This window comes from Nyctereutes procyonoides, unplaced genomic scaffold (genome assembly GCF_905146905.1).
Source record: "Nyctereutes procyonoides isolate TBG_1078 unplaced genomic scaffold, NYPRO_anot_genome, whole genome shotgun sequence".
Classification (NCBI taxonomy): domain Eukaryota; kingdom Metazoa; phylum Chordata; class Mammalia; order Carnivora; family Canidae; genus Nyctereutes; species Nyctereutes procyonoides.
In genome coordinates, this window is record NW_026575125.1 from 88,639,635 (window position 1) to 88,780,170 (window position 140,536).

General features: G+C 38.7%; 1 protein-coding gene and 1 pseudogene across 1 annotated transcript; one reads left to right on the top strand and one right to left on the bottom strand.

Moving 5' to 3' along the window:
- The first annotated feature begins 37,137 nt into the window (after positions 1 to 37,137).
- Positions 37,138 to 118,937, top strand: WDR44 (WD repeat domain 44). The gene is made up of 20 exons (XM_055338824.1): positions 37,138 to 37,595; positions 65,066 to 65,099; positions 71,493 to 71,567; positions 76,101 to 76,737; positions 77,219 to 77,349; positions 78,458 to 78,553; positions 80,280 to 80,416; positions 81,223 to 81,306; positions 85,069 to 85,175; positions 85,928 to 86,079; positions 90,522 to 90,660; positions 91,894 to 91,958; positions 103,436 to 103,549; positions 108,224 to 108,346; positions 111,617 to 111,808; positions 111,990 to 112,091; positions 112,544 to 112,659; positions 113,507 to 113,634; positions 114,207 to 114,341; positions 117,800 to 118,937. The coding sequence occupies exons 1-20, from the start codon at positions 37,519 to 37,521 to the stop codon at positions 117,892 to 117,894; spliced, it is 2,739 nt and encodes a 912-aa protein (XP_055194799.1). The 5' UTR covers positions 37,138 to 37,518; the 3' UTR covers positions 117,895 to 118,937.
- A 15,681-nt stretch (positions 118,938 to 134,618) lies between these two features.
- Positions 134,619 to 135,014, bottom strand: LOC129518484 (60S ribosomal protein L34-like; annotated as a pseudogene).
- Between the last annotated feature and the right edge of the window lie 5,522 nt (positions 135,015 to 140,536).

The following is a 140,536-nucleotide window of genomic DNA, read 5'->3' on the forward strand; positions in this document are numbered from 1 at the left end:
CAAATCAAGAAAAACTTCTGAACAACAGTAGTAAGGGGGGGGGGGAGTAGAGGAAGGGAATAAAGAAGTATGGAGAAAATCAAGGATGATTAAGGTTTTGAACCTGAATGGCTAAAACAATTGAGTCATTTGAACCCAAGTAACAGAAATAAAGAAATGAGTACTAGGGATAGGTTTGGGCAGGTGTGGGCAATCAGGACTTCCCATTCAATTTTGGACAGGCTGAGTTTAAGGTTCTGGGAAATACCCAGCCAACATTGAAAACCCAAATCTTAATTTAAAGTGCAAGAGAAAAAAAGAGATATAAATAAATAAATAAATAAATAAATAAATAAATAAATAAATAAATAAATAAATAAATAAATAAATAAAGTGCAAGAGAGAGGGGGCAGCCCGGGTGGCTCAGCGGTTTAGCGCCACCTTCAGCCCAGGGCGTGATCCTGGAGACTCGGGATTGAATCCCATCCCACGTCGGGCTCCCTGCATGGAGCCCGCTTCTCCCTCTGCCTGTGTCTCTGCCTCTCTCTCTCTGTGTCTCTCCCATGAATAAATAAATAAAATCTTTTAAAAAAATAAAGTGCAAGAGAGGCAGGGCACCTGGGTGGCTCAGTTAAGCTTCCACTCTTTTTTTAAGATTTATTTATTCATTTCAGAGACAGAGTTAGGGGAAAGGGGAAGAAGGGAAGCAGACACCCCACTGAGCCTGGAGCCTCACTCTGGGCTCAGAGCAGAGCTTGATCTCCTAACCTGGAAATCTTGATCCGAGCCAAAACCAGAAGTTACACACTTAACTGACTGACCCATGCAGGCACCCTAGGCATCTGACTCTTGCTTTCCATTCAGGTCAAGATCTCAGCTTTTTGAGATCCAGCCCTGACTGTTGGACTCCGCGCTCAGCAGGAAGTCTGCTTCTCTCCCTCTGCTTGCCCCTCCGCTCTCTTCCTCTCTAAAATAAATGAATAAATCTTTTTTAAAAATAAATAAAGTAAAATGCAATAAAGGGGTGCCTGGCTGGCTCAATCAGTGCAGCACACAACTCTTAATCTCGGGGTCATGAGTTCACGTCCTCTGTTGAGCCTAGAGCTTACTTAAAAATAATAAAATTAGGTATCTCTGGGTGGCTCAGCGGTTTAGTGCATGCCTTCGGCGCAGGGCATGATCCTGGAGTTCTGCGATCGAGTCTCACATCAAGCTCCCTGCATGGAGCCTGCTTCTCCCTCTGCCCGTGTGTCTGCCTCTCTCTCTCTGTCTCTCGTGAATAAATGAATAAAATCTTTTAAAATAATAAAACTAATAAAACTAATTTTAAAAAATAAAATGCAAGAGATGCAAGCTTAACAGTCATCTATGATTACAGTTATTAGGATTAAGTGACAAGAAAAAAATATCCACTTTCCCCATACCGATCTTAACAAAAAATTTTAAAAAGGGGAAAAATGAGTGCTAAATACTGGAAAGTAAGAGACAACCTATTTGCTGATAATATGATAGCCTAACTTGAAAAGTATAAAATAAAAACTAATAAAATTACAGGAGTCAAGATAAAAGATGAACATATAAAAATCAATTGCTTTCAGTATAATGATAATAACTAACTAGAAAATGCAATGAAAAAAAATTCATGACGATAGCAAAACTATAAAATACTTAGAAAAATTGTGTATAATCAGTATCAAGAAAACCATAGGGATGCCTGGGTGGCTCAGTCGGTTAAGCATCTTATCTGCCTTTGGCTCAGGTCACGGATCCCTGGGTAATGGGATTGAGCCCCATGTTATTGTCATTGGGATCCCTGCCTAGCAGGGAATCTGCTTCTCCCCCTCCCACTGCCACTCCCCCGGCTTGTGTTCATGCTCTCTCTGTCAAATAAATAAATAAAATCTTAAATTAAAAAAAGAAAACCATAAAACTTCACTGAAGCACATAGAACATCTTTAAAAATGGAAAAACAGGGGGCACCTGGGTGCTCAGTGGTTGGGCATCTGCCTTTGGCTCAGGGCATGATTCCAGGGTCCTGGGACTGAGTTCTGCATCAGGTTCCCTGAGAGGAGTCTGCTTCTCCCTCTGCCTATGTGTCTGCCTCTCTCTCTCATAAATGAATAAATAAAACCCTTTTTAAGGGCAGCCCTGGGTGGCTCAGCGCTTTAGCGCCGCCTTCAGCCCAGGGCGTGATCCTGGATACCCAGGATCGAGTCCCATGTCAGGCTCCCTGCATGGAGCCTGTGTCTCTGTCTCTCTCTCTCTCTCTCTCTCTCTCTCTCTCTCTCTCTGTTTCTCATGAATAAATAAAAACAATCTTCTAAAAACAACCGTTTCTAAAAAATGGAAAAATAGGGGTGTCTGGCTGCTTCAGTCAGTAGAACATGTAACTCTTGATCTTGGGGTCCCATGTTACACAGAGTTTACTTAAAACAAAACAAAGAAAGAAACCTAAAGAAATTTTTGGAAAGGTTAAAGAATTGTAGAATTCATCCAGAAGAGTACATCTCAGAAATTTTTTAAAAATATGAATGAGAAAGAACTTGCTTTACTAGGAGCAAAACTTGCATAAAGCTGCAACAATAAATAAAGTCTAGAAACATATCTATGTATTTCCAGTATGTGATAATAGTGGCATTCAAATCAGAGTGGAAGAAAATGATTATTTAAATAATGAGGTCAGTACAGTTTCCTATTCATTTGGAGAAAAAAAAATCAGAATCTCTATACCATATACAAAAATAAATTCCAGATGGATTAAGGATTTAAATGTAAAATACAAAACATAGAAGAATAGAAGAAAATACAAAATACTGCTATAACAATTTTGAAACAGGAAAAGCTTGCTATTTCTTAAAAAAGATTTTTTTTATTTATTTGACAGAGAAAGAGGGAGAGGGAGAAAGAGTACAAGCTAGGGGAGTGGCAAAGGGAGAAATAGGCTCTCCACTGAGCAAGGAGCCCTACAGAACATGGGGCTGGAGCCCAGCACCCTGGGATCAGGGCCTGAGCCAAAAGCAGATGCTTAACCAACTGAGCCACCCAGGCACCCTGAAATAGGAAAAGCTTTCTAAGCAACTAACAAAAACCAGGGGCTACAAAGTAAACAACAACAACAACAAAAAAAAAACAGCATAGGGGCAACTGGATAACTCAGTTGGCAGAGCATGTGACTCTTGATCTCAGGGTCATGAGTTTAAGCCCCATGTTGGCTGTACAGACTACTTAAAAAGAGTTGTTTTTTTTTAATCGGCCAGACTGCATACAAATTTAAAACTGCACAACAAATGACAGAATAAACAAAAGTCAAGTGTTATTATTTAAAAACTAATAAATGTGGGGTACCTGGCTGACCCAGTGGGTAGAGCATGCAACTCTTGATTTCAAGGTCCTGAGTTCAAGCCCCACATTGGGCATGGAGATAGATACATAGATAGATAGACTAGATAGATAAAGTGACTGGGATAAAATATATTTACAAATTAAAGGATTGGGGTGCCTGGGTGGCTCAGTCTTTTAAGTGCCTGCCTTTGGTTCAGGTCAGGGTCTCAGGGTCCTGGGATCCAGCTCCAGGTCAGGCTCCTTGCTAAGTGGGAAGTCTGCTTCTGCTTCTCCCTCTCCCTCTGCCCCTCTGCCTCCCCTCCCAGCTCCTATGCATGTTCTCTCTCTCTCCCAAACAAATGAATAAAATCTTTTTTTAAAAACCCAAAGGATTAAAATACTTTTAATTGATTTGAGTTTCTTCAAATCAATAGGAAAAGACCATCCAAAGAAAAAATAGGCAAACAGGTAATTCAAAGACAAAAAAATAGGAATTTCCAATAAGATATTTTTAAAATTTTTTATATATTTTTTATTGGAGTTCGATTTGCCAACATATAGTATAACACCCAGTGCTCATCCCGTCAAGTGCCCCCCTCAGTGCCCGTCACCCAGTCACCCCAACCCCCCCACCTCCCCTACCACTACCCCTTGTTCGTTTCCCAGAGTTAAGGAGTCTCTCATGCTCTGTCACCCTCACTGATATTTCCCACTCATTTTCCCTCCTTTCCCCTATAATCCCTTTCACTATTTCTTATATTCCCTGTATGAGTGAAACCATATAATGATTGTTCTTCTTTGATTGACTTACTTCACTCAGCATAATACCCTCCAGTTCTATCCACATCGAAGCAAATGGTGGGTATTTTTTGAAAGATTTTATTTATTTATTTGAGAGAGAATGTGCATGCACATGCAAGTGTGAGCAAGGGGTGGGCAGAAGGAGACCAGCAGACTCCCTGCTGAGCAGGGAGCCCCACCATGACCTGAACTGAAGTCAGTCATTTAACCAACTGAGCCACCCAGGCACCTCACCAATAAGACATTTTTTAAATTTGTATTTATTTCAAGTAATCTCTATGCCCAACATGGGGCTTAAACTCAACTCACGAACCCAGAATCAAGAGTTACATGTTCCTCTCGCTGAGCCAGCCCATCCAATAAGGCATGTTTAAATGTGCAGCCTCAATAATAATGAAAACATACAAATAAAAACAATGAAGCCTCTTCTTTTTACCATCACATTGGCAAAAATGAAAGCGATCATGTTAACTAACTGAAATCTAAATAAAAACTTTAAAAAAAGGAAAGCAACAATCAAGTGCTTGCTAATATCCAGTGTTACTGATGAGGGTGGGAGAAATGGACTCTTTTAAACTCTATTGGTGAGAGTGACTGTAAATTGCTTCAAACTTTTCAGAAGGCAAATTATTGACCATTAAATAAGTTCTACGATAAACTCTATTAAAATGTTCATTGTACGGGCACCTGGGTGGCACAGTTGGTTAAGCACTGCATCCAACTCTTGGCTTCGGCTCAGGTCTTGATCTCAGGGTAATGGGATCAGAGCCCATATCAGGCTCCGTGCTCACCACAGAGTCCCCTAAAGTTTCTCTCTTCCTCTCACTCTGCCCCACCCCCTTTGTGTGCGCACTCTCTCTCTTTCTACAATAAATAAATACATCTTTAAAAAAATAAAATGTTCATTATATATTAAGTTATCTGTTAAAATTCCTCGTGTGTATGCATACCCACTCATCCAGCAACTGCATTAATGTGCCTTATAGATCCTATTTCCTTCAGTCACAACTGTCATCCAAACATCGTTTATCAAAACAAACAAACAAACCTCGTTTATCATAATTTATATCTTAATTCGAATACCGTACTCATCCTCTTCTAAGGTAACCAAATCTCTCACTCCCCTTACCTTTCCAAATTCTTCTACTATGTCCTCTGAAACGCAGTTATTTTCTTTAAAGATTTTATTTATTTATTTATTTGACAGAGAAAGAGAGCACAAGCAGGGGGAGCAGCAGGCAGAGGGAGACCAGCAGATTCCCTGCTTAGCAGGGAGCCTGATGTGGGACTCTATCCCAGGCCCCTGAGATCATGACTTGAACCAAAGGCAGACATCTAACCGACTGAGCCACCCAGGCACCTCTGAAACTCAATTATTATCAACATTAAACTTTGCTAAACCTCTGCCTTTTCCCTAAATGTTTCCTTCCCCTTCTTGTTCTCCCTAAAACTGCACACTTCCCTAAGCACAGTGCTCTCCCCAAAGCCCTGCCAGGTGGAGGCTGTTTCTCTTCCACAGAAGTCACACTGCTAGACTTGTAGGTAAAGTGCTCTCCTTGTTGCCCATTGTCCTTGTGGCCATCTCCAATTCATTCCTCCTTTAAAATCACCAGTTCCACACATCTAGCACTCTGTCACCTATGACTTTGGCATCAATATGACATCTTGCTGTCCAAAACCACTACTGTCATTCTTGGTGCCTTTGATATTCACATGGATCGTCACTGAACCCCTCTAGTCAATCAATTCCTTAACCTGCTCACATCCAGTAATGTTTTTCTCCAGGCTACTTCAACTGCCTACTTCCACCACCATAACCTAAATCTTATAATTACTATAACTGAATGACCTCCCAATGTAACACTGGAAATTGCAACACACTAGAGCAATGCCTTCAAAATTTGAAGGAAAATTACATCCAAACTAAAATTCTATGCTGGTCAAACCATTAATCAAGTGACAGGGTAAATTAAAAACATTTCAAACAGGCAAGATTCCTAATAACCTCTGATGCCTGGATCAGATAAAGATTCTCCCCCTACTCCCAACACACAAACACAGAAGTGTTACGTTTTCACCTTAAGAGCTAGAGGTTGACTCTGATGAGCTTAAAAAAATATAGGGCAGCCTATTCTTTCTAGTCATCTTTCTGCAGAATGTACAAAAGTTGGTCCACACTACTACAGCCTTGCCAAATATCCTGACTCTTGTGGGCCCTGTTTCTCAGGACAGGTGCTTTGCTGGGTAGCTGGCTCTCCAAATTATTTTTTAAAGTTTTTTGTTTGTTTGTTTGTTTGTTTGTTTATAATCTTTATATCTAACGTGGGGCTTGAACTGATGGCCCAGAGATCGAGCTGCACGCTCTTCCAACTAAGCAAGCCAGACAACTTCAAAATATTTTTAATCAAAAACAAAAGCCCAAAATTTAGAGTTTGTCAATTTTCATGATGCAAATATTCCCATTATGGCCAACTGGCCAATTTCAAGGTGCAAACATGACATAATTTCCTAAAATTGTAGGGCACCTGGTTGGCTCAGTGGTTGAGCATCTGCCTTTGGCTCAGGTCAAGATCCCGGGGTCCGGGAATTGAGTCCTGCATCAGGTCTCCTGTGGGGAGCCTGCTTATCCCTCTGCATATGTCTCTGCCTCTCTCTGTGTGTCTCTCATAAATAAATAAATAAATAAAGTATTTTTTAAAAATTCCAAAAATGTAATCATCAGTCAGTACAAGCCAGCTCCAACACACCATCATGTAACACAGCAGCACTCACTTATAACTTTGCCCATGAACTCCCTCAGCGGGAATTCTTATAAACACTCAGGGAAGTTGGCCAGAGCCCCCAGGGACTCTTCTTCTGAAAGCCTTTATTTAATAATGGCAATAGGGGACTCTAGGTGGTTTGGTCAGTTGAGCAGTCAACTCCTGATTTTGGCTCTGATAGTGATCTCCTGGTACTGAGATGGAAACCTGCATCCGCCTCCATACTCATCATGGAGTCTGCTTGAGATTTTCTCTCTCCCTCTCCCTCTGCCCCTGCCCACACACTCTCTCAAATTAATAAATAAATCTTTTTTTAAAAAAAACAATGGCAATAATAGTGTCTGTCCTTTCCTAAGGAGATTAGTGCTTACTACTCAATTTTTCAAAATTAAACAAAATACATGATACATAGGTGGTTAATATATCAAGGGAGAAAAAAAAACAAAGAAATGTTTAAAATAGAGAGATAGTGATTACTCCTGGCAGTAATGAAAGGGGACATAAATGAGGAAGAGAATACAAGGGCCTTTTAAGGTATTAATGATTTCTGTTTTTTAAGCTGGATGGTAGGTACACAGGTGTTTATTTTTATTATGCCTACACTATTTGTTTAAGATTTTATTTATTTATTCATGAGAGACACAAAGAGAGAGGCAGAGACATAGGCAGAGGGAGAAGCAGACTCCCTGCAGGGAGCCTGATGTGGGACTCAATCCCAGGACCCTGGAATCATGACCTGAGCCAAAGGCAGACACTCAACATTGAGCCATCTAGGTACCCCTGTACTATTTTTTTATATAACATACATTTAATAGTTTAAAATGTTTAAGTAGTGGGGCACCTGCTGGCCCAGTCATTTAAGCATCTGCCTTCGGCTCAGATTATGATCCCAGGATTCTAGGATCCAGCCCCACATTGGGCTCCCTGCTCAGTGGGGAGTCTGCTTCTCCCTCTCCCTCTGCTTCTCTCCGGGCTGTGTTCTCTCTCTGTCAATAAATAAATAAAATCTTTTAAAAATAGGCTATTTACAAATTAAAATAAAATGTTTAAGTTGTAGTGAAATAGAAAAGAAAAACACTTAAAAGAAAAATGATGGATTAAAACAAAATGCAGTAACATACTTTTATCTAATCCTCAATTAGGAGCTCCTTCCTTAGCAAGATTCCAAACCCCAAGTCCAAAAGACTTATGGATTTGATTATATCGAGATTTTAAATTTCTGTACAAAAAAAGATAAGAGGGACACCTGAGTGGCTCAGTGGTTGAGCACCTGCCTTCGGCCCAGGGCATGATCCTGGAGTCCCAGGATCAAGTCCCACATTGGGCTCCCTGCATGGAGCCTGCTTCTCTCACTGCCTGTCTCTGCCTCTCTCTTTCTCTGTCTTTCATGAATAAATAAATAAAATATTTTTTTAAAAAAAAGGATAACAAAATTCAAAGGCAAGTAATAGAGCAGAAAGGAAAGATTTCTACTACGTGAGAAAAAGGTTAATACTTAAAATACATGAAGAATCCTTTCAAATCAATGAGAAAAAGACAAACAACCCACCAAAAAAATCGAGTAAAGAATATCAACAGATGGGTGGCAACTGGCTGACTCCATCAGTAGAGCATGTAACTCTTGATCTCGGTTTTGTAAATTCGAGTTCCGCATTGGGTTAGAGATTACTTAAAAATTAAAAACAAAAAAAACATTACAAAGAATATCACCACACAATTCACAGAAAAAATGCAAATAGTAAACATATGGAAAATATTCAACCTCACTAATATTTTGGGGAAAATCAAATTAAACAATAATGAAATACGAATTTTCACCCATCTGGCTGGCAAATAAAAACAGCTGATGATATCCAGTGTTGGTGAGGGTGTAGAGAAACAGAGTATCACCAATATTATTGGTGAGAGTATAATTGGGTACATTCTTCTTATAGGACAATCTGGTTGTATATCTAAAAAAATATTAAATGCATTTTTCAACTCTGCAATTCCTCTTCTGGAGTGGTAGCCTTCAGACACACTTGCATAAGTGGACAAAGTATAGATGAAAAAAACAAAACAAAACACCCATCGATACAGGACTGATAAGGGACGCCTGAGTGGTTCAGCAGTTGAGCATCTGCCTTCAGCTCAGGGCATGATCCCAGGGTCCTGGTATCAAGTCCTGCATCAGGTTCCCCGTGGGGATCCTGCTTCTCCCTCTGCCTGTGTCTCTGCCTCTTTCTCTGTGTCTCTCATGAATAAGTAAATAAATAAAAACTTTTTAAAAAATACAGGACTGATAAAACATATTACAAGATATTCATATAATGGAATATATGCATCTGCTAAAAAAGAAAATGTACTGACATGGAAAAATGCCTCTGGTTTATTGCAGATTTTACACATGTATGCACGTACACACATACGCGCGTACACACGTATACACGCATACCCGTACACATGTATACAATACACACGTATACACGTACACACGTACACACATAGGCACGTACTCGCAAGACATTAAATTAACTAATCCAAACCCCCCTTACCCCCCATAAACTCATGTTATTTACAATATACCTATTTATGTCCCGCCAAACCCCCAAAAAAGGACTAAGTAAATGCAACATTCATAAGCCACGTCTAAATTTCATATAATTACACCAGAACTCTAGTTAATTCAACAAAATAACTTCATATGCCTAATTTCGCAATCTATAGATAGGGTTTCCTTGACTCCACCCCTTCCATTCAACTCACAAAAATCCAAACCCACATTCTCATCAACATAATATGCAGCACCATAAAACACCTGTTAATGTAGCTTAATAAATAAAGCAAGGCACTGAAAATGCCAAGATGAGTCATAAGACTCCATAAACACAAAGGTTTGGTCCTAGCCTTCCTACTAGTCCTTAGTAAGCTTACACATGCAAGCCTCCACGCCCCAGTGAGAATGCCCTCAAAATCACTAAGGATTTAAAGGAGCGGGTATCAAGCACACTCTAAAGTAGCTCACACCACCTTGCTAAGCCACACCCCCACGGGATACAGCAGTGATAAAAATTAGGCCATGAACGAAAGTTCGACTAAGCTATACTAAAGAGGGTTGGTAAATTTCGTGCCAGCCACCGCGGTCATACGATTAACCCAAATAGGCCCATGGCATAAAGCGTGGTTAAGATAATACCATACTAAAGGTAAAACTTAACTAAGCCATAAAAAGCTACAGTTACCGTAAAATATACTACGAAAGTGACTTTAAAACTTCTGACTACACGATAGCTACGATCCAAACTGGGATTAGATACCCCACTATGCTTAGCCCTAAACATAAGCTATTCTATAACAAAATAATTCACCAGAGAACTACTAGCAACAGCTTAAAACTCAAAGGACTTGGCGGTGCTTTATACCCCTCTAGAGGAGCCTGTTCTATAATTGATTAAAAAAAAACAATAAATCTCACCATCTCTTGCTAATGCAATCTATATACCACCATCTTCAGCAAACCCTTAAAAGGAAGAGTAGTAAGCACAATCATGTCGCATAAAAGTTAGGTCAAGGTGTAACTCATGAGATAGGGAGAAATAGGCTACATTTTCTACTTTAAGAACATCTTATGAAAGTTTTTGTGAAATTAAAAACCGAAGGAGGATTTAGTAGTAAATTAAGAATAGAGAGCTTAATTGAATAGGGCCATGAGGCACGCACACACCACCCGTCACCCTCAAGTAAAAACTTCACACATAATCACATTAACTATACCAAAACACGAGAGGAGATAAGTCTTAACAAGGTAAGCATACCGGAAGGTGTGCTTGGATTAACCAAAGTGTAGCTTAACCAAAGCATCTGGCTTACACCCAGAAGATTTCATACATTATGACCACTTTGAATAAAAGCTAGCCCAACTAAACCTCAAACTAAAGTACTACAATATTATAAAACAAAACATTTAGTTAAACCATAAAAGTATAGGAGATAGAAATTTTAATTGGAGCTATATAGATAGTACTGTAAGGGAATGATGAAAGATATTTTAAAAGTACAAAACAGCAAAGATTACCCCTTTTACCTTTTGCATAATGAATTAGCCAGAAATAACAAAGAGAACTTAAGCTAAGCCCCCCGAAACCAGATGAGTTACCTATGAACAATCTACAAGGATCAACTCATCTATGTTGCAAAATAGTGAGATTTATAGGTAGTGGTGAAAAGCCTAACGAGCCTGGTGATAGCTGGTACCCAAAACCAGAATTTTAGTTCAACTTTAAATTTACCTAAAAAAAATTAAAATTTTAATGTAAATTTAAAATATAATCTAAAAAGGAAAAAAAATTAAAAAAATAAAAAATATATAATCTAAAAAGGTACAGCTTTTTAGAATAAGGATACAACCTTACAACCTTTCTTAGAGAGTATATATTAATACTACCATAGTTGGCCTAAAAGCAGCCATCAATTGAAAAAGCGTTCAAGCTCAACAATTAATATGACTTAATTCCAACCGTATTAAATTAACTCCTAATGTGACACTGGGTTAATCTATTTAAATATAGAAGCAACAATGCTAGTATGAGTAACAAGAATTATTTCTCCCTGCATAAGCTTATATCTGAAATGGATAGACCACTGATAGTTAACAATATGATAAAATTAATCCAAAAATAAAATACTTATCAACCCCATTGTTAATCAACACAGGTATGCAGCCAAGGAAAGATTAAAAGAAGTAAAAGGAACTCGGCAAACATAAACTCCGCCTGTTTACCAAAAACATCACCTCCAGCATCCCCAGTATTGGAGGCACTGCCTGCCCAGTGACATCTGTTCAATGGCCGCGGTATCCTGACCGTGCAAAGGTAGCATAATCATTTGTTCTCTAAATAAGGACTTGTATGAATGGCTACAGGAGGGTTTAACTGTCTCTTACTTCCAATCAGTGAAATTGACCTTCCCGTGAAGAGGCGGGAATAATACAATAAGACGAGAAGACCCTATGGAGCTTTAATTAACCCAAATTCATAGATCTTATTAACCTATTAGTATAACATGTTACCATTATTATGGGTTAACAATTTAGGTTGGGGTGACCTCGGAATATGAAAAAACTTCCGAGTGATTAAAATTTAGACTTACCAGTCAAAATATTATATCATTTATTGATCCAATAGTCTTTGATCAACAGAACAAGTTTCCTTAGGGATAACAGCGCGATCCTATTCAAGAGTCCATATTGACAATAGGGTTTACGACCTCGATGTTGGATCAGGACATCCTAATGGTGCAGCAGCTATTAAGGGTTCGTTTGTTCAACGATTAAAGTCCTACGTGATCTGAGTTCAGACCGGAGTAATCCAGGTCAGTTTCTATTTAATAATTTCTCCCAGTACAAAAGGACAAGAGAAATAAGGCCCAACTTACAAAAGCACCTTAAAACTAATAGATGGAATAAGCTCAATCTAACCAGTTTATCTCCCCATAAGCCCAAGAAAGAGGGCTTTGTTAGGGTGGCAGAGCCCGGTAATTGCATAAAACTTAAACCTTTATCCCCAGAGGTTCAACTCCTCTCCCTAACACCATGTTCTTTATTAATATCATTTCATTAATTGTCCCAATCCTCCTTGCTGTAGCTTTTGTTACCCTTGTAGAACGAAAAGTCCTAGGCTACATACAACTCCAAAAAGGCCCTAACATTGTAGGTCCATATGGCCTTCTACAACCCATTGCTGATGCAGTAAAACTTTTCACAAAAGAACCTCTACAACCCCTCACATCCTCTATATCTATGTTTATTCTAGCACCCATCCTAGCCCTATCTCTGGCCCTGGACTATATGAATCCCCCTTCCCATACCTTACCCCCTCATTAACATGAACTTAGGAGTACTATATATGCTGGCAATATCAAGCCTCGCCGTATACTCCATTCTCTGGTCAGGATGAGCTTCAAACTTCAAATACGCCCTAATTGGAGCCCTTCGAGCTGTTGCTCAGACAATCTCATATGAAGTCACACTAGCAACTATCCTCCTCTCTGTACTACTAATAAATGGATCTTTTACACTATCCACACTTATTATTACTCAAGAACATATATGACTAATCTTCCCCACCTGACCCTTAGCCATAATATGATTTACCTCTACCCTAGCAGAAACTAACTGAGCCCCCTTCGACCTGACCGAAGGAGAATCTGAACTAGTCTCAGGATTTAATGTAGAATATCCAGCAGGGGGACGCCTGGGTGGCTCAGTGGTTGAGCATCTGCTTTGGCTCAGGGTATGATCCCGGGATCCCAGGATCGAGTCCTACATTGGGCTCCTTGCAGTGAGCCTGCTTCTCTCCCTGCCTATGTCTCTGCCTCTCTCTCTCTGTGTCTCTCATGATTAAATAAATGAAATCTTAAAAAAAAAACCATGCAGGTCAATATTTATGGTATAATTTTGTGCTCATTTTGGCAGCATATATACTAAAAATGGTATGATTTTGGGGCACCTGGGTGGCTCAGTCAGTTAGGTGTCTACCTTCGGCCTGGGTCATAATCCCAGGGTCCTGGGATCAAGCCCCACATTGGGCTCCCTGCTCAGCAGGGAAGGCTGCATTTCCCTCTCCCTCTGCCTGCTGCTCCCTTCTGCTCGTGCTCTCTCACTCTCACTCTCAAATAAATAAGTAAAATCTTTTAAAAATAAATAAATAATAACAATTAAAATGGTATGATTTTGGGCAGCCCCAGTGGCGCAGCGGTTTAGCACTGCTAAACTCTGTGTCTCTATGAATAAATAAATAAAATCTTTTAAAAAATGGTATGATTTTATTTATTTAAAAAAACTAGAGGCGCCTGGCTGGTTCAGTCAATGGAGTGTGCAACTTTTGATCTCAGGGCTGTGAGTCTGAGGCCCATGTTGGGTGTAAAGATTAGTTAAAAATAAAAAATGTTTAACAAAATAAAAAATAAAAGTCTCTTATATTACTATCTTTATTATTTTTAATTATTTTCCTTAACAATAAATGAAAATTTAAAACTCTATATGTGTGTTTATACACATAAGTAACATAAATGTTACATATATACTATTTTTATATGCTTTTTTTCTATATACTTTTCCTTCAAAATATTTTTCTATGCCTTTGTATATGTGTACATATATATGCTTTTCTAATATACTTTTATACATGTATAAATATATAACATATTATATCACAATATATAAGAAAATATATAATGTTACATATTTATATATTAAAAATCACATCACATACATATATATGTATGTACTTTTTAATATATATACATATAATTTTATATATATATATATATATATAAGCATAGAACATTTTGAAGGAAACTCACTAAACTCTTATGGTTACCTCTTCTTGGGGAATATGACCAGAAAACAGCTGGAGGAAGAGTAACAATTATAACATTTAACTTATTTATCTTCTGTATTATTTGAATCTTCGTAAGCATGTACCTGAAGATTTCTTGCATAATTGTAATACAAAATCTTAACCTTTCCATAGTTGGTGAGAAAAGTTTTACAAAAAATATATTTGATGATGCTTATTTTACTATAGCTTTGACTAGGATCTCTCTTTTTTTTAAGATTTTATTTATTTGAGAGAGAGCGAGAGAATGAGTGAGAGAGGGGAGGAATAGAGGGAAAGGGAGAAGCAAATTCCATGCTGAGCAGGGAGCCTGACATGGGGCTTGATCCAAGGACCCTGATATCATGACCTGAGCCAAAGTTAGACACTTAACCGACTGAGCCACCCAAGCACCCCAACTGTGACCTCTTTTAAGAGTAATCCAGATTAATTTTGTCAAAGCAGCTTATGGAATCACAAAATAATAATATAGCTCTGACTCCATTTCTTCTGTTCTGCCGAAGTTATAAATAACCCTTCTTAAGTGTTTCCCAAATATTTCTGGCAGTTAAGTCGTCAGAGGCCATCACAATATGCTCTATAAATGAGTCTGCTTTGCTGCTATGTGGTGCCTACTATTTTCCCCAGTTTTGATGTCTCTTGTTCCTTTCATGACCAAGAGTGGCTTGTATGCTAAAATGCCCATGAAGGTCCCGTGAGCTGATGTCTTAGCTGAAGCCACCTGTGCTAGTCCCATTACCAAAAGAGCTACTGTCCTCAACAATGACACTGCCAATGTTGCTGCCACTGCGAATCGCCATCATCTTGATACCTCTCTCCTGCCCCCACATCCCATTAATCTATAAATTGTAAAGATTCAACCTCCAAAATATATCTCAAATATGCTGACTTTTTTCCAAGTCCACTATTATCATCCTAACCCAAGCCACTATCATATCTTATTTGTGCTATTGCAAATACCCCACTAAGTGTTCCCCCCATTTCCATTCTTTCTCCAATCCAATCCATTTTCCACAACAATAGTAAGAATGATCCTTTAAAATATAAATTAGCTTTAATCATTTCCTTGCTCAAAACCATTCAGGGCCTCTCCACTACACTTAATTAAAATTCAGACTTAACACCAACAAAATTCAGACTTTACCATGATTTACTAGGCTCGACATGAGCCTAGAGCTGACTTCCAACGACCATTAAAACTTCATCTTGTGCCACTCTCTCTTCAATCAATCAGGTACAGCACATTGCCTCCTTTCTGTTCCTCAAATACGCTAAGCTGTTCCTGCCTTGCAGGCATTATATTTGCTATTGCCTTTGCCTACAATGTTCTTCTCCCTGCATTTCTTATAGCTCCCTCCTTCTTGTCATTCACTCATTACTTTAAATGTCTCCTCTGGGGACGCCCGGGTGGCTCAGCGGTTTAGTGCTGCCTTCAGCCCATGGCGTGATCCTGGAGTTCTGGGATCGGGTCCAACGTCAGGCTCCCTGCAAGGAGCCTGCTTCTCCCTCTGCCTCTCTCTGTGTGTCTCTCATGAATAAATAAAATATTTAAAAAAGAAAATTAAAAATAAATAAATGTCCCCTCTGCAGAGAGCAACCGCCCTGACCTACCAATCCAAATAGATATTCATTTTCTATCACGTCATTCTACTTAATATCCTGCACATCACTTCTCACTGCCTGGCATTTTGTTAGTCCATCTGTCCCAACAAAACTGCTAGAATCCATGATCCAAGAGAGAAAGGACTTTGTCAGTCCTCTTTGCCACTGTATCCTTAGCACCTAGCCCAGTGCCTAGCACATAGTACAGGCTCCCAATAAAATTTTGCTAAAGGAATCACCCTCACCAACATGACCAGTGTTGCTGCCAATGTCAGAACTGTTAACTCCTTATGTTCTTACTACCCTACATAGTTTTATAGGACGCTGTATTTTAGCTTTTACTCTTTTATTTTTAAAGTTCCTGGGATGCCTGGGTGGCTTAGTGGTTGGGCATCTGCTTTCGGCTCATGGCATGATCCCATGGTCCAAGACTGAGGCCCACATTGGGCTCCTTGCAGGGAGCCTGCTTCTCCCTCTGCCTATGTCTCTGCTTCTCTCTCTCTCTCTCTCTCTCTCTCTCTCTCATGAATAAATAAATAAAATCTTTTTAAAAAGTCTTATTCTTAAGTAATCTCTTTGCCCAATATGGGGCTCAAACTCACTACCCTGAGATCAAAAGTTGCATGTTCCACTGAGCCAGCCAGGCACCTCATTGTTTACTCTTTTGTAGCTCCTTAGATGCAGGTCTCAAGTATGGCAATTCAGGTGGGGCCACAGGTAGGACTCCCTGGGGGGTGAACCCAAGGGCAATTTGATTCGTAGACTCACATGGCACCCAAAACCACTCCTTGGCTGCCTTCAGCCAATATCTTTGACAACCCTGTTAATGGATATTTTCTCAACCTCTAGAGCAGCAGTTCTCAATCTCGGCTATACAAAGAATTACCTGAGGAGGTTTAATAAATATTAATGCCTGGGGGTGGGGGGGGTGGCGCCTGGGTGGCTCAGTCGGTTAAGTGGCTGCCTTTGGTTCAGATCAGGATCCCAGGATCCTGTTATTGAGCCCTGCCTCAGGCTCCATGCTCGGTAGAGAGCTTGATTCTCCTTGTCTCTGCTGCTTCCCCTTCTTGTGCATTCTCTCTCTGTCAAATAAAGAAATAAAATCTTTAAAAAAAGTAAATATTAATGCCTAGCCAATTAATTCTGATTAATTGGTCTGGGATGCATCATGGGCATTAGAAATTTTTTTTAAGCTCACCAAGCGATTTTGACTTGTAGTGGAAGGTGACAACCACTGCTATAAGAATGAATTTTTTCATGGAGGACTCCCTGATCTCTCATACAAATAGATCCCTGGTAGGTCAATTTCAAATCCTCTTGACTCTCCCAGAATTAGTGTAAAGAACAACATCAGGCTCCATCTGAGACCCTTGCTGCATAGATGTGCTACCACATACGAATACTGGAATATTGACACAATAATACTTTGACCAAACCAGGGTTCTGAATATCCATTTCATGATCACATTAACTGAGGTGAGGCACTTTTAAGAAATGTAGTGGGGTGGGGGGGTGGATCCCTGGGTGGCTCAGCGGTTTAGCGCCTGCCTTCAGCCCAGGGCGTGATCCTGGAGTCCTGGGAATGAGTCCGGCATCAGGCTCCCTGCGTGCAGCCTGCTTCTCCCTCTGCCTGTGTCTCTGCCTCCCTCTCTCTGTGTCTCTCATGAATAAATGAATAAAATCTTAAAAAAAAAAAAAAAAAAAAAGACATGCAGTGTGTGCTTACTGTCACTAGAGGGCTGTCAGGTAAGGTAAGCAAAAGTGAAGAAACAAAATTTTCAAACTTCAGAGCCTCTATTTACTCCTGTTTCCTATCATTTGGATGGGTACAAATCTAAACTTTCTATTGCTTGTCTCAATCACTTTTCAAATGTCCAGAACTGTACATTCAAGTGCACGTCCTGGCAATTTCTTCTTGCTTGTTGGTCCCTTCATATTTAACCAAACACTGAAGTCAAACGTGTGCCTCCCCAGATTAACTTCTGTTTCTGTCAATGATGTTTCTATTCTTCTAGTCACCCTAATGAGAAACTCTGCAGTCCTGTGCCTCTTTCTTCATGTATCCCCTGCCTCCATGCTCCAAGGTCATTTTACCTCCTGAATATTTCTCATGTCCATTTCCTCTACTTTACCCTCACTGCCACGGCCTTGGTCTAACCCCACAGGACTTCTCACTTGGATTTCTGTAATAACTACCTAATAGGTCTCTATGACCCAGTTTGGGTCATCTCCTCCTTTCCTTAAAACTGCCACCAGAACAAGTTTATAAAACTGAAAAGCTGGGGCGCCTGGGTGGCTCGGTCGGTTAAGTGTCCAAATCTTGATTTCAGCTCAAGTAGTGATCTCGGGGTCATGGGATTGAGCCCCCCATTGAGCTCTCACTGAGCATCAAGCCCCACAGTGAGCAAGGCATTAGGCTCACGCTCAGCAGGGAGTCTGCTTGAGATTATCCCTCTGCCCCTCCCCTTGCTCATTTGCTCTCTCTGAATGAATAGAATATTTTTAAAAATAAATAAAACTGAAAAGCTGACCATGATCATGGCAATCCCCGCTTAAAACCCCTCAGTAGGGCAGCCCGGGTGGCTCAGTGGCTTAGCACCACCTTCAGTCCAGGGTGTGGTCCTGGAGACCCGGGATCGAGTCCCACATCAGGCTCCCTGCATGGAATGGAGCCTGCTTCTCCCTCTGCCTGTGTCTGTGCCTCTGTCTCTCATGAATAAATAAATAATTTTTTAAAAAAAACCCTCGGTAGCTTCATATACAATAAAGTACATATCTCTAGGGCCTTTAAAGACATGGCCCCTTCCTACTTCTCCAAAAATAGTTTTATTTTTTAAAAAGATTTTATTTTTATTTATTTATTTGAGAGAGAGAGAGAGCATGTGATGAGTGGGGAAGGGGCAGAGAGGGAGACGCAGACTCCCCACTGAGCAGGGAGACAGATACGGGGCTCAGTCCCAAGACCCTGGGATCATGACCCAACCTGAAGGCAGATGCTTAAGCGACTGAGCCACTCGGACACCCCCAAATACATCCTTCATAGCCCCTTCTTTTGCATACTAGGATATGATGTCTTCAGCCTTGCAGTTTCCCCATCTGTGCCTTTACAAGTACTATTTCCTCTGCCTATAAGGCTCTTCCTCTTCTTTTTAACCTGATGAACTACTTATCCTTCAGAATTCAGCTATAGAGTTTCCTTCTCTTTTCAGGCAAAGGCCATCCCTCTGGTGCCCTCTGGCCAACAGAACTTTCCACAGCTCACAGGTGGTTCTGATGTGTATCCAAGGTTGAGAACCAGGGGCATCTGGTGGCTCAGTCAGTTATCCATCTGCCTTCAGCTCAGGTCATGATCCCTGGGATCGAGCCCTGCATCGGGCTCCTTGCTCAGCAGGCAGTCTGCTTCTCCCTCTGTTCCCTCACCCTACTCATGTGCGTTCTCTCTCTCTCTCTCTCAAATAAATAAACTCTTGATAAAAAAACAAAGTTGAGAACCACTGCCACCATATATCTCTATCACTATACTATATTTCAATCAGTTTTAGCATATTTGTTCTCCTTTCTAAACTCTAAGGTCTTTGAGGAAATAAAACATATCTTACTCAATTTTGTAATCTTATGGAGAATAAATGAATGAATGAATAAACTTTATAAGTAATATAAAAACACAGTTTCCATTAATATTTATTTTTAACTAGGCTTCACACCTAACGTGGGGCTTCAACTCATAACCCTAAGAGCAACTAAGCCAGCCAGATGCCCTTCCATTAATATTTTTGTTATAACCACATAAAGTTCTCTTTTGTAAAAATATGATGCAACGTTACCTTGTAAGAGTGTAAGAATTGTCTTGCTGATTTAAACTAAATATTGTCACCAATAGTATAAAGAACGTGATTTTCCTCGCTGACAACTATGTCAATCTGCTCAAAGATACAACCATCTGTAAATAAATTTAGCTTCCTATAATAATTTATCATAAAGCCATTGTAGGCAAATTAATAAATCTCTTCAAAAGCTATTTATAATTCTAGCTAGGCCTATCTTATGGGGATAGATTTACTATTGGCATGCAGAAACATTCCAGGGCCTGGTATTAGATACAGAGTGCAATGAAGCCACCTAAAATTTTCTTTTTTAGATAGAACTTGATCCTGGGACTGAGGACAATTTATCCCCAGAGCAGCTTCCCCAGATGCCTTCATTACACCATCACATTCTTATCAACAGCTGCTTAGCTAAAACGTCCTGAGGACCGCTCAGCTAGCCTAGCCCAAAGAACCTGAAGATATTTCTGGGATTAGAAGAGAGATAGTTGAGAGACTATGGAAATAGAGGACATCTGTTGTCATTCCACAACAAAGATGACACCAGAAAACTTGGGCCTTTATCCTAGGTAGGAGTGCCTAACCATGATTGGGAGGTCTCTAGCCACGGGGAAATGTGAAGTACTGATCTGGGTTGGGTCTGAGTCCCCTAATCTGTGCCCTGCTTTGGCAGGGGTGTCCCATTAAAGGGTCTTCACTGTTCGCCTCATTGACCTGGACACACATAGAGTATTCGTGGACTGGGACCATTAAACCTTTCTAAAAGAACAGAGACTTGAATATTTGATAAGGCCATATAGGCTGGCAGCAAGAAAGTGCCTTGGTGTATGGGTAGTTAGAACAAGAAAGCCAGGGTTTAGAAGCAGTCGGAATATGTACCGACAAACTTACGCAGAAGCATAAGCTAAAGCTACAGCCAGGAGGCTAGTTGTTGGCCTTGGCCCTGGTCTAAGGAGGGCCATTTGGAGATGAAAATGGCAAACATTTTTACTCTTTTCAGGACTTAGAGGATGAGCATCTTGTTCTTCAAGTGAAACATCTGTGGGGGCTGCTGATGGAATGAAATGTGATCATCATTGTGTATCTACTGACCCGCTCCCTTGGTCTATTCCAGACACAAATTAACTTGAAGAGCTGAGAGGAAAATCTGGGAGAAAGGTGTTTACATTTGTAGTAATGGCAAAGTACCACTCAACTTGGCACAGCCTCAGCTACTAACTAGGTCCTTCTGGTAGTCATGGTAACATTCTATATAGCATAGAGGACTCTCCATCATGAGTAGACTCTGACCTGGAAGTCTAGTCTTTCTAATTAATTTTCCCTACTTGCACCTTCTAATCCCAGATTACAATATAAACTTTTTGGTCTTTTGAGGAGCAAAGTCCTTTCTTATCTAGCCTTCAGCAGACATGGTTTGGGGCTTCAGATTGAAATAGCACTAACTTCCTGAAACAGGGCTAGTTTCCTTATGGTTGCTCCCAGGATGTCCTGTTACTATCTCTTCCTCCCTGTGGCTCTAATCCCATACTGTTCCTATCCCTGCCCCTAGGATCATAGCATCCTGAATGGTCTGCAGTCTTTCTCTGTTGTCTCTCTCTAGACTCCCTGGCTGCTGCACCTTCCAACTTCATCATATATTCTTTCTTAAGCTTCTTTCTGTCCCCAACTCTGGTTGTCCCACATATTTTCTGTCTCTTCTCTCTTTCGCAATAAACACTTTAGAATTTTGGATTTTTTTTTTTTTTACAAACCTAACCCTAGATATCACACCCACCTCCTCCAACATATAGGGCTGCATTTCCTTACCTCCCTCCCTCTAGTTCAATTTTTCTCCCTATTCCAGCTTGAACAACATGTATCTTTAGAACCATCCCACATACGTACACTAACTGCCATTAAGCATTTACAAAGGCTTAAAGTTCTTTTTTTTAAAGATTTATTTATTTATTTATTCATGAGAGACAGAGAGAGAGGCAGAGACAACAGGCAGAGGGAGAAGCAGGCTCCATGCAGGGAGCCCGACGTGGGACTCGATCCCCGGTCTCCAGGATCACGCCCTGGGCGGAAGGAGGCGCTAAACCGCTGAGCCACCCGGGCTGCCCGGCTTAAAATTCTTATATTTATATTTTAATAGTCCTGGGGTGCCTGGCTGGCTCAGTTGGAGGAACATGCGACTTTGATCTCTCAGTCATGAGTCTGAGTCCCACATTGGGTGTGGGACTACATATGTAGAAATATGTATTTAAATGTATACTAAAATATATCTATTTTTTTAATAATTCCACTTTTAGACCTCCCCTCCCCAATGTCACAGTCACTTTGAGAAAGGAAGGAATTTATTTTCTATAAATGCCCCTGAGTATTTATGGCTGAAATCTTCAGTCCAATGGCCAAACGGCAATCCTTAGGTATGAAAACAAAATGTGAAGCTTCTTCAAATCAACCTTGTTTAAAGTGTTGCCAAAGCACTACCTGCATCACAGTCATTTGGGAGAAGCTTCTTAAAATGCTGATCTCAGGGGTGCCTGGCTGGCCTAGTTGGTAGAGCATGCAGCTCTTGATCTTGGGGCTGTGAGTTTGAGTCCCACACTAGGTGTAGAGATTACTTAAATAAACTTCTTAAGCTTTTAAAAATAAATAAATAAAATGCTGATTTCAGGGTCCTCCCCAAGATCAGAATTCAACAGGTCTAGGGTAAAGTCCCATAATGTATATTTTAACAGGCTCCCCACATGAATATATAGTTTGAAAATCACCACAGTACGACATGCTGCTTACATAGCTTTCTTTACTTTAGGTGTCAGGATCTTGATTGTGGTCATCTGATGAGGAACCCAAAACAGGATGTAGAGGTTTGTTTGTTTGTTTCTTTGTTTGTTTGTTTGAGAGCAGGCACTGTGCTCACATATACACACAAGCAGTGGGGGGATAGGAGGTGACAGAGAGAGAGAGGGAGAGAATCTTAAGCAGGCTTTGTGCTGGGCACAGAGCCTGACACAGGGCTTGATCCCAGGACCCTGAGATCATGACCTGTGTTGAAATCCAGAGTCGGGGGACTCTTGGGTGGCTGAGCAGTTGAGTGTCTGCCTTTGGCTTGGGATGTGGTCCTGCAGTCCTGGGATTGAGTCCCGCATCAGGCTCACTGCAGGGAGCCTGTTCCCCCCTCTCCCTATGTCTCTGCCTCTCTCTGTGTGTCTCTCATGAATAAATAAAAAAATTCCTTTTTTTAAAAAAAGGAATCCAGAGTCAGATGCTTAAGTGAATTTTGTTTTTTTAAAGATTTCCTTTTTAAAACAAGTTTCAAACAGATTGAACCTCCATACTTCCTAGGCAGACTAGATAGCCTTATACTCTTCCAGAGAGAATGGAGTCTCACTTTCTGCCCAAACAGTGCTTGATCCCCTTTCTGCAATTCTCCAGTCCAGAAAGCATCCTCTTCAGGACCTGCTGCTGGTATTAGATAAGACACACTACCTGCTCCAGAACCTCAAACATCCTTATTTTTTCAAAGACATTATAAACCTGGTAACAACATAGCCACCACAACAACTATGTTATAACCTAATTAATATAAACCCAAAGGCAGAGCTTCTATACAGTCTGTTTTACTTCTTCTCTGACAGTCAGCCTCCTGTCTTGGTAGAATTGTCTTTTTACCAATCTACCTATCCAAAGCCCTATCTTTCTGTGGAGCAGGACTGAATTGAGGTAATACAGCAGCAGAGATGTCTGAAGAAATATCTCTAGTATAGCACATCTTATAATGACAGATAAGAGAGAGAGAGACAGACAGCAAGAGGACAGATAGACTACGTCCTTTTAAAGATTTTATTTCAAGAGACAGAGTGAGCACAAGCAAGGGGAGGGGCAGAGGTAGAGAGAGAACCTTAAGCAGGCTCCACGGTCAATGAGGAACCCCACACAGAGCTTGACCTCAAGACCCTGAGACCATGACCTAAGTCGAAATTAAGAGTTGGGAACTTGGGGGACGCCTGGGTGGCTCAGCAGTTGAGCATCTGCCTTCAGCTCAGGGTGTGATCCCAGGTCCCGGGATCGAGTTCCCCATTGTACTCCCTGCGAGAAGCCTGCTTCTCCCTCTATGTCTCTGCCTCTCTCTTTGTGTCTCTCATAAATAAATAAAATAAAGTCTTTTAAGAAAAGAGAGAGAGATGGAGATTTGGGCACCTGTGTGGCTCAGTGATTGAGCATCTGCCTTCGGCTCAGGTCATGATCCCAGGGTCCCAGATCCAGCCCTGCATCAGGCTTGCCACAGGGAGTCTGCTTCTCCCTCTGCCTATGTCTCTGCCTCTGTGTGTCTCTCATAAATAAATAAAATCTTTTAAAAGAAAAAGAGAGACTTAACTGACTGAGCCACCCAGGTGCCCCAGATCATGTCCTTTTAAATGCAGGGCTGATGGTTGAAATGGTGGGAAAATAAGAGCCAGTAAGAACATGTCAGCACTAATGTAGAGGAAAAAAAGAAAGCTATAAAGCTGGCACTTACCTTGGGATAGCTACTGCTTCTTAGCAACCCCAGAGAGTAGTTTTAATGGGCCAATCAAGTGCAAGCAAGGGACAAAAGGAACAAATCCAGGGGTCCAGCCAAGGTTACAAGCTGGATCAGGCACACAGCATCTCCCTCCTCTGCTTAAAGTTACAGCCCCAGAAATGATGCTCTTAATGGAGGAACAGAGCAAAAACAACAACAAAAACCAACCAACAACAACAAAAAAACACTACCTAGAAGCAGATGGTAGAGATACATGCTTGCTTGGTTTTGGCTCTGCATAGAATAGAAAAAGAGGAGGGAGAGAGAGAGATAAATTCCCTTTAGACATCATAACCACAAACCTGAACTCAGGCATGTTTGGGTCCAGAATTCACATTACCTATACAGTCAAAACACCTCATATCAGAAATGTAGCTTAAAATAGGTTTGTATTGGCAGTGCAATTGATCCTTGAACAACACAGGTTTGAACTGCATGGGTCCACTTATATGCAGATATTTTTTCAATAAATACAATATAGTACCATAAGTGTATTTTCTCTTCCTTATGATTTTCTTCTTCCTTCTTTTTTAAGTAAGCTCTACACTCAACATGGGGCTTTGAACTCACAACCCCAAGACCAAGAGCCACATGCTCTACCCACTAAGCCAGGCAGGTGCCACTCTTATGATTTTCTTAATAACATTTTCTTCTCTCTAACTTACTTTTTTTAAAAAGATTTTATTTATTCATGAGAGACACACACACACAGAGAGAGATATGTATATAGGTGAGGTATACTAGAAAAAGCATACATTCAAAAGACAGGTTCAGAATAAAATATAAAAATTTTTAAAAATAAAAGACAGGTTCAGGGGTGCCTAGATGGCTTAGTGAGTTGGGCATCTGCCTTCAGCTCAGGTAATGATTATGGGGTACTAGAGTTGTGTCCTACACAGGGCTCTCTGCTCAGCAGAGGATCTGCTTCTTCCTCTCCCTCGGCCCCTCCTCATGCTTATTCTCTTTCTCTCTAATAAAGTAATAAATACATAATCCTAAAAAAAAGTCAGGTTCGCCTAAGTTCAAATTCTGACCCAGCTGCTGTGCTTCAGGTCCCCACCTATAAAATAAAAGTAAAAACACAGTGGGGAAAGGTTTGAAAATTGAATGACTAAAATAAGATGTAAAATGTCGGCCAGATCACTGGTACAAAACAAATGATCATTCTCTTTTCATCTTCCATTGCTCTTCTTAGGCCATGACTATCAAACTTTTGCCTAAGACTGAGACCAGATCAATGATTTTTTTAAACTTTTTTTTTTAATGTAAGCTCTTTGCCCAACATGGGGTTTGAACTCCCAATCCTGAGATTAAGAGTCTCATGCTCTACTGACCTGAGCTAGCCAGGTGCCCCAATGATTAGTTTTTAAACAGATTGTCTACTTTTGACAAAATTATTATTTGGGGTATAAAACTTCGTTAGAAAATTTGAAAAGTTAAAAGTATATCTACTGTTTCTCAACCCCAAGATCTATGTGGACATGGTAGGTCTAAGGATTGAATAGATATTAACAAACCAGAACAGCCAGCTAATAAGACTCTGGTGGACAGGACAATTGAAGTAGGTGAACAGATCTAGCATGGCAAGCTAGAATTTCAAGTCCATTACTTAGCACTAGCCAGGTAACATAGGAAAACTGTGGTCAAGGCTTCTCCAAAACTAGAAAAGGCTGATGTCCAGAAGTTCAGGCTTCAAAGATAAGGAACATAAGCAAAAGCTGTAAGTGAAAAGCTAGATTTAGTTATTAAGGGGCTGAGCAATGACTGTTGGAAGCCTGATTCCCAGATGATGGGTCATTATGTGTCAGATTCCAGGAGCAGAGTACTGAAGCAAATCAAGAACTTATTTTTTAAAGATTTATTTATTCATGAGAGACACAGACTGAGATGGAGAGGCAGAGGCACAGGCAGAGGGAGAAGAAGGCTCCTTGCAGGAAGCCTGATGTGGGACTCCATCGCGGATCTTGGGATCACGACCTGAGCTGAAGGCAGGCATCCAACCGCTGAGCCACCCAGGCATCCTGCAAATCAAGAACTAAGATGACAAGGATAAAAAGCCCAACCTAGAAGTATTGGGCCATACCACTGTTAACCCACTACATGGCACAATGTCTGGCGTATAGTAAGCCCTTAATAAACATCTGTTAAATGAATGAATGGATAATGAAGCAACCACAGTGAAGCCGGTAACAGGATAACAATACTGTAAGGTCAGTAGTGAGATTAACATTGAAACTAAACCCAAATTCTGGATGTAAGCAGGTTCACTCAAGGGTAAAAGACCATAGAAGCAGGGGATCAGTCTCTAATATATGGTTGAGTAGCAGGATTACAAGGCTTCAGAGGATATTTTGCAAATGGAGGTGAATTGGGGTGTAGTCTGTCTCCGTATGAGTGTATGTGAAGCAAGATACTTCTCTCATATTATAAATGCATGGTAGGTTATTTATTATTTTTTAAAAGATTTTATTTATTTATTCATGAGAGACACAGGCAGAGGGAGAAGCAGGCTCCATGCGGGGAGCCGGACGTGGTATTCGATCCCGGGTCTCCAGGATCACACCCTGGGCTGAAGGTAGCACTAAACCACTGAGCCACCTGGGCTGCCTGGTAGGTTATTTTTTTTAGTTCACCGTTTTTCTCTTCTGTTACATTATACCTTAATGTTCACTCCACTGTTACATGTATTCCCAAGTGCACTCAAGGACTTCAGAAAGCAAACAGCATCTGTTGACATATTACACTTTTTTTTTTTTACCATGACCTACTTAGATCTGTCATCCATTTTTTAAAAATTTTTATTTCTTTATGATAGTCACAGAGAGAGAGAGAGACAGAGGCAGAGACACAGCAGAGGGAGAAGCAGTCTCCATGCACCGGGAGCCCGACATGGGACTCGATCCCCGGTCTCCAGGATCGCGCCCTGGGCCAAAGGCAGGCGCTAAACCGCTGCGCCACCCAGAGATCCCTGTCATCCATTTTTTTAAAGATTTTATTTCTAAGTATCTCTGCACCCAATGTGGGGCTTGCATTTACAACCCAGAGATCAAGAGTTGCATGCTCTGCCAACTGAGCCAGGCAGGTGCTCCTAGATCTGTCCTTCTTAACTGGCAGAGGGAGGGTAGGGATATTTATCCCTGTAGATGTTTTCTTTTCTTTTCTTTTCTTTTTTCTTTTCCTTTTTTCTTCTTTTCTTTTCTCTTTTCTTTCCTTTCTCTTCCTTTCTTTCCCTTCCTTCCTTTCTTTTTCTTTCTTTTCTTTCTTTCTTTTTCTTTCTCTTTCTTTTTTTCTTTCTCTATGCCCAACATAGGGCTTGAGCTCAGGATCCTGAGATTAAGAGTCACATGCTCTACTGACTGAGCCAGTCAGGTGGCCCTCCCTGTAATAGTTTTTATTGCTTTATAACAAATGATCCAAAAGTTAGTGGCTTTAAAAAATATAAATTTGTTATCTCACAGTTCTGTAAGTTAGAAGTCTGGGTCCAGTGTGGCCAGGCTCTGCTCAGGGCCTCATGAGGCTGAAATAAAGGTGTTGGCCATGGTGCATTTTCATATGGAGCATGGGCTCCCTTTCCCAGCTCATTCAGGCTGTTGGCAGAATTCAGTGCCTTGCATCTGCGGGACCCAAGGCTCCAATTCCTTCCTATCAGCAGGGGGCCATTCTCAGTTCCTAGAGGCCACATTCCACACCTCATCTGCAGTTCACAGCATGTTTGCTTTCTTCTAAGCCAGCCAGAGTGTATTTCTCTGACTTCCTCTTCCCCACCTGCCAGAGAAAACTCTGCTTTTACAGGGCTCATGTGATTAGGTCAAATCCACCTGTATAATCTCCCTATTTTAAAGTCAACTGATTTGGGACTTTAATGACATCGGCAAAATCCCTTCCTAGCTGCACCTAGATTCGTGTTGAACTGAATAACTGGGAGGAAGGGTGAGTAAACTAAGAGCTAGGAAATCTTGGGGTCTATCTTAAAATTCTGCCTACCACAACTCCCAATGTTGAGATGCACCCATTGAGGTTAAGAAAACCATTACACACACACACACACACACACACACACACACACACACACACAAAAGAAAGAAAACCATTACAAAAATGAAAAAAAAAAGGAATATCAACCAATTGCTTTTTTTTAAATAATTTTTTTATTTTTATTTATGATAGGCACACAGTGAGAGAGAGAGAGAGGCAGAGACATAGGTAGAGGGAGAAGCAGGCTCCATGCACCGGGAGCCCGACGTGGGATTTGATCCCGGGTCTCCAGGATCGCGCCCTGGGCCAAAGGCAGGCGCCAAACCGCTGCGCCACCCAGGGATCCCTCAACCAATTGCTTTAATTTTTTTTATTATGATATTATCATTTCTGACACTTCACTCATTAACATGCCTCAGTTGTTACAGGCTGGTAAAACTAGAGCAAACTCTGGGGAGACAATGAATAAAATAAAATAAAAGTGTGAACTTAGGCTCAAATTTTGACTACTAAATGCTAGCTGTGAAACTTTGGGCAAGTTACTTAACTGTTTTAGGTCTTTTTCCCTACTTACAACATAGTATATTCCTCGTATTACATGGATTAAGTGAAATAATATATGCAAAGTACTTAATAAAGTACCTAGCACTAACTTAATGATAGCAACTATTACTATTTTATTATCACTGAATGACGTAAGATATTTGAAACTATCTCAGAAAGTATAAAGAGCTATTCTAATGCAATATTACTAGGTACACACAGAGAGCGTACCATTAGGCAGGTACCCTATACATAGGTTAACATGTTTAGTATGTACACATATTATCCCATACTTATTTAATGTACATTTGGCCATTTGAAATTTCCATTTGTCTTTGTCTCTTAACACATTTAGTGTAAACACATCAGTGTATATTCTCAAAATAAAAAATAATAAAGAGGACTGGTAACCATCTTTAAATAGATTAAAGGTTTTGTTAGACTTAGTAACCAGATTTATAACCAGTAGATGTAAACTAGAAACACAGATTTGGGCTAAATACAATGAAGAAATTTGTTAACATTTATCAAAAAGTGGATTGGGAAAAAGAAGGAGAAAAAAGTGAATTGGGTAAGGGTGCTTGGCTGGCTTAGTCAGTAGAGCAGCACATGACTCTTGAACCCCACATTGGACATAGAGATTACTTAAAAAATAAAATGAAATAAAATAAAAACAATAGTTAAAAAGTGGATTGGGTAAATAGTAAGCTCCATGTCCCTGAAGGACCACTTATCAGGAAAGCTTGTAAAAGGAATCCCTATTTCAGATATGAGGTTTGGACAAGCGATTTTTAAAATCCCTTCTAGTTCTAAGAGTCCATGAAATTTTAATTTTTGCTATTAAATACATGTCTCATGTGTGTATGCACACATGTGTATTAGCCTGATGATTGATATTTCTATATAAATGTTTGCCATTTGAGTCAGCTCTAGCAATTAAAAATATATGTAAACGTCACAGGAAACAAAAACCCCAGTTTTTGGTCTGAGGTAATATTTTTTTTTAAGATTTTATTTATCTATGAGAGAGAGAGAGAGAGAGAGAGCGAGAGAGAGGCAGAGACACAGGCAGAGACACAGGCAGAGGGAAAGTAGGCTCCATGCAGGGAGCCCGATGTGGGACTTGATCCCCAGACCCGGGATCACGCCCTGAGCCAAAGGCAGACGCTCAACCGCAGAGCCACCCAGGTGTCCCATGAAGTAATATTTTGAAGCATAAAGTTCATATGTCTTAGTTTACCCCTGTTTAGATCAGGCCATATATATTGCTTATTGTTTTGAAAAACAAAATTACGGTTAGTTCATATTATTAGAAGCGAACCTTTATTTTTAGAATTTTCTTAAAGATTTTATTTATTTATTCATGACAGACACAGAGAGAGGCAAAGGCACAGGCAGAGGGAGAAGCAGGATCCATGCAGGGAGCCCCATGTGGGACTCAATCCTAGGACTCCGGGATCATGCCCTGAGCCAAAGGCAGATGCTCAACCGCTGAGCCACCCAGGCGTCCCAGAAGTGAACTTTTAATATTATGCTTTGCTTCTAGAAGCTTCACAGTGCCTTTGGAAATTATCATTACCATTCTCTGGATGTTAGGCCTGCAGCGCAAAAATAAAAATAATACTTTTTACTGGTAGACTAACTACATTCCAAGATTTGCTTTGTGGCTATTTTTTCCAAGTTCAGCCTCTTAATGGCACTTATTTGAACTGTTCTAGAAGCTAAGTGGGATGCTTGCAATAGGCCCAAGACTCACAGTCGTGTACTATATGGGCAACAAATCTCAGGCCTTTATTTTGTATTTTAGTCTACCTTGTATATGCTTGGTTATATATTTTCTTTTACTATTCTCCCTCATTTAAGAAGTAATATGGGGCACCTGGCTGACTCGGTGGGTGGGGCATGTGACTCTTGATCAGGGTTGTGAGTTAAAGCCCGGCTTTGGATGTAGAGATTATTTATTTATTTATTTATTTATTTATTTATTTTATTTTTTAAATATTTTATTTATTTATTCATAGAGACACAGCTAGAGAGAGAGGCAGAGACATAGGCAGAAGGAGGAGCAGGCTCCATGCACCGGGAACCCGACGTGGGATTCGATCCCGGGTCTCCAGGATCGCGCCCTGGGCCAAAGGCAGGCGCCAAACCGCTGTGCCACCCAGGGATCCCTGTAGAGATTATTTAAAAGTAAAATCTTAAAAAGTAAAAAATAAAAATAAAAAGTAATATATATTCACTGTAGAAAACTCAATCATTATACAAAGGTATAAATAAAGCACACATCTCTTATTATTTAATCAGCAGCCAAAGACCATTATCATCAATCATCTGTGAATATTCTTCCAGAATCCTCCATGCTTATGCACACATATACATAGATAAATGATTTTACATAAATGAGATTATACTCCATATGCAATATTTTATAACATCTGTTTTTATTTAACACATCATGAGCTTTTGTCACGTCAATGAATACAGAGACTGAACCATTAATAACTGTGGTTAGCACATTGTTCCTGTTTGCTAGTAACCCTCTCTTGGAAAAAGCAACCATTGCATATTCCATGTGGTCCTAGTGAGAAAGAGATTCATAGCAGTCTCTCCCTACTTGGTGTATAGCAAGGAATCAGCTGACTTAAGGCTGACAAATAAGAGTTCTCTATGTCCTTAGCTAGAGGAATTTCCTAAGGCCAATCAACATCATCTCTGAGATTTAATATATGACCACTGGGACAAAAAAAGTCTCACTTCCCTTGGGATTGAGAATTATTAGGACATTATAAACTAAAGTTGCCTGTAACCCTTTTCACTGACTTCAAGAAGGAAGCTGTGATAGGAAAATTGAAACCAAATCACAAAAAGCAGCAGAGATAAGCAAAGATGTGAGATGGGCAAGAAGAAAGAGACTGATATACTGGACCCTGGATCCAGCCATGCCTAAAGCTACTTCATCTGGACTAGTCAGTGCTGCCATGTGATAACATATGCTTTCCTAAAAATCACTCTACTACACAAAGTTGTTCAATAAAAACCCCATGGTTTATGTGGAAAATGAAGCTAGGAGTACAACATTCAAAAACTTGGTGTATAGAGATGTGAAGTCACTATATTATACAGCAGGAACTAACATAACACTGTATGTTAACTATACTCAAATAAAAAAATCTTTAAAAACCATACCAAGAAAATATTACGTGTTTATGAAGACCGAATAACACCTGACTGTTCTAAAAAACAAAACCCTCAAAAACCCAAAACTAAAAACTTGTCAGTGACACATACACAAAAACATACAAACCTAATAAAAATGGTAGTAGCACAGTTTTATACCTATTAAGTGGTTATGAAATAAACACATAAATACTGAAATAAATAGAGCACTATATTTTGAAAAAGACCTGAAGTTTGCTTGTGGAAATAGGTGTCAGAGGAGTTGTGGCTTGTGAGTTACTGTGAAGTGGTGGGAGAGTTATCTGAAATCAGACTCTGAAGGAAAATTCTAATGCTTAGATATGGACGGGTGTAACTCAAAATACACACAATGAACTGAGGTAGACGTGAGTATATTTTGTGCATTCCTATGTGACTTGATTCAGCTGAGTGTACTTTTCTGCTTTTACCTAGTGCTTCTGGCTGATAAAAATCACACTAAAGCAAATACAAAATTTGCTTTATGCTCAAATTCTTCTCTAATACATTAATTACAAAGGAATAGACAAGTATTATAGCAGTCCATATTTGATTATGCAAATGAATAAATTCTTTTTATGTTGTTGTTTAAAATAATCTCAGTTTTATTCCATAGTCTATATGAACAGTAATACATGGCTACTTAGTATTCAGTTACATAGTAAGACAATTTAAATCCCAAACTGGTTTTCTGCATCTCTTTTTTTTCCTGAATCTCTTAACAAATTTCTAGACTATCTTTCTCTACTTTTGGTTTTTGTATACTCAAAGATTGAAAGTCATTTCAATATTAATATCAAGAAAACATCATTAACAGGCACCTGGGCAGCTCAGTGATTGAGCATCTGCCTTTGGCTCAGGTCATGATCCCCAGGTCCTGGGATGGAGTCCTGCATGGGGCTCCCGGCAGGGAGCCTGCTTCTCCCTCTGCCTGTGTCTCTGCCTCTCTCTGTGTGTCTCTCATGAATGAATAGATGAAATCTTAGAAAAGAAAAGACAAGGAAAGACAAGAAAAGATCATTAAGAAGGTTATATGGACCCTAAAAAGACATAAAGATTCCAAAGCCAAATAGAAGTGATTTTTTTTAATACTTAACATCATAATCTACAACACAACTGACCTTTCAAACATAATCGAAGGTTGATTACAGAATTGTAGCTTGGACCTAAGAATTTTTGGCCATCAGAATTCTGATACTTCAAAATCCATAAAAACTCTCACAGAGATTGCAATATTAAATCAGTTCATGCCAATATTGTATCTCAAATCATCTAACTCTGTATATAAAAAGTTTTCCCCTGATTTATCACTTTAGCTCTTGTTTGTAAAAAAAAAAATTAAAGCTTACACTTGTGACAGTCTTGTTACTGATGCTCCCAGTGATTACCTGAGTTTGGAGCAAAATTGGCTTCAAGTATACTGCCAGTTTGTATTATTCTTGCCAAGAGAGTGAACATCCCATAGACAAATTGTTCCATACACTGGCTGTGACCTGTTGCCTTTGGAACTCCTAAGTAGAGTTTATGCTTTTCAGATAAGGAGACATAAAAAATTTTCCTCAACTCACTTTAGCCTCAGACCTGGGTAGTTTTTAAAGTCACTAGAAAGGAGCCAGGTAGGAAAAGGTTTTATTCTCATTCTTATCTCTATGTATGATTTTGTGGCATCATATGATTCTGTTGTGAAACTAATTCAAATAACCATTTAATATGCATGTACTTTCAGTTCTGGGGCACCTCAGAAAATAATATTCTATGGACCAAAGGTGGGTAAAATTTTCTGTAAAGAGCCTAATAGTAAATATTTTAGGGCCTTGTGGACCATACAGTCTCTGTCCCAACTACTCAACTCTAAAAGTAGACATACAGGGATCCCTGGGTGGTGGAGCGGTTTGGCGCCTGCCTTTGGCCCAGGGCGCGATCCTGGAGACCCGGGATCGAATCCCACATTGGGCTCCCAGTGCATGGAGCCTGCTTCTCCCTCTGCCTGTGTCTCTGCCTCTCTCTCTCTCTGCGACTATCATAAATAAATAAAAATATTTTTTAAAAAATAAAAGTAGACATACAATACATAGACAAAAAGGCCTGGCTGTGTTCCAATAAAACTTTACAGTAGTCCTCCTTTATCCCTGGGGAATATGTACCAAGACCCCCAGTGAAACTGAACCCTGCAGTGCCTGAAACTATAGATAGTACTGAACCCTATATATACTATGTTTTTTCCTATACGCACATACATATGATAAAGTTTAATTTATAAAATAGGCATAGTAGAAGACTAACAATAATAAAACAGAATAATTGTAACAATAGACTAATAAAAGTTATGTGAATGTGGTGAATATTGTACTGTACTCACCCTTCTTGTGGTGGTATGAAATGATAAAATGCCTATATGATGAGATAAAGGAAGGGAATTGATTTAGGTGTTCTGATGTACTGTTAGATGACATGTCAGAAGGAGCATCTGTTTCTGAACCACAGCTGATCTTGGGCAACTAAAACTGCAGAAAGCGAAACCATAGATAAGGAGGAATTGCTGTATTTACAAACACAGACAGTGGGACGGATTTGTCCAGTGTATCATAATTTGCCAATCCCTGCTTTGGACCAATAGCCTCCAATTTCTTTTAATGGCACTTTGGGGCAGTCTCTTTACGCTCAGGGACCTGAACTATTTCGGCTTCAACTGGTGCAGTAATTATTTTTATCATAAGTAGAATTTTACCTGAAATTAGATTTGATTAAAAAATTTCATTTCTAATAAAGGGAAAAACTTTAAAACTACTTCCTTGGACTAAATCTAAGCTTTAAAATTTTAGATGATTCAGGCAAAACATTCTTAAAAATGGTAACAGGTGATAGGGAGTAGGGGCCTGGCTGGCTCAGTTGGTGGAGTATGTGACTCTTGATCTCAGGGTCGTGAGTTCAAGCCCCGCGTTGGGTATAGAGATTACTTAGAAATAAAATCTTTTAAAAGAAATTATGAGGTGCACTTGGGTGGCTCAGTGGGTTGAGTATCTGACTTCTGGTTTGGGTTTTGGTCATGATCTCAGGGTCATGGGATCAAGTCTTGCATTAAGCCCCTGCCCCTTCCCTTACTCGTGCTTTCTTTCTCTAAAATAAATAAATCTGTTTTAAAAATTATGACGTGCAGCACACATATGCTTTGATGTTACCAGAAACTTACTTTCTCACATAGTAGATAAAAGCATTTAAACAGGCAACTTTAATAGCTCTAAAAATGTTATCTGCTTATAATTTCTCCACTTAGACTTTTTCTAAGCATAATGTTTAAGGTACCTTAAAAGGTCCAAGAGATAGAGGGAAAAAAAAAGAAGACCCAAGAGAGGTGATATGGTATAGTAACAAAAAGCACCAATTCAAGAATCCGTATTTGGATCCATTGCTAGATTGTGAGCTCCTGGAAGACAGGAACTAAATTATCTTCTTTGTCTTTTTTCTAAGTAATCTCTACATTCAAGGCGAGGTTCAAATTCAGGACCCCAAGATCAAGAGCCACATGCTCTACCAACTGAACCAGTCAGGCACCCCAACACCAAACTCAATTTTTAAGGCAAACATAAATTCACTATTAGATGACTAGGAAGAGAATAAATTCAGGGAGTTTGCTCTTTTCACAATCCATAAGGAAAATAAGCATATCTCTCCTTGTGAGCAACAAAAATAAAAAAGTTAGTATTTGGAGATACCGTTTTATACCTGGGAAATTAACATGTTTAAAACACATAAAAGCTAATAATTACTAGACTAACAAAAATCACATCCTCACAAGGACTCAGAAATTCCTTGCGTGCAATTCTGAAATCCAAAAAGCCCTGGAAACTGAAAATGTTTTGTATTTTTAGGAACTTATTTGACAGTCAAATTGATCCAACCTAAACTTATTTGGCAGTACTATCTAACCTGAACTGATGAGGCTATTTACTGGTATTCATTTACCCCGTATGAATAATCATACGGTTTGCTACAAAAAATATTACCATATTTGAACATGCAGTGTTTCCCCTGAATTCCCTGGGATGTTACAGAAGTTACAGTATATGGCATTTGGTTTTACTCACGCACGCCAGACAAAGCTAGATCTTTTTCCAGTTGCTTTACAAGGAGAAATTTAGAACCCCATTTTAGCCTCCAAGGCAAAGAGCCCAGAGCCAATTCAGTCTTTCCTGCTGCCATCTTGAGAAGTAGTTGAGGCTGAGCAAACAGTTCCCAGAGCCCGCCAGTCATGACGTCAACGGGAAACAAAAGCGTTTCAGCGACCACCTAGAAAGTCAACGTTACCACTTTTGTGGTCAATGATCCGTCAAGAAAGAACATCTTGGTCTTTCAAAAAGTACTTACCTATTTTTATCACTGAACATTGGACAATCTAGGGTCAGAATTAAGTTACTAGCTCTTAGCTCTGCCACAGTAGTATCTGTTCAATAAATATTTACCACTGACTGATCCACATCTTGGCCAGTCTGTAAGAATTTCTCTCACATTAAGTGTGGGCAGCAACAAATATTTGTTTAGAGAAAGAGTAACTGGAAGCCTTATGCTGGCTCCGCTCCAGCAATGAATCCATCATTACTTCATGGAACTGGCACACTCCCCACGATCTCTCATGGACCCCACCCTCTGGCCAGCAGGATCGTCTCTAGGGACCTCAATCAGAGATCCTGTAGTAAACAGCGCGAGTTATTCCCGTAACGCTAGCGGTGGTGGACCTGCCTCTGCCCTAGGGTGGGATACTCTGGGCTTGGATAAATGAAGACGACGTAAATGCAAACCACAACGCCAAGGTTTCCCGACATCATTTCCTCACAAGGAAAAAAAGCAGACTCAAAACCACCCCTCTGAAGATGCGGGTCTTCGGAACTCCAGGGTTACAGGGTAAGACAATCCGCCACACCCCACCTACGTTGGGCGCACTCCCTCGGAGCCGAGGCACCACGCCGCTCCTGCGCAGGTTGTAGGCTCCTCCCTCCAGGAGGCTCTTCCCCACCCTCCTCGGCTACTTCCGTCCGTCACCGAACGCCCTCAACGCGCTTGCGCCGTTTTGATAGGCCTCTCGGGTAGCAGAAATCTGAGCGCTGCCGCTCTGGAACCGCCCCCGCCTCCTCTTCGCCCCGCCCACGCTTTAACCGGCCCCTCCCGAAATCTCGCGAGGTTAGGTGCGCGTCCGTATTTTGCGGGCAACTGGCTCTCCCAGCTGCTGTAATTGCTGCTGCGGGAGAAATTGGAGCCGCTGTCGTCGGCGCGCCCGCCCTCCCCCACAGAGAGCCACCGCCTCTTCGCTCACTCTCCTTGTACACCTATCGCCGGGAGCGGCGGCTGCAACAGTCCCTGGACCCACCGCCACCTCCTCAGGCTGCCGCTTGACTGGTCGTTCCCGCAGCGCGGCAGCTGACGGCGGCCCCCTGCTCCTCACCGGCTCCTCACTCTAGATCGTCTCCTCCGTCCCTATCCTCGCCCGGGACCCACCTCCTCACGGTCTCGCCGGGGAGGAGGACGACAAGGAGGAGACGAAAGTCACCCTCCCTCCAGGCGGCGCCGGCCCCCTCACCCGCGGGTGTGTCCTATAAATGGCGTCGGAAAGCGACACCGAGGAATTCTTTGATGCTCCTGAAGATGTGCACCTAGGGGGCGGCTACCCTGTAGGGTAAGTAACTGGAGCTATGACCCAGAAGCCGGGCGCACCGGTCCCCCGGTTTCCCCTGTGCCTTCCCCCCGGCACCCCTCCCAGGTCTCGCTGTGTCCGCCACCGCTGCTTCTCTGTTCTCACTCCGGCACTACAGAGGGATTCGGGGGAGGGGGAACGGCCCACCTTGGCAAAACCTCCTCCTTTCCCTGGGGAGCGGTCCCTGGGGCTAAGGAGCCCCTTTCTTGTCTTGCCCTGCTTTCTTCGAGGTGGGACACCTTACGTGTCCGAGAGCCAGCGATTTGTATTTGTGAGGTTCAGCGTTTTACCTTCGAAACATCCGTTTTGGCCTTGGGGACCACAGAGCAGTAACAGAAGAAATTGCACTTCCCGCTGGTTCTCTTCTTTTGCCGCTAACTTACCTATTCGTTTCAAAGGTAGCTTTAATTATCCACCGTCCTCTTCGTTGTATAGAAAGAAAAGGAGCGGCAGAGGGAAAGGTTGGATATTTACTTAGGAAAGTCCTCTAGCTGATGTACCTAGATCAACAGTGTTTTACTAAAATAGCACCTCACCGTGAGGCAAAGGAAATCGAAGACACAGTCCTTACCATTAGGGAGAATGCCGTCTTAAAAGGATAGCCGGCCACAATTGTACATAACCAACTACAGAAATACAAGTGCTGAGTAATCTGGTCGTTGGAAGAGCCACAGCTTTGTGTTATTTATCTAATTCTGCAAGATGTTTTAATGATGATTAGTTTGAGAGATTCTGAGTAAGAAAGTGCAGTAGTTGGAATGCTTTGCTTGTCTGGGACTGCTTGACTGGGACTTCTACTTACTGACTCCTCCACTTTTGAAAGTTGAAACAGGATTTAAAGCTATTTTGCCGAACTCCTCTACGGAATTGGGTGGAAGTAGAGGCAGTGAAATATATTTTCATGCTGTAAGAACTCGAGAATTAGTGAAATTTGTATATTAATATAAGTAGACACTAATACGGTTACAGGAATTTAGCTGCCTTCAATTCCCAAATTTTCCCCATGGAAGAAACACTGCTTAATGCAAATAAAGTTATTTGTACTTTCTAGAAGTCATTCTAAAGCTTAATATATTTTATATATAACATATAGCAAAAAAGTTACAGCAGCAAAATCAGAAAGAAATGTATGTTGTAGATGGCAGATGTGTTTCCACCAGCCTTCCTATCACTATTACGAGATTTTTAGGTGGCAAGGGCCAATCTTGAGTAGGCACTGAGTCTCCTTCAAGTTCAGTATCTGAAACAAGTTCATAGCTAGATGGTAGAGGATTGAAAATACTTTTGGCGTTCCAAAATGTTTGGATTCCCTTGAAATTAAATTTTGTTTTTGTGGCTTTCCCCTTTGAACTGTCGATTTAGGTTGAATGATATACCTAATCGGTTAATGCTTTTGAGTGTGTGTGGAGTGGGGGAAGGAAATAACTATGTATATGATTGTAATCATTTTAGAAATATGTGAATATTGTTCCTTCTCAATGAACGAAACATTTAATTTTGAAGAACAGTTATATCAGGAGTTTATTTTGTCTAGTACTTGGCACAGAGAAAGAACCCAAATGTCCATTCCCTTGTCCTTTCCTGGAATTAACAAATTTAACTTCACACAGTGGTTACTTTGAGAGGAAGTATGCAGAACTTGGAGCTATTTAACTTATTTAAATCCAGTGAGTCATTTTGATAGAATTGATAGAATCACTTCTTGCCTCTTGGGATAATAGAGCTTCTCAAGTACTTTGATCCTTTGATAGTAGGTGAAAAGTAAAAACGTCTCTTGGGACCTAACCTTCTAATTTTAACTCTAACTTCTCCAAATATTAATGGTGTTGAACTCTATGGGTAAAGCTATAGTGTCAGTCTGTGAATTTCATGCCTCCCATCTGTATTAGTAGGGGGGATTTGGAAGAGAATTAGATTCATCCGGACAATTGCATCTGAAAAGAACTAGTAGTACTGGGAGGACTGAAAATGGTTGGCATCATTGATATTTCCTCTGTTGTGACAGGTTTTGTCTTTCGTGTAAGGTACCTTGAAGAGAAATGCAAATAGAAATCTTGATTTGTGGAAATAGATGGTATCACTAGATATCTGGTCATCAGAAATATCTTCTGTCCCTTGATTGAACTGCAGTGGCACACCATACAAACTCTTAAGAATTTAACAAACTGAGTTTGCAAACTTTAAGAAATTTTCCTTGCTGATGGGTGTACCACAGTACATAGATCATTTCATCAAATTGTAGTGAACCGGGCAGCCCCGGTGGCTCGGCGGTTTAGCGCCACCCTCATTCCGGGGTGTGATCCTGGAGACCCGGGATCGAGTCCCATGTCGGGCTCCCTGCATGGAGCCTCCTTCTCCCTCTGCCTGTGTCTCTGCTTCTCTCTCTCTCTCTCTGTGTCCCATGAATAAATAAAATAAAATCTTTAAAAAAGAAAAACAAATTGTAGTAAACTGATTCACAAGTGAAAGTTATTTCATATGTTTTGTTAATCAGAATCCAAATACACAGTCCATTTCCTGAAATTGATTTCTTCTGTTCCCTTCAGTGGTGTCTTCAGTTTTGTTGTTCTACTCTTTAGAGGCTAAAGATCAGCCCAGTTTCTAAATAGAAAGACTTCATTCCAGTACTGCCTACTTTTCCACAGTGGCAGATCTTCTCCAATTGCCCAGCTTTGCAATATTCACCACATATATTTATATTTTTTTAATTTAATTTTCGGTTTTTTAAGATTTTATTTATTTGTGAAAGAGAGAGAGGCAGAGACACAGGCAGAGGGAGAAGCAGGCTCCATGCCAGGAGCCTGATGTGGGACTTGATCCCAGATCACACCCTGGGCCAAAGGCAGGCGCCAAACCGCTGAGCCACCCAAGGATCCTGTATTTTTTTAATTTTCAGAAAGATTTTTATTATTTGAGAGAGAGAGCACAAGCAGGGGGAGCTGCAGAGGGAGAGGGGGAAACAGGCTCCCCACTGAGCAAAGAGCCCAACTTGGGCTTGATCCCAGGACCCTGGGATCCTGATCTGAGCTGAAGGCAGATGAATAACCAATTGAGCCACCCAAGCGCCCCTATAACACCACATTTATAATGCTTAATTTTGATTGATATTTTAGGTCATATTTCCTTGTTTTCTCCATTTTTATGTATGAGGAACCTTAGGCTCAGAGAGGTTAATGAATTGGCTTATGAAACACAGCTTGTAAGTGATAGAATTGGGATTTGAAGCCAGTTTTTCAGACTCCTAGTCCAGCATTTTTTTTCCAGTACATCATAGCTATGCCACACTGTGTGTGTGTGTAGAGATTCTGGAGTAGAATGCTTTAGGACCAGCTTGCTGAATTGAACTGATGCATCTATTTAAAACTGGCAGCCCACTTTTCAGTTCTCTTGGCTAGAAATTCCCACTCTTCTCTTTCAGGAATGTTTATTTTGTCAGATATGATTTTTTTTTTTGGTGGGCAGAAAGCAAAATTTATTGAGAGTACAAAGCTCCTGAAGAGGGAGGGGACCCAAGAGGGTTCCCTAAGATAGGGATTTAATAACATCATACCATGTTACAGCTAGAAGGGGCATCTAGTTAAATTTCTGCATATAAATTATTGTGGGGGCACCTGGGTAGCTCAGTCAGTTAAGTGCTTTCCGTTAAGTGTCTGCCTTGGGTTCAGGGTTTAGGACCCTGGTGGGATCAAGCCTGGCAGCCCCACATCTGACTCCCTGCTCAGCAGGGAGCCTGCTTCTCCCTCTGCTGCTCCCCCTGCTTGTTCTCTCTCACTCACTCTCTCTCTCTCTCTGCTAAATAAATAAATAAATAAATAAATAAATAAATAAGAAAACCAAATACATACATACATACATACATACATACATACATAAATAAATAAATAAATAAATAAATAAGAAAACCAAAGCCTAATGAGGGAAAGTGACTTGTCCAAGGTGCCGCAGCAAAGTAATGGCAATTAGGACTAGAATCCAGGTCAGTTTTGCAGTCTTTCATTCTTTTTGCTACTTTGCTATGTTTTGATAAAGCAGGAAAGGGAGGAGGAAGTGTGGTATAGTAGAAAAAGCCCTGGACTCTGAGTCATTTCATTTCCTCATCTTTAAATTGAGATTACAGCCTGAGAACTTCCAACTCTAAAAGTCTGTCATCGTGTTGAGGTTTAATAGTGTGCTTTTATTGGTAAACTTTTGTTCTTGGGAAATCTTTCCATGATTTTCAAGATGAATGCTCCTGCTAGTTGAATGGATCATACATACACACACTAAAGATGGACAGTAAGAACATGTTATAAAAATAAATGTGACATTTTGAGCATTCTTTATTTTTTAGTGGCAACCAAAATATTTTTGAGGCCTTGAAAGGATGGATAGAATGGTAACATTTTTAGGATAGGAAAGGATGAGAAATCATTCAATGCAGCCTTCTGATTTTTTAAATATATTTTATTTATTTATTCATGAGAGGCAGAGACATAAGCAGAGGGTGAAGCAGGCTCCATGCAGGAAACCTGACATGGGACTCGATCCTGGGACTCCAGGATCACGACCTGAGCCTAAGGCAGACGCTTAACTGCTGAGCTACCCAGGCGTCCCATACCCTCCCATTTAACTGAGAGAAACCTAGGTTTAGAGAGGGAAAGTCAACCCATTGCTGATTAGTGGCAGACTTGAAACTAGAACCCAGGTCTCCTGATTATTCATTTGTACCATGCTGCCTTGTCTGTGGAAGGAGGGAAAGTATTGGTAGCTATCCCTGCTCTAGGTTACTGGCACTTACCCTATTAGTGGGGTATTGAGATGGTCTCCTATCTACGGTGGTTCTGTTTTGTCATGCCCTGATGTCAGAGGACATGGACTGTTCTGTCTAGGATTCTAGCTTTTGCCCACTAATTTTCTCCAGATCAGGATAAAAACCGGTGGCAGAATAGTTGATCTAAGAACAGTGATTGTTATTCAGTTTAGTTTCAGGAGTCTAGTAGGAGCCCCAGTCAGTCTTTTTTTTTTTTTTTTTAATAGGCTCCATGCTCAACATGGGGCTTGAACTGACGACCTTGAGATCAAAAGTTGCATGTTCTACCATTTGAGCCAGACAAGTGCCCCACTAGTCTTTCATTTTAGATTGGAGTAATGGTGAAGTCTTTATTTTTTTTAAGTCATGAGAACTGAGATCAGTCTGTTCTGAAGAATTGTTCAATCTGAAAACAAAAGTTGCATAGCCGCCTTTGTTGAAAACTTAAGCTTCTCACTTTACTTAGGCATCAGAAATATTTCCCTCTGAAGTGAAAATAGATACAAGTTTCGATTAAAAACATTTGTGCAATATGGGTTACTTTAGGAAAGATTCCTTAAAATGGCTGTTCATAGACTGGCATTTAATCAGATTATATTTATAAATCCCAGATTATTATTGATTGCTTTTGGCATTGTGGATTGATAGAAATATATTTGTAAAAGCTGTTTATCACACCCACGTAATTTCTGATAGAAATATATTTGTAAAAGCTGTTTATCACACCCACGTAATTTCATGTTGAAGCGGGTGTGTGTGTGTGTGGGGGGGGAACAGACCTACATGTAAGGTAAATTCAGGCTCTAAATTTAGTGACCTCCAACTGTCAATTGGTGATTCATGGAGATAGGACAGTTCATATTAGTATGGCAGTTTGGGGGCTCACTTTTAATCTGTACAAACTCCTGTAAACTGAAAACCTTACTTGGCTCTTGTGATAACCTATTGCATAACATAGAGTAGATAAAATTTAATTTTTAAGATGTTGAAAACCTATGTAGTTTTAGGATGTTGGCAGTTCAGTGGTGGGCTTACTGAACAGTAAATAATTTCTGATTGTTGGTATTTGAGACTTGCTGGGTAACCTTTACATTATACAAACTTCCTTGTGTTCTCTTCATTGTTTTAACTTTGACAAAGTCAGGTGAATTTACCAGGCAAACCCCTTAAAGATGCTGTTTGTTTCCTCCTCATACTCTGCATGCAATTCTGATAATTACTTCCTGGGGTAGTGTAGGTGGAGGAAGGGTTTGGTTGATGGGGGTGGTGATTGAGGCAGAGGGGGTGAGGATAGCCCCAGCAGCCAATATAGAGACCAGGTTATAAGGCTGCTTCCTGGAGCTTAGATAATTGAGATAAAACAAAGCACACCATTTACTATTGTTTTAGATTCGCATCTACACTGTGAACTAAATAATCCTTTTTGTAAGAGATTAATAGCTCATAAGAAATACCTTAAACAAAATTTAAAGTAACAAAAACTGTAGGTAACTTATGATGTCCTCCTGATATCTAACTTAAATTGATAAACAACCTACATTTCTGTTTTTCTACCCAGAGCTAAACTAATTTCTACAAACTTTCACTCGGCCTCTCCTCTTTTAGCTGTGGGATATTATTCAGATAAACCTTTAATTGGGGGCTTTCCTTACTCTTTAGAGCAGAACCCCATTCTCTTATTTCAGACTGAGTGGGCTTTGTGTTAGTTTGTCATCTCATGATTTAAAATTGAGGAAAAAGCATGTGAAACTTAATGTGGGCCTCATACCTGACGGCAACCCCTATGTTTTTCCCCAGTCAGTATACAAATTTATCTTGGTTGCCATAGCAACCAGCCTATCAGTTATTCTTCTAGCTCCTTTGCCTTGTCTCAGCTACTAGGATTACCATATAATCAGGTTCTGTTAAAGCTCTTCAGGTTTTAGTATTTTATTGCCAGCTGCAGCTGTCTGGCAGTTTATAGTTTGGCATTCCATCTGGGTAAATTAGTTTTAAGTCCGCAAAACCTTTTTGTCTCCAAACATTTTAAGCCTTCAGAATTTAAAAAGAATGCATTTAGGCAACAGTTCCTCACACTAATGTTCCCAGTTCCATTGTTAGTCATTGTCTTGAAGATTGAATACATTGCATCACTGACATCCAATGGTCATCCTTTTGTAATATCAGCTAGAATAAATTTCAAGATCAAGAGTGATCAGTTAAGAAATAAATTTGCAAATCATCACAAACTAGCTGAAGTGACATAAAAGCACCTTGATTCATCAGCAGCTACCAAATAAGCAATCTGACTTCTAACAATAATGATTTCTGTGGGTTATAGAAAGAATGACCCTTAGATTAATTCATTCTAATTTGAGAAAATTGTTTAGAAATTAGGAAAGGTTATCTTTCTTTTGCAGCCTTCGAATAAATGGGAAGGGAAAGGGAAAGACTGGATAGTTGTGGAGGTCGTTATTATAAGCCTTTCTATTTACTTGACAAGTACTTTTTAATCTCTTAAAAACCTCAATAAATGTTTACTTGTCTTGCTAAAAATAAGGATATTGAAGAGGTACCTGGCTGGCTCGGTCAGAAGAGCATGACTCTTGATCATGAGTTGGAACCCCACGCTGGATGTAGAGGTTACTTTAAAAAGGGGGGGGGGCGTTCCTGGGTGGCTCAGTGGGTTAAGCGTCTGCCTTTGGCTCAGGGCATGATCCCAGGGTCCTGGGATCAAGCCCCACATCGGGCTCCCTGCTCAGCAGAGGGCCTACTTCTCCCTCTCCCCTCTATTTCTCCCCCTGCAGCAGCACTCTCTCTCTCTCTCTCTCTTTCTCTCTGTCAAATAAATCTTTAAAAAAATTAAAAACATTGAAGAAATATTTAGGATTTATAAAATTGGTTTGTGCATTATTAGTATTTGTGTTACTGTTTGGTGCTCATGCTTATTAATATTGTATGATGTAGCTTCCAAATATGCACAATTAATAATCTCAGGTTAACTGAATTGGACAAGGTTAATCTGCTATTTAGCCAGTATTCCTGTTTCTATACATAACAATAATGTCTTTTTAAACTCAAAGTAGAATTTTAATCTTAAGATTTTTTTACTTTTCAAAACATGTTTATCTTGTTAAACTAGAAGATTATGTACTAAGATTGTAAATTTGTGAAATAATTAAATGTTCCTGGCTTGAATTCTTGTTGAAATCATGATTTGAATGGCTTCGTTTTAAGACTAATATATTCTAATCAAAACTGTGGTGAAATTCTGATAATGCTCAAAAGAGAACTTTATTTTAGTTCCACAAATAGATTTAAGGGCAGTAAAAGCTTTACTTTTCCATAGGGCCCTAATCCTGATCATTTTTATATAGAAAGTGAGGAGTGAGGGGGAAGATAAAAAAATTTTTTTTAAATGGAAATTCTGACAGAAAACCTTAATATTTTCCAGTGGGTAGCCTGTACAGAGCAAGCCATACCTGTATAAAACCTACTTGACCACTAACTGTCATAGACTGTTCCGGTACAAACTCGTTGAACTGTAGGCATTCTTATGAACCACAGGTCAAACTTTCTAGAGAACCAATGAATAGAATGTAGAAGCTGTATTCAAACCCACTTTCTCAGAAGCAAGCATCCTGGTTACTAAGTAGGCTCAAGAGAAGAGGTGGGAGTGTTTTTTTCTGGCATTGCTCTCGAACTGGAAAAACTAGCCAAGGATGAACTTAATATCCATCTCATTTACCCCCAGCTTTCTCCTTCGTTTACGCTGTGTCATTACTACAGAGATTCACTAGCATTTAATAACTTACTGTCCCTTACAACTGAGAAGGGACTGTGATGGCCACTATAACAGCTGGGTCTTTGGGACGAGTTAGGGAAAGATTGGTTAAATCGGATATAGCAGATGTGTTGGTAAGTGGGATTGGTTAGCATCACTGGTGGGGGGTAGGTTTATTAGGTTAATGGAAGACAGGTGAGCAGAATGAATAGGTAGTAGCTTGATAAAACTAGTACATTTGTGAGTGGAAGTGAGTAGGTTTGTCAATACTTTGCAATTGATATTTTGTCTATATTGGGTTGGCTTTAGAGATTAAGGCTAATGACTGAGATCAGTCTCTTTTCCTTTAAGTGAACTTTACTATCCCTGTTTTGTTCCAGGCCATAGCTCTTGGCTGTTGACCTTTAACTTTTGCCTTATTTCCCAGCAGAGAGAGATGTTCACAGCTGCTATGTAGTAGCAACAAAAGGTTTAGATGGTAATAGGGATGGTGAGTAGGCATGCTCTGTGGTGTTCCACTTCTCTTCACATTTTCTTCTACTTTTGAACTTCCTGGTTCTCCCAAATCTGCACCCCCACTCCCACCCCAGTTCCTATAAGAGTAAAGACGGAGGAAATGGCGGGGGCTGAGGCAAGGACAGTGGTTTGGATTTATGGAACCTTTGTAAGTTGAGGACATCCTGTACTCAGCAAATATTAAATGTTAACAGTGAAGCCTTGGGAGGTGTTGTCAGTTATCCCATAGTCATATCAATTTCTTGTTATCAATTTTTTCTTCCAGGGATGAATGGGTTCATAATAAGTATTATAGTCCTGTGTGTTGTTACGTGTAAAGAATAATGCCATGCTGTCAACCAGTGTTGGGCATGAGTTTTCCAAGTTACTTCTTTAGTCACATTATCTCTTCTGATTATCCTGCATCTCTATGAGGCAGAAGGGACAATTTTTGTGGGATAGGTAGGACAATTTTTATCCTAATTTTGCAAATAAAACTCAGTCCAAGGTAGATAAGGGCTAGCCAACAGAAGTGGAACTTCACTACTTTGTGGTAATTAGATTATGGTTTTGAATGAAAATATAAAACATTAGGTCTCTCCCTACTTTCCTTTTCTAAACTGTAGACATTTGTGATGTTATATTTTAAGTGTGAATTGTTAGAGTGATGAGACTAACTCTCCTGCCATTTGGGTATGTATAATTTATTGTTTAGAAAAACAAAAAGCAGGGGAATCTGGATGGCTTGGACGGTTGGGCATTTGCCTTCAGCTTGGGTCAGGATCCTGGAGTCCCAGGATAAGAGTCTCGCATCTGGCTCCCTGCTCAGCAGGAAGTCTGCTTCTCCCTCTCCTCTCCCTGCTTGTGCGCTCACTCGCTCTCTCAAATAAATAAATAAAATCTCTAAAAAAAATAAAACAATAAGCAGTATTTTTCATGTTCTTTTTAAGCTTTTATGGAATTGATTATGGTTCAGTAGCTGGGTCAGAAAATGACCTTGCTGCTGCAAGAGCTGGAATCCCAGATACTTCTAACTACATTTCATGGAGTATGTTCCTTGTTCCTAAGAGAAAACCCCTCAAGATGTGAGCTATTGCTGATTGGGCTTCTGTGCTTCATCAAAAAGTCTTGATCCTGGATTTTTTTTTCTGTGTTTGTTTTGGAGATTGTTGTCACTTGTTTACTTAGGCCACAGTTTTGGCGAGGGGGGTGTTGTTTTGCTTTTTTGGTATAACTGATCATATTTTTGGCTACAAGCCACTAATTGGAAACACAATGCTTCTTTTTTTTTCTTCCCCTTCAAAGCTGTTTTCTAGCAGTCACAATGAATGCATGTGGTAGTTATTAATATTTTCCACCTAATCAAACCTCTTTTGGCTGTCAAATTAGTAGGAAAAAATGCATTCCTCGTAGCTAATTAGAAAAATAACATTATCAGTAATTACTATTTAAGATCTAAGATTGAATAACCTTTTTATAATTAATAAATGTGCCACTCAGAATGTTTTATGTAAATAAGCATTTAAGGTAATTTGAGATTTTTCTAGAGTATTGAGTCTTTAATACATATTCATTAAAGTATGCAGAAGTAGAAATTCAAATACATAAAGCATAGTTATATAAAATTTATAAAATAAAATGCTTAATATTAAATGTACTGAAGTATGCTTATTTTTCTATTCATGACATGGAAGGAGAACATGAATAATTAAAAGCTATCAGTTACATCAAAACCTCAGTTCAGTCATTAGTTTACAACCCCTTTTTCCATTGAGGCTTTTATCATAGACAGCAGTAAATTAAAAATAAAAATAAAAAGAATGGTTTGGTTTGATTTTTGTTCCTCTGCCCATCTTTGGTAATGAGCAGTAAACTCAGAAGGAGAAAAAGGAAGAATCTCAAAGTCTGAATAATAAGTTCACTGACAATGGAATTGATTTATGTAAAAATTTTTAAAGGAGGATTGTGACAGATTCTTTAAAGTTCAAATTTTTATATAGGCTGATCCTATTGGCATTTTCTTTTTTTCTTTTTTTTAAGTAAGTTCTTCACTCAGTGTGGGACCTGAACTCACCACCCAAGATCAAGAGTCATATGTTCCACTGACTGAGCCAGCCAGGCGCCTCCACCTTTTCCTTTCTAAGATTAATACACTATTGCATGTTTTAGATAACTTGGAAAATCATATTAGCACATTAACTTGCTAAAGCTTCAGATATGGCCCATAGCCCACCCAGCCTCTTGTTTATTTTTAAAGACTAAGTTACAAAGTGATTTAGCATGACTGTGTTAGTATTGACTTCTCTAGGCAGTCATAAATTTAGTTACCTGTTTCTGTTATGATTTTACTAGAAATTACTTTAAATCATTAAGAGAGAGACGCCTGGGTGGCTCAATGGTTGAGCATCTGCCTTTGGCTCAGCGCATGATCCTGGAGTCCCAAGATCGAGTCCTACATCAGGCTCTCTGAATGGAGCCTGCTTCTCCTCCCTCTGCCTATGTCTCTGCCTCTCTGTGTGTGTGTGTTTCTTGTGAATAAATAAATAAAATCTTAAAAAAAATCATTAAGAGATGTGAGTTTTATCCAACCCACTTGGGCAAATTGGGACATTGTGAGATAGATGCCTTTCCTGGAGTTGTTTTTAATGTGGGTATTTATTGAATGTCTGTAAATGTGCAAACTAGAATGTTTTTAGTTTAGAATTCTTGAGTAGAAAAAAAAAAGAATTCTTGAGTAGGCCCAGGGAACAGATATATTTTTCTGTTATTTTTGTTAGTAAATAGATTATCAAGATGTTCTTTCAGGAATATGGCATAAAGCTGCATGAATTATATAAATCAGTTTTGAAAAATCAGGTTGTCATTTTAGACAGAATGCACATCATTGCTTAAGGATCTCCTTTAAGTTTGTAATTTATATGTGATTTAAAAAAACAAAAATATGTGACTAGATTTATATTTCTTTATGAAGTTTTCTTTGATTTTATTAAAGATTATTTATAAATGTTGCCACAAAACCTGCTTTAAAAAAACCAGCTATTGTGCCAAATTTTTTTCACCATCTATTCCCATTAATATGGATAAAATCGTTATTAGGGGTTTTTTTTTAAGATTTTATTTATTTGGTGGGACACCTGGGTGGCTCAGTGGTTGGGAGTCTGCCTTTGACTCAGGGCGTGATCCTGAGATCAAGTCCCGCATTGGGCTCCCTGCAAGGAGCCTGCTTCTGCCTTGGCTTATGTCTCTGCCTCTCTCTCTGTCTCTCATGAATAAATAGATAAATCTTTGGGAAAAAAATATTTTATTTATTTGAGAGAGAGAGCGTGTTTATGTGCATGAGCAGGAGGTAGGGGCAGAGGGAGAAGCAGAGTCCCCACTGAGCAGGGACCCTGACATAGGACTCGATCCTAGGACCCTGGGATCATGACCTAAGCTGAAGGCAGACGCTTAACTGACTGACCCCCCCCCCCAGGAGCCCAGTTATTAGGTATTTTAGATATATTCTACTTCATGGCTTTCATAGTATTTAAAACTAAAAATGGCCTTTCAAAGAATGATAGACACAGTAATTCACATCTCTAGGGTTCAGTTAATTCCCTGTTTGATTATTATAACTATATTCTTGGCTTTTTGCTAATCTTGTTAATAAATTAGTATTGCCATATATCTAGGGAAATATGAATGAGTCCGTTTTCAACAGCTTAGTTAAAACATGACATTAAGGCTGTACTAGGAAGATAAGAGTCATTTGTGATTGCCTAACACTTTCTTTCCTGCTATTCCTAGACTTTTCAGGTTGAGTTGGGATTGTCACTTTTGGTAGCAGCCAACTTAGAGTTGTGAGAATAGGTGTGGTACTGTCACAAATTATTTAATTTGTTTATTTTTACAAATGATTTGATTTTGAAAGGCCAGCAAATGATTTTCTCTTAGATCTCATTTCTTTAACTTGAGTACTGTTATTACTTGAAGGTGTTATTTGACTTACCACTTTCTATGAGTGATTTTACTCCTTCATATATGATTAATAAAACTTACCATAAAAACGTACCTAAGTAAGTTGGATGCCCAACTCTTGATTTTGGCTTGGGTCGTGATCTTAGAGTCATGAGATCGAGTCCCACCTCAGGCTTCACACTCAGCATGGCGTCTGCTTGTCTCTGCTCCTCCTCAAGGACGTTCATATGTGCTCGTGCATTCTCTCTCTCTTTCAAAGAAATAAAATCTTAAAAAATATAATAAAATCAGTATATAACACTTCAATTCCAGTTTTAAAAACAAGGCACTTAGAGCAAGATTTAAAAGCTAAAACAGTATCTTATCTAAATTTGAACTGTTTATAGTTTTTGTTCAACTGTGGTTTTTTGGCTTTGTTTTTGGCTTTGTGTTTGATGTTGTTTTCCTGCCTGGCCTAAGTGGGGAGAAAATCTTCATGCCAGGGTTTTCTGATCACCAGAACCCTTCTGATTCCTAACTTAGACTTAGCCACTTGCGTGTTGGTCTTAGTTTACCATTAGATCTTCCTTTTTCAACTTACTGGGTTTTAGAAATCAAAACTCTTTAATTACCTGCTTACTTTAATGACTTGGTAAGGCCTTATCTGTGCTCATAGCCTATTCACCTCAAGAACCTTAGAATCCCAGCACCTTCTTTGTACAGGCAAGCTGTTTTTTTGTTCTGCTCAATTCAGTTCCCTGACAAACTGCTTAAGCTTATTTTACTTTTGTAGTTTCCTGATGGCAAAGGCAAAAAGAAGAGGATAAAAACAAAATCACACTGTAGGGTAATTCTCTGTTAAGCCCTTGGTAGTCACCTTCTTATAAAAAAATAAAGTTTCCCCAGCTTTATTCCAGCTGACTCACTTATACTCCTTCTTCCATATCATTGTTCCATTTTACCTCTTTAGGAGTCTGTCAGGAATTTTGCAAGAGGCTCCTTCAAGAGCCAACCACCTTTTTTTTCTCAGAGCCTAGAAAAAGGTGTGTCCTCTTACAGAAAAAGAAGACTTTGTCCATGTTTTTGTGTGTTGCCAAATTATCTTGGTATATTTTCACCTAGTGTAGTACGAAGTCTAGAGATGTGAATGTTAAGTGTGAGATTGCTCTTAATATTTTATTTGTGTACTGCAGGAGGTGGGTCTTTGAGTTCCTTGTTGTTTAGTTGACTATGAAGCAGGTGGCAAATAGAGGTTTAGTTTGCACTCTCCTTCCTCCCTGTTCTCAAAAGGCTTACAGATTGTGTTTGTTTGCTTTTCAGATAACAACCCTCAGGTAAGAGGTAAAGGAACATCAAGCCCAAAAGGCAGAAGGATGTGTCTGTAGCTAAAGGGTGAGAACCTTAGAGGTAGGGTGGTTTATGGGATCTGGCTCTTTGAAACCACAGAAATGCAGTGTTCTTTTCAAAAGCAGACTTAAGCACATGCACCATGATTTTAAGGCCTCATTAACCTAGAGCCTCATCATATGAGTGCTGAAGATTTAATTTTAAAATTGGGAAAGGTGATCCAATGATTGCCTGGAGAGAAACCACTTGCTGAAGCTCTGAAAAACCAAGAATCCTACCTATAGTCAGACATGTCAATACCTGATTTCAAAACGTGGGTTTTGCAGTAAGCCAGGCAAAACAGTGCATGCAACTAGCTTCTGTTTGGGGGAATTTATAAAGGTTCTTTTTTTTAATAGATTTATTTATTTATTCATGAGAGACACAGACTCAGAGAGAGAGGCAGAGACACAGGCAGAGGGAGAAACAGGCTCCTTGCAGGGAGCCTGATGCGGGATTTGATCCTGGATCCTGGGATCATGATCTGAGCCGAAGGCAGGCGCTCAACCGCTGAGCCACCCAGGCATCCCTATAAAGGTTCTTAATACACACTTGTATTGATTGCCATTCAAATCTAGAGCTATTAGTGATTCTGGTTGTGGAAGGATTTTGAGATTATGTAATGACAGACTTGGGAAGCACATACCTCATGTTGCAGTATTTTGATTGACAAATACTGCATCTGAAATATTTCTAGTGTCCTTTTTATAACATGAAGAGTGCCCTAAAAAGATTTTGTATATATAGTAATTGAATTTCTATTTATTTATTTATTTATTTATTTATTTATTTATTTATTTAGTGTGAGTGTGTGAAAGGGGTAGGCACAGTGGAGGCAGAGGTAGGAGAGAATCTTTTTTTTAAAAAAGATTTTATTTATTTATTAATGAGAGACACTGAGAGAGAGATGCAGAGACACAGGCAGAGGGAGAAACAGGCTCCACGCAGGGAGCCTGATGTGGGACCTGATCCAGGGACTCCAGGATCCTGCCCCGGGCCGAAGGCGGTGCTAAACCACCAAGCCACCCAGGGATCCTGAGAGACAGAATCTTAAGCAGGCTTCATGCTCAGTGCCAAACCCAACCGGGGCTTGATCTCACAACCCTGAGATCATGACCTGTGCCAAAATCAAGAATGGACACTTAGCAGACTGAGCCCCCCAGGCACTCCCTATTTATTTATTATTAAAGGTTTTAGTTTTTTAAGTAATCTCTGTACCCAATGTGGGGCTCGAACTCACAACCCCAAGATCAAGTGTCACATGCTCCACCTACTTTGCCAGGTAGGTGCTAGTTGAATCCCCTTTTAATGACAACATAATTTTAATTGATATTGATCTAGAAAGTTGGCTATTGACGTTGACCTATATAAGTTAACCTCATTTTGAACATGTTGACTGAGGACAGCTTCAAAATGATATAGATATCTTTAAATAATGATTATAAGTCAATTTACATATCTAGAGATTTTGTCAGTTTGTTGCAGTAGCCATCTTGTTCTTGTTTTTTATGAGGGGACAATATAAGCCAACATAATTAAGCTAATATACCTTCCTACTCTTCACTGAGTGCTTTTGAAAAATGTACTTAACTGCATTTATACAGTGGTATTTGCATTTAGGCATATATACTGAATGCACTGTGGGAAAGCTTTGACTGAATTCACACAAGTGCAATTTTTTTTCCTGATCAGTGAACACTATTGAATACTTAGATGAATATTTATATGATGACATTGACCAGGCAATTCCTCCCACTTTTTCTCTTTATCACACACTAACAGATCATAGGGTTAATTGTCCACTTAATTAACTTGGGTGTGGAGTGGAGTTGCCAGATAAGATACAGAACTGCCAGTGAAATTCCAATTTTAGATAAACATACAGAAAATGTATTCGTTATCTGAAATTGGAATTTAACTGGGCAGCCTATATTTGTAGTTGCTAAATCTGGCAGGCCTAGGTGGGGAAGAAGTGGAAGGAGACTGGTGGATATGGGCATAGTTGTGAGATTTAAATACATCTATTGTGTAATGATAAAGGTAGCCTTTATTCTGACAGGAATACTCAAATTTTTTGAGTGCGGTGTTTATTTTAGAGTCCAACACTTTTTTCTGTGAAAGTGCATCAGTGAAAACAAAGCTCAGAAATAACGAAACTTAACAATGTATTGTTTAGGGATAACTTACGCTTTTAAATGATAAAGTAAGAAAGAACAAAAAACAAATCTGGGCTAGTGGTGTCCTCTAAGGGAAAGGCAGCAGATAGAGTAGACCAACACAGTAGCCATACTGGTCTTGATGCTATACTCATTTTCAGGTGACATGGTAAATCTCAGTTCCTTTTATTTGTTATGTTTCATAATGACATGCATATACTACATACACTTCTTTGTACATATCAAATATAAAATAACAGTTTAGAAGTTAAAAATATGTTTCAATGAGAAAATTAGATAATATGCAAAGTTTCACTGCCTGTACTTTGCAAAATAAATCCCAAATCCAAAAAGTAAAGAGGCATTCATTTCTTCCTTATCTTCTCCAGGATAGTTAGTATCCTTAGTTTTATATATCATTCTACTTGGTTTCTGGAACATTGACTAAATTGGTTTCTCTTTTTCAGGTATGTTCTATCTCATCAGTATTTCTCTTAAAATGTGGATATCCCAATGGTACATAGTTTTATTTATTTGTTTATTTTAAAGAGGGAGAGAGAGAGAATCCCTAGCAGACTCCCCACTCAGCATGGAGCCTGACATGGGACTTGACCTCACGGCCTGAGCTGAAATCAAGTCGGACACTTAAATGACTGAGCCATCCAGGCGTCACTGGTACACAGTATTCTTAAGGGTGTTCTTATCAGTGTGAAGTAGAACAGAATTTACCACTCCCCTTGCCCTGGGCATAGTAGTTCTGTTAACTCAGTTTAAGATTACACTAGTTTTTTCAGCCACCCTATTACAGCCTCTACTGTGAGCAATCAACAAAAATATCTAAATGTTTTGACCTGGTTTGCTGTTAAGTCATATCTCTCCAATCATGCATTTTACATTTATCCCTACTATGTTGCATTCTGTTAAGATTGGGCTTCTTGGTCTAATGTATTAAAATATTTCTGAGTCTTGTCAGCTAGTATATTCCCTATCCCTCCTACTTTGTGTCATCTGCAAATTTGGTAGATGTACCATCAGTGTCCACATTCAAGACATTAATAAGAATAAGGGGGGGGGCATCTGGGTGGCTCAGTGGTTGAGCATCTGCCTTTGGCTCAGGTCATGACCCCAGGGTCCTGGGATCGAGTACCATACCATATCAGGCTCCCCAGGGGGAGCCTACTTCTCCCTCTGCCTGTGTCTCTGCCTCTCTCTGTCTCTCATGAATAAATACATAAAATCTTTAAAAATAAATGAATAAGTAGGATTGAGGCACCTGGCTGACTCAGTCAGTAAAGCATGAGACTCTTGATCTCGGGGTTGTAAGTTGGAGCCACACATTGAGTGTAAAGATCACTTTAAAAAATCTTTAAGATGGGTAGCCCAGGTGGCTCAGCGGTTAGCACTGCCTTCAGCCCAGGGTGTGATCCTGGAGATCTGGGATTGAGTCCCACATCAGGCTCCCTGCATGGAGCCTGCTTCTCCCTCTGCCTCTCTCTCTCTCTCTCTCTCTCTCTCATGAATAAATTAATAAAATCTTTAAAAAAAATAAAAAAATCTTTAAGAAAAAAAGTAGAATAGAGCACAGGAGAAATTATTTAATAGTTTCTTATGGTTTTTCATTGATCCACTAATCAGCTACCTTGAGTAATGTTCAACCAGTTATAAACCTACCTGAATATATTCTAGCCTACATCTCTTTGTTGTCTACAAGGCTATCTGTGGCTGGCTTAGTCAGTAGAGCATGTGACTTTTGATCTCTGGGTTGTGGGTTGGAGCCCCACATTGGGTGTAGAGATTACTTAATAAAATATTTTTTTAAAAAAAAAGGATATTGTGAGAGTATTATAAAATTTAGTGCTTAAATCCAGATTTTTTTTGCATGTGTACAATATTCCCTTTATATCATAGGCCAGTAACCCTATCAGAAAAGGAAATTAGGTTAATCTCATATGACAGGCTTTCTGTGAATACTTACTCTTAATGATTATCTTTTACCCACACCTAGGGCCTTTAAACCATTAATGTACTTAAGAATTTTGCTTAGAATTGAATCTGTGTATAGTTTTTACATCTACTTTCCACTGTTAACCATTGAGTGGTTTTTTTTTTTCATTTTCTTCTTCCAGACTCTGATTCTTTAAAGGTTTTAGATAAGGGAGTAAGCTGTGTAAATTCTCAGGGTATGCTGGGATATAATTTGTCTAGGACAGGAGAACTGAACTCATTTAGATTATCTAAGTACTTTCATCTCCTTGAATGCTTTGAGATTCAGTTTCCTCGTTCTATGATTTGTTTTTCCTTTTCTGGTTTGACTCTCAGTAATCTTAATTGGAAAAAAGAAAGAATTGAGACAGCCTTTTCCATTCTAATATTTGTCTATACATATAAGCAGACCTGTACCTTTTGTTATTCTTACTCTGAATATAAATCAAAGCTGGTATTTTTTTTTTAAAATACCAGCACATTCTGAGCACCAATCTTTCTGATATTGTTCTTACAGGTTTTTGCAGTTTCTTTGGATATGTGCCCATTCCATCCCTACAATTTCTTCTGCATGTTTTCCTTTAAAATATTTTTTATGACATGACATTGTGGAGATGCAGTGAACAAAATTCGGACCATGAGAATTTCTACAGGATGAACAACCTAGTTTCTTTTTGTTGTTTGGTTGGGTTTTTTAAGACTTAATTTATTTTATTTATTCATGAGAGAGAGAGGCAGAGACATAGGCAGAGGGAGAAGCAGGCTTCCTGTGGAGAGCCTGATGTGGAACTCAGTCCCAAGACCCCAGGATCACGACCTGAGCCAAAGGCCAGATGCTCAACCACTGAGCCACCCAGGTGCCCCAAGACTTATTTTTTTTTCTAGAGCAGTTATAGGTTCACAGCAAAATTGAGAGGAAGGTACAGAGATTCCCCATTTACCTCCTCCCACTCACACATGCATAGCCTCCCACATTATCAACATCCACATCAGAGTGGTGCACTTGTTACAGTTGATGAGTCTACACTGACATAATCACCCGAAGTACATAGTTTACCTGAGATGAACACTCTTGGTGTATATTCTATAGGTTTGGATAAATGTATGACATGTACCCTTCATTATAGTATCATAAAGAGTAGTTTCACTGCCCTAAAAATCCTCTTCAGGATGAAAAACCTATTTCTTCAATATATAAACTGCAAGAAATAAGAGATTGAAGGGGAACCTATTGATTGAGAGAGCCAATAGACTGTAACACATGGACCTTATTTGGGTATTAATTAAAAGGAACCAGCTGTAAAAAAAAAGAGATAATCTGGGCAATATGAATTCGTGACTGTATAATAGGGTATTGTTAAATTTGATAGTACTGTGATGTTTTAAATAGAAGTCTTTTATTTTTTTATTTTGTATTTTTTAAAAAATATTTTATTTATTCATGAGAGACACGGAGAGAGGGGCAGAGATGGGCAGAGGGAGAAGCAGGCTCCATGCAGGGAGCCCGATTTGGGACTCGATCCCGGGTCTCCAGGGAGCCCAATGTGGGACTCGATCCCGGGTCTCCAGGGAGCCTGATGTGGGACTCGATCCCGGGGTCTCCAGGCACCCCGATGTGGGACTTGATCCCGGGTCTCTAGGGAGCCCAATGTGGGACTCAATCCCGGGGTCTCCAGGATCACGGCCTGGACCGAAGGCGGCGCTAAACCGCTGGGTCACCTGGGCTGCCCAGAAGTCTTTTTTAGATACATAACATTTTTATGGGTAAAAATAAAACAGTTTCTGGAATTTGCTTTAATATAATCTGGCAGGGGTGTGGAGGGAAGAATATTGATACCATTATTGAACATTGTCAATATGTTGTCTACGTGGGTTCATAATGTTCTCCCAATTTTGTATACATTTGAAATGGCCGTAATTCAAAGCTGGAAAAACTCCCCCAGAATATATTTCTATGGTCACATTCATTGTTACTAGCAGATTCAGGGCTAAACCCCATATCTCCTGAATCCAGCTCATGTTATTTTACTATATAGCTAAACTTCTAGCCCCTCTACTTCCAAATTGATGTCATGTTGCCCTTTCAGTCTCTGGGTCCCCTGTTCTTCCCTGGGCAATTTGTGGTGGATTTGGATTATTAAAGCTTTGGATTTTCAAAGCCTTAATAAGTGGCCAATTTTACTTGATTGGCTACCTACCCATGTGAAACCATGACCCGTTTTTTTTTTTTTTTTTTAGAATTATTAGGGAAGTTCACAGGCTGCATGGGTTGTTAAAATCAGCAAAGAGCCTTGTGTCCTAATCCTAACTAGGCCTTTGATCTTAAGTTCTAGGATGGTCGGGATCATATTGGCTTTGTTCACTGTTTTACACCCAGTGCCGGGCAGCCTGGGTGGCTCAGCAGTTTAGTGCTGCCTTCAGCCCAGGGCATGATCCTGGAGACCTGGGATCAAGTCCCGCATCGGGTTCCCTGATGGAGCCTGCTTCTCCCTCTGCCTATGTCTCTGCATCTCTCTCTCTCTCTCTCTCTCTCTCTCTCTCTCTCTCTCTCTCTCTGTGTGTGTTTTTCATGAATAAATAAATTTTAAAAAAATCTTACACCCAGTGCCTAGCACTGTGCTGGTACATGCTAGGCAGTAGGTAACTGTTAAATGAATGGATTAAATTCACGTTATTTAGTCTCATTTTCCTCACATGTGAAATGAGTTCATTGGTCTAAATGGTTAAGCTTCCTTCCAGATAGAGCCCACTTCAGGCTCCAGGCTAAGTGAGGAATCTGCTTGTCCTTCTCCTTCTGCTTCTCCCCCCTGCTTCCTGGTTCTCTCTCAAATAAAATCTTTTTAAGATTTTATTCATTTATTCATGAGAACACAGAGAGAGAGGCAGAGACACAGGCAGAGGGAGAAGCAGGCTCTATGCAGGAAGCCCGACGTCTGGGACTGGATCCCGGGACTCCAGGATCACGCCCTGAGTTGAAGGCAGCTCAACCGCTGAGCTACCTAGGCATCCCTCAAATAAAATCTTTAATAACTGTTATTTTTCCCTTCTGAGTCCTTTTTTTTTTTAAGTCCTTTTAGGATTTTGGGGTTTTGTTTTGTTTTCCTTTCAGTATTTTAAAAACAATTATTGTAAATACCTTTAACAGTAGGTAACATCAATAGATATATAGACTCATGTCTAACACCTGTGACAGAAAACCCACAGTTATGGTGCATCCAAATCTCTTAAAAGTAGCCTACCGCTATGCATTTTCTATAAGATTGATTTTGTTTTTCCGAAGTATATGAGAACTGTTCTCAACATTACTAGAGAGTCAGGTTTAGTAAGTTCCAAAGTCAAGCTATCTTAAAGGGGTTAATGAAACGTTGTGTTGCTTACGTATTTGTTAGCTTTCACTGAAATTGTATTGAATGCAGTATTGTTATGTCAGAGCTTATAAAGGATTAAACATTGTGCTTCCTATGGAAACTTGGGCAACTTTTAGGTAAGTTGCGGTCATTGTCATCAGATCCAAGTCTAGTGACTAGGCACCTACCTTTGGGAGTAGTGACCTTATTATTCTAATGAAATTTTGCTGGAGGTATATGAAGGCTATTGCCAAATCACGTCAGAGTTTATAAAAGAAAAATAGTAAATAAATAAAAATTAAAAATTAAAAAAAAAAGGGATCCCTGGGTGGCGCAGCAGTTTGGCACCTGCCTTTGGCCCAGGGCGTGATCCTGGAGACCCGGGATCGAATCCCACATCGGGCTCCCAGTGCATGGAGCCTGCTTCTCCCTCTGCCTATGTCTCTGCCCCTCTCTCTCTCTCTCTCTGTGACTATCATAAATAAATAAAAATTTAAAATTTAAAAAAGAAAAATAGTTACTATACTGTCTTGCCAAATCACCAAAGCAATGTTTGGAAGCCATGTAAATTTTAAAAATTCTATTGTGCAGACATTAAGATGAATTGTTCTAAACACAAATACCCTAGCTGCAAAAGGAAAACGATAATTAAAATGCTAGATGGATGGGGACTTTGAGAAAGCATCTGTCACACATTATTTTATATTCAAACATGAGCTTTGTTAGTATAAACTCAACATAACAAGTATGAAAATAACTTTCTTACCCAAAACAGGATATAATGAAGGGTGCCTGGGGAACTCAGTCTGTTAAGTGTCTGCCTTAGGCTCTGGTCATGATCTCCAGGGCCTGGGATGGAACAGGGAGTCTGCTCCTCCCTCTTCCTCTCCCCCTGTGATGGCTCTTGCTCTTGCTCTCTCAAATAAATTTTAAAAATCTTTTTAAAAAACAGGATATAGTGAATTAAGGTACTCTGTGTTGAAAGTTACTGAAGTACTAATTTGAAAATGGCTTTAAGGTTCAAAATCTAAGTGGAAGCCACAGTAGAAATAATTTTAATGTGGTTTTTTAAAGTAGAGTATCAATACTTTTTTACAACAGATTTTATTGTGAAGCTGCTTTAGAAATTACTTGTTTTTCATGTTTAAATATAATAGTGCCATTGGTAGATAGTGTCTTCAATTTCAGAAACTGGTACAAAATCAAAGATTTTCTGTGTTTGTAACTAGTATTAGTATGTTGGAAGTTTTTCTTTTGCTACTAGATAATCAAGGAAGTTTAGCCTTTATATTTTTGTTCACCTTCATAAGTACATTTATTTTTTGCACATTTATTATTTAAGCTTTGTCAATCAGATATTTAATACGTTGAAAATACTTCATTTGAAAATATCCTATGATAAAATTTTCTAAATGAACTTTTGAAGACCTTATTTTGGTTTGTTAGGTTTTAAGTGAAGTATACCACCAATACTTAAATATGTCTACCTGTTACTTCAGAGTTTTTTTTGTTTTGTTTTTTCTTTAAGTAGGCTCCATACCCAATGTGGGGCTTGGACCCACAACCCTGAGATTGAGAGTCCTTTGCTCTACCGATCAAGCCAGTTAGGCACCCCACTTCAGAATTCTTTAAAGATTTCACTTGTGTGTGGTGCAGTAAAAGTTATTTTATGTAGGCATTTGGACTTTTTCTAGGAAAAATTACTGACCTTGACCTGTAAAAAGAAGGAATCTAATTTCCAATATTTAGTATCTACAGACGTTTTGAAAGAATATTTTTCTAGTTAACTAGAAAAAGTATTACTGGACATTTCTGGATGTGTGTGTGTTGGATTATGTCAGTGTTTCCTACAGTATATCTCAAGTTTGAGGGAAATTAAAGGGTATAAAATTTGGATCATTAGTTGTGGTACAAATTAACCTATTCACTCCTGAACTAATGAGGGGTCTTAAAATTTCCTAAAATTACAGGAACTCTAAAAACTCCTGCTTTTAAAGGTCATGCAGTTTAGTTTGTTGGGAAAACTTAATTTTCTTGACCTCTAGATGCCCATTTCTCCTGTCCCCAAACTTGAACATGAATTGTTGTTTTCTTTAGGCACATAATCAGCTTGAAATAGTATAATGTTATCTTGACTTTGAAGTTAGAGACTCAGAAACAGGAGTTGAGTGTTTGTCCAGGGATACCAAAGATTAGTGATACCTGGCTTACCGGGCAGCTACTACTTTGCTAATGGATTCTGCAGTACAGCTGAAAATAAGAAATAATCACTTAAACAGCCTCTAACCAATCAAAAACAGTGCCACAAAGTCCACAGTAAAGTCATGCACAAAAATTCTCATGGAGAGACCCTCACTCAGAATCTCTGGATTCTTCCTTTAGCATACAATTCCATTTTTAAAAACCTGGTTTCCCAGCTCAATGGAGATTAGAAGCAAAAATTAGAAGGAGATGGGGAGAGAAGCTTTTAAAGACAGGCACACGGCCAACTGTAAGAAGTGACCAATTAAAATGACCACTTAAATTGAGGAAAGAGACACAAAACTGTAAAACACAGACATTCCAAGCATAATAGCCTAGGGTCCTGTAGTGTGAAGGCAAATAAATTCCCCACAAATAAATGTCCCTGGAGGGCATTACTATATTAAAATGTAGTGTGGTATTTGAGCATAATTACTCTGAGTCAGTAAGAAAGGGAAAATTTTATATCCTTTGTTTAAGAAGGTATTTTCAAGGGAAAGATTACTGGAATGGCAGGGCTTAGCCTATAATGTACTTATTTACAAGCAGCTTTTGAAATGGAAATTCAAAAATAATTAAAATACTTTCAGAAGTTTGGCACTAAAAGAGAAGCTTCGTCTCTCTTGAAATTTTATATACAGAACATTTCATTATTTTTATTCCCTGGCAGTGCCAAATCAATTAGGTGTTAATTGTAGTTGTTACAGGCAGATCAGAATTCAGAGCTTTTGACTTTAAGCAGTCTAGTCCAACCCAAGAAGCAGCACTAATTGCCTTTACTTTAGTGTTCGTACATTCTTAGCACCAATTAGAATATTTTCTTAATCATCTTTTAAGGCCTTACCCAGAAAGGAGGCAATACTGCAAAGTATTTTGAGAGTGGACTCTTGTGTCAGACTGCCTGGGGTCTAATTCTGGCCCTACTGTTTACTAGCAGTGCAATTTAAATGACCTAATCTGACCCAAGCCTCAGTTGTTTTGTTGTGTAAAATAAGAAAGGTAATAAAACTACCTCATAGGAAAGTTGTGAGGACAAAAGAAGCTAAAACAAGGCAAGTCTTAGCAAGATTTTGGGCACTTGCTTAATAAATGATGGCCATTGTTTTATTATTATTACAATGCCCCATTAGGAACACTTCCTGTGGGAATACTAAATAATGATTTACTGTTTCTTAGGGTAAAACGAATTGTTCTTTTCTCATCTTGGCACATGATACAAATCATTTTAGCCAACTTCACAAATTACAAATGCGCTTTCACTTTTACTAGATGCCAGTGTTCTATAAATGGTTCAAAAATGTATCACAAAAGAATTCTGTTCTTACAAGCTACGCTGTTAAAAACAATCTTAGGCTGGATAAGCCTAGAAGAAGGTATAGTAGCCTGACATTTTACTGCTAACCAAGACCATAACAACCTTGTAACATTTAAAATGTTTTAAACCTGAGTGTTTTTTTGTTAATAGTTTTTTGTTCAATGGCATCTCAAAATGTAAACCAGATTCCATTTTAATCACTAGCTCAGTATAATCTGATTTTATTCATATTCCCTGTTGGTAAATGGGCTGGAGCTTGACAGCCTGTGGGTTATCTTTTCTGAGTTTCAGAAATTGATCTCAGGCTCCCCACTTCTGACAGTATCTTGGAGAAACTGGCTGAAGCTCACTTGTGAGTTTCAATGAAGCAATTTAAAGCTTCTGAAGAAACTACCACTTAACTGTGCATGCCCCATGTGCTCTCACTTAATCCTTATAGAAGTTCTATGAAGTAGAGTGCTTTTACCCTCTTTACCCTCTTTTACAGAGGAGGAGATTGAAGCTTGGAAAAATTAAATGATTTGATCAAGATCGCACGGAGAGTAAATGGTAGAACATTTAAGCAGGGTCCATATGCTTGAAAGCTCTTGCTCTTTTCACTATGTCCCCTTGGCTCTCAAAAGGAAGTAATAAATTACTCCTTATAGTTTGTAAATGACTATATGTAAAGTCCTGTTAGAACCAAGCTGGAATATTTCCACATATGTCAACAATTGGCCCATAATTTAGATCCTGTGAATCAATGGCTAGAAAGTGCTCTTTATGAAATCTGTTACATAACAGATAAATGTGACTCCCCATTCTGTGTTTTTTTTTCCTTTTTTTGACGGCTAAAAAACCTGGCCAGATTTCTCAAAGTGAGTCTCATGGGGAAGACGGATTTTCTCTTTCTTCTCTTCTCTACCTCATATGGGGCCTACATTTTTTGGGGGGGAGGGGGGCTACATTTTTAAATCTTATTTCCTTTTGCTGCTACACCTCTGAAGCAGGTGATTTTTTTTTCGTAATTGGCATTCAGAATATGTGCTACATAGAAATTCAGACTCCTTCAAGGTTTTTTGTTTTTATGTTCTTTTGATTGCACTTATGTTTTAGACATCCTTTGTTTGGAATCTTTTCTCTCCCTCTCTCTTTTTAAAAAAGATTTATTTATTGGAGAGAGAGTGCACTAGAGTGAGGGGGGCAGGGAGAAGGAGAGAAGCAGACTGCCCTCAGCAGGTTTTGATCTCGCCACCCCGAGATCATCACCTGAATCAAATCTAGAGTCCTAGGCTTAATCTTCCGAGCCACCCAGGCACCCTCTTCTTTCTTTTTTTAAATATCGGAATAGCCTTGGTCTAATCACCTCTGGGTAAAGAGGACTTTGTTACATAGCAGTTTGTTTGCCAGGGAAGCCAAATAATTGGGAATATATTTTTCATTCTTGGAAGTTGTCCTTTGTTAACATGGAATTATATTGTCTAGGCACTACAATTAAATTGTGGGCACTATTTTATATAGCTACTGTTTTGTTTTTGTTTTAAGAGTTACTTATTTTTAGAGAGGGCACATGACCTGGGTGGGGGAGGGGCAGAGGGAGAAGGGGGGAGAGAATGTTTAAGCAAGCACCATGCCCATTGTGGAGCCCTACCATCAAGAACCCTAGTGGGTTCTTGATCTCACAAAGCTGAGATCATGACCCAAGCAGAAATCAAGAGTCAGGCATCCCTAGAATATTTATTCTTAAGAAATTTATTGTGGAAGAACACAAAATTTTATTTACAAGGATGCTTATTATAGTATTCTATGTCCTATGTATCTGAGAAGATGAAAGGTACATACTCAAATCTCTAGATGGTAGGATTATGGATTACTTGTATTTTATTCTCTACTTTTTGTGTTGTCTACATTTTCTATGTGCACAGAAGACTTTTTCCAATCACAAAATGTATAAATGTTTTTTAAAATATGGGCTTTAATAATGTGTCTTTAATAAATGTATAGAAGTATTATCCTTCATGCCTCCACTATTCAACACCTCCTTCCTTTTATTTCTGTACAGGTCTCCAGGAAAGGTTGGAATTTCAACATTAAAGGTAAGTTTTGTTTTCTGAGAGTTATATCTCCACAAATTGTGTACACTTTTCATTCATTTTTCTATTTTATTTTTTTTTCATTTTTCTATTTTATGTAAATCTTGGTTTTCTTTTGTTATTTTTTGCTAAGTAATATTGTCATTGTATCTTACTAGGTGTGATTGTTGTTTCTAAACAAATACTGTGCTACAAGGAAGGGACTGTAAGTTTTTTAGATTTCCACTAATTTTGTTTTTATAATTTTTAGAATAGAAGAATACTATAAAATATGTGTGTATGTTAATTGAAAAAGTAATATTTGCATGACAAAAATGTGGAATAACCAAAAACTTGTATACTTCTTATGGGCACATGCTTTAGTATCATTACTATATATAAAAATCAATCCCAGCCTTATCTCCAAGCAAAGGAGTTTGGTATTGAGATGTTATGCTACGGAAAGCCATTTTAAGTCCATGAATATCATCAAACAGAACTATTTACATCAAATAGAGTATATATTGTATGTGTATGTTTGTGTATGACTATATATAATGTATGTATAATCTCAAACGTGCTGTATTTTTTTAGTGTCCCTACTTTCTGTTTATACACGTTGGATATTCATCTCTCTGATACATTGTGGTGTGTTCATGTGGCATATATTCTATAGCAGTAGATATGAATGAATTGATTATATACAATGACATAGATGGATTTCAGCACCATAGTGTTGGGTGGGGAAAAAACAAGTCACAGTAAGATACATACAGTAAGATTCCATTTATATTAAGATCAGAAACATGCAGAACGAAATAATGTGTTGTTTAGAGATAGAAGCACAGAGTATAAAGAACAGCAAGGGAGTGACAAACACAAAGTTGAAGGTATCAGTCATGTCTGAGGGAGAAAGAATATAATAAAAATGGAGGAGGATATGCAAGAGATTGAAAGCTAATGATAATTTTTTTCTTAAACTGAGTACTTAAGATTAAATCATAATTCTTCATTCCTTGTATTTTATAAAAGTTCTCTTGTATTTGATAAAAACAATTTTTATAAATAATGCATGAACATGGTTAAAATTGGCGCAGTACAAAAAAGTAGATGGTTGAAAATGTAGCTTCCCTCTCATTCCTCATTGTCCACCTCCCAATCCCCATATCCAGAAATGATTGCTGTTTATGCCTGTAGGTTTTTAAAGCCACTTAGCTCTAAGATATTTATATTGGTTCTAAGAAATAGGTTTGTGAAATTTACTTTATCTCAGTAATTATAGATTGTGCTTAACTTGAATAAAATTAGATAGAAAATATACATATTTAGTAAATAAACACAAAGTTGGATATTGTTATTTACTTCTGAAATAATCATAGATTACAAGAAGCTGCAAATGTAATTTAGAGAACTCTTATATATCCTTCATCCATTTCACCCAGTGGTTATGTCTTAATTATAGTACAATATGAAAACCAGAAATTTGACATTGGTACAATATGAGTATATGGTTTTGCTTCAGTTTACTACATATGTATATTTGTATAACTACCACCACAAGATGCAGATCTATTTCATCACCACAAAGATATCTCTTGTGCTACCCTTTTATAAATTCACACCCACTCCCTCCCTCACATCATCCCTAAACCCAGACAGCCACTAAGCTGTTTTCCATTTCTGTAATGTTGTCATTTAAGAATATCCTATAAATGCAGTCATATAGTGTGTGACCTTTTGAGACTGCCTCAAAGGATTGAGATCCAAGTTGTTGCATGCATCAACAGTTTATTCCTTTTTATTGTTAAATAGTGGTCTGTAGCATGAATGTACTCAGACTCTTGAGTGAATATCATGTATAACAGCATATCTATTGATATTTTAAGCAATCCAAAGAAGAATTTGGTTTAGTCCTGATTTTGATGATTTTACAGTCTCACAGAAGAGAGATGTATACGAGATATTGGTGTTTGTAGAATAGAATAGACTTCTAAGTGCTCCAAGGAGTTTGGGGGGGATAAAACAATAGGAGAGCATGGGTACCTGGAATAGAAGAGAAAAGTTTCAGGGAGGAGGTAGAACTTGTGCTGGGCTTTGAGCAGTGGAAGAGATCTGCATAGGCAGATAGAGAAAAATTGGGAAAGCATTGTATGTTAGGCAATAGTATGAGCTCATTAATATGCAAAGGTATAGAATTTGCTGGGAGCATTGAAAGACTGCTGTGACCTATATAAATGTTTCAGCAGTGAAATGATGGAAAAGTGAGGTGGGGGCAGATTTCAATGAACTTTGAATGTCAGCTTAAGAACTCTGGGCTTTAGGGATCCCTGGGTGGCTCAGTCAATTAAGCATCTCCCTTCGGCTTATGTCACGATCCCAAGGTCCTGGGATCGAGCCCCACATCAGGCTCCCTGCTCTGTGGGGAGTCTGCTTCTCCCTCTCAGCTGCTCCCTCTGCTTGTGCTCTCTTTCTGTCAAAGAAATAAATTTTAAAAAAAGAACTCTGAGCTTTGGGGCACCTGGGTGGCTCAGTTGGTTGAGCATCCAACTCTTCGTTTCAGCCCATGTCAGGATCATAGGATCGAGTCCCACCTCCAGCTCTGCATGAAGTCTGCCTGTCCCTTTCTCCCTTGCCCCCCCCGCTTTCAAATAAATACATAAAATCTTTTTCAAAAAACTCTGAGCTTTAAAATTTTGAAGCAAGATATTTTATTTATTTTTTAAAAGATTATTTGCTTATTTATTCATAGAGACACAGAGACACACACAGAGAGAGAGAGAGAGGCAGAGACACAGGCAGAGGGAGAAGCAGGCACCATGCACAGAGCCTGACCTGGGACTTGATCCAGGGTCTCCATGATCAAGCCCTAGGCTGCAGGCAGCGCTAAACTGCTGCGCCACCGGGGCTACTTGAAGCAAGATATTTTAAAAGTCAATTTTTATCTGTCTTACCAGTTGTGCTCTTCAGAGTTTTTTTTTTTCTGAGGAATTAACTAAAGGTATGGAATGGAAGGGTGGGAGATGGTTTGGAGGCAAGAGACTAAGTGCACAGAGAATGGTTAAGAGGCAGTTAGAAGGTCAAGACTTGAACAAAGGGATTGTGTTGATAGGAATCAGTGGACTGATGTGGCCATTATTTAACAGTTGTTTCTTGGTGGTGGTGGGTTTTTTCTCCCCCTCTTCTTAGCAAAAGAGAGTAGAGATCACATCTCTATAAAGTGTATTTTAAAATGTCACTTTAGGGGCACCTGGCTGCTTCGTCAGAAGAGCATGTGACTCTTGATCTAAAAGTCATGAGTTCGAGCCCCACTTTGGGGGTAGAGATTACTTAAAAAAAACACAATAAACTTTAAAAAGTAAATAAATACGTAAAATTTCACTTTGGTCACTGTTAATAGTTTCCCCTTCCTCACTAGTAAAAACTAGAAGTGACCTGAATTTTTAAAAAACTGACATTTTTAGCTCACTGTTCTTTAGTAGATAATAAGATTTCCCTGAGTGTAGATTACTTTTGTGCAACTTATTTGTGAAAATGATTAGTCTTTTGGATGTGCTTATTAAAATTCAAAAGCTCAAACTGTAGAACTGAATACTCTGGAAAGTACAGGCTGTTCTCTAATATCCAACAGAGATGGAGGGAGACAGTGGTCTGAATTGCTAGAAATTGAATGATCCTACCATACTTCTATTGTTTTAAAGATTTTATTTATTTGAGAGAGAGAGAGAACACACTTGGTGGCAGTGGCAGGCCGGGCAGAGGGAGAGGGAGAAGCAGACACCTACTGAGCAGGAAGCCTGACAGACCTCTATCTCAGGACCCTGAGATCATGACCTGAGCTGAAGGCAGATGGTTAACCAACTAAGCCACCCAGCCTCCCCCCCCATACTACTTAAGGAAGTATATTTTTGGGGTTGTGATAGAAATGGGTTAAAGAAATGGCCTGATGGTGGGAAGGTGGGATTTGGTAGGCCTCATGCTTTAGTAATGGGGCAGTCCATCTCCAGAAGGAGGTAATAAATGAGGAGTGTCTGAAGTCTGAGTTGGTATTGTCTGCAGGCATATTCTTGGCTTCCATTGCTTTACCTCCACAGCCTGATCAAGGTGCTAGGGGAAGGACCTGGACCTTTGACATCACTGAGAGAGGATCATAGATGACTATATATGTACTAAATCAAGTTTTACTAAGAAATCTTGATTAATTTCTCTAGAGATTAGATCCTCTGGTAGGTGCCATATCACTCCATCAAACTTGTGACTTAACCACAGTTTACCTTACAGAGCTTGATACCTTTCAAAGGTTCAAAGTCCAGGAAAGTTTTGTTGAAGCCAAATAAAATGAAGTCTAATCACTGCTTGGCAGTTTTGATCAATGTGAGAATGTTAATCCGTGATGGTTTTAAGTACTTAATTCAAACAAATTATATTGAGGTAGAGGAATTAGTAGTGTGCATTTTTGCTTAGGTTAACTTAAGGAACATACCCATGGAATTAATGTTGTATAGTACTTCTGATTTTCCTACTAATGAACAGTTATTGGAGGATAATTGGATAAATATACTTAATTCGTAAGATAATTACAGGTGTTTCTCTAATATGCATTAACTGTTCTTAAAGACTATCAGCTTTCAAGTATTCTCTCTCCATCTTGTCAAGATTATCTTACTAACTGGTTCTGATTAGAGTTCTTTTTCTTTTAGTTTAAAACCAGGATTTGATTAAAGGATATATAAACTTAAGATACGTGTATTTACTGAAGAAAAGCCAGAGCCATGCGTTATTCAACATTCATTTAGCAAATAATTACTTTTGCCCAGCACTCTTTAGGTATTAGGTATATAGTGGTAGATGGAACAAAGGCCTTGATCTCATGAAGCTTACATTCTAGTGGGGCAGGGAAGAGACAAAAGAATAAGCAAGTAAATGGTCATTTCAGGTGGTAATAAGTACAATGAAGAAACAAAATATAGATAATGTGATAGAAAGTTAAGCAGGTAAGGCTGTTTTAAGGTGGTGAGGGAAGGCTTTTCTTTTTTTTTTTAATTTTTTTAAATTTTTATTTATTTATGATAGTCACAGAGAGAGGGAGAGAGGCAGAGACATAGGCAGAGGGAGAAGCAGGCTCCATGCACCGGGAGCACGATGTGGGATTCGATCCCGGGTCTCCAGGATCGCGCACTGGGCCAAAGGCAGGCGCCAATCCGCTGCGCCACCCAGGGATCCCAGGGAAGGCTTTTCTGATGTGATAATGCTTGAGTTATCACCCTAAAGATGGTAAAGAATCATCTGATTGGCCAAAGTGTGAATGTGGGGTTGTGGTGGACAAGGGAAGTGAGAAATGTAGATGAGGTCAAAGATGTAGGCCCTCATGGGTAGTGATAGAGTTTGGATTTTACCTGACACTGAAAATTCCATGAAACAGCTTTTCAGCTTGAAGATACCAGAAGTACTACAGAAATTTCTCTAGCACATTAAATCTTTAGCATTATACTGATCTGGAGTAATTTTATCACAGTACCTGTCATGGTCATATCCTAATACTTGTATAAGTGCTACCTTGATACTTAGATACATCGTTATGTGCCTTAGGTTGCTTATCTGTCAAAAATGGTTATTATGAACCTTCTCTAACTCTGTGATGTGTACCAAAAATTATGAAAAGTTTTTTTCTCAGTATCATTAGTAGCATTCAAATTGCTATATTTATATAAACATAATGACAATTTAGGATGGAGATGAATACTGTTTATATTTGCAAATGTGTAATTGTCTTATTTTACTAGAATTTTTTTCCCAGCAGAAAATCTGTATCCCTCTCTACCTTCTCTAACCTCCCAAATATATATATATATGTACGTATGTGTATATGAATGTATACGTAGATATATATGTATTTTTGGTGGGTTTAATTTTTTTCATCATTTATTGCGGAACTTTAACTTCTGATTGTCTTGATTCCTTTCATCTAAAGCATGTAGTATTTTTAAGAAAACTATTCTCTGAATGTGATTTTCTGTATTATGTACTTTTATATTTATGTGTATTTATGGAGCAATACTATGGGAAAGATAGCAATCCTGATTCAACCCTTTGCTTTAAGTCCTTCATCTTTTTAAGCTACAAAGGTAGTTGGTGGTTTTTATCTTCCTGTACAATTTTTAATATTAAAAAGATGGGCACATTTATGGGAAAATAATCTATTGCTATAGAAATATAGAAAATTGCTGATTCGTAGCCTTATGCAAATCACATTATCCCTGTTGGCATAAAATATCTGGGCATCTTTCCATATACAAACATCTAAGCTCTTCATGGACCGCTGCTTTATTAAGGTTATGTTTTCTAATTTGTACCCATCTTAAAAAGAATTTTAAAGAAAAAGTGTCATCATTTGATCTGTTTCTTTTCTTTTTAATATAGGAAACTGAGAACACTGCACACAAAGTTGGAAATGAGTCTCCTGTACAAGAACTGAAACAAGATGTGTCTAAAAAGGTTGGTAAGATACAATGTCAGTATTGGTTTAACAGATGTCATATACATATGGTATATTTAAAGTGGAAAATTTTCTATATTTTTTGTAGTGCAGTATACTTGGTGGATATTCACTAAATGTTCCTTGAATCTTCAATTGGAGATTGAAGACACATCACGCTTTTTAGAGGTCATTTCATAAACAAACTAATTGATAATTTTTCCTTGAAACAGTATTTTGAAAATTGTTTTGTAATGTATTTTGATTTTTTATGCTTTCATTTTTATTAGAATAAGCTTTAGCTATCTTTTTAAAAGATTTTATTTATTCATGAGAGAGAGAGAGAGAGAGGCAGAAACACAGGCAGAGCCCAAAGCAGGACTCGATCCCCAGAACCCGGGATCATGCCCTGAGCACAAAGCAGGTGCTCAACCGCTAAGCCACCCAGGGATCCCTAAGCTGTAGCTATTCTTGAGGTAACTACCAAGAATTAAAGGTATTGAAAGGCTCAGTGCAGCAAATTCTGATGCCTTTAAGAGTTAGAGGTTACACAAAGTCATTACTCTAATAGTGCCTTTGATACCTTTTAAAAATTTGATTCTTTAAAGCTTCAGAGTTTGGTTTACTAGAAGAAACTGAGCACAAGATAAAAATTTTGACAATGAGTAGTTGACAGTATCAGGATAAAATGGGAGGAGAAAGGATACTATGTGTTCATTCAGTTCTCCTACTTGTGAGTATTTTCTGTACCCCTGGCTCTGTTCTGGCTGGTGGGTTTCCAGAGACCAGCAAAATGACGCATTCTCTATCCTAGAGTTTCTCAATAGTGACACTTTGGGCTGAATAAGTTTTAATTCTGGAGGGAAGGAGAGACGTTTCTGTGCATTGTAGGGTATTTAGCTGCATCCCTGGCTTCTACCCACTAGACATCAATAGATTCCTCCCTACTTGCACCCTATCATGACAACTAAAAATATCTTACATACATCACCAAATGTCTGGGGAGGAGTGCTGAGCAAAATCACCCTTGATGAGAATCCATTGTTCTAACCTTATGTAATTTATAATTTTTTTAGAAGATTTTATTAATTTGACACAGAAAGAGCATAAGCAAGGGGAGTGGGGGAGAGAGAAGCAGGCTTCCCGCTCAGCAGGGAGCCCAGTGCAAGGCTCGATCCCAGGACCCTGGGATCATGATCTGAGCCAAAGGCAGATGCTTAAACAAGTGAGCTGCCCAGGTACCCCGGAATTTATAAATTTAATGGACTCCATATTTTAAGTGTATTTTATTTTATTTATTAGAGAAGGAGGGAGAAAGAGAGGAGGAGCATAGAGCAAGAATCTTAAGCAGGCTCCTTGCCCATCATGGAGCCTGTCCTATAACCCTGAGATCATGATCTGAGCCAAAATCAGGAGTCCGATGCTGAACTTACTGATCCACCCAAGTGCCCCCAGTGAACTCTCTATTTTAATATTGATCATACTTTTTTCCCTCAAAAGGATTTTTTTTGGAGAGAAATGGTATTATTGTATATCAGCATAAATAAGGGAACAAAAGTAGTAACCAGTTTTTTCTTTTTAAATCAGAATAGCCCATAGTTCTCACTGTAACAAACAGCTATCTTAATTTTTCAGCTTTGCTTTCTGGTTCTCACTCATTTGCATGATTTTGTTTTGTTTTGTTTGTCTAATAATAGTGTAAATAGAATTCTATATTTTACCTTTTCCTCTTACCATCATTAGTTTTTATTGTATTTCTACAGTTTCAATACTCAGTTTTCATTTGATGTTTCAGTTTTCTATGAAGCAAATATATTACAATGTATCTAGTTATTCTTATTGTTGAAAACTTGAAATGTTTCTATTTTTTCCACTAGTTTTCCTTTTCAAGAATTTTTTCTTAGGATACAAATGGGTAACTAATAGTGGCCAATAAAGGTAATTTTTAAGGAGACTTTAGAAACTGAAAAAATAGTAAACACTATGGAGCAGCTGAGTGAAGCTTAAGACTAGGTCTCACTTTTTAAGTTGTAGTCTTTTCAGTTGATTTAAGTATCACATACGAATGATAAAAGCTGTGGGAATATACAGTGCACCAGACAAGACAATCCCTTTCCCCAGTAACTTACATTTTAGTAGAAGAAATTAGTTAAATACAAAACTGACTGTAAAATGTGTTCATATAAACTTACAAACTATAAGGGCAGAAAGAGAGCCTTTACTTCCTGCTTGAAGATAGGAATGGGGATCCCTTCAGTGAAGGGATAAGGGATTGGGGAAGACTTGTGATTTTTAAGCTCATTTTAACCCCTTTTCTGGTATTAGCATTTCCATTATGCATAATGATTATTCCAGACCTTAATAGTCACCTCATGCCCACTGTGCCCACTAGTACCCTGCTTGCTTTCAAAAGCAGATAACCTTGTTTCCTACCACATATAGACAATAAAGACTAAGAAGCCTGAATTTACTCCTTTTCATCTGCTCTCACTTCCCTTACCTGCAGACTTGTTTTCATCTTTTGCCTCTTTTTCATGTCTGAGAACTTATTATCTTCCTGTCCAAAGTAGCATGGTATAATATAAAAAACACTGGATTTTTGAGAAAAATCTGGATTTCAGTTTTGACCTTGTAGTTTACTAGCGGTGGAACCTTGGACAAAATTCTTAATGCCTTTACCTCAGATTCTTGTTTTTGTAGGAGGGAGATAATCTAGCTACCTCAAGGCCTGTGCAAAGATTAAATGGAAAATATGTGTACTGGTCTAATACACAATAGTCCTCTTTCCTTTCTTCTCCAGAACTTTATCTAACTCTACCGTTGGCTCCTTCCCCTCAGCTTGTAAAAATGCTGGGTCACTTTCTTGCAGCCTCTTCCATTTATAGCCAAGCTTTTTGAAAACATAGATTGTGCTATCTCTGTGTTGTCACTCTTACTCATTCTTAAACCCACTGGCTTCTGTTATCACTAAGGTAGTCAGTGCTCAGTAACCACCTAGTTGACAAAGTAGGTGGACTCTAGTTAATATTCCTCTGGTCAAAGTATGATTAAGACTAGGATAAAAATTGGAAGGTTGAGGAAAAATTAATATGTGGACTATGCTGAGATATCAGGGAGAAATATTATTGAGCAGCAGTCATATCCAGCTCAGGTCTACATGTATTTGTGGTAAGCCAGATCAGGATGGCTCTGTTACACGTTCTGTTAACTTTTTGGAGCCAAGGAATTGAGAAAGCAGAAATCATCCATTGTAGGGCATGGTGGACAGATAGGTGGACTGGGAGATATTGTGTTGTAATAATGATAGTACTGGGTAGAAAATATCTTTTATTTTAAATGTTGGTAGAAGTTATAAAAACCCTGTCTATATTTTTCAGCTACAGAAAAGAAGTAAAAGGGGGAGGGGATCCCTGGGTGGCTCAGTGGTTTAGCCACCTGCCTTTGGCCCAGGGCGTGATCCTAGAGTCCCGGGATCGAGTCCCACATCAGGCTCCCTGCATGGAGAGCCTGCGGGGTTCACACAGCCCTTTGCCTATGTCTCTGCCTCTCTCTGTGTGTGCCTCTAACAGAGGGAGAAGCAGGCTCCATGCGGGGAGCCTGATGTGGGACTCGATCCTGGGTCTCCAGGATCACGCCCTGGGCTGAAGGTAGGCACTAAACCACTGAGCCACCCAGGGATTCCAATAAATAAAATCTTTTTAAAAAAAGAAGTAAACGGGGGAAAAGGCAAGGTGAGCTGAGTTTTTGAACTCTTGTGGTTCTGCCATTTCGATGAATAGTGGAGCATTTGGTATAGTTTAAGAATGTTAACCTCTGAGGCACCTGGGTGGCTCAGTGGTTGAGCCTTTGGCTCAGGTCCTGATCCCAGATCCTGGGATCAAGTCCCGCATTGGGCTCCTTGTGAGGAGTCTGCTTCTCCTTTTGCCTATGTCTCTGCCTCTCTCTTTGTGTCTCATGAAAAAATAAATAAAATCTTGAAAAAAAAAATGGATGTTAATCTCCCTGCATCTCCTAGCTTTTTTTGTCATAGGCTTGAGTTCAGAACTAAACAATTCGAATTCTTGTGCTAGGTGGTTTTAATTCTCACAGTTTTGTTAACTAAAGCAGCAGGTTGTTACTGCAACTAACTTGGCATAAATATGTAAATGGACAAGGATATGAAGAGTCTGAATGTAAATTTAGGTTTGATCTTTTATTTTACGGGGTTGGTTGAACTTTTGTGATTATACATACTAACAGATTCCCTATTATAATGGTTAAGAGAACAGATTCTGGAACCAAACTCCTGGGATTTTTGCCAGCTTCATCACTTACTCGCTGTGTGTCCTTGGACAAATCACTTGATCCCTCTATGCCTTTGTTCCTTCATTTGTGTAATGATGATATTAAGAGTGCTAACTCATATGGTTATTGTAGAGATTAAAAAAAGTAAAGTGCTAAGAACAGTACATTCCCAGGGCACATAGTAAGTACTATGTAAATGATTAGCTGTTATTATGTTCTTGTAAATAGCTTCATTTTTTTAAAAAAACTGCTTTTTAACCTTTCATCAGATTATTGAAAGTATTATTGAGGAGAGTCAGAAAGTACTACAGCTGGAAGATGACTCCTCAGATTCCAAAGGAAAAAGACACTCTGATCAGGCTACTGCCAGTTCTATTGTAGCTGGAACAGATCTTAGCAATATACCTGGACTGTTAGCCATAGATCAAGTACTACAGGAAGATTCCAAAGAAGCAGAAAGTCAGAATGCAATTGAAGAAACTGAATTAGAATCAAAAAGATGTTTTCCTTCTGATGACATCTATGAGAAGTCAGTAGATGAAATCACTAAGTTAACTGAAATAGGTTCAACTGAGCAGCATAATGTGCCTGCAACTGAAACAGAAGTATTGAACAAGGAAGCTGTGGAAGCCAAAGGAAGTGATGTTCTAGAACCCATGTCCTCAAACTCTTTATCTACTAAAGATTTTGCTGCCATGGAAGAAGTGGCTCCCGCCAAACCCCCAAGACAGCTTACTCCAGAACCTGACATTGTGGCAAGTACAAAGAAGCCTGTTCCAGCACGCCCTCCCCCTCCAACTAATTTCCCACCTCCTAGACCCCCACCTCCATCTCGACCTGCTCCACCACCAAGAAAAAAGAAAAGTGAATTGGAGTTTGAGGCCCTTAAAACACCTGATCTAGACGGCAAGTATTTAATTGAGAAATAACTTGTGGAGAGATTTTGGAGTTGAAGCTATTTGACTTTTTGGTTTTATTTCAGTTATGCTATATACAACCATGTTGATGACCATGACCAAGTTATAAAAGTTATTTTAGTAATAAAAAGAGAAAATGTTTACATTGGTAGTAAGTTACATTACTATGTTTGAACATTTTAGTAGACTTCAAATTTTCAAATCTGTTACCATTGGAAACTTAAGATCTGAATTCAAGACATAGATCTCTTCGTGTATAAGTTGTATAGCTTTGAGAAATTGAAATAACTTGTTTGAATCCTGGTTTCATCATATATAAAATGAGAGTAATAAAACCACTTTCCTCATGGGATTGTTGTAAGAATCAGACAAAGGTTAAAGCACTTTCAAGCTCTATATAAGGTTCCAAATATAAATACTAGTTATTGCCATTATCATCATCATCATTATTATCATCATCGTCATTGCAGTTCCCAAAGAGAATATTACATCTGATACTCTCCTAAGTACGAACATGGCTTCAGAGAATACAGTCAAGGATTCTCAACCTTCTCTTGACTTGGCAAGTGCTACCAGTGGAGATAAAATAGTTACTGCCCAGGTTGGTAAATTCATGTTATATTTGACATAGGCTTTAACAACTTTCCACGGCTGGCTGGTTTGTTGCTTGTTGAACCTTCCTTCTTCTCCAGGCGGAATATTTCTTTGTCCTTAAACCTGGCCTTCTTATATCCCCTTTCTAGCTCTGCTACTACATAGCTAGGTGATTCTAACGAACTATTTAATATCTGACTTTCAGATGTCCCTTTGATAAAAGGGGACAGCCTTCCTTGAAGATGTTTTGTAAGGATGAAATGAGCTATGCCAAGTACATGGCATGTAGTAGGCAATATAAAAAAAGGAAGATGCTGCTATTTGTAATATTATTATAATGTTAATAAGCATCAACTACAGTCTTCATTTACCTGACCTATGGTGGTCAAAATTGAGGACTTTTATTTATAATTTCCTTTACCTGATTATGAAAAAAACATTCATAAACTACGTTATATATCCATATGGAGGCAATAGAAAGTACCTGATAGCATGAATTTTACCATAGCCCAATTTCTGGGACTCAAGGCTTACTTGTGTGGTAGCTGTGGTTGGGACAGGTTAGCAGACTGGGAGATATGCCACTTCAATCTTGTGATAGCTTTAGAGCAGAGACTGGCAGTAGCCTGTCTTTGTAGGGTCCCCGAGCTAAGAATGGTTTTTTCATTTTTAAGGGATTGTAGGGGGGAAAAAAGAATACATGATAGACATTACATGTGAAACAGAAAGCCTAAAATATTTACTATCTTGCTCTTTATAGAAAAAGTTTGCCAATCCCTGCCTTCGAGATAAGCACAAGTATAGTCCTGATTAATGTCAGTCTTAGTGCTGGCATTCTGGTAGTAGAGAACTGCTTTTGGGTCAGGTTCAAATAGAACATTTATTTGCTTTCAAATACTAAGACATTATTTCATGGGCAGCAGTGGTTTTGATACTTAATGTTTTTCAGCATGCTGGGAATAATAAAAGACTGAAATGGAGTGTTTCATTTAAATTTTCAGTAGGCTCCATTATGTGAATTATGGAATTCTTTAGAACTGTGTGTGGTAATGAATAATTGAGTGTTTATAAAAATTGACTCAGTCTACTTTCTGTTTATAAAATTGTAATTTTAGGAAAATGGAAAAGCACCTGATGGGCAGACTGTAGCAGGTGAGGTGATGGGCCCTCAGAGACCTAGATCCAACTCTGGAAGAGAGCTTACTGATGAGGTATAATTAGATTTTATTTTTGTTCTTAAAAACATAAAATATAAAAATCATAATGAGAGGATGAAAAAATTCTCAAGATGAATGGTAGTGATGGTTGCACAGCATTGTTAATGTGCTTAATACCACTGAATATACAACTAAAAATATTTTACCATGATTTTAAAAAAATTTAAAGTTTAATGCTGTTAGGCAAAAAAATGTAGAAGAAAAAATGAAAATTGATTTTCTTAGTTTTTAGAAACATTTTTATTGTTTTATCTATTTTTTTAAAATATTTTATTTATTTATTCATGAGAGATACAGAGAGAGGCAGAGACACAGGCAGAGGGAGAAGCAGGCTCCCTGCGGGGAGCCTGATGTGGGACTCGATCCTGGAACCCCAGAATCATGCCCTGAGCCAAAGGCAGATGCTCAACTGCTGAGCCACCCAGGTGTCCTTGTTTTATCTATTTTTAAGTAAACTCTACACCCAGCATGGAGCTCAAACTCACAACCCCAAGATTAAGAGTCCCATGCTCTACTGGCTAAGCCAGCCAGCAACCCCAGATTTTTTTTTTTGAATATTCTGGAGTTTGCAACTCTAACTTAAACTTACCTTTTTATACCATTATGTGGTATTGAAAACAAGGTCCAAATTTAATAGAAGGTAGGCTTAAAAAGAACTTGATGTTATATTTATATGTTTTTATACTTGCTAAGTGATGCACAGTATACAGACAAAGTGCTTACTTCTTACCATTAAAATTTAGTATATATCAATTGGCCAGTTTACTCCAAATAAAGTTTTGATGCAAAATCTTATTTTTCATATCTTTTTTTCTTTCTTTTTTAAAGATTTTTTTATTTTTAAGTAATCTCACCCAATATGGTGCTCAAACTCAACCCCAAGACCAAGGGGCACATGCTCCACCAACTGAGCCAGCCAGGTGCCCCAGTTTTCATTTCTTTTTTTTTCTTTTTTTTTTTTAGTTTTCATTTCTTTTAAGCAATATATTTTTAAAAATTATTATACTTTGGAAAACAGTGTGGCAGTTCCTCAAAATATTAGACATTGAATTACCATGACCCAGCAATTCCATTCCTATGTATACTATGTATATACCAGATAGAAATGAAAATATATGTCCACACAAAAAATGTACACAAGTATTCATAATAACCAAAGTGTGGAAACAACACAAACATTCATCACCCATGAATGGATAAATAAAATATGGTATATCCAAACCACATGGATTGTTTTTTGGAAATTAAAAGGAATGAAATTCTGACACATGCTGCAAAATATGGATGAACCTTAAAAACCTGGTGCTAGGTGAAAGAAGCCAGTCACAAAAGACAAACATACAAGATGATTTGATTTATATGAAATGTCTGGAATAGGCAAACCATAGAGACAAAAAGTAGATTAGTCAGTGCCAGGGGATGAGAGGAGAGGAAAATGAGGTGTGGCATTTAATGGATATGGAGTTTCTTTTTGAGGTAGTGGAAATGTTCTAAACTTAAAGGTAATCGTTGCACAACTCTGAATTTACTCGAAATCATTGAATTATACACTTTAAATGAGTGCATTTTTCAGTGTATGAATTGTATCTCACTAAAGTTAAAAATTATTGTACACAGTACTAAATATATCTAGAAAGTCCTTAGCTTAATTGAGAATTTTGCAGACTCAAAAAGATAATTAAATTATAGGTCCCCTTGGTGTTATTTTTATTTATCTCAGGAAATTTTAGCCAGTGTCATGATTAAGAACCTAGATACTGGAGAAGAAATACCTTTGAGTCTTGCAGAAGAGAAACTGCCAACAGGTATTAATCCTCTCACTCTACACATCATGAGAAGGACTAAGGAATATGTAAGGTATGGCCTATTGTTATTATTTATCATTTGTAATATTTCAGAGTGGTGAAGATTTCTGTGTTTATGAACTATAGCAGTCCCTAATTTGATTTCATGCAGTCTTCTTTTGTAAAATTTGGATTTAAAAGAGTTAATATATGAATTCTTCAATATTCTCTCTTAAGACCATAAAGTTTCTTGAGGAAAATAGAATATCTCTTGAATCTCATAGTATTTTGTTTCACTTTTAAAATGATTTATATAATACTAGAGACATTATTGAAACATATTGAGGGTAAAAAGCCATGTGGAATGAAGACCTGGTTTTCTAAAACCTGGCTTTAAGTACTACAAATTTTATAAGTAATTGTATTATCTTTGTAGGCTAGAAAATGACTTTACAGTGCAATGATTGACTGAGATGTATGTAGATCAAAGAAGTGATTATTATGAAAGTAGTTCTTAATAAAGTGTAATACATGATGTGCCTGAAAAGCAAAGAGGAAGTTAATTTGTCATTTCTGTGCAGCATGTTTTGTCCAGCAAGAAGCCTTGTTGGTAGTAGGTTTTCCATAAGTTCCTAAATTGCTTTCACTTGCATTTTGTACATTATACCATGCTTAAAGATTCTATTCTTTGACCTTTCACTTCTTACAGTCTCAGGATCATTATTAAAATTAAACTTCTATAAAGTATGTTAACATAGTTTTTTTTCTTATTCTGAGTACCTGAGTATATAGTAAATATATAGTAAATATACATAGAGATTGTTGAGAGGTGTAGGGGGAAATGGCTTCTTTTAAAATGACTTCCTCCCCCTCTTGTAGTAATGACGCAGCACAGTCAGATGATGAAGAAAAGTTACAATCTCAGACAACAGATACTGATGGTGGAAGGTTAAAACAGAAAACGTGAGTTACAGTACATTCCTTTTCTTTATTTCAAGCTTTTATTTAAAAAATAAGAGAATTGCCATACTATTTTAAGTCTGTGCTCTATCTAGTTTATATGTCCATCTACCACCACCATTTCCTGTTCCCAGGAACAGGAGTTGCTTGAGGCTATATTGGTGGTCATTTTTATAGCATTTGACAAATAGTAAATGATCAATAAATTTTTCATCATGCCTGTATTATTTTTCTGATGGTAGGGACCAGAAATGTTAGTAGAACATGATTATTCTTGACATTGCTTTCAAATCCAACTAAACAATTTTCCATACTACTCCAGTTCATGGTAAATTTCCTTTTCTCAATTTCAATGACACCTACAGTCTACATAAATTACATTTTACCTTTATTTTATGTTATCTTAATGTGTTTTCTGATTTTTTTTAAAGATTTTATTTATTTGAGAGAGACAAACAGCACAAGCAGGGGGAGTGGCAGAAGGAGAGGGAGAAGCAGACTCCCCTGCTGAGCAGAGTGCCTCACACAGGGCCCTATCCCAGGACCCTGGGATCATGACCTGAGCCAAAGGCAGATGAGTCTAAGGCCCAAAAGCAAATTCTTCACTATAGTCTGATCTTTCCTTAGTATGGGAAGTGTATCAAAGAAAGCATTGAGAACTCTCAGAAAAGATTTACCCACAATGCATGTAACAACCCAGGCACCTCTTATATTAATTTTTAAAATGGTTTATCATCTGTGTTTTTTTATTATCAAAACTTATACAAGGATGCCTGGACGGGTTGGAGCATGCAACTCTTGATCTCAGGGTTGTGAGTTTAAGCCCCATCTTAGGTATAAAGATTCCTTTAACAACAAGAACAAAAAAACTAATACAGAAATATGGAAAATGAAAGTCTCCTCATCCAGAAATAACCAATGTTAATAATTAGGTGTATTCTGCCTAGAATTTTTTTCCTCACAAAAGCAGGATTAATACTGTGCCTATAGTTTATTGGCTTGCTTTATTTGCCTTTTTTCAAAAGTAAGCTCCATGTTCAACATGGAGATCAAGAGTCACATGTTCTGCTGACTGAGCTAGCCAGGTGCCCCTATCAGCTGGCTTTTTAAAAATATCTGGTTTGTAAAAAAAAAAAAATCTGACTTGTAATGAACATCTCTTTATATCAGTACCAATAATAAATATATTGTAGCCTTTCTATCAGCCAGATATGGGAATTCAGTGCTGCAGATACAATAGTTAGGACAAATGTAGTCCCTGCCTTCCTAGAGCTCCCAGTTAAGTAGGAGAAACATAAATCTAACTACATTTGTAGTAATTGCAATAAAAGAAATGTATGGGGTACTGTGGGAGTAGAAAACAGGAAAATCTGCTCTAAAGAGTCAAGGAGGGGGGAACCTGGCTGGCTCAGTTGGTGAAGCATCTGCCTTCAACTCAGGTCATAATCCCAAGTTCTGGGATCAAGCCCTGTGTGGGGTACTCTTCTTCTTTCTCCCTCTCCCTCTGCTGCTTTCCCTGCTTGTGCTCTTGTGCTTTCTCTCCCCCCACCACTGCCCTCCCTTCTCTCTCTCAAATAAATCAATTAAAAAAAAAAAAGATTTGAGGGCTTTTTTTGAGAAGTAACTGTTTGGTCCAAGACCTAAAAGATGAGTAGAAATTAACCATGGGAGGAATGTTCCAGGCAGAAATAACATGGCATTGGCCCCAAGATGACTAAGAACTTGGTACATTTGAAGAACTGAGGTTTGCCTCATTTATTTTATTGCATTCCATTGTAAGAATATACTGGCACTTATTCATTCCTCTGTTGATGAAAACTCAGTTTTTCTCTACTTTTTATGCCTTTTTCCCCTACTTTTTATGTTTTGTAAATGTGGCAGTGAACATCTTTCTATATATGGCTTAGCAACTCTTTCAAATACTACCCTTTAACATCATGAGTTCCATGAATTGGTAAAAATTGCCTTCTGTAAATTTTGTTTTGGTTTTAAATATCATTTATGTACTATGCCTTATTTTTTATGATCTTAATATATGAAATTTGAGACAGATTACTTAAAAAGCAATAAATAAGTCCTGTTTATGGACAGTTGAAATGCATACTTGTATTACATTGTATTTGGGAATACTTCCTGGGAAAGCTCAGCCTAACTGTATTGCATGCAAATACCCAAACTGAAAGAGAAGAGACAAAAGGCCATCATAGGGTACCAAACATTTTATTCTGTAAGTAAATATCCCTTTATAGTTTCTTTCTTTCTTTTTTTAAGATTTTATTTACTTGATGGGATCCCTGGGTGGCGCAGCGGTTTGGCGCCTGCCTTTGGCCCAGGGCGCGATCCTGGAGACCCGGGATCGAATCCCACGTCGGGCTCCCGGTGCATGGAGCCTGCTTCTCCCTCTGCCTGTGTCTCTGCCTCTCTCTCTCTCTCTCTCTCTCTGTGACTATCATAAATAAATAAAATAAAAAAATAAAAATAAATAAAAAATAAAAAAAAAAGATTTTATTTACTTGAGAGAAAGAGATTTAGTGAACCTGAGCAGGGGTGTGGCAGAGGAAGAGGGAAAAGGAGACTCCTGCTGAGCAGGGAACCCAACTCAGGGCTCCATCCCAGGACTCTAGGATCATGACCTGGGCTGAAGGCAGATTCTTAAATGACTGAGTCATTCAGGCGCCCCCTCCTTATAGTTTGCTTCTTTTTTTAGGATTTTATTTTTAAGTAATCTCTATACCCAACATGGGGCTCAAACTCAGAACCTCTAGATCAAGAGTCCACATGTTCTTCTGACTGAGCCAACCAGGCACCCCTATATTTATATAGTTTTTATATTGGCAAAATGTTTTTTTAAGGATTACTTTTTTTATAAGAGTTCTTTATTTATTTTAGGAGGAGAGAGAAAGAGAGCATGAGTGCAAACGGGGTGGGGGGGAATAGGGAGAGGGGTAGACACCCTGATGAGCTCAAGAGCCCAGTGTGGGACTCAGTATCATGACCCAACATCATGACCTGAGCCAAAAGCAAGATTCAGACATTCAACCAGCTGAGCCACCCAGGTGTCCCAAGGATTGCTCTTTAAAGTAGTCTTCTCAAAGACATTCTCACTGTAGATTAATAGCTCCACCTCAGACCCTCTAAATCATGATCTGCAGGTGGGTCTCAGGTTCATGCACTTTAAACACTCCCCTCCCACCCCATCCCTGCCAATTTATTATTCACCATTGAAAAACAATGCTTGAGGGGCACCTGGGTGGCTCAGTCAAGCATCTGCCTTCGGTTCAGGTCATGATCTCGGGGTTTTGAGATGAAGCCCCTCGTCAGGCTCTGTATTGGGCAAGGAGCCTGCTTGGGATTCTCTCTCCCTCTCCCTGTGCCCATCCCCTACCCCTGCTTGAGCTCGCTCACTTGCTCTCTCCCTCAAAAACAAAGAAAGAAAACAAATACTCTAGAGTATATGATACTGTCCATTATAATACACTAATCACAGCTGATGAGATTATTTGTTAGTTGTTGAGCTTTTATAGTTAGTTAATAAATAATTTTGGTTTGGGGGGGCACCTGGATGGCTCAGTCAGTTAAGAGTCTAACTTAAGCTCAGGTCAGTCTTGGGGTCCTGGGACTGGACAGAGACTGAGCAGACTCAGCAGGGAGTCTGCTTCTCCATCTTCTTCTGCCCCTCCCCTACTCATGTCTTTGCTCTCTGTCTCAAATAGGTAATATCTTAAAAATAATTTTGGTTTTTTTTTTTTTTGCATTTTTGCTAAGGACTCAACTGAAGAAGTTCTTAGGAAAATCAGTAAAGAGAGCAAAGCACCTTGCAGAGGAATATGGTGAGCGTGCTGTGAATAAAGTTAAAAGTGTTAGAGATGAAGGTAAGTGAAATAGAACATTACAAATGAATATTTAATTGATTTGTAATCATTCAAATACCTTATAATTTATAAGAAGCATTTTGTTTTATTGAAAGTAAGAAACCTTTTAGCAAACACCTTAGCACTTCAATATATCATGGTACTGTAGGTATCAGTTAATTTTATGAGAGGAAGAAAAATAAATTTGTTCATCTTAAACATGGATTTTTACATATTCTATAACTATGACAACCTGGAAGCGATGAGTATTCATTGATCAGTTTGTAAGCTAGTTTTGTAAGGCTGTTTCATTTTTATGAATATTTTCAAAATTAGGAATATATTCTAAATTTGTTCAATCTTAACTTCCTATGCCTTTGTGGGAATTGTACTCATTTATTTTTCTAATAAGCACTAATACAGTAGTTATTTTGTGCCAGACACTGTTCTAAGCACTTGGACCTGTATTTACTCATTTAACCTTCATAAAAACCTTATGAGGTAAGTACTGTTATTCATTTTATAGATGAGAAAACCAAGGCACAAAAAGGTCCAGTGCTTTGGCTATGGTCATATAGACAAATAAATGGCAGAGCTGGATTTGGACCCAGACAGTCTGGCACCAGATCCCATGTTCTTAACCAATATGCTATTTGGTGTAATAGATACTGCTTTTCCATTTAATGAATTTTCTTGGTGAAGAGTAGATATGAACATATGATAGCTACGTCTACATTAGCTAGTGATGATTTCTATATTGCTTTTCTATTCAGTGTTTCATACTGATCAAGATGATCCTTCATCAAGTGATGATGAAGGAATGCCATATACAAGACCAGTCAAATTCAAAGCAGCACATGGTTTCAAAGGACCTTATGATTTTGATCAGATCAAAGTGGTACAAGATCTTAGTGGTGAGCATATGGTAAGCAACCTTTATTTTTTCAGGATTGACTCTGTTTTCATTGAGAGAAGTATATTGGCTTCTATAAAGCCAATCTCTTAGGTATATAATTTTGCTAACCTGACTCAAGAAGAGTAAATTAATATTAATAATGATTTAATGCCTAGGTAATGCAGTCTATTTCTGGATTATTCAAGAACTGAAAGGTTTTTTGTTTTGTTTTGTTTTTAATTTTAGTTCATTAACATACAGTACAATATTGGTTTCAGGAATAAGAGTTAAGTGATTCATCACTTACGTACAACACCCAGTGCTCATGACAGCAAGTGCCTTTTTATTACTCATTACCCATCTAGCCTATCCCCCACCCACCTCCCTCCATCAACCTTCAGTTTGTTCTCTATTCAAAGTCTTATGGTTTGGGATACCTGGGTGGCTCAGTCAGTTGAGCATCTGACTCTTGATTTCAACTCAGGTCATGATCTCGGGGGTTTTGGGATTGTGTTTGGGCTTTGCACTCAGCAGGGACTCTGCTTGAGATTGTATTTTTCTCTCCCTCAGCCCCTCCCTCCACTCATGTGTGTTCTCTCTCTCTCTCTCTCAAATGAATGGATAAATCCTTTAAAAAAATCTCTTATGCTTTGTTTCCCTCTCCTTTTTCCCCCCCACTTCCCATATGTTCATCTGTTTTGGTTTTTATTTTTATTTTTTATTTTTTATTTTTTTAAATTTATTTATTCATGAGAGACACAGAGAGAGAGAGGCAGGGACACAGGCAGAGGGAGAAGCAGGCTCCATGCAGGGAGCCGGAGCCTGACATGGGACTTGATCTGGGGTCTCCAGGATCACACCCTGGCCTGAAGGCGGCGCTAAACCGCTGAGCCACCAGGGCTGCCCTGTTTTGGTTTTTAAATTCCTTGTATGAGTGAAATCATATTGGTATTTGTCTTTCTCAAATTGGCTTAATTTTCCTTAGCATTATACATTCTAGCTCCATCCACGCCATTGCAAATGGCAAGATTTCATGCTTTTTGATCACTGGGTAGTATCCCATTGTGTGTGTGTGTGTGTGTGTGTGTGTGTGTGTGTGTGTGTGTGTGTAAAGTATATATATATACTTTAAAATCTTTAGAAGATTTTATTTATTTATTCATGAGAGACACACACACAGAGAGAGAGAGAGAGAGAGAGAGAGAGAGAGAGGCAGAGACACAGGCAGAGGGAGAAGCAGGCTCCTCGCAGGGAGCCCAACGTGGGACCCGATCCCGGGTCTCCAGGATCAGGCCCTGGGCTGAAGGTGGCGCTAAACCACTGAACCACCTGGGCTGCCCTATACCACATCTTCTTTATTCATCATTCAGCAGTCAGTGAACATTTGGGATCTCTCTGTAGTTTGGCTATTATTGATAATGCTATAAACATCAGGGTTCATGTACCCCTTTGAATCTCAATTTTTGGATCCTTTGGGTAAATACTTAGTAATGGAATTGCTGGATCATAGGGTAGTTCTATTTTTAGGTTTTTGAGAAACCATTCTCCAGAGTGGCTTCACCAGTTTACATTCCCACCAGCAGTGCAAGAGGGTTCCCTTTCTCTGCATCCTTGCCAACACCTGTTGTTTCTTGTGTTGTTAATTTTAGCCATTCTGACAATTGGGAGGTGGTATGTCATCATGGTTTTGATTTGTATTTCCCTGATAATGAGTGATATTGAGCATCTTATCATGAGTCTTACCCATCTGGATATCTTTGTAAAAATGTCTATTCATGTCTTTTGCCCATTTCTTAACTGTGTTATTTGCTTTTTTTGGGTGTTGAGTTTGATAAGTTCTTTATATATTTTGGATACTATCCCTTTATCAGGTACTTCATTTGCAAATATCAAGAAGTGAAAGTTTTTGAATTTTTGTAAATTTTAGTTATTTGAGAGAGAAAAAGCCTGATCACAGTAAGGGGTGCAGAGAGAGAGAGAGACAGGCAAAACAAGCAGACTCCCTGCTGAGCCAGGAGCCTGACATGGGGCTTAATCCCAGAACCCTGGGATCATGACTTGAGCCTAAGTCAGACTCCTAACTGACTGAGCCACCCAGGCATCCCTCAAGAAGTGAAAGTTATCGAATAAGTAAACTCTAGGCCTGTATCATTAAGAAAGCTGTATAAAGGTAACAAACTTTAAAGCAGTTAAATTTACAGGGTGGTCTGTGTCTTTAGAAGACATTTAAAATGCTTCCTGGGCATATCTTTAAGATATTTTATTTTATTTTATTTTATTTATTTATTTATTTACTTATTTATTTATTTTCAAGATTATTTATTTATTTTTTGAGAGAAAGAGCAAGCAGCGGAAGGAGCAGAATAAGAAGGAGAAGCAGACTCTGCTGAGTACTGAGCTCGATGTGGGGCTTGATCTCACTATCCAGAGTCATGACCTGAGCCAAAATAAAGTTTTATGCTTAACCAACTGAACCATCCAGGTGCCCCTCCCTGAGTGTATTTTAAATAATTAACACAAATATTGCAGTAGGTCAGTGTATTTTGTCAAATGGCAGCTAAAACCAGGGAAGACAGGTACATGTTTTCTACCAGAGTTAAAATGTACCACAGTAGTTATAAAGTGCACAAGTGATATTGTAGGTTACCCCTTGAAAATGCTAGGAACATACAGGGAAGGTGGTAATAAACTCCTAGATTGGACAGATGATGCTATGAGTTTTTGATCAGGGAATCTGTATCTATTTAGATTTTATTTTATTTTATTTATTTTTAAAAATATTTTATTTATTTAGATTTTAAATCCAAAATTTGGCTTAACTAGAAGGAAACAACTGTAAACATATTAGATGGCAGCCAGATTAGAATTTAGACTTTGGTGCTTATGATCTCCACATAAAATATTTGATTCTGGTAACTTCCTTGAGGAATTTCCTTGTACTGTTTTGATTCACTTTCATTATTTCCAGTTTTAAATAAAGTCTCATTTTAGTAGGCTCCCAATAACAAATTTCTTAATATACTGGAATTTTGTGGAAATGAACGTTATTTCAGTAAATGAGCTGTTGCCTCTAACTTGGATAATCTTTTTTTAAGTTTATTTATTTTTAGGTAATCTCTACACCCAACATAGGGCTCAAACTCATGACCTGGAGACCAAGAGTTGCATGGTCTCCCAAATAAGTAGGCACCCCATAACTTGGATAATCTTTTTGATCTGCATAGATATGTGTTATAATAAAATAGTAGTTTTAACAGTATTTGTTGTAATAGATTTGGTTTTTCCAATGTAAGGGTTCACGTTCTTTAATCACCCCACCCCCACCCCCCAACACATACATACTTCTCTGTGTTAGCAGTATCTGGGAATTCTTTTTTTAAAATATTTTATTTGAGAGAGAGCAAGCATGAGTAGGGGGGAGGGGCAGAAGGAGAGGGACAAGCAGACTCTCTGCTGAGCAGGAGCCTGACCTGGGGCTCATCCTAGGACCCCAGGATCACGATCTGAGCTGAAGGCAGGTGTTTGAGCCACCCAGGTGCCCAGTATCTGGGAATTCTAACCATATACTGTGAAACATTGTTTCTAGGGAGAAAAAAAAACAGGATGAGACCACACCATTCCAACACTTTATAAATGCCCAATGCAATGAAAGTCACTGCTAATGTGAACTTCTATTTCCCTCAGCTCTGATCAAGAGTATCAGTGGTATCCTGAGGCTCTGTCTCCTCTGATGCCACTCCCCCTTATGTTCAGCTAGGAGACTGAGATTTTATTTGTGTTTTTACAATGATTTCTGGCCACCTCGGAACTCCATTTCCTTTAATTTGTAGACAAGACTTGTGCTTTGACCTTGTTAATTTAGATTATGGTAAAATGCTGCTTTCTTATCCTGCTTTTCTCCTAAAAGTTCCTCTTTGTGCTGTTGCATCATTGAACTGTTGGCCTCAGGTCATATCAGAATGTGAGCATTATCTTAGGATGTATAATTTGGAATAATTCTTTACTTTGGCTTTAAAATAATGTTTCAACTCTTAGGGGTGCCTGGCTGGCTTAGTCGGTAGAACATGCAACTTTTGATCTCAGGCTTATAAATTCAAGCCTCATATTGGGTGTAGTGATGACTTAAGAATAAAATCTTTAAAAAAAAGGTTTAGGGGCACCTGGCTGGCTCAGTGGTTGAGCCTCTGCCTTTGGCTCAGGGCATGATCCAGAGGTCCTGGGACTGAGTCCCACATCAGGCTCCCTGTAGGGAACCTGCTTCTCCCTCTGCCTATGTCTCTGCCTCTCTCTGTGTGTCTCTCATGAATAAATAAAGTCTTTGAAAAAAAAGTTTCAACTTTGTAATAACTTTTTTTTAATTGGAGTTCGATTTGCCAACATATAGTATACCATCCAGTGCTCATTCCATCAGATGCCCCCCTCAGTGCCCATCACCCTTTGTAATAACTTTGAACCTTTCTTTGTTTTCATAGGGAGCTGTGTGGACCATGAAATTTTCTCACTGTGGCCGATTACTTGCCTCAGCTGGACAAGATAACGTAGTGAGAATATGGGCTCTAAAAAATGCTTTTGACTATTTCAACAATATGAGAATGAAATACAATACCGAAGGTATTTTTCATTCACCTGTGGGCTTTAAAACTCTAGAGACATCTCTGTTATTTTTACATTTTAGGTATAATAATGTCTTTCTCTGGCAACCATTTGCAATAACCACTACTTTTCATAATGGTCACAAACCTAAAAGTAGCACAGAAGTCAACACCAAAAAAAGCATATAAATCCCATGGAAAATACTACCATAAAGCTTTTGACTTTATCCCTTTTGAAGTGTAGTGCAGAGTTTATTTCATCAGCTGTTGAGAACAAAGTTACTTGGTTTCCCCTGACAACCTTTAGTTCTCCCCTGGCTTAAAATGAAATGACCTAATTAATCTAGAAAAAGAATGAAAATAATAATATCCATCTAATAAGTAAAGAAAGCTAAAGGAGACCCATCTATGAAAAGGAAATGTGATTTGCCAGTACATTAGAGGTATATGAAAAAGAGGTTAAACGGCAGAGGGAAACCTCAGAATGTGATACATGTACACGTGATTACAGCTATGTAAACTAGTTCTGTGTTGATAACTTACCAGGAGAGTTAGAATTGATGGAAATGAGAGTTTTATGTTTATGGGTTCCTTTTCTTATAATTGTTTAACTTCAATAAATTTTGTTCACAAACCCCTTCCTTTCACTCCCATCCTCACTCCGGTCAACCAGGGCTGAAACCAAGAAGTTAAGGGATGGGAGAAAGAATAAGTGGCCATGGGCTGGAGTATAGAGTATATTTGAAGCACCAATTTGAGGAATATAGAAATCTAGGAAGATCCACTAAACTGGCAAATGAGGCCTCATATACTTTAGTGGTCCTGTGGGTATAGCTTGCATTGTGTTGTACATAATTTAAGATGATAATGGGTTCGCAAAAAGTTAAACTATGTTTACATTTCTTTTATTGCCCTGCCTGGAGCAGAAAGACGTTTTTAGTGGCCATTGAAACTTACACCACCCCAGGCCCTTTGTGCCTTTATTGTTCATCTTGTTTGTATTCACTATGAATAATGAGGATTTTAAAATATTTTATTACATTGGTGATACAGTTATAAAGATGTTATGATAAAAATGATAACCAATATTTTGATGGCCAAAGAATTAATGCTTCACTTATTTAGAAAATGTGTTTTTTCAGAATGTTACATTATATGACTATTAATTAGGTGTTGCTGTATCATTATTTCTGATTGATGTTTTGTGTAAGTGTGTTTACATACGTTTTTATAATTATTATATTGTTTTTAGGACGTGTGTCCCCATCCCCTTCTCAGGAAAGTCTGAATTCATCAAAGTCTGATACAGATACAGGGGTATGTTCAGTATTTTCTGATTACTATTGTTAAGTGCTATAATTTGATTTGTTTACCATGAAGTACCTTATTGTCTAGCAGCAATTATAGTTACATGAAAGCAGTAAATTAAGATACATTAGAAACAAGAGTTTCTTCTTTTAGAATTGGTAAATGAAAAATTGTGGTATTTAAAAGCTGTCATACAGTGGATGATACTATTCCAGCTACTAAACTAGTAATGCAAATTTGAATTAAACAAAATCCCCTCCCCTCAAATCCATGTTACAATTTAAAAAAACATTGGATACTGAATAAGGGGTGATTAAGAAAAGAAAAAAGATATTGAAATATTTTAATTTTTCTTATTGGTTTAATAAATATTTTATGACAGTTTCAGGTAGTTTAAAATATCTTAATGATTTTCATTTGATCTGATAGCTGGAAGGTTAAAAATAACCAATGTTAAACCTAAAAAGCAAAATGGAGAATATTTTTCTAAGCTGTTCCCTGTGCTCCTTGTGTATTGATCTAGACAAGGGTGATGTAAACAAAGAACCTAAAATGTTCACCTGCTCAACAGTATTTACCTGAAATTTCATTGTCTCTATAGTATTTGACATATTCCTCTCAGCTTTCTATGGTTCTGTTATTCCTTGTTCTCTTCCTACACCCTTGCTGTCTCTTTCTTCCACTTAAATGGTGTTGTTTTTCAGGGTTGTATCCTTGCCCATCCTTATTTGACATATTCATTTGTTGCCTCAAGTGAATTGGCTCTACCTTCATAATTCTTGTTTCCATTGAATAGTTTTATGGGTTTTAAACAATAAGATATTATTGGGCATGCTACCCTTTTCATGTAGCAGTATTTATAGAATCTCTCTGTCAGTGTATTCACCAAGCACATCAATTAATAGGTCTAAAATTGAATTCCCTCAGCAAATATTTTTTGAGTGCTTGTTACGTGTGCCAGATACTGCTAGATTCCGCAGTCAAATGAGACATAGTCTTTGCCCTCAGAGACTATGCTGACTCATGAAATAGATACATTCACAATTCTAGTATTAGATGGTAATATTCTATAGAAGGTACTACCCAAGTATAGGAGTTATCTTTACAAATCAGAGCATGAGGGAAAATCTTCCTGGAGGCTTTGTTTGTGAGCCAGGAGTTAAGTGTGTGAGAGAAGGAAGAAAGGAAAGCATCACAGTGAACAGCCAGTGGAAAAGCCTGGAGGCTGAAACAGGATGGCATGTTAATGGTGCTACCCGAAGTCCCGTGTTGCTAGAGTAGAGCAGGCATGTGTTAAGAGTTGGAGGAGAGGAAGGCAGGATTAGGATTTTAAATGGCCCTTTGTGTTAAACCAAGATATTTGGACTTTGTCCTGCAAGCTATGGGTCGTCCTGGAAGCTACGGGTCGGGGGGAGGAGGGGAGAGGTCCTGAGAGGTTTCAGTCAGGAGCTTAGTTAAAACGTTCAGATTTTTGTTTCAGGAAGAGCATTCTGGTAAACCCTGTAAAGCATCAATTAGATGGGGTCCAGGCTACAGAGAGAGAGACCATTTAAAAGGTTATTAACCCAGGAGAGAAACAAATACTTTATGAAACAGTGGGTCTAGAAACTATAACGGTGAGCTAATTTGAGAGATGTAGAAGATGTAGGATCTCTGGCACTTGGTGATGGACTAGCTGGGGTTGTTGGTGAGTAGCCTAGGATTATCCCCAGCTGGCTGGCTTCAGTAACTGGCTTAGATATTAATGGTCACTCATGTAAATATTTATATTACCTACCCACAGCCCTGCTTCTCTCTTTTGAGCCTTCTTTAATGGCATCATTATCCATAAGTTACATTTCTAACTCCATCAGAAAATACTCCATTACCTTTTTTTCCTTACTTTTTTAACTCCATCAGAAAATACTTACTTTTTTCCTTACCCACATATCAAATTAGTTATACATTTCTATCTACTCTGCCTACAAATCCCCATGGAATCTGTCCCCTCATTCTCCATTGTCACTCACATATCTCAGCCCTCAATGTTGATTGAGATGTTTGCTATAGCCTCCTAATTGCTTTTTCTGTCTCTGGTCTCTACCCAATTCATTTTCTATACTACCATTAGCTTTTTTCCCAAAATCCAGATCTGATGCCATTTTGTGGTTTAAAATTTTTTGATGGCTTCTTGTCACCTACAGAATAAGGCCCTTCCTGATATTGCCTCATTTTACCTTTATATGTGTGTGTGTGTTTGTGTGTGTATGTATATTTTATGATAGTAAATGCAAATTTTTAAAAAGACTTTCTCTATTAGAGAGTGCAAACATGAGCTGGAGGAGGGGCAGAAGAAGAAGCAGACTCCCCGCTGAGCAGGGAGCCTGATGTGGGGCTCTTTCCCAGGACCCCAGGATCATGGTCTGAAATGAAGGTAGAGGCCCAACCAGCTGAGCCACCCAGGCACCCTGTCATCTTACCTTTTTTTTTTTTTAAGATTTATTTAGTCATGAGAGACACAGAGAAAGAGAGAGAGGCAGAGACACAGGCAGAGGGAGAAGCAGGCTCCATACAGGAAGCCCGACGCGGGACTCGATTCCGGGACTCCAGGATCACGCCCTGGGCCGAAGGCAGGCACCCAGGGATCCCCCTCATCTTACCTTTTTAACTCAGTTCTAATTCCCTGGTGCCTGTGCACCCTGCTCACCACACTAGACTTAGGTCTGTCTGTACCCTAACCATTATTTCACTTTCATTGCCTTTGTCTGCTGTTTGCTTTGCTCACAGTGCCCTCCCTGTCCCCTTTTCTCACAGGGCAGAACTCTATTCATCCTTCAAGATTCAGTTCAAAAAGGAAAAAAAAAGATTCAATTCAAATATCTTATCTTCTCTCATTATTTTCCCTGAGTCAGGCAGGCAAAATTGTTCCTCATTTGTGTTCCAACAAAACGTTACAGATACTTTGACACTGATATCACTACTGTGTGTTCTTTGGCAATTTTTCTCACTGACTAGACTCTGGGCTGATTTAAGGCAAAAATCTGTACTATGGATTTTAGTGCCCTTGGAACCTAACCGCATGCCTGACTGTGGTGGGCCTGAATCGGTTTTGAATTCCTGTTTCTGTGCCTTTGTTCCTGTCCTCCTTATCTGGATGCCTGTAACCTCCCTTCTTTCTATTCAAAGTTTGCCCTTTCTTTAAGGCTCACTTCCTCTATAAGGCCTTCACTGACTAATGTAGTGGTAAAAAATTTAACCACTTTGCTTTAGAGAGAAGGTTTTGCTTTTATTAGTTTAATTCACCATAAATCTTACAGGCATTGACTACTATTAAAAACAGGAACTATTTATACCATCTTGTATTATACTTATTTCAACAGTCCTACTAACCGATTTTTTAATGTATTTCTAAAGATTTCATTTATTATTTATTTTAGAGAGATCGTGTGAGTTGCAACGGGGGGTGAGGAGCAGAGGGAGAGAGAGAATATACCAAGCAGAGTCTGTGCTGAGCTTGGAGCCCTATGCAGGTCTCAATCCCATCACCCTGAGATCATGACCTGATTGAGATGAAATCAAGCATTGGAATCTCAACTGACTAAGCCACCCAAAAGCCCCCCTACTGACAGATTTTTTTAAGATTTATTTATTTATACTTACATACATACATACATACATACACACACACACACCTGGGTGGCTCAGTGGTTGAGCATCTGCCTTTGACTCAAGGCATGGTCCCAGGTCCCAGGATCAAGTCCCATATCAGGCTCCCTACAGGGAGCCTGCTTCTCCCTTTGCCTATGTCTCTGCCTCTCACTGTCTCTCATGAATAAATGAATTAATTAAAAAAAAGATTGATTTGACAGAGCATGAGAGAGCACAGCAGGGGGAGTAGCAGGAAGAGGGAGAGGGAGAAACAGTCTCCCTGCTGAGCAGGGACCCCAATGCGGGTCTCAGTCCCAGGACCCTGGGACCATGACCTGAGCTGAAGACAGATACTTAACTGGCTGAGCCACCCAGGCACCCCCATATTCTTAACTACATCTGTCCACCCTTACCTCATTTCCCCCTCCCCCCAAAAAACCTAAGTAATTCCTAAGCTTGTTTGAATACAGGCCTTTTTTAAAAAGATTTATTTATTTGATAGATTGTACACAAGTCTGTGGTGTGGGAGGGGCAGAGGGAGAAGAAGAAAGAAATTCAAGCAGACTCCATGCCAAGCACAGAGCCTGACTGGGGGCTCAGTCTCACGACCCTGAGACCACAACCTGAGCCAAAACCCAGAGTCAGTCACTCAACCAACTGTGCCACCCAGGTGCCCAAAATACAGGCTTTTAAAATGAGGAGCATAGTAATTCTTTGATACAAAAAGTAGTGACCCCCTGGAGTGTTGAGGTTTTTTTTTTTCCCATAGTAGTTGAATATCGTTTATATCTGTTGTTTTCAGGAAAAGATTGGTGTTTCTTTCACTTCTGTCATTTTGTTAGGGGGTGGTTAGAAGAGGCCTCGATTTCATATGCCTTTGGAGTATGATATCTGATATTATCTTTTATCATAGCACTAGCTACAGTGAGGGGCAGTATATACAGTGTATTCACTGATTTATTTTCCTGATGTGTGTGTTTTTTTTCTTTTCTCATGATAGTGATATACTTATCTCTTCTGGACTACATCCTCACTCTTGTTAGCATTCATGTAAAATAGAGTACCTAGAATTACCTATACTATGGCTGGGCATAGAGAATGACACACCCAAGATCCCTAACCTCTTCATTGATCATGCCAAGCCTAGAATTCTGCCTATTATGCTCTCTCCATTCCTATTGATTTCCAAAAGTAGCTCAGTAAATGTATGGAAGAAAGGAAGAGGATGTGCTGAGTTTGCTCCAGTATGGTAGAGATTTGTAAAATTTCTGCTTGAAACTAGAAGTTGTAACTATGCTGTTTATATAGGAATTGGTGCTTTTCTTGGGTTAAATCTATGTTTGGTGTGCTTGATTAGTGGAACATTATTATGGGTGTTACAGCATTTAACTGCTGCTTTGAATTTTTGAGAGAAGATTGTAAGGAGGGAAAAAATTTGCTACTCTCTTAGGTTCTACAGCCAGGATTGCAGCTGGGATCCACGAATAACCTGACAAAAGACAGATTCAGGGATCCCTGGGTGGCGCAGCGGTTTAGTGCCTGCCTTTGGCCCAGGGCGCGATCCTGGAGACCCGGGATCAAATCCCATGTCGGGCTTCCGGTGCATGGAGCCTGTTTCTCCCTCTGCCTGTATCTCTGCCTCTCTCTCTCTCTCTCTCTCTCTGTGTGACTATCATAAATAAATAAAAATTTAAAAAAATTGGGATCCCTGGGTGGCGCACCGGTTTGGCGCCTGCCTTTGGCCCAGGGCGCGATCCTGGAGACCCCGGATCGAATCCCACATCGGGCTCCCGGTGCATGGAGCCTGCTTCTCCCTCTGCCTGTGTCTCTGCCTCTCTCTCTCTCTCTCTCTGTGTGTGACTATCATAAATAAATAAAAAAATTAAAAAAAAATAAAAAAAAAAGATTCACAGGAGAAACAGTTCACTATATATGTATATGGAGGCCTTCATAGAAAAATACTGAATACCTAAAGAAGCAGTTAGACCCAGGGGCTTATATATGATTTTAACAAAGGTGGTAAGTTTGTGGAGAGGTGACCAGGCCAGAAGGGAAGGGGTTGGGCCTAAAGCCCAAATTAAGGGAGTAAATTGTAACCAGGTAAAAATATTGGGGGAAACTAATGGAGGATAAGGATTATTTAGTAACTATCTCCAGAGGTAAGATGTACTTTCCCCTTCTTGGCAAGGAAGAGATGAAGGGGAGACACCCTCACAAAGAATTTCTTGCTCTGCTTTCGAGTAGAAGCAGGGAGGGCAGAGACTTTTTCTTGTGTCTGTTCCTTCTCAGTTGCCTCCAGTTCAAAATAATCTTTATGCGAAGGGAATATTTTGGGGTGACATAGTCTAATCTCCTTCAAGATTATTAAAATCTAAAATTTAGATGAAAGGAGTTAGCTATATGGAGGTGAGAGGTAATTTTTGTGAAAGTGTACATGTGCAGCATTTTATTTAAAAACATGCATTGAAGGGCACCTGGGTGGCTTAGGTTAAACGTGTGGGCTCTTGGTTTCGACTCAGGTCATGATCTCAGGGTCATGAGCTCAAGGCCCATATCAGGCCCTGTTCTCAGTGGGGTGTCTGCTTGAGATTCTCTCTCCCTGCCACTCTGCCCTTCCCCCAACCCTGCACACATACACACACGTGTTTTCTCTCTCTCTCAAATAAATCTTTAAAAAATAAAGTGCATTCAGGAGCTCTTGGGTGGCTCAGTGGGTTAAATGTCTGACTCTTGGTTTTGGCTCAGGTAATGATCTCATAGGTGGTGAGATCAGGCTCCATGCTCAGGGGAGTCTACTTGAAGACTTTCCCCCTGACCCTCACCTCATGCATGCCCTCTAAAATAAATAAATTTTAAAAAATATGTCTCTAAAATAAGTAAATCTTTCAAAAATATGCATTGATTTAGATTTGGTTTGGTCAACAACATTACTACATTTCTACTACGTTAGGCACTGAAGATATAAAGATGCAATGGGCAGTTTATGTGAAGGAGCTCTGCATGGGGAAAAACAGGCATCAGTGATGATAATATATATCCAAAGCAGAATTAAATATCATTTTCCCGGGGATCCCTGGGTGGCTCAGTGGTTTGGCGCCTGCCTTTGGCCCAGGGCATGATCCTGGAGCCCCAGGATCGAGTCCCAAGTTGGGCTCCCTGCGTGGGACCTGCTTCTCCCTCTGCCCGTGTCTCTGCCTTTCTCTCTGTAAGTTCCTCATGAATAAATAAATAAAATCTTTAAAAAAATATATATAATTTTCCTTGGATAACCCCTCCTTTGATAATGTATTTGATGTCAGTTAGTTAAAACCCATACCATCTTCTGAGTTAGAAACTGTGATCACTTTTTACTTTTCTCTCCTTCAACGTTTGCTCATTCACCAGATCCTGCCAACTGGATCTCAGAAATGTCTTTGGAATCTGGCCTTTCATTTCCACTGTTTGTAATCTGGGCCTTTACCTCTTACTTTGAATCATAATAGCTATTCTTCCAGATTCCAGTCTTTCATCCTCATTGCTGACAGAATTACTTTCCTATAAAACATACCTGATTTAGTTCCTTTCCTGTTAAAGCACTGCTTTGGGTTCTCTTTTTTTCCCTATAGATTTAAGTCCAGATTCGATAGTGTGGCTCAGTCTTGCAGAGATCAGCCTGACCTTAGCTCTCATTGTTATTTTTCACCCTTCCCCCTCACAAACCTTGTGTTCTGAGCCATTTCTCAGATATTCATTCTTACCCCAACAAAAATGTCAGATTCTTTGTTGATTGCATGTATTTACATATGCTGTTCCCATTTGCCTTACCAATTGGTTTAAGACTCAAGAGTCCTCACTGAAGCATTTCTTGCTGCATCCAGTGTATATTATTCATATGTTCCCTCACTGCCCCCAAGGTATTTTGCTCATATTTCTGTTAAAGGCACTTAGTGTACTACATCAATTTATGTAATGACAGCTAACATTTTATGAGCCCTTACTCTGTGCCAGGGTATTTGAACACAGAATAATATAATCTAACATATTTTAAAAGATTCATTCTAGCTTTTAAATACTGAGATTAGAATATAAGAATGATAAGAAATGTCTTATATATTTTATCTCAAGTAATTAACACAATAACTGGTAAATAGTGCTAATAAATATCAAAAGGCTTACAAGTTTTCATAGCAGTCCAACTTTAAAATGACGTTTTTAGATAACCAGATATTTGAATATAGGTTAGATATTAGATGATACAAATGGTATTTTTTAGGTGTAATAATGGCATGGTAGTTATATTTAAAAGAGGGCTTATTAGTTAGAAATACATAAAGAATATTTACTGGTAAAATCATTGGTGTTTAGATCTTGCTTTAAGTGCTCCAGCAAAAATAAGCAAATATGTAAACGTGCAAGGATTGATAAAACAAGATGAGTAAAATATTCATAATCATTAAAGCAGGTGATGGATGTATGGAGTTCATTCTACTATTTATTACATTATTCTACTTCATGTATATTTGAAATGGCCATAATAAAGTTTTATATATATTTATTTAGAGATATAAATATCTCTCCAGATGTAGATATCTGCTTACAGAGAATACATATAGATAGAATACATAACATTTTACTGGTTGAGTCTACCTTTAATAATTCTACCTTTAAAAATCTGTCATGAGGGCAGCCCAGGTGACTCAGCGGTTTAGTGCTGCCTTCAGCCCAGGGTGTGATCCTGGAGACCCGGGATCGAGTCTCATGTTGGGCTCCCTGCATGGAGCCTGCTTCTCCCTCTGCCTGTGTCTCTGCCTCTCTCTCTCTCTCTCTCTCTCTCTCTCTCTCTCTCTGTCTCTCATGAATAAATAAAATCTTTTTTATAAAAATCTGTTATGAAGAAATAATCGGGGGTACCTGAGTGGCTTAGTCAATTAAGTGTCTGCCTTTGGCTGGGGTCGTGATCCCAGGGTCCTGGGATCCAACCCTGCATAGGGCTTCCTGCTCAGCGAGGCCTCTGCTTCTCCTTCTGCCCCTCCCCCTACTCATGCTCACTCTTTTTCTCTCAAATAAATAAATCTTTTTTTAAAAAAAATAATAATCAGGCTCAAGGATGTAGGTAAAAGGATTTTCATCTTAGTATTCTAACAATAGTTAAAATTTAAACAATTTAAATTTTTAACAGTTGGAAAATAAAAACTATGGTATAATTCTTGAAGTAGAATACTATGGAGTCCTTAGATTATTTTCAAAGACTAATGACATTAAAAATATTCAAAATAAAATGTGAGGTTAAAAAAAATTTCAAAGAAGGGTGCCTGGGTGTCTCAGTCAGTTAAGCGTCTGCCATCGGCTCAGGTCATAATCTCAGGGTCCTGGGATGGAGCCTCGCATTGGGCTCCCTGAGTCTGCTTCTCTTTTTCCCTCTGCCACTCCCTATGCTTGTGCTCTCTCACTCACTCTCTCTGTCAAATAAATAAAATCTTATAAAAAAGGTTTTTTTCAAAGAAATACACTAAAGTTGGGGCACTTAGCTGGCTCAGTCAGTAGAACATGTGACTCTTGATCTCAGGGTTGTGAGTTCAAGCCCCATGTTGGGTGTAGAGATCACTTGAAAATAAGATCTTTGGGGGGGGAAAGAAATTACTAAATTATTAGTAGAAGTCATCTCTAGATGATGAGATTTTAGGCCATTTTTATTTGATTCTTTATACTTGTCTGTACTTTTAAAATTTTCTTTAGTAAACATACCTGCTTTTATTAAAAACAAATAACAGAAGATAGTAGAAAAGTCTTGGGTTTAAACCTTTTAACTGTAATACTCTTAATAATAAAATAGGGATAAAGATGCATGTTCCAGGATGTTCATTGAATTGCTATTCTAACAAAAAATTGTCAATGTCTAAATGACGAGTTAAAGAATGATTAAATTATGGCACATCCATATGCAGCTAGTAAATGTTTTCAGAGAGTGAATTACTGAAAATTTTCATGGTATAATGGAAAGGAAGATACTGAATCATGTGTGCAATGATTTCAGTTAATGTTTTTTAAGAAACGAAAGATGAAGGCAATCAAAATGTTAGCAAATTATGTTTTAATTTTAGTTTTTCTGCTTCCAATGCTTTCTAAATTGTCTACACTGGTCATGTATTTATAATCAAAAAGATGTATTAAAGTATTTTGAAAGAAAATGTAGAGTACAAGGAGAAGAACATGGATGTTTGAAGAGAAAAATAAGATCTGGAATCAGTGCTAGAGGAATGATGCTGAGGAATTAATGAAATGTAAATGGTTATTTAGCAAAAGGTTGAATTTTATGCAGTAGGGCAATCCTGTTTAGTTTTATGTGTTCTTCTGTGCTCTCTAGGCTGACAGCACAACTAGAGGATGAAGCTGTAGTCCTCTAGGATTAGGAGTGCTTGGCAAAAGGTCACAGCATCTCTTGTAGCTGTTCTACCTTTGCAGTAGATATAAAGATGTTTTTATACACTGTAAAGTTCTAGGCAAATAGTAGTAGTAGTTTTTATTTGTCCTATGGCCACTGGCCTAGTTTAAGCCTTCCTCATTCTTTACACTTACTGACTGCTCTTCCTGCCTCCAATTCTTTTCTCCCTACCATCTTTTACCTTACTGCCCAGCTTTCTCTTTCCAAAGCACTGGTCACATCGTGTTATCTTTTTCTTTTCAGAAACCTGTCCTGGCTCTCCACTGCCTTAGAATATCTGAACTTTTAAGCCACAAATGTGAGGCTCTTTATGATCTGGTCTCAAAGTACCTTTTTACCCTAATCCCCTGCTATATCTCCAGACACTTTTCCCCCATCCTCATCATCCTACCTAAATATGCAAGGCCTATTAGCTAACAACTCTGTATTTTTGCCTATGCTACATCCTCTAAAACATTTGAGGGACAATTTTTGGACGTATGGTTGTATTTCTGCTTTGGTTCTGCTGTTTACAGGTGGCTGTGTGAGCTTTAATATGTTATTTTGATCTCTTTGAGCCTCGGGTTTTTTTCTTAATATCTCCATCTTCATAATGTTAATACCTACCTGACAGAGTTGTTAGGATTCATTCAGATAATGAATACAAAAGCATGTTGTAAACTAAATGCATGGCACACATGTATGGCATTATTTTCTACCTACCTCTGTCAGGATGCTTTTGACTTCAAATAACAGAAATCCAACTGAAAATGGCTTAAACAATGAGGAAGCAAGTCTGGAGGTAAGGCGGTTCCAGGGTTGGTTAATTCAGCAGCTCCGTAGTGTCATCAGGGACACAGGGTCCTGCCATCCTCCTGCTTTGCTCTTCTTTGTCTGTTGTTCTTTGGTTTGTTTCCCTCACGGTAGTTAGATGGCAACTACAGTCTTAGGTGTCATACAGACAGCAATGTTCAGAGGAAGGAAAGAAGAACATCCCTTTAGTATGCCCGTTTTAAGAGTGAGTAAATCTTTCTGGAAGCCTTTCCTCTGTCTCCCCCACCACTTTCCTTCATGTCTAATTGACAAAAACTGTAGCACATGCCCATGCCTAAATCAATCATCACTGGGAAAGGGAATGAGCTCAAGACCGATCATGATTCATCCCCTGGTGCTGGCTCCCACCTCTCCGGAAGGAACAGATGCTCAGAAAAGGACAAAGTAGGGGCTCTGTTAAGGAGGGAGAGATTGTGATAGCACAGCCTTCAGGGATGATCCTGCTTTATTAGAACAAGGAGATGGATGAGTGATAAGTAGTAGATTCATCGTAAAGGGGAGTTTGTTACTGGTAGATCAAGATTTCAGTCAGGCAGCATACAAAATGATGAGATAATGGATGGGGTGGGAAGAGTATGAAGCTTTTGTTTTTCTAGTTTTAACCTTTGTCTTTATATCTAAATAGGTATGCAGTGGAGCTGATGAAGATCCTGATGATAAAAATGCACCTTTTCGGCAGCGGCCATTTTGCAAATATAAAGGACACACCGCTGATCTTCTTGATCTTTCATGGTCTAAAGTAAGAAATTCTTACTTGAAGAGTGTATTAATTCTATGTAATTATGACTTTAGGATAAAAACAAGTGTTTTCTTTTTATGATTGTCACACTGTCAAGTTTTTGAATGGTTATATATATTTCATGGGAGTTATCTACAAAGTAATCGGTTAAAAAGAGGAGAAACATCAAGTTAGGCTAATAAAATGTATATATTACTTAACAGCTTCTGTCCCAAACTGTCTATATATTTGTACTTTTTTCTTCTTTATAAAGTAATTTTGCAATGTAACTATCCTCGCAAAGTGGATATGACTGCAGCTACAATGGTGAAGTCTGATCTAAGCAAGACTGCTTTGGCTAATCTATATTTATTGAATCATTAAGTTTAACAATATGTAACTCTTTAATAAGTTATCACTTTGGTTTTTTCCCTTAGAGCAAAATTATTTCAGAAGTAGAGGGCCTGTTCCACCACTGAACAAGTATCTTAGCAGTTTTGCAAAAACTTAAAGGGATACTTTACATTTTATTTAAGGTGTCTGAAGCATGAAGCATTGTTTGGAATTCTTGCATAATACCCTATATTTCCTTTGTGATTAACACTTGTCAGTAATCAGGATCTAAAATATATTTAGAATTGGAGGGGGAAGTAATATTTAAAAGCCTTAAACTAGGGCTCCTGGGTGACTCAGTTGGTTAAGTCTTCCTTCAATTCAGGTCATGATCCCCGGGTCCTGGGATCGAGCCCCACATTGGACTCCTTGCTCAGCAGAGCATCTGCTTCTCCCTCTCTCTCTCTCTCTCTGCCTCCTGCTCCCCCTGCATGTGCTCGCTCTCTCTCTCTCTCAAATAAATAAATGAATAAAAAAGCTTTAAAAATGTAAAAGCCTTAAACTGAGAAAAGTCAACGGAGTTAACAAAATACCAGCAGAGGGATATCAGTGTTGCACATATATTTTCACTGTGTCAAGTGAACCTCATGTACCACAAAGTTACTACTGGTATATATAGGCAAGTCAGGCTTTCCCTGAGCTCCAACTTTGAATCACTCCATTTATGAATTGCTGCTCCCGTCATACTTGTTTAGGTATTCTGGATGCTTTAAAAAAACTCATCTGTCATAATGTCTTTTTCTAACTTGGAAAAAACTTAGACCTTACCTGGTAGTCTGGTCTTAAACTGAGCCCTAATTGTATCTTTATACTCCTCCCGCACCCTGTGTGAAATCTGAGTTGTCAGAAGATACAAATCTGAAGTTTCCAGAATCTAATAATCATACTCATTGGGGATAAGTACAAAGTACACACATATTTGGGAACCTTCACTCGTTTTACTTTCTGAAAACAACCCAATATTTTTTATGGGATGTAACCCTGACTGGAAGAAATGAGCTCTCCATTGACCACTTATCAGTCAGGGTTCTCCAGAGTATACAACCAAGAGAACATACATACATAAGGAGATTTATTTTAAGGAATTGGAGCACTCAACTGTGGGTGCAGGCAAGTTGAAATCTGTAGGGCAGACTGGCAGGCTAGAAATTCAACAGGAGTCACACTGGAGTCTTAGGGCAGAATTTCTTCTCCAGGAAACTTGGTTTTGTTCATAAGGCCTTTATCTGTCTCTGTGCTCCTTTCTTTTGCTTTCTTTTTTTACCTGTTTACTTATGTACATGTCTAGATATTATTTGCAACAAGATTCTAAGGCCCAAAGTAGGGACCAGATTTTATTTTACTTTTGTTTCTCTTCAGTATCTAGCATAATCAGTATTTATAGTGATTTTTCTATCTATTGAAGACTTACTTTGTGCCAGGTAATGAGAATTACCTTGTTAATTCTTTTTTTAAAATTTTATTTATTTATTTATTTATTTATTTATTTATTTATTTATTTATTTAAGAGAAGGAGAGAAAGAGAATACATGAGCAGGGGAAAGGGCAAAGGGAGAGAGGGGGAGGGAAACAACTCCCTGCTGAGTGCAGAGCCCAACGATACCACTGGGCTTGATCTCCAGATCTGGACCCTGAGATCATGACCTGAGCTAAAACTAAGAGTCCTACAATTAAGGGACTGAGCACCCCAGGCGCCCTACCTTGTTAATTCTTAAAGTGACTTGAGAGGTAGACAATATTTCATATGTAGATAAGGAGACTAGGTCTCTGACCTATCCAAGATCACAAAACTAGTTATGGGTGGAACTTAGGTTTAAATCTAATTTCTTTGACTCTGAAGATACTGCTTGGTTCAAGAAAATTATTTAATTTCATTTATTCAATAAGTATTTATTGAACAGAATCTTCTTAGCATAACGGAACAAATCTTAATAAGTCTTCAGTATCTTCACTTTTAGGGATGTTTTCATATTTCTTTCATATGCTTAAAGCAATAGAGTATTGCAAGAATTGAATAAAATGAGTTTAATGGGGAGCAGACCATAGATTTGGGGGTTTTTATTTTTATTTTTTATCTGAATATTGTTGATATACATAGATTTGGGTTTTATACAGTTTTATTAATGAACTGAAAATAGAAAACTGTACATATTCTTCAGAACATTTCTGGAATTGAGTGGAACTTGAAAATAAAAATAATTGTTATTAGATGTTTCAAAAGTTATAAGTCTTTCAAAGTTCTTTTTTTTCTATGTAGAAACCATCTTTATTTTTTTAATTTAAAATCAATTAATGAATAGTGTTATATTAGTTTCAGAGATAGAGTTTAGTGATTTATCAGTTGCATATAACACCCAGTGCTCATCACATTAAGTGCCCTCCTTAATGCCCATCTCCCAGTTACCCCATTTCCCCTCTAGCAAACCTTCACTTTGTTTCCTAAAGAGTCTCTTATGGTTTGTCTCCCTCTCTAATTTCACCTCATTTTATTTTTCCTTCTCTTCCTCTATGTTCATCTGTTTTGTTTTTTAAGTTCCACATATGAGTGAGATCATATCATAGTTGTCTTTCTCTGATTTATTGTCACTTAGCATAATACCCTCTAGTTCCATCCATGTCATTACAAATGGTAAGATGTCATTCTTTTTGATGTCTGAGTAACATTTTTATCAAAATTCTGGGTTTTTTTAAAGATTTTATTTATTGATTCATGAGAGACACACAGAGAGAGGCAGAGACACAGGCAGAAGGAGAAGCAGGATCCTTACAGGGAACCCAATGTGGGACTTGATCCCAGAACTCCAGGATCACACCCTGAGTCAAAGGCAGACAGACGCTCAACCACTGAGCCACCCAGACATCCCTAAAGTTCTATTTTTTAATTTTGTATGTTACGCTATCTGTTTAAAAAACAGGGGCGCTTGTGTGGCTCAGTCTGTTAAATGTCAGACTCTCAATTTCAGCTCAGATCATGACCTTAAGGTCCTGGGATTGAGCCCTGCGTTGGGCTCCTCGCTCAGTGAGGAGTCTGCTTGAGGATTCTCACTCTCTGCCTTTGCTCCTCCCACCATGCACACATGCCCACATCCTCTCAAATAAGTAAATCTTTAAAAAAATAAATAAAACAGGTATACCACATAATGCATACACTTTTAAAACTAGCCCCAAATAGCACATATTTATTAGTGCAGCAATGTATCCAAATCAATATTTGCACTTAAGTCTTTTTACATTCAAATGTTAAAGATTCTTTATTACTTTTAGCAAATGACTAAGCATCTTAGTGCTTTTTTTAAAACATGTTCTACTTAAGCACTCTGCAGAAGAGTGTAGTGGTTAGAGCCTGGCCCGAAGGGCAGACTACCTAAGTTTGAATTCCACTCTGCCACTGATGAGCTGTGTAGTCTTAGACAATTATTTAATATCTCTGTCCCTCAGTGTCCTCATTTGTAAAGGGGGATAATAATGTAACCAACCTCATAGCATAGTGTTGAGAACAACTTTTAGCACATTGCAAGTACTCAATAAATGTCATCATTGCTTTGATTTGTTTAGCACCTTTAGACATACCAAAGAACACTAGGGTCTCATTTGTGTTTTCTCATTCATTATAACTCATAGTTCTCTCCTTAAATAGATTATGCTGAAAAGTTAATGAACTTCTGCCAGCTGGAAGCTTTTGACAGATATATGTTTGGTTCCTGGGTTGAGCCATCATAGTGCCTAAAGCAGTTACACTACCCTCTTATAGCTTTGAAAATTCTGTGATTTATTCCGAGATGTTTGACAATTTCTTTTCTCTCATTTTCTTGCCTAGGGTATGACAGGTGCACAATAACTTTTCATTTCCCTGCTGCATTATAGGGTAATCTTTTTGAAGGCATTTTAAGTGTCACTTAGGGAATTTGTGTGAGTTAAAATTCATTAGTGTTGCCAGTGTCAAAATAACTGAACTGAAGTGACAGTCAAATGAATGGATGCCTTATACTCATAGCCTCATGCAGACTATAACAACTAAGGCACACCTTAGTCCTCTCGTTGCCTAGCAGATTTCTTTTGACATAGATGGTAAGATTTTCCTAATTTCAGAACAGGTAATATAAAAAAGTCTTAGAATTGAAGGAATATGGTATGTAACTGGGAAAAAATGGGATCTTCCAAGTGAATTGGATAATCTTGTTCTTATGCTAAGTATAATAACAAAACTATTGAAATACATAGGACTGAAAATAAAAGCCTTTAATTGTACAAGTAGTGTTTTTTCATAGGGTGATAAAATGATCAATGTCAATTTCTTGATAGAACTACTTCCTGCTTTCTTCTTCGATGGATAAAACGGTCAGGTTATGGCACATTTCCAGAAGAGAATGCCTTTGCTGTTTTCAACATATAGATTTTGTCACTGCCATAGCTTTCCATCCAAGAGTAAGTAATTGTTTATGTATTTATTAGACCAAAAGAAGGCAAGGGAACCTGGTGTCCCTGAGGGCTTTTGGACTACAGAAAAAAAGTTATTAACAGCCACATAGTTAAGAACAACTTAATTTAGTGTTTCATTTTGTTTTATTTATTTATTAAAAGATTTTATTTATTCACTTGACAGCATACAAGCACAAGCAGGGGGAGTAGCAGGCAGAGGGAAAGGGAGAAGCAGGCTCCCCATGGAGCAGGGAGCTCAAAGTGAGGCTGTGCCAGGACCCTGGGATTATGACCCGAGCCAAAAGCAGACGCCTAACTCACCAAGCCACCCAGGCCCCCCTATTTATTTTAAAGTAGGCTCCACACCCATCATGGAGCCCAGTGCGGGGCTTGAACTCATGACCCTGAGATTAAGACCTGAGCTGAGATCAAGAGTTGGATGTTTAACTGACCAAGCCACCCAGGTGCCCCTCTTCTTTTTTTTTTTTAAGATTGATTGATTTATTTTTGAGAGAGCGAGAACACAAACGTGAGAGGGAGGGGCAGAGGGAGAGAATCTCCAGCAGACTTCCCGCTGAGTGCAGAGCTCTGTAACAACATGCAGCTCAGTCTCACAACCCTGAGGTTGTGACCTGAGTCAAAATCAAGAGTCGGATGCTCAACCAACTAAGCCACTCTGGCACCCCTTAAGCATCTGACTCATGATCTCAATTCAGGTCTTGATCTCCAAGTTATGTGTTTAAGTCCCACATTGGGCTAGCGTGTAAGCCTACTTTAAAAAAATGAGAAAGGAAATATTTTGCTAATCTGTATTAGAAAAACTGGAAATGTTATGGTCTAACTGTAAGAATGAAAAGCCGTCCCAGATCTTTAATAAGACATGCAGAGTATAAATAAAATAACGTATCCTGTTAAAGACAAGAGAGACTGGAGATGGAGGAAGAAAAGGAGATAGCAGGTAGATTAATTAAATATAGGGAAGCAAATAGGCAAGAATAGTGGGAGGTGTGGAGTGGGAAGAGACAAAAAAGAAAAGGCTGAAAGAGGCAAAGACCAAAATTCATTACAAGGTATACTGAATTCCCATTTAACATCTAAAAATATTTTGTTTTTTGGTTTTGGGATTTTGGTTTGGTTTGGGGTATTGTGGGTTTTTTGTTTCGTTTGTTTTGTTTTAGTGAGCTCTGCACCCAGTGCGGGGTTCAAACTCACAACCCTGAGATCAAGAGTCACATGCTTTTCCAAATGCGCCAGCCATCTTAATTCATTTTCAATGTAGAAAATCTCTCAGTTTCTTTCCTCTGAAAAGGAAGTATTTCGTATGATTTCAACTAAAGGAGGAAAATTCATCATGGAATTGCTGACCTATCTTATATCCTTGTAGGATAGAGCCACCAAATGAGTAAGGCTAAATTAATTTTCACTCTGCAACTATAAGCACAAGGGAAGTCCCATGCTGGTGCTGCTCCACTAGCTAGATTTAAATGAGTGGAGGATTGGAGTTGACCTGACTTACCCTCCCCTATGTTAATGTATAAATCCTATTTCTATTCATGTCCTCTTCGCTCTATGTTTAAGAACCTTTGCCATATTAATGGAACATTTTAGTTACATTTCTTTCTCTTTTTTCCCCAGATAAAGAGAGAAGAATGAACTTTTTTCCCCCCTCAATATAATTTCCCTTCCTGGGCAGGCTTATAGTGTAAGACCATAATAATTTTGAACCTTAGAAGACTTTGGTTAAGAACTTTGGTAAATTAAAAATGCATAATCAGGGGATCCCTGGGTGGCTCAGTGGTTTAGTGCCTGCTTTTGGCCCAGGGCCTGATCCTGGAGGCCCCAGATCGAATCCCACATCGGGCTCCCTGCATGGAGCCTGCTTCTCCCTCTGCCTGTGTCTCTGCCTGCCTCTCTCTCTCTCTCTCTCTCTCTCTCTCTCTCTCTCTCTCGATCTGTGTGTGTGTGTGCGCGCACGCGCGTGTGTGCCTCTCATAAATAAATAAACTAAAAATATTTTCTAAAAAATTAGACCAGCTTAGTGGTAGGCCTGGTTTAGTTTATAGCAGAGTTTTTCACCCTTGGCACTGTTGCCATTTTGAGCTGGATAATTCTTTTTTTTTCTTTTGTCTTTTTTGTTTAAGATTTTATTTATTGATTCATGAGAGACACAGAGAGGCAGAGACACAGAAGAGGGAGGAGAAGCAGGCTCCCTGCAAGAGCCCAATGCGGGACTCAATCCCGGAACTCTGGGATCATGCCTGAGCCAAAGGCAGACACTCAACTGCTGAGCCACCCAGGCGTCCCTTGAGCTGGATAATTCTTTGTTGTAAAAGGATTAAAGTCTATCCTGTACGTTGCAAAATGTTTAACAGCATTCCTGGCCTCTACCCACTAGATGCCAATAACTCCCCACCCCCAGTTGAGACCATCAAAAATGTCTCCAGACATTGCTAGATGTCCCCTGTGGGGCCAGCTTTGCCATCTGTCAAGAACCCCTGCTTTGAGATTGAGAATATGAATACTGAAGTGATTTCTTGCTGTCCTGGTGCCAAAGTTCCCACAAAATAACTGGTTCTGTGGGCTAACCGGTGTTACTCTTTTACCCAAGCATTACATGTATCCCAGAGGAGGATATGGACAAACATATCATTATAGGATAGTTTTTCCCAAAGCATGTTCCTTGAAGGTGCTAGCCCTGCTAGGTGTTCCTGCCTAACTTCGCTCAACCACAACACCCACTTCCCCCAAAATGGTCCCTGCTTATGTAAGTTGGAAAACACTACCTAGTTTATTCCTCTTTTGGAGATTGAGAATGCATGTTAACTGAGAATCGTCTTTAACTTTCTGTAACCCAGAATTCCTCAAACTTCTTGAACCATTCTACACAATATATGCTCCCAATACATATCCATTAACATCCGTACGTTGGAAAAAACAGTTTAAGGTTATGATAAAGTAATCAGAAATTCATTTCTCCAAAGTGAATACTGAAGTTTATAATTGTTATTTTTAGTTAATAACGCTTGCTTGAAGGCACCCAGCTGGCTCATTCGGAGCATGTGACTCTTGATCTTGGGGTTGTGAGTTCAGGCCCCACATTGGATGTAGAGAGTACTTAAAAATAAAATCTTAAAAAAATAATGCTTGAAGAATAATATTTTATAAATGGAATCTACATATTTTAAACATTATTTCTAATATGTTTATGTTTTGATTTCCTAATGAATTTTTCTTGATCTGGTAAAATGAGAGTTTTCTATTTTGCAACACCTTTAGGATGACAGGTATTTTCTAAGTGGGTCATTGGATGGAAAGCTCCGCCTTTGGAACATACCTGACAAAAAAGTTGCTTTATGGAATGAAGTAGACGGTCAAACAAAATTGATCACAGCTGCAAATTTCTGTCAGAATGGCAAATACGCAGTGATTGGGACATATGATGGCAGATGTATTTTCTATGATACAGAGGTAAATGATTATCTTCTGTAAATTACATAATGGAATACTTAGCAGTTTTGTGTAAGGTGGTGTATCCTCTCTGGGCATTATAAATTGGGGCAAGTAATACCATGCCTGTCTGCAAGCTGGATCAGATGATCTTTGAGATTCCTTCTAATTCTCATATTTTAAATTTGTGATTTCATTTTAGCATCTGAAATACCACACACAAATACATGTCCGATCTACCAGAGGACGCAACAAAGTTGGAAGAAAAATTACTGGTATTGAACCTTTACCTGGAGAAAATAAGGTACTCAGTATTCAGAACCATTTCTTTTCACACTATATATAATATATAATAGACTCCTGAAAGTTCCTACTGTCTTGGCTTATATTTTCTTTCATGTGGAATACAATCTTTTTTAGTTTTGAGGTATATTCTCTCTGTATATGTATATGTAATACACTTCTTCATTATACGTTAACTTAGAGTAAAAGGGGTGGCTCAGCAGTTTAGCGCCTGCCTTCACACCAGGTTGTGATCCTGGAGTCCTGGGATCAAGTCCCACGTTGGGCTCCCCTGCATGGAGCCTGCTTCTCCCTCTGCCTATGTCTCTGCCTCTCTCTGTGTGTGTGTGTGTGTGTGTGTGTGTGTGTGTGTGTGTGTGTGTGTGTGTCATGAATAAATAAATAAAATCTTAAAAAAAAAACAACTTAGAGTAAAAGGTGGTGTTTTTAACTTTTCCTTTGATTTATGTTTAGATACTGGTAACCTCAAATGACTCCAGAATCAGACTATATGATCTTAGAGATTTGTCACTCTCCATGAAGTATAAGGGTTATGTCAACAGCAGCAGCCAGATCAAAGCAAGTTTCAGGTAAATTGACTATGAGAAATTCTCAAGAGATCAGAATATTTCTCATCTACTCCCATATTTTCTTTGATCTATGCCTTATGTTTATATGGTGTTTCTAGTTTCTTTGCACTTTTACAACTGATCTCATGTTATTATCATGCAGTACTCACCTTATCCACCTATTTAGTAGATGGAGTTGGAATTGCCCCTTTTCTGCAGACAAAGAAACCAAGACTCAGAAAATTAAGTAATTTGTCTAAAGTCACTAGGTGTTGCAGAGCTAGGATTAGAAGACTCACTCCCGGCTCCAGAGTTTGTGCTTTTGTACTTTTATGTAAGCTTTCTAAGAGGAAATTTACCTGCCACCCACCCATGGTCTTTATCCTTTTAGTTACTGAAGCTAATAAAGCCTTTTAACACCCTAAAGTTACAATGTCCTATATTTACACCTTTACAGAACATTATTATTTGAACTCTTAATTTGGGGTCTGGAGGCTCTCCTGAAATAACTGCCTCTTCTTATAGCCCTCTTTCAGCCCTTTTCTTAACAGTTCTCCTTTCTTCTTGAATTACCCAGTAATTACCGAGAAATTTAATTGGTGAAGTGTCCTGCTTCTCTCTTTCATCTTGTTAAGTAGGTATTTCTCTCAATGTGGGTTAACTAGCACAGTTATCTAGAGCTTTAATGAGCATCCTTGTGCCTCTGGCCTCTATGTCAAACCTGCATGTTCAGAACCTCTGGAGTAAGATTAGGAGTCTAGATTTCAACAAGCTCTCTTGGGTGTTGGCTTAGGTATTTTAAAGTAGGAATCAGTGATAGAGGAAAACCTAAAAAAAAACTGATTTTTTCTTTCTTTCCCAAATTTAGCCATGATTTTAGTTACCTCGTTAGTGGCTCAGAAGATAAATATGTTTATATCTGGAGTACTTACCATGACCTCAGCAAGTTTACTTCAGTCAGGAGAGACCGTAACGATTTTTGGGAAGGTATTAAAGGTAAGTAAATGCCTTCGTCTGTGTGTTTCCTAAGTGAATAAAGTTAAAGTGGAGATGTATTGCAAGTAAATTTGTACAGGTATTATTTCAGAGACAATTTGGCAGTTATAACCACTTTTGCTTTGTATTTGGCTTTGTTTGAATTTTCTATACCAAGGAAAAACTTGTCTAAAATTTGGGAAGTCATGAAATCTCAGAACTTGTACAGGCATACCTTCTTTTAATTAAGGTGTGTACATTGTCTTTGTAGACCTAATTCTAGTGCACATTAATTGACTTCAGTACAGTATAGACAGATTTTTTATATATGCACTGGGAAACAAATTCATTTGACTTTATTGCAATATTCACTTTTTTACAATGATCTGGAACAAAATGTGCAGTGTCTCTCAGGTATGCCTATATGTAATATTTTTTTAGAATATATTTTTGGATTTTAAATAGTTATGTATTAATTTTAAAGGATATTAGCATATAACACACACTACTGTATTTTTTGCATATGATGCTTCTTGTCTTGATGTTTAGAATCAAATTTATTTGTTATCCTGAAGTAAATTCTTTTTCCCCAGCACACAATGCAGTTGTTACATCAGCCATCTTTGCTCCAAACCCAAGTTTGATGTTGTCTTTGGATGTGCAATCTGAAAAGTCAGAAGGGAATGAAAAAGGTGAAGATGTTGAAGTTTTGGATACTGTGCCCTCTGGTAGGTACTCATATTTTATTTGTCCTACATTTTTTCTAGTCAGCACTTAGTAGCCTCATTGACCTACACAGGGTATTGTGAGGTTTTCATGTGTATGAAGAATATTTCTTGTTTACAACATAATTGTGAGTATCCCTTGCTAAATATTTCAGTGGCCTATTTCTTGCAAACTTTACTTCATTTAAATTTACCTGGGAATTAAAAATGAAAATTTTAAAAGCTCATAATGTTTTTATGGGCAGTTCTGCTTGGAGAAATGCAAACAAGACATACAAATGCAAAATTTCTTTATTATCTGTCTCTTCTAGTGGACTGTCATTCTGAGGACAGAGACTTGCTAATGTCCTATGTATTGTTGTGATGCCAGTGCTTAGCACAGTGCTTGCCTGCATGTAGCTGCTCCTAATAGGCATGTGTTGAACAAATGAATTGAACCAAAATGAAAGCAGTGTCTTTTTCTACTTGCCACATACATATAGCTCTGTAACCTCTCAAATCTGTAGCTATTTACAAGCCTCTGATTTTTTTTTTTTGCAATTTGTACCATATGCATAGAGAAATGAGGAGTAATTTCAGTTATATAAAATGCTCAGGTTAGGGGACACCTGGGTGCCTCAGTGGTTGAGCATCTGCCTTTGGCTCAGGTCGTGATCCCAGGGTCCTGGGATCAAGTTCTGCATCGGGCTCCCTATGGGGAGCCTAATTCTCCTTCTGCCTGTGTCTCTCATGAATAAATAAAATAAAAATCTTAAAAATTTGGATTAGTTAATGAAAACAAATCTATTATTCAAATGAATTGCAGAATAGTTTATTAAATGTTCTTTTTCACTCTAGAGACTACAACCAGACCTTTTAGAGAGTTCTAAAGCCACAACAAAAGATACAGTATACAAACAGGGCTTCTAAAAGTATTTGAATACTTAAAAGTTCATAAATATTTTTATTTCATTTAATCTCAAGTAATTTCCCTTATAGTATTATTTACACTGTGCATTGTACCAAATACACTATTTCTTCTGTGGCAGCATAGATAAACTTCAGTCTAGCATGTCCTTCAATTACAAGATTTAAAAATAAACCAAATAAGCATTATTAAACCTTTACTAAATGCCTGTTTGGAAATACTTACTTTTTCTTTTTTTTCTCAGAATCAGATCTAGTGTTCTCTTTTAACTTAAGTCATTTGGGTTTTTTTTTTTCCCAGTGATACCTTTTTTATACTCTGTACATGTCCCTTACACATTTCACTGAAATTTCTAGCTTTTTTTCTTTTAAGAATTAATTTATTTAGAGAGAGTATAGAATGGTGTGGGGTAGGGGGACAGAGAGAGAGAGAGAATCCCAAGGGGACTCCACTCTGAGCACAGAGCCCAACACAGGCCTTGATCTCTGACCCTGAGATCATGACCTGAGCCGAAATCAAGGCACTCAACTAACCAAGCCACCCAGGTGCCCCTGAAAATTCTAGCTTTTAAAACAACTTGAGGGATCCCTGGGTGGCGCAGCGGTTTAGCGCCTGCCTTTGGCCCAGGGCGCGATCCTGGAGACCCGGGATCGAATCCCACGTCGGGCTCCCGGTGCATGGAGCCTGCTTCTCCCTCTGCCTGTGTCTCTGCCTCTCTCTCTCTCTCTCTGTGTGTGTGTGACTATCATAAATAAATAAAAATTAAAAATATATATATATTTAAAAAAAAAAACAACTTGAGAGAAGCACCTGGGTAGTTCAGTAGGTTAAGTGTCTGCCTTTGGCTCAGGTTATGATCACAAGCCCCACATTGGGCTCCAGAGAGCCTGCTTCTCCCTCTCTCCCTCTGCCTGCCACTTCCCCTGCTTGTGCTCTCTCGCTCTGTCAAATAAATAAAATCTCTTTAAAATTTTAAAAAATAAAACAACTTGAGGAAAGATGAAAAAGTACTTTAAAAAAAACTTTTCAAAACTCCACCATATTAACAGGGTTCAATTGACTCACTGGATCCTTTTTAAAGAGGCACAACTTTTAATGCATTATACTCAGATTTGTGATGGCTGTTTTGTACCCATTGAGGTAAAATGTAAGAATAAACTCTGAAAACTGTGGTATGAGATCATAAAACCTATCTGATCGCCCTCTCTATTTCTGACATAGTTGGCAATTTACGCTTCAATTTTCCGCATGTGTAAAATAGTGATAATACCCAGTTTATAAGGTTGTAGTAAAAATTAAAGAGAATATATAGTGTCAAGCAAAATGCCTGCTGCATAGGAGACATCATTATTGTCGTATCTTACAAAGCATTTTTCTGTACACAATGAATTATTTTCTTCTAGCCTTTCTCATATCATATTCTAAGTCCTTTGCTGCTGCTGCATAGCACAACTTTGAGATATGTCAAAGGGTGGTAAGGAATGTTCACAGGCTTAGGATAGGTTTTTAGTGAATCTAAATGAAGCCATTTTGTCTTAACTCATTCTGTACACAACTTTTCAGTTCAATTTGGATTATTTTCTTCCTTACTGATCAGTCCTTTATAAATCTACAGCTTTTGCCTTTGCATAATAGTTAACAAATTTTGTTTGTTAAATTTTGTTTGTTTGATTTTTGCTGGCAAATATAAGAGGTAGGCATTTTGCCATTCAGCATAGCTATATAGCTCTTCAATACAAACCTTAGAGGCTAGGGACACCTGGGAGGCTCTGTGGTTAAGTGTCTGCCTTTGACTCAGGGAGTGATCCTGGAGTCCCAGGATCAAGTCCCACATCGGGCTCCCTTTGGGGGCTTGTTTGTTTCTCCCTCTGTCTGTGTCTCTACCTCTCTCTCTGTGTCTTTCATGGATAAATAAATCTTAAAAAAAACATAGAGGCAAAAAGTTGCTGTCAGTATTTACACAGTGATCATGTATACTTCATTTCATGGCAATTGCAGTATGTCTGCTGTACAATGAACCTTACTGTCAACCTTATTAGAGACCCCCCTGATAGCAACACACTTGGCCCAGCTGATCCTGTTTTGTCAGCCTTCTAGTCCTGGGGCTGAATAATATGCTAGTCTCCTGCCATGAAGTGAAGCATTGGACAATTTAGAGGCCTGGGCTCCCTGGGAGTAAATCCAGGCATCCAGGCCCCAAGGGTCTGTAATCTCTCCAAGCCAGGGAAAGACCAGGTAACACATGGTAAGTGGAAGTGAGCCTCAGAAAGAGGAGAGTACAAGAGAATGAAAAAGATTACAAGAGCAAGCTGGAAAGAAGAGACTGAGGGGTGCCTGGCTGGCTTGGTCCGTGGAGCACGTGACTCTTGATCTCAGGGTTGTGAGTTCTAGCCCCACAATGGATGTAGAGATTACTTAAAAAAAAAATCTTGGAGGTGGGAGAAGACTATAAACATGGGGGAAAGGTGTGGAGTCATGGACATCTGGCACTTATAACCCCAGGTTTTGTATTCTTTTAAAATCAACTAAAACCTTTTTTTTTTATGCTTTTAAGGTATTATGAAGACAGATAATACAGAAGTTCTTCTTTCGGCTGACTTCACTGGAGCAATCAAAGTGTTTATTAACAAAAGGAAAAATGTATCTTAATTTGAAATGACATTTAAAATATATCAGTAAGTTTCTATATGTATCAGAACTGAAAAAAGTATAGTGTTTCAGGCTAACATCTTTTTGTTTTAATTTTTATTGGAAGTTCAAATATAATATATTTTTTGAGAGGCAGTGTTAATGATCTATAAACCCTGGACTGATAGACTAGAAAGAAATGTGGCTAGAATAACATTGCCAGACATTAGGCTTTATGTTTTGTTATATTTGTGTTTTTGTTACATAATTGTGAACATGCACAGGTTTCTGCATGAAAATATATTAATATATTAATCACATGTGTGTGCCTTTTGGTTACATGCACTAAATCTAACAGAGTTAAATTATTTCAGTGGCCCTTTTGGCCTCTTACAGGGAGTGGTGGAGGAGTCTTGTTTCTAGCTTAAACCATTTCTTTTGCACAAAACTTCATTTTTCAGAAAAGTGGTATTGACTGAGTTACTGTTTTGAAAAAGTTATACAGGTTTTCAATAGGTCAACAACCATGTATAAATGTTTTTTATAAATTTCTCAATTTGGGGATAAGATTTTTTTGTGGTCTAAATTGTGGACTTAAGACTCTTTTCTTTGTATGTATATATATATCATTTTTCTTTTTTCTTTTCTCTTTTTTCTTTTCTTTTTCTTTTTCCTCTTTTTCTTCTTTTTTTCTTGCCACACTGGAGCACAATGTTTCTATGTAAAGAATTCTTTTCATTCTTTATCCATGAGCACCAGGCTTTGCTCACGTAAAAAAATTAAGCCGTATTAAGGAGTGAGTCTTCTTTTTTACAATAATGTAAAAATGAACTGTTTACATTTTTTTAAAGCATTGTAGTTTTAAAAATTAAGCTGTTTTGTTTTGTGTTGTTGAATTTGAAAGCCTTTGTAAATATTGATATAATGTACCAATGAAATAACATCTGGGGCAATGGAACCCTGATCATGTTGTTGATGGTTAGCATATGTTTCTGAAAATTAAATATGTATTATTAAAAGTTGGTCGCCAAACACTTGTTAAATATGTGACTTTATTTTCAAATGACTTTGGTAAACTGAGGAATGGAAGAGAAATAAAGTCTTGTTTTATACTTTGATTTTTAGCAAGCAGAACACCGGATTTTGGACCCTTAAGTTATAATGTATTAGCTACATACCTTTAAGAAAAATTTTTTTTCTAATTCTAAAAAGAACACTGCTAAGATTTCATCTGTATGTTTATGTGTTTTTACTCCACTTGTTTTCCATATCTGAGTGAGAAGCTGGAGAGCCATGATCATATCCTTATTAATCAGCATGGTCTTGGAGTGTTCTGGATATTCTGGTTCATTACATATTGTTTGCCTTGCTTTCTCCCCTTGCTTTTTACTTATTACAAACAATTACATATTGCTTTCTCTTGCTTCTCTTTCCAGTGCTGTACTCTCCCCACTGCCCCCCTGCTCGCTCTTCTGTACTCTACCTGACACATGGAATTGTTATGCCATTGGCTTTGTAACCAGTTTCTTTAATCTCAAAATCTGGGTGGCAGTGAGTTTGGTTAAGTGTTACAGAGAATTTGATGTCTTCAACTTCTTTGAGGCAGCTTGGCTTTCACTGACTTCTGTCCAAAGACTTGTAGTCTACTGTGGTGCTAATCATTTCAACTGCAGATATTTGGAGCGTTGCCATAGGACTATTTCCTGACAGGTTTTATGCAGTTTCTGGAACAAAAAGGCAAAAAAAAAAAATAGTTGGGATGCTCTTTTGAGAGAATAATACAAATGTCTCTAAATTTAGTCTTTTAAATGTTTGCTATCACTATGTAAATACACTGCAGATTTCTAAGTCAGAAGGGAAACACAGAATCAAGATATATACAAAGAAAAACTGATTAATATTTCTCCCTAAAATGAGTATTAGAAACTCAATTTAATAAGTGGTGTGGAGGAAAGAGCACAGATTATAGAATCAGAGAAACTTAGATTTGGTTCCCTCTATTAGTACATTCCATGGGTAAGTTATATATCCTATATTTCCATTTCCTTATCTATAATATGAGAACACCTAACTGAAATTTTGTAAAGATTTACTGAGAAATCATGTATGTATAAAGCTTTTTGCCTCGCAAGTAGGTGTATTCAACAAATGTACATTTCTCACAGCCTTTCCCAAATCCCTGAGTGCCCTCTAGACTTTCTCCCCCCACAAAAAAGTATATAGAAGTGCTTTCTAGAATGAGATTTCATAGATAAATAGCATTTTAGGTATTGACATAAAGCACCAACATTTTTTTTTGCCAACTTGACACTTTTTAAGCCATCTATGATCACCTCTTCAGAAAAGTGAACATTTGATAGTTTAAAAAGTTAAGTACAATCTTATCATCTTAGAGCAGTGAACAATCTATTAAAGTGAATAAACCTAGCTTTTGGGCAAAAAAGTAACCATATTCCCTTATTTTCCAATTTTTCCTTCCTTGAAAATTTCATCATGGACCTAATGTGGCAGGATGAAAACCACTGTGCTAGATGAACAAAACAAGTTTAAAACATTAAAAGCTCTTTGAAAAGTCATTTTGAGTTTTTCTCTCTCTTGCTTACCTTAATTGGAATTGTTAACGATTCAACATAATTTAGCATGCCTGATCTTCAAATGATACAGCTAGGCAATGACTTTTTATTCTTTGAAATATATATTTAGCAATTTATTATCTCTCAAGTCCTGATTTCAATTGTGTAATTTTGAAAATCAGAGGCCAGGGATCCCTGGGTGGCGCAGCGGTTTGGCGCCTGCCTTTGGCCCAGGGCGCGATCCTGGAGACCCGGGATCGAATCCCACGTCGGGCTCCCGGTGCATGAAGCCTGCTTCTCCCTCTGCCTATGTCTCTGCCTCTCTCTCTCTCTCTCTCTCTCTCTCTCTGTGACTATCATAAATAAATAAAAATTTAAAAAAAAGAAAATCAGAGGCCAGATAGCCTCACTCGTAAAAAAAAAATCATCAAAATATTCTTTAAGCATTTCAGTTATTTTTAAAGAAAAACAGCTTTTTCCAAGGGTAGAATATTTTTAAATAACCTCAATTACTATGGGGATTCAAGGTAGAGACATGTTTGAAATTTAATGTTTCCCCATAACTTTTCAAAACAGAAACATTCCCTCCCAGTTTCACTGGTTTCTAGTTCTCTGATTCATTAAGCAAATGTTTATTGAACACCTACTATATACAGAGCGCTGCTGGGACTAGAGAAGAATAAGGCAACATTCCTGTGCCAAAAGAGCTTACAGTCTGGCGGAGAAGATTCCCCAGAAACAAGTAAGAGGCTTGGAACTGTCTTGTGGCTGTGGACCTAGAAATGCCCCTTCTCACCCTAACCCCTGTCTGTTTTGCCCTTCCATCGCAGCCACTTGATCTCAGGCCAATCTTTGTTCATCTAATATTACAAGCAGCAAGGATAATATGGGTAACAGAGTTTATAAGTAAGCCAGAGTAAGGCAGAGAAAATGGAGTACTCTCCATAGTGACATTTTCCCTGGTCTCTGGTCCTTTCCTCCCAGCCTGAAATCTTTGTCTTATTCCCCAAAAAAATCTTAACTGTCTTCTGCTTTGAGTTAACTCCAGCTTAATAGACACCCCCCCCTCAACTGCTCTCCTGTTGCCTTCAGTTCTGAAGCTTTGCCTGTTTTGTTCTCTAGATTTGAGTCAGCTATGCTACTGGGGAACTCTGGCTCCCCTTATTAACCACAGCCACTTTTCTGGTATAGATTTATGCACATGAAATACATTCAGGTTGATGGAGCAGGGCCGATGTGAGGGGATTAAGGGAGATGGGATATAGACTTGAAGGGAAAAAGATCTATCACAAAGTCCCAAACAAATCAAATGCCATCGTTAGCTAGGGTGGTCCAAGCAGATAGTTTGCTCCTATATCTAGCTACCCTGCATTACATTTTTTAAATAAAATTTTCATTTTAAAGTAACCTGATGAACAGAAAGTTGCAAAGAATATATGGGGATCCTATATAGGATTCCCTCAGTTACCCCTAATGTTAACATCTTATATTACCATGGTGCATTAGTCAAAACTAAGAAACCAACTCTGGTACATTATTAAGTAAATTCCAGACTATTCAAATTGTACCAGTTTTTCCACTTAGTGTCCTTTTTCAGTTCTAAGATCCAATCCAGAATACCATATTGCATTTAGGCATATTATGCTTTCTTAATTTAAATAAACATTTTATATTAGAATATTAAGGGGCAACTGAGTGACTCAGTAGGTTAAGCATCTGACTGGATTTTTGGCTCAGGTCATGATCCTCAGGCTCGTGGGATTGAGCCTGACATTGGGCTTTGCTGTTCTCAGCGTGGAGTCTGCTGTAGATTCTCTCTCTGACCCTTCCCTCCTCCCAAATATTTACATCTTTTTCTTTAAAAAATAGTTTTAGGGGATCCCTGGGTGGCTCAGCGGTTTAGCGCCTGTCTTTGGCCCAGGGCGTGATCCTGGAGTCCCGGGATCAAGTCCCTCGTCGGGTTCCCGGCATGGATCCTGCTTCTCCCTCCTCCTGTGTCTCTGCCTCTCTCTCTATATATATATGTCTCTCATAAATAAATAAGTTTTAAAAAAAATAGTTTTAAGTTTTCAGAAAAGTTTGCAAAGAGTTCATGTAACTCCTGTACCACTTTCTCTGTTAACATCTTAAGTTACTGTGGTACATTTTTCACATTAAAAAACCAACATTTGGTACATTATTACTAACTAAACTATATGCTTTCTTCAGATTTCACTGGTTTTTAACCTAATGTCTTTGTTCTGGGATCTAATCCAGGATATGATATTACATGTGGTTGTCAGGTCTCTTTAGGTTCCTCTTAGCCATTACGGTTTTTCAGATTTTTCATGCTTTTGATAACCTCAACAGTTTTGAGAAGTATTGGTCAAATATTTTGTTGAATGTCCCTGGGTTTGGGTTTGTCTGGTGTTGTTCTCATGATTTGACTGGGTTTATGGACTTTTGGAAGGAAGACCACAGAGGTAAATTGCTCTTTTCATTTCATCCTACTAAGGATACATACTATCAACATGACTTAAAACCTGGCTGAGGTAGTAGTGTTTTTCAGGTTTCTCTACTATAGAGTTAATTTTTTCTTTTTTTCTATAAATCTACCCTTTGCAAATGAATCACTAAGCACAGCCCAAACTCATAAAGTGTGGAGAGGAATTAAGGCCCACCTCCTTTGGGGCAAGTAACTATACAACTTATTTGGTATTGTTAAGTGTGGGTGATAGGTCTCTTCTCCTTTATTTATTTATTTATTTATTTATTTATTTATTTATTTATCTCAACCCTTTATTTACATTAGCATGGGTTTGTGGGTATTTATTTTATGCTTTGACTTGTAAACCAATACTGTATTATTTTGTAGTTCAGCTTGTTCCAGCCTTGTATTTAGGAATTCTTTCAAACTGGCTTCTGTGTCCAGTTGGCATCCCCTATTTTTTTTTGAGCATTTCCTTACTTTCTGTCACTCCAAGATGCTCCAGGATCATCTTGTATCTTTCCTGCTGCAGCCATTTAATCGAGGAGCCCTGGTTCCCTTTACTGGAGAAGGATATTAGAAACCAAGATCTGGGTGTTAGATGTGCTTGTTTCTCCCAGGTGTCATTTCTCTTAGACTTTCTCATCTGGCAGAGCAAAAAAATAAATGTGTGTATGCTAATATCTATATGTACAAATATCTAGAAACATTTCTATGTAACCATCAATATTTAATTAAATAGAAGTTCTTATTGACGTCTCTAATCCATTAATACATGGATCATTCTAGTTTCCTCTTATTAATAACCTCCTTCTCCAACAGAGAAACCTGGCTCCCACCATTTACTATCCATTTACTTATTTATTCAATCCCAGCACAACACATTCAGTGGTTTTAGAATTGGTAACCTATATCCCCATGAGAAACAACTTTACCAACAGGAGTCCAGTTTTTCTGTATAGTCTTTATCTTTGGTGTCATAGTTCTGGTCACAAAATTGTTTTCCAGGGATCCCTGGGTGGCGCAGCGGTTTGGCGCCTGCCTTTGGCCCAGGGCGCGATCTGGAGACTCCGGATCGAATCCCACGTCTGGCTCCTGGTGCATGGAGCCTGTTTCTCCCTCTGCCTGTGTCTCTGCCTCTCTCTCTCTCTCTGTGTGTGTGTGTGACTATCATAAAATAAAATAAAAATTAAAAAAAAATTGTTTTCCAAAGTTACTTAGGTGAGCACCTTTTCCCCCCACCCATATTATCTTTTTAATAATTAGATTATATTATTCTGTCCCTCTAATTAAAATCATTTGGGATTTGATTATGTACATAGCCATCCTTATTTAATAAGCAAGCTGTGGCAGTTTTCTGTAGACCACTTCCTGCATTGCTTTCAGATGCTAAGCATTTTCTTAAAGCAGTTTTACAGTTCTGTCCTGGTATTGCAAGGAGGTTTCACTCATTCAGCAAACATCAAGTGCTTAATCTGTGTCAAGGTCTTGCCAGGAGTCTTAATAGAAACAGGAAAGTGATAATTTTGTTAAGACTGTTTATATGATTAAAGGGGTCATCTTCTCTTACCTCAGTGCCGAACCATTTATGGGAAGAGAGGGGGGATATATTTATATTCACATATAAATAAGGTAAAAAAAAAGAATTTATATATATAAAGTATATAAATCCATATTTATGTATAAAGAATGGTTAGTAAAAACCCACTTATCTAATTCAACATGCAGATATTGATTACACTCTGCTTATATATAAGGAGTATTCTGAATTGTCAAAAAACAAATATTTGAGAATACACAGTTTAGTGACATAAAGAATTAGTAATTCATTAGAAGATAGGAAAGCCATTCTTTCAAAGATAGTCATTTCTTAGTTATGAATAATTTAATCATAAATAATTTAATCCTCTCTTAATGAGAGAGGATGCTTTTTTAAAAGTTGAGTATATTGGTGGTTGGGATTCATGCTGTGGATCTTCATAGAGGCTAACCCGACAGCCCATAACTGAGTTGCAAATGAGTCTGCCTGCATTCATTTGCTAGTTCTGTCGTAACAAAATACCGCAGCCTGAGTGACTTAACACAAATTTGTTTTCTTACAGTTCTGGAAGTTAAAAGTCCAAGATCAAGATGCTGGCAACTTTTGTTTTTTCTGAGGCCTCTCTCCTTGGCTTGCAGATGGCTGCCCTCATGCTGCCTCTTCACATGGGCATCCCTCTGTGCACATGTGCCCCTGATGCCTTTCTTTATGTCCTTATCTCCACTTCTTAAAAGGACACCAATAAAATTGCATTAATCTCACCTTAAGACCTCACTTTAACTTAATCACCTCTTTAAAGGCCCTATCTCCAAATATAGTCATATTCCGTGGTATTAGGGATGAGGGTTTCAACCTATAAATTTGGGAGCAATATAAATCAGTCCATAACATGGTCTCAACAGTCATTTTATTTAAAATCTTTAAAATGATAAAACTATACTAAAAAGAGGAAAAGGGAAATTAGAAATATTAATCAGCCTCTGGCTATGTTTTTTCAGGCCATGCACATAGAGTTATACCTGAAAATCATCTAAAACAAAATCAGGGGCCACCTGGGGTGGCTCAGTGGTTGAGTGTCTGCCTTTGGCTCCGGTCATGGTCCCGGAGTCCTGGGATCGAGTCCTGCATCAGGCTCCCCACAGGGAACCTGCCTCTCCCTCTGCCTATGTCTCTGCCTCTCTCTGTGTGTCTCTCATGAATGGATAAATAAAATCTTTAAAAAATAATAAAACAATCACAAACATGAAACAAACTGATGGTGTAGAATAGAATGTCAAGGCTTATAAGTTTATATGTGTGTGTGTACATTATATATACATGTACGTTAATGTACATGTACATTATATATACATACACATATAATTGGCTCTTAACATGGGAACACAAGTTTGAACTGTGCAGGTCCACGTACAAGATTTTCTTTTTTTAAGATTTTATTTATTAATTCATAAGAGACAGAGAGAGAGGCAGGCTCCCTGCAAGGGGCCTGATGTGGGACTCTATCCCAGGACCCTGGGATCAGAACCTGAGCCAAAGGTAGACGTTCAACCACTGAGCTACTCAGGTGCCCCTAGATTTTTTTTTCTTTAAAAACTTTGTTTTTATGTAATCTCTACACCCAGTGTGGGGCTTGAACTCACAACCCTGAAATCAAGAGTCACATGCTCTACCGACCAAGCCAGCCAGGTGCCCCTGTAAGCACAGTAAATACAATACTATAAATGTATTTTCCTTATGATTTTTGTTTGTTTTTTTCCTGTTTCCATCCTATTTTATAAAAATATATATGTATATATATTTATTTGTTGATGTTCGATTTGCCAACTTAATAGCACCCAGTGCTCATCCTGTCAAGTGCCCGCCTCAGTGCCCATCACCCAGTCACCCCTTCCCCCACCTGCCTCCCCTTCCATTACCCCTTGTTCGTTTCCCATTGTTTATCCCAAAGACTGTAATAAGAAATGAAGAGGGACACTATATCATACTTAAAGGGTCTATCCAACAAGACCTAACAACTATGGATATTTATGCCCCTAATGTGAGAGCTGCCAAGTATATCAATCAATTAATAACCAAAGTAAAGAGATACTCAGATAATAATCCTTATGATTTTCTTAACATTTTCTTTTTCCTTTATTGTAAGAAAATATAATATATGCAACATAGAAAATGTGTTAATCAACTGTTTATGTTATCTTATTAGTAAGGCTTCCAGCCAACAGTGAGCTATTAGTAGTTAAATTTTTAGGGAGTCAAAAATTATAAGTGGATTTTTGACTGCATGGGGGTTCAGCACCCCTAGGCCCTGCATTGTTCAAGGGTCAGGTGTGTGTGTGTATATGTGTGTGGTGTTTAGACATGTCTAAAATCAAAAGTCATTCTTTCTCATGAACTTTTATTTTTTAAGATTTTACTTATTTACTTGAAAGAAAGAGAGAGAGCACAAGCAGGAGGAGGCAAAGGGAGCTAAGTAGGGAGCCTGATGCAGGGCTCGATCTCACGATCCTGGGATCATGACCTGAGCTGAAGGCAGACACTTAATCAACTGAGCCACCCAGGTTCCCCTTGTCTCATGCACTTTTAAACATCTTTATTGATATATAATTCACATACCATAAAATACACCCATTTAGTGTATAACTCAATAGTCTTGGTGGTGGAACCATCACCACCAAGTCTAGAGTATTGTCATCACCCCAAGAAAAAATCCTGTACCCATAGCAATCACTTGCCAGTTCCATTCACCAGCTCCAGCTCCACTAATCTACTTCTATCTCTGTGATTTGCTTATTCTAGACATTTTACAGAAATGAAATGATTAAATATGTGTTCTTTTGTCTCTGGCTTTTTTTAGTTAATATCTTCATCCATGCTATATCATATATCAGGACTTTATTCCATTTCATTTCTACAACTCCATTGTGCATTTATCTGGACATTTGTTTTCAATTCTCTTGGGTATAAAGCTAGGAATAGAATTGCTGGTCATATGGTAACTTTTTAATTTTTGAGGAACTGCCAAGCTGTTTTCTTCAATGACTGTACCATTTTGCATTTCCATTAGCAGCGTGTGAGAGTTCCAGTTTCTCCACAACCTTATGAACACTGGTTATTGTCCATTTTTTTATTATAGCTATACTAGTGGGTGTGAAGTCCATTTTCATTATGGTTTTGATCTGCCTTTCTCTAATGACTAATAATGATGAGCATCTTTTCATGTGCCTGCTCAGCATTTGTACATCTTTGGGAACATGTCTATTCAAATGTTCTGCCCATTTTTAAATTGAGTTATTTTTCTTTTTGTTATTGACTTGTTAGAGGACTTTATTTTTTTTTCTTTCTTTTTTCTTTTTTTTTATTGGAGTTCAATTTGCCAACATATAGCATAACACCCAGTGCTCATCCCATCAAGTGCCCCCCTCAGTGCCCATCACCCAGTCACCCCCACCCCCCGCCCACCTGCCTTTCCACCACCCCTTGTTCGTTTCCCAGAGTTAGGAGTCTCTCATGTTCTTTCTCCCTTTCTGATATTTCCCACTCATTTTTTCTTGTTAGAGGACTTTAAAATATTCTGGATACATCGGGATCCCTGGGTGGCTCAGCGGTTTAGCGCCTGCCTTCGGCCCAGGGTGTGATCCTGGAGTCCTGGGATTGAGTCCCACATCGGGCTCCTTGCATGGAGCCTGCTTCTCCCTCTGCCTGTGTCTGTCTGTGTGTCTGTGTCTCTCTCTCTCATGAATAAATAAATAAAATATTAAAAACTATAAAAATATAAAGTATTCTGGATACAAATCCCTTATCAGATATATGATTTGAAAATATTTTTACCTTGATGTGTCCTTTGAAGCAAAAGTCTTTTTAATTTTGACATTTCAAGGGACGCCTGGGTGGCTCAGTGGTTGAGCGTCTGCTTCGGCTCATGGCGTGATCCCAGGGTCCGGGGATCAATTCCACATCAAGCTCCCTGCGAGGATCCTGCTTCTCCCTCTGCCTGTGTCTCTGCCATTCTCTCTCTCTCTCTCTCTCTCTCTCTCTCTCTCTCTGTGTGTGTGTGTCTCATGAATAAATAATCTTTAAAAAATTTTTTGATATATCGATTTTTTCTTTTGTCGTTTTTGATGTCATATCTAGCAAACCACTGCCGAATTCGAGATTTATTCCTAAGATTTCTCATTTAAGTCTTATGGTTTTACCTCTTACACTTAGGTCCATGATCTGTTTTGAGTTAATTTTTATGTATGTTGTACATATATTCTCTTGCATATGGATATTCAGTTTTCCCGGCATCATTTCTTGAAAAGATTCTTTCCCCATTGAATTGTTTTGGCATCCTTGTCGAAAGTTACTTGACCATAATGTAAAGGTTAATTCTATTCCATTGATCTATATGCCTATCCATATTTCAGTGCCAAACTGTCTTGATTACTCTACCTTTGTACTAACTTTGGAAACTGGGAACTATAAGTCTTCTATCTTTGTTTCTCCTTTTCAAAATTGTTTTAGCTGTTCTGGGCCAGTTGCATTTCCATGGGAATTTGAAGATCAGCTTGCTGATTTCTGTAAAAACTTTTGGTATTTAATGGCAAACGTAACCCTAATTTCTCTGACAAAATATATTTCTGATGTACTTTTGAAGAGCTCACCAGAATTTCAAAACTGCGTGAACCAAGTTTGAAGCAGCTGGTTGAGGCTAAAACAACACGGGAAAATTTCAAAGCAAATAATTTTCAATAATCACCTAGGTTGCCTTGAACCATCTATAATATGTATGCTTTGGATCTCAGATACTCATGAAAGAGTTACAATTACAATTTCAGTCATTTTATTGCGTATTTTCTGGGTTCCTACTATACCAGGTACTGGAAAGGATAGAAAGATAATAAGCCACAGCCCTTTCCTTCAAAAGTCACAGTCAGAACACCCTTAATAGAAAGCTTTCCCACTATTAGAATTGATAGTAAAGCCTCTTCAGGTCAATGCAAGGACATAAACGACGTGAAGATCTGTGACACGTATACTCAACTTTTAGTTTTGTGAGAAACCTAAATCTTAAGAGGATTTGGTAAAAATCTATAAAGAAGCCATGATTTAAGGGCTATTTACATGCAAAATATTACCCTTGGGGCAGCATTTGTGGGAGCAGAGTTGGGTTATATATGCTGATATGCTGGGACTAGTAGCAAGGCTTAGACATTAGAGAGGATTCAGTTGCTGGTGTACCAGATGTATAGGCTGACACAAATTCATAAGAAATCCCTTTTAACTTAAAATTATATTTATTTTACTTTAATACTTTCTCATCATAGAAAACTTGACATATACCAAACAGTATAAATAATCCCCAGTAATACTGTAATTCAGAGATAACCAATACTAATATTTTAGTATATTTACTTTATGCATATATATTCTTAAGAGCTAATACAATTATACAAGGTAATTTGAATGATGTGCTACATATGTGCAGTTTCCATTTTCTAATGGTATATAAATGTTCCATCATATGGACACAGTTTAAGCAATCTATGGAACATTCAAGATGTACCTATATTTTATTACTCTAAGTAACAACGGGAGATATAGACATAAATATCTTTGTCAGAATTTCTAATTAGAAAAATGGGGCACTGGAAAATGTTGGAAGAAAGGGAAGCAGATATGGGAGATAGAAATTGCTCCTGGAGGGGTGCCTGGGTGGTTCAGTCAGTTAAGTGTCTGCCTTCAGCTCACGTCATGATCCCAGGGTCCTGGGATCCAGCTCCACTTCGGGCTCCTTGCTCAGTGGGGAGCATGCTTCTCCTCTCCCTCTGCCTGCTGCTCCCCCTGCTTGTGCTCTCTCTCTCTATCAAATAAATAACTAAAACCCTTTAAAAAAAGGAAAGAAATTGCTTCTGGGGCTGGCTACGCTGGGTCCATAGCAACTAGGAACCCCAATTGAGCCAACCAAACCTGTCACCTACCTGACCCAGCTGCCAGGACAGGTCAGGCTTTGTGCTATTAATGGCTTCTTTGTGTGGGGGGGGGTATAGCTGACACAGTGTTACATTAGATTTAGGTATACAAGTTAGTGATTTGACAAGTTAATACATTATGCTCTGCTCACAAGTGTAGCTCCCATCTACCATACAATGCTATTACAATATCATTGACTATATCCCTATGCTGTGCCTTTTATTCCCATGACTTGTTCATTCCATAAGTGGAAGCTTGTATCTCCTGCTCCCCTTCACCCATTTTATCCATCCCTCTCCCCTCTGGCAACCATCACTTTTTATTTTATAGGTCTGGTCTGCTTTTGTTGGTTTATTCATTTGTTTTTGTTCTTAATGTCTTTATGTTCCTGCTGACATTATAACTTCTTTCTTTTTAAGATCTATTTATTTATTTATTAAGAGAGAGAGGGAGAGAGAGAGGCAGAGACAGGCAGAGGGAGAAGCAGGCTCCATGCAGGGAGCCCAACGTGGGACTTGATCCCCGGTCTCCAGGATCATGCCCTAGGCTGAAGGCGGCACTAAACCGCTGCACCACCGGGGCTGCCCGACATTATAACTTCTGACCTGTGGCACCAGAATGGCACAATCAGTGACTGAGTTCTACCCCTAGAATTTCTAATTCAACTGATCATGGTCCAAATCAGCGTATCGAAAAGCATTTTCTCTAATGTTTTTTCCCCAAACATACATCAGCAGAATCAATAAATATTGTCTCCCTAGGTGGTACTCACCATTGCAGTGTATATTATTCATTATCTGGATAAGAAGACAAAAAGCATGACTTAAAATTCCTAGAAAAACAAAGGCTTAGATTTTCACCATCCCTAGTTGAGGGGAATGGGGAGGAATATTGCAGCAGGTGGCAGATAGCAATACTGTGCTTCTCCTGGGACCAGACCAAACAGAGGGAGCCAAAATACAGGAATGAACTGTATTAATCTGCTGAACCCCAAAACAAATTTTACATATATTTTAGTGGACCATGAAACTAATCTAAGTTACTTACAAAACGAAGTGTTTAGTAAAGCAGTGCTTTGTAAAAAGCAGAATAAGAACTAAACCTATTTTCTTAAACTGTTGGATATAAGTAAAATTTATTAAAATAATGGCCAAAGACAGCTTAAATTGAATCTCACTTAGGTAAATCAGAGTCCATACTTAGGAGACTCTTCTAAAGGGTAAGTTTTGGATGAGGCTAAAAATAAAAGTATAGTTGGTCTTAATGAAGCTCTGTGTGTAATAAGAGTGAACCTCCAATAATGAGGCCAGTGGGATGCAGACTGCACAGGCTGCATGCAACACCTGGGACAGACACAGGTGGCAATGGGACTGGAAGGTGGCGAAAAGCCTTAAAACCTGGGAGAAAAAAAAAAACCCTGGGAGTTGAATTGAAATAAATACAGAAGACAATGGGGATCCCTGGATGGCTCAGCGGTTTAGTATCTGCCTTTGGCCCAGGGCCTGATCCTGGAGTCCTGGTATCGAGTCCCACATCGGGCTCCTGCATGGAGCCTGCTTCTCTCTCTGCCTGAGTCTCTGCCTCCCTCTGTGTCTCTCATGAATAAATAAATAAAATGTGTTTTAAAAATACAGAAGAGATCATTCCTCTTCCTTGTTGATTATTATGGATTGACCCCTAGAATGTGTATGAAAATTGATCACAGGGCCTTATAAGTATGAGGTGCTCAACAAATGTTCCATCTGATTTTATCTGCTGCATTGCGCAGTACAATGTGGAAAAGGTTGGAATAATAGAAGAGAGATGGGAAATTATGTGTGACTATATTGGTTCGATTTTTTGCCTTGACATGAGCATTCACTAAATGAAAGGAATAAACCATTAGAGGCAGGGTTCAGTCAGCCAGGCTCTCATGCATCTCCATTAGGGAAAGGGTTTATTTTAAGCTTATAAACAATTACATGAAAGCATTTTGCTCTCATGCAATCATGTCAAGAACAGGACATTTTGTTTCTCCTTTTTCCTGTTCCTCTTCCTCCAGTCTGATGGGGCAGCGCTTCTCAAATTGTGGTCTGTCTGCTTAGTCCATCTTCCTCTGAAGCACCCAGGAGCTTGTTAAATACGCAGACTCCTGGGTCACACTGAAACAGAAATGGGGGCAGGGGTGGATCAGGAATCTATTTTGAAAAACTTTCTACAAGATTGTTTGGACAAGTTTAAAAATCCCTGAGCTAGGAATGAAAGTTCGACCAGCTAACTCATTTGGGCAAAGGCTAAGAGGCAGACAAGTAAGGCCGTGGATTTTCCCAAGTCCAACAACCAGAGGTGAGTGGCCAGATAAGTGCTTTAACAGAGAGCTCTCTAAAAGAAAGCCAGATTTGTAGCATTTGCCATTTTTGTTGTGCAAATAATGTTCACCATGGCCACTTTCAAGCGATCAGCGTGACTTAACACTAATGGGGACCTGAGGCACAGAGCAGTGCACTTTTCTGTGGTATTTCCACCATACAGAGGTAAGAGATATAAATGATCACAAGATCATGACTGACAGTAAAAGGTAAGAAAATAATTAGAAAGTGATATGTTTTGAGTATTTTTTACCTTTGCTTTTATTATATTTTTATTTGTTGCCATTTAATTTTGTTATTTTTGTTCTTTGCAATTTAAATTAGAATTCTTTAACAAATGGCTTGTAAATTTAAGGATGGGCTCTCATAGGTATTATAGGCTGACACCAGCATAACATGGTCCACAGCCATTCCTGAAAGACACACAACCTGACGTTAGCCTGTGGACCCATCAAAGCACACTGAGTAATCTCAGAGAAGCTACCATCTGCCCAGTGAGGAAGGAGCAAAGTGTGGGGAGGGTAGAGGATGGGCTATTTAGGGATGGATTTTGCCAGTAGCCAACATCCATGAATTGCTATTGGCTTGTCCACTCTCCTGGGGCTTATGTGGCCACACAGAACCCACTAGGTGGCTATTTTAGCCTCATTCAGTGGCCTGCCCTAGACCCTGAGCTGAGAAAAAGAGGCCACAGGTGGTTGGGTATGTGTATATGCCTGCAGCCAAAAGGCAAACTGTCCCTCTGCATCTTATACTATACTCTAGCCCAGGATATCCTGAGTGTCAAGCACAGACAACCTGCACCATTTGGGAAGGAGGAAACGGAGTGTGCTTAGAATGCAGAGTCCTGGGCCCTACCCCAAACCTCCTGAATCAGCATCACAAGCAACTAGCCCCAGAATTTGCTTATTTGCAAACTCGCCAAACAATTCCAATAAGCACTAAAATGTGAGAACTCCTGGGTTGCACCTGCTGTAAAGATAAGTACACCTACGTCTGAGGGTACGTGAAGACTCTCCAAGGCATGTATAGGCACAGAGTGTTAAAGGAATCAATTTCCATTTTCTCTATTTCCATATGTTCTCACATTTCCTAAAATCCATCTGACTGAGGAAGAGGCAACATGCAGAATCTCCTTTCCTGCCTCCCCTTTCATGAGCGCCTGTATCTCCTCTTGACAGACAAAAGAAAATCTTATTTTTCATCCATCCCAAAATTTACTACAAGGACTAGCCTGAGGAAAAAAAAAACTCCCTAGAGATAAAGAGAGGGACAATTCAGAATACTAGTGCTGGGGCCAGTCGAGTGGTTTCTAATGCTTCGCCCAATGCAAAATTGAAGGAGTACCTCCTCTGGGGCTCCTGGCTGGCTCAGTCAGTAGGGCATGCAACTCTTGATCCCAGGGTTGTGAGTTCGACCCCATGCTGGGTGTGGAGCTTACTTAAAAAAAATAACGATAATAGGTCACTGCATTCTTTATATATACTTGGAAAAGGTTCAAAGAATTGAGTGGCATTGCTCTAGCAAAATTGTCACCTACTTAAAATTGTGAATAAGGTTCCTCAGTGCTTATATCTATAAAAGGAAAGAAAAACAAGAATAAAATTGAGGCTTAACCTTGTCTCCTTTTAGCAGTAAGAAATAGTCATACACAGGGGCACCGGGGTGGCTCAGTCAGTTGAGCATCTGCTTTTGGCTCAGGTCATGATCCCAGGATCCTGGGATGGAGCCCCTTTCAGGCGCCCTGCTCAGCAGGGAGTCTGCTTCTCCCTCTGCCGCGCCCCCACAGGCCCAGCAGCTCTCTCTCCCTCTCAAGTAAATAGATAAAATCTTTTAAAATTTTTTTTATTTTATTTTTTAACAGATCAAGCTTTTTGATTTTTATTACTCAAAAAAATCCTCATTTTTTTATTTAGCTTTCTGACTCTGTGCTTGTGCCTTCAACACTTTCACAACGATTTTCTGCTCCTCAATAAGGAAAGTATGCTTGATCCTGTCACGAACACACTTAGCACACATGGAACCACCATAGGCCCTGCTGACATGTTTTTTCATTTTAGACAATCTCATAAGGACTTTAGGTCTCACCGCACAAACTCCTCGAAGTCGGCCAGGACACATGCCACATGCAGACTTTGGCGCTTTCCCAACCTTCTTGGTATTAAGGTAAACGATTCTATTGCCAGGAGTTCGGGACAGCCTAGTTTTGTTAGAGGCTGTATTTTGGACAGCCTACGACGGTATGTCAAACGCTGAACCATTCTGAACGCCTACGGACGCCGTCCCTGGAAGAGGAAAAAGGACTAAAAAAATTTTTAAAAGAAATAGTCATCCACAGAAATATGACATAATTTAAATATGGTCCCATACACCTCATTTAGAGCTGTATTTCCAATAAAAATTTTCTTTTCATGTTTATTAATTTTTTATTAAAATTGTTACATTGATGTTGATCAAGTGTGCAGCAACATAACTGTATGGCTAACTTATTCAGAAGAGAACTGTTAAACATTTAGAGCATTAAGGTCACAGAAAATAAAAAATACAAGTTATATGTGTGTATCTATATGTGCTGCAAGGAGGTATGACAGGATGATCAACATAAACACTTTCGAGAATAAAAATATATTGCATTAGGAGAAAAATCTGAGATAAGAGGAATGGAAGTACAGTTAGTCCCTCCTTAGCCAAGGGGAATATATACCAAGACCCCCCAGTGGATGCCTGAAAATGCAGTTACTGAACCCTATATATACACTATATTTTCCTATACACACATACCTATGATAAGGTATAATTTATGAATTGGGCTCAATAAGAGATTAAAAACAATAACGAATAAACTAGAATAATTGGTAACAACATACTATAATAAAAGTTATATGAACGTATTCTCTCTCAAATTATCTTACTCTACTGTACTCACCCTTCTTGTGATGATATGAGATGATCAAATGCCTACGTGATGAGACGAAGTGAGGAGAATGATGTAGGTGTGGTGACAGCGTTAGGCTACTATTGACCTTCTGATGACCTATCAGGAGGATCATCTGCTTCTGGACTATGTTGACTGCAGGTAACCGAAACCACAGATAAGGGGGGGGGACTGCTGTATATATTCAAGGAGAAAAGAAAACTAATACTTTTCAACTGGTTTTTAAAAAAGATTTTATTTATTCATGAGAGACACAAACACAGGCAGAAGGGGAAGCGGGCTCCTAACAGGGAGCCCGATGTGGGACTCGATCCCCAGAGTCAGGATCACACCCTGAGCCCAAGGCAGACGCTCAACTGCTGAGCCACCCAGGCACCCCATAGCTTTCAACTGTTAAAAGAGAAGCTTGTCTATGTGTTTTTGAAAGAAATGGTGGTAGCTATCAAACTGTTATGGTATGAATCTTATGGTATATGAAATATATCTTAATAAAGCTGTTATTGGGGGATCCCTGGGTAGCTCAGCGGTTTAGCATCTACCTTTGGCTCAGGGTGTGATCCTGACTCTGGGGATTGAGTCCCACGTCAGGCTCCCTGTAAGGAGCCTGCTTCTCCCTCTGCCTGTGTCTCTGCCTCTCTCTCTCTCTCTCTCCCTGTCTCTCATGAATAAATAAATAAAATCTTTTTACAAAAGCTGTTATTGAAGAAAAAATTGGAATGGGATCAGATGTATAGTATTTTGGAATAACTACTGACTGCCCCCCCATTCCTAAAAATGAATTTCTGGAGGCATCTGGGTGGCTCAGTCAAGTTAAGAGTCCAACTCTTGATTCAGCTCAGATCTTGTTCTTGGGGTTGTGAGTCCAAGCCCCATGTTAAGCTCTGTGCTGGGCATGGAGCCTACATTAAAAAATAAAAAAACTAAAACTGAATTTCTGAAAAATATATATTGGATGGCAAAGTACTACAACATTTAAATCAATTCTGCTGGTTCCAAATGGGCTAAGTTTTTTTTTATATATATAGAAAAGTTTCAAGGATTTCTTTAAAATGATGGTGCATACGAGGAAGCAACATATATTATGGCTCTGCCATTAGCTTTTGACTGAGCAAGTAAGTAGCTTCCTCCCTCCCTGGACCTCAGTTTCCCTACCTGCAAAATAAGGGATTGGATGCAGTGATATTTTAAGTCCCCCCAGGTCTAACTGATGATTGCACCACCTAGTTGACCTAGTTGGTTCTTTTTCCTCCAGCAATTGATTTTCAGGCCATTGTATCATTTCAGTTCACCTCCACTAGAGGGTAGCCAGAGAAAGGAGATGAGGCTCCAAACAGTTGTATTCTTTGTGTTTAGTCCTGAGCCCACCCCAGCCCCCAAAACAGTTGGCAGAAAAAATGATGTTACACGGACAAAAACAAAATAGGGATTTCTATTGGTTTCACTTATTTTAGCTGTTGTGCTCCTATATTACACAAGGAAATTATGAGAGAGATGTTTTACATAATGTTCTTTTTATTCAAATAAGGAAATCAAGAATATACCGAATTGTCAGGGTACCTGGCTGGCTCAGTTGGTGGAGTGGTGGTGCATGAGTCTCTTGATCTTGAGGTTGTGAGTTTGAGCCCCATGTTGGGTATAGAGATGACTTAAAAATAAACTCTTTAGAAAAATAAAATAATATACTTGTTTGATAATGCCATGTACAGTCTATCCCCAACTTAAAAATTCAATCTTCACGAAATCAACCTTTTACATTCTTTTTACTGGGATTTCCAATTGAGAATTTTGATCGGGGACCTTCATTTATTTCCATTTGCTTACCACAAGAAGTTCCAGCTCTCTAGACAACTTTCTAATCAACTTTGTTTCCCATTACTCCCCAGAAATTATCCTGACCCCTGGAGATACATCTTTCCACAAAAATCTCACAAACATCACCTTGCTTTTGGCAGGGCTGACCCAGCTGTTGTGTGATAGAAAGAGCCACAAACAGGGGTGCCTGGGTGGCTCAGTTGGTTAAGCATCCAACTCTTGGTTTGGGCTCAGGGCATGATCTCAGAGTGGTGAGATTGAGCCCCTGTGCTTAGCGGTGAGTCTGCTTCTCTCCTTCTGCCCCTTCCCCCCCAAATAAACAAGTCAATCTTCAAAAAAAAAAAAAAGGAGGAACTGCAAACTGGTGTCAAAGGGTTGTATTGCACAGAGCTCCTAGGAGAAATGGCTGATTTCAGGACTGAGCAAGGTAGGCATAAGATGAGCCTGGAACATACTGTTATGCCAGAAATTAAGGAAGTGCTCAAAATAAATGACTGGGATGTGTCAAAAGGACAGGAACCAGCTTGACAGGGCCGTGGGCCAAATCTGTGACAAATTGAGAATCAAAATAATAAGTACAGTAATAAATTACAAAACATTGAAAAAATAGAAAAGCTGTGAGTCCATACCAGTAAGAAACATAACTAAGTAACAACAATAAAATGGATGAGGAGGGAGAGATCTTATTTACTGTGAATATGCAGCTGGTGACGTGAAGGGGTATGGGAGTTAGAAAATCAGCATTTTGCAACCATCATGTTAAATATTAGTCAGACAAGGATCATCGATGGCTTTTGATTAGGAGTAGGAATTTTGCATGGTCTTAAAGTATTACCCTACAAAGTGCTTGTTCATTGCACAGAAAAAAATTATACAGGGAAGAAATTGGACAATACTCTCACCAAGTGATCAAAATTAACATCACTAATGTGGCACAGATGGACATGTGTCTCCAGACGCGAGACCCAGAGAAGGACCCAGCATCACCGCCGTAGTATTTCAGCTGAGAACACATCACCTGAATTAATTATGAGGAAACTTCAACCAAAACCCAAATAAGGAATGTTCTGTTGAAGAGGGAAAAGGGGGGGGGGGCATGAGGACAGTATTCTTCAAAAATGTCAATGTCATGTAGTGCCTGGCTGACTCAGTTGGTAGAGTATGAGAGTCTTGATCTTGGGGTCGTGAGTTCAAGCCCCATATTGGGGGTAGAGATTACTTAAAACAATTTTAAAAAGCATTAAAATATGTCAATGTCATAAAAACAAAAAGAATCTATGAAAATGTTTCCAGATTAAAGGAGATAAGAGAGATATGACGATTAAATACACATCTGATCCTAGCCTGGAGCCTATATGGGAGGAGTTCTTTACAGAACATCATTGAGAGGACACCTGGGTGGCCCAGAGGTTTAGTGCCTGCCTTCGGCTCAGGTTGTAATCCTGGAGTGCCGGGATCGAGTCGCACGTCGGGCTCCCTGCTTGGCAGCTGCTTCTCCCTCTGCCTGTGTCTCTGCCTCTCTCTGTGTGTGTCTCTCATAAATAAATAAAATCTTTTTTAAAAAAGAGAACATCATTGGGTCAATTGACAAAATTGGAATACAATGACAGATTACATAAAATTGTAAAAAAAATTGTATTAATATTAAATTTACTGAAGTTGGTAACTGTACTGTGGTCAAGTAAAAAGAATATCCCTACTCTTTTTTTTAAAGTTAGTTTATTTATTTATTTATTTATTTATTTATTTATTTATTTATTTATTTTAGAGAGAAAGAGCAATGGGGAGAGGCAGACTCAGAACTGAGCATGGAGCCCACCCAACGCAGGGCTCAACCCTGAGATGAAACCAAGAGTTGGATGCTTCACTGACTGCGCCATCCAGGATTCTTCAATAATATCCCTATTCTTAGGAAATAAACAGTGAAGTATTTAGGATTAATAGGTCAAAAATTATGTAACTTATTCTCAAATGCCTCAGAAAAAAATATGTATACACAGAAAGAGAGCAGGTACAAATGAGCTATAACAACAATAATAGGTATTTCCATTCTTATTTTTTGCAACTTTTTGGTAATTTTGAAATTATTTCTATACTTCAAAGCTTAAAATAGAAGACGTGGTTGCCAATTCTGACCACGCACCTTAGATCTCTCTGACCACAGATAACATATATGAATTCACAGCAGAGGCAGTTACCAGCCACTGAGCACTTACCATGGGTCAGGCACTACGGCAAGCATTTTACCTGCATTATCTCAGTTCTTAAAATATGGGTGGCTCAGATGGTTAAGCATCTGCCTTCAGCTCAGGTCATGATCTCAGGATCCTGGGATGGAGACCCACATGGGGCTCCCTGCTCAGTCAAGAGCCTGCTTCTCCCTCACCCCCTGCTTGTGCTCTGTCAAATAAATAAATTAAAAATCTTTAAATGAATAAACATTTTATAAAATAGTACCTCACGAGAGGTTCTATTTTGGTTGTATGGATTAGGAAACTAAGGATCAGAGAAGTTAAACAGCTTACACAAAATCACCCAGTTATTGGGACACCTGGGTGGCTCAGTGGTTGGGTGCCTGCCTTCAGCTTGGGTCGTGATCCCCGGATCTGGGATCGGGTACTGCCTCGGGCTCCCTGCATGGAGCCTGCTTCTCCCTCTGCCTGTGTCTGCCTCTCTCCTAGTCTTGTGTCTCTCATGAATAAGTAAATTAAAAAAAAAAAATCACCGGGGATCCCTGGGTGGTGCAGCGGTTTGGTGCCTGCCTTTGGCCCAGGGCGTGATCCTGGAGACCCGGGATCAAATCCCACGTCGGGCTCCCGGTGCATGGAGCCTGCTTCTCCCTCTGCCTATGTCTCTGCCTCTCTCTCTGTGTGTGTGTGACTATCATAAATAAATAAAAATTAAAAAATAAAAATAAAAAAATAAAAAAATCACCCAGTTATTAAGTGGCAGGCTTAGATTTGAACACAGGTCTAAAACTAATACTCCATTTCCAAAGGAGGTAATCATACTTAGTCATATTTTTTACGTAGTAAT

Bases quoted from the DNA above. Each gene is read 5' to 3' on its own strand.
- WDR44 (XM_055338824.1), top strand. From the start codon at position 37,519: ATGGCGTCGGAAAGCGACACCGAGGAATTCTTTGATGCTCCTGAAGAT. The intron at 112,092-112,543 runs GTACTCAGTATT...ATTTATGTTTAG, and splicing joins CTTTACCTGGAGAAAATAAG to ATACTGGTAACCTCAAATGA. The intron at 114,342-117,799 runs GTAGGTACTCAT...TATGCTTTTAAG, and splicing joins TTTGGATACTGTGCCCTCTG to GTATTATGAAGACAGATAAT.